Consider the following 126,458-nt stretch of genomic DNA (forward strand, 5'->3'; position numbering starts at 1 on the left):
CCGCCTCGGAAACGGGTCCAGCCCGCCCGCGCTGCCAGGCCGGCGGCCCCCGGCGCACGGCGCCCACTCGCGCCCCCGCCCCGCGGCCGCGCACTCACCACCCCCAGGCGGAGGTCCTCGGCGCGGGGCGCGGGCGCGGCGCAGCCTCCCCAGGCCGCCAGCGCGAGCAGCAGCAGCGGCAGCGGCGGGAGCCGGAGCGCGGGTCGTGCGGGCGGCGCGGGCGGTGCGGGCGGCGCGGGCGGTGCGGGCGGCGCGGGCGGCGGGCCCGGCCCCATCCCGCCTCGGCGCCGCGCAGGCCGGCCGGCCGCGGTCTCACAGGGTGCGCGCGCCCGCGCCCAGCCCGCGCCCAACCCGCAGCGCCCAACCCGCAGCGCCCAGCCCGCAGCGCCCACCCCGCGCCCAGCCCGCAGCGCCCAGCCCGCAGCGCCCGCAGCGCCCAGCCCGGGCCCAACCCGCGCCCAGCCCGCAGCCCGGCCGCTCCCCGCGGACTGAGCCCCGCGCGCGCCGCGCCGGCCTCCCAGCGCCGGGGGCGGGCCCACGCTAATGTATGCTAATGAGCCGGGCGGGGCCTCCCTTAAAGGGCCCGCGCGGCCGTCGCGGGGCGGCGGGGGTGCGCGGGCGGCGAAGGGCGCCGGGGGAGCGGCCCGGACCCCACGCACGGGCGCGCGGGCTCCCGGAGGCTGCCTGGTGGCTGCGGGGCCGCGAGCCGGCGGCGTGCGGGGGCGGCCCGTGGCCGCTGGAGGGCGCGCGAGCGCCGTGGCCGGAGGCGAGGGGGCGGGCGCTCGGGGCGGGGCTGCGGCGGCCGGAGCTTGGGGTCAGGGGTCAGGGGCGCTGCGGACCGCGGGGTAGGCGCGTCCCCGCACCTCACACTGGCCGGAGCTTGGCGGTGCCGGGCGCGCTCCCCACCCGTGATCCTGCCTCATCCCGCCCCCGCGACGAGGGGCGCTGAGCCGCCCCCCTCCACGACCGGGAGCGCGGGGCGGGGGCGGCGCTGACCCCGCCGCGGGCGCCGGACACGAGGGCTGCAGGGCCGCGCCCCCACGCACCCTTCTCACATGTTGGGGTGGAGCCGCCTCTGCTCGGGTCCCCGCGGCGCGTGGTCGCAGGTGGCTCTCAGCCGAGTGGGGTCCACGCTCCGGACACTCCCCTCCACCCGCGAGGAGTGACGTGACCTCCCACCCGAGGCCCTGCGGAGCCCCCTCCTCGCTGTTCCCCAGCCGGGCTCTGGTTGGCCCTGTGTGCCCCGCCAGGCATCCGTGGATGCTTCTAGAACCTGCTTCATAAAAGGGGTAACAGCCAAGGCACAGGGCATACCCCAAGGCACCCCAGACCCCGCTTTTGAGCACGTGGCACAGGGCAAATGGGTTCCAAGTGGCAGAAACCTGGCTGACCCCGGGTCTAATCAAGGAGAGGAAACGTTTTAGCTCTAAGCTGGCGTCCAGCGGCTTCAGGCTAGGCTGGATCAAGTCACCCACCCGCGATGCTCCGGTTTCACCCTCAGCAGCAGCGACAGCCCAGGGAGCACAGCGTGGCCCTCCCAGCCTAGCAGAGCCAGCCCAGACCGACCGACGGACCTTCTCCGCGGAGATGCCCATGCGGAGCCCACAGGGCGGGGGAGCCCCGGCTGCTCCAGCCTCCCGCCTGGCTCTTCCCTGCGCAGGCGCCCGGGTCGCGGACGAAGCCTGACGCCCTGGGAACTGCCCTTCTGAGCAGGTGAACCCCAAACCCTGGGAGCTGATGGTAGACATGAGCGAGTTCTGTGCCGCCAGGTTTTGGGGTGGCCGGCCACACGGCCGTAGTCCCAATCCAGAGCCCCCCTCGAGTCTCCACCTCTGAGCCCACCCTGCGCCCACGGCCCCTGCCTGCACCCACTGTCCTGAGCCGAAGCTTCCGGAGATGCCGAAAAAGGGAAAGTGAGTCCCAGGTGAGAAGACTCTGCAAATGCCAAGCCTGAACGGCCGGGCGGGCTGTGGGGTGCGCTTGGCGGCTCCGGCCTGCGCCTGAGCTCCACCCGGAACGAGGTTTCTGGGCCTCCCCTCACCCCTGTGCTCCCTGTGCAGAGGGGCCAGTTTCAGGCACCCCTTTCTAGCTTGGGCAGGTAAGTCAGGGTTCTGGCTTCAGGCACGGCTGGCTCCAGGGGCTCTGCACTGTACCCTTGAGGTGGCGGCCACGATAGACCCTCAGGGACAGACCCGTCCGTCCCGATGTCTCAGGACAGACCCTGGACGGAGGCCTCGGGGCCAGCTGGGGTCTTGTCTCTTCACTGAACCCACCGCTATGCCCCCCCAACAGTGGGCCCAGTGGGGCGAGAGCGGAGGAACCGTCTTCTGCCGTGTGTGTAATAGCGATCACGATCAAAAGCGCGATCTTATTAAACCCAGACGTGCGCTTTCAGTACGCTGAAAGTGAAAATACAGAAGACAAAGCAGCATGTCACAGTTTACTTGGCAGCAAATTTTTCCCTTCTTTGTGCAAGATAAAATACCGATGCACCTTGGATCTGATGAAAAGCAATACGCCAGGCTCGGGGGCAGCGCAGTTCAGTGGGCAGCGTGGCAGAGGTGCAGCCGCGGGGTGCGAGCAAGCGCCTTCAGCCTCGACCCTCCTCTCCTCGTTCCCTCCCTGCCTCCTTTGAGCTGTAACTCACATACCCTAACGTCAAGGTAAAAAAATCAGTTCTCCCCCAGCTCTCCCCCAAGTTTCCCACAGTGCCCCCAGTTCTCCCCAATTCTCCTGTTTTCCCCCCAGTTGCCCCTAGTTCTCTCCCCAGTTCTCCCCTCAGATCCCCCATTTCCCCCCCAGTTACCCCCATTTCCCCCCCAGTTACCCCCAGTTCTCCCCTAGTTCTCCCCCTAGTTTTCTCCCCAGTTCCTCCAGTTACCCCCCAGTTGCCCCCCAGTTCCCCCCGTTCTGGGGCGGTTGTGCCGTCGGCGGCCCCAAGGCGGGCCCTCCCTGCGTCTGCGGCAGCTGGGTGCCCCTGGGCTCTGGACGCCTCCGTCCGGTCTCCGGCCGTGTCTTCACGGCCCCCCGTGCCCCGCCCCAAGCCCTGGCCCGTGTCCGCGTCCCTCTTTCTAGGACGCCGGCCACTGGGTTAGGGCGTCCGGAATCCCGTGACCGTCCTGGACTGATTCCACCTGCAAAGACCGGGCGCGGGCTCCAGGCAGGCCGAGCCGGGGCTGTCCTGGGTCCCACTGTCCCGTCACGCCGGGCCGTCAGGAGCTGCCCCCACCCTGGCCTCGGGGGCGAGCCGAGAGGCGGCCCACGCTGCGTGCCTCCCCGCACCCGCGCCTGTGCCCTCGGTGTCACTGAGGGTCTGAAAAGCTGTCACTGAGGACTGAAAAGCTGGTCCTGGGTCAGCGAGGGGGGCCCCACGGCCAAGGACCACGTCCTCGGAAGAGTCGGGCAGGGTGGGCGGGCGAGTGCCAAGCCCCGGGGCGCAGCCCTGCCGGCCCCACCTGGGGGAGGAGGGTCTGTCACCGCCCGCTGTGCGCTGCCCGCCACCGCGGCCCCGGCCGAGCACCAGGCAGTGCGGCTTGCTCGGGCCCCCAGGGGCCGGCGACGGCGACCCCCTGCCTGGCTGCGCGCTGGAGGGACACGCCCACCCTCAGGTATGGCGTGGCGGCGTGTGGGGTGGGGGGGGCTGAGGGCCCGGGTCCCACCCCTGCGGGTGCCCCTCTCTGCGCCCAGGCCCCGGAATGGCCCATGGCTGCAGCGTCCCCCGACCGCGGGCTCACCTGTGGGCGGCGCCGGGCTCAGAGGAGGCACGAGTGGCCACGGCCACGTTAGTGGAGCCGTGGGCTCTCCGTGGACGCCTGCACGAAGCGGACGGCTCTCGGCACACCGGGCATCGTGCAGGCGCTCTGGGGCGTCGGTGACAGAAGGCCCGCAGAGTCCCATCCAGCGCTGCCCTGCGCTGCCCTCCTTGCCCGTCTCCGTGTCCTCCCCGAGGCCTGGCTTGGCCCCGGCACAAAGCCCCACGAAACCACACGGGCCTCGCCCTGCTTTGATTCACTGAGGTTTACGTAGCATCAAACCGACCATCTCGCGCGGAGGGTCAGAGGCCTCCAGCACGTCCGAGGGTGAGCAGCCACCATCTCCCTCGGCACCCCGAAAGGAAACCCTGTGCCCACGGGCCAGTGCTCCCCACGCCCTCCTCACCGGCAGCCGCCTCTTCGGTTGTTCTGTCGTTTGTCCTTCCCTGTCTGCTTTTTCACCAAGCATTGTTTCCAGGCCCCCGCTGGGCGGCAGGTGCCGCAGCTTCCTCCCTCTGTTCGGCTCTTCCTCATTTTGTTGACTTGCTTCTATGTTGATGAGCACTTGAGCTGTTGCCCCTCGTGCCCCTCGTGGACGGCGTGCGTGCAGTTGCCCCTCGTGCCCCTTGTGGACGGCGCGCGTGCACAGCTCCCCCTCGTGCCCCTTATGGACGGCGTGCGTGCACAGCTCCCCCTCGTGCCTCTTATGGACGGCGTGCGTGCAGTTCCCCCTCGTGCCTCTTATGGACGGTGTGCACAGCTCCCCCTCGTGCCTCTTATGGACGGCGTGCGTGCAGTTCCCCCTCGTGCCTCTTATGGACGGCGCGCGTGCACAGCTCCCCCTCGTGCCTCTTATGGACGGCGTGCGTGCAGTTCCCCCTCGTGCCTCTTATGGACGGCGCGCGTGCACAGCTCTCCCTCGTGCCTCTTATGGACGGCGTGCGTGCAGTTCCCCCTCGTGCCTCTTATGGACGGTGTGCACAGCTCCCCCTCGTGCCTCTTATGGACGGCGCGCGCAGTTCCCCCTTGTGCCCCTTATGGACGGCGTGCGTGCACAGCTCCCCCTCGTGCCCCTTATGGACGGTGCGCGTGCACAGCTCCCCCTCGTGCCTCTTATGGACGGCGCACGTGCAGCTCCCCCTCGTGCCCCTTATGGACGGCGCGCACAGCTCCCCCTCGTGCCTCTTATGGACGGCGCGCGTGCACAGCTCTCCCTCGTGCCTCTTATGGACGGCGTGCGTGCAGTTCCCCCTCGTGCCTCTTATGGACGGTGTGCACAGCTCCCCCTCGTGCCTCTTATGGACGGCGCGCGCAGTTCCCCCTTGTGCCCCTTATGGACGGCGTGCGTGCACAGCTCCCCCTCGTGCCCCTTATGGACGGCGCGCACAGCTCCCCCTCGTGCCTCTTATGGACGGCGCGCGTGCACAGCTCCCCCTCGTGCCTCTTATGGACGGCGCGTGCAGTTCCCCTCATGCCTCTTATGGACGGCGTGCGTGCAGAGCTCCCCCTCGTGCCCCTTATGGACGGTGCGCGTGCACAGCTCCCCCTCGTGCCTCTTATGGACGGCGCGCGTGCAGCTCCCCCTCGTGCCCCTTATGGACGGCGCGCACAGCTCCCCCTCGTGCCTCTTATGGACGGCGCGCGTGTACAGTTCCCCCTCGTGCCCCTTATGGACGGCGCATGCACAGCTCCCCCTCGTGCCCCTTATGGACGGCGTGCGTGCAGTTCCCCCTCGTGCCTCTTATGGACGGCGTGCGTGTACAGTTCCACCTCGTGCCCCTTATGGACGGTGTGCGTGCAGCTCCCCCTCGTGCCTCTTATGGACGGCGCGCGTGCAGCTCCCCCTCGTGCCCCTTATGGACGGCGCGCACAGCTCCCCCTCGTGCCTCTTATGGACGGCGCGCGTGCACAGCTCCCCCTCGTGCCTCTTAGGGACGGCGCGTGCAGTTCCCCCTCATGCCTCTTATGGACGGTGCGCGTGCACAGCTCCCCCTCATGCCTCTTATGGACGGCGTGCGTGCACAGCTCCCCCTCGTGCCCCTTATGGACGGCGCGCACAGCTCCCCCTCGTGCCTCTTATGGACGGCGCGCGTGTACAGTTCCCCCTCGTGCCCCTTATGGACGGCGCATGCACAGCTCCCCCTCGTGCCCCTTATGGACGGCGTGCGTGCAGTTCCCCCTCGTGCCTCTTATGGACGGCGTGCGTGTACAGTTCCACCTCGTGCCCCTTATGGACGGTGTGCGTGCAGCTCCCCCTCGTGCCTCTTATGGACGGCGCGCGTGCAGCTCCCCCTCGTGCCCCTTATGGACGGCGTGCACAGCTCCCCCTCGTGCCCCTTATGGACGGCGTGCGTGCAGCTCCCCCTCGTGCCTCTTATGGACGGCGTGCGTGCAGTTCCCCCTCGTGCCTCTTATGGACGGCGTGCGTGTACAGTTCCACCTCGTGCCTCTTATGGACGGCGTGCGTGCACAGCTCCCCCTCGTGCCTCTTATGGACGGCGTGCGTGTACAGTTCCACCTCGTGCCTCTTATGGACGGCGTGCGTGCACAGCTCCCCCTCGTGCCCCTTATGGACGGCGTGCGTGCAGTTCCCCCTCGTGCCTCTTATGGACGGCGTGCGTGTACAGTTCCACCTCGTGCCTCTTATGGACGGCGTGCGTGCACAGCTCCCCCTCGTGCCTCTTATGGACGGCGTGCGTGTACAGTTCCACCTCGTGCCTCTTATGGACGGCGTGCGTGCACAGCTCCCCCTCGTGCCCCTTATGGACGGCGTGCGTGCAGTTCCCCCTCGTGCCCCTTATGGATGGCGTGCACAGCTCCCCCTCGTGCCCCTTATGGACGGCGCGCACAGCTCCCCCTCGTGCCTCTTATGGACGGCGCGCGTGCACAGCTCCCCCTCGTGCCTCTTATGGACGGCGCGCGTGTACAGTTCCCCCTCGTGCCCCTTATGGACGGCGCATGCACAGCTCCCCCTCGTGCCCCTTATGGACGGCGTGCGTGCAGTTCCCCCTCGTGCCTCTTATGGACGGCGTGCGTGTACAGTTCCACCTCGTGCCCCTTATGGACGGTGTGCGTGCAGCTCCCCCTCGTGCCTCTTATGGACGGCGCGCGTGCAGCTCCCCCTCGTGCCCCTTATGGACGGCGTGCACAGCTCCCCCTCGTGCCCCTTATGGACGGCGTGCGTGCAGTTCCCCCTCGTGCCTCTTATGGACGGCGTGCGTGCAGTTCCCCCTCGTGCCTCTTATGGACGGCGTGCGTGTACAGTTCCACCTCGTGCCTCTTATGGACGGCGTGCGTGCACAGCTCCCCCTCGTGCCTCTTATGGACGGCGTGCGTGCAGTTCCCCCTCGTGCCCCTTATGGATGGCGTGCGTGTACAGTTCCACCTCGTGCCCCTTATGGACGGCGCGCGTGCAGTTCCCCCTCGTGCCTCTTATGGACGGCGTGCGTGCAGCTCCCCCTCGTGCCCCTTATGGACGGCGTGCGTGCAGCTCCCCCTCGTGCCCCTTATGGACGGCGTGCGTGCAGCTCCCCCTCGTGCCCCTTATGGACGGCGCGCGTGCACAGCTCCCCCTCGTGCCCCTTATGGACGGCGTGCGTGCAGCTCCCCCTCGTGCCTCTTATGGACGGCGTGCGTGCAGTTCCCCCTCGTGCCTCTTATGGACGGCGTGCGTGCAGTTCCCCCTCGTGCCCCTTATGGACGGCGCGCGTGCACAGCTCCCCCTCGTGCCCCTTATGGACGGCGTGCGTGCAGCTCCCCCTCGTGCCCCTTATGGACGGCGTGCGTGCAGCTCCCCCTCGTGCCCCTTATGGACGGCGTGCGTGCAGTTCCCCCTCGTGCCTCTTATGGACGGCGTGCGTGCAGTTCCCCCTCGTGCCTCTTATGGACGGCGTGCGTGCAGTTCCCCCTCGTGCCTCTTATGGACGGCGTGCGTGCAGTTCCCCCTCGTGCCTCTTATGGACGGCGTGCGTGCAGTTCCCCCTCGTGCCTCTTATGGACGGCGTGCGTGCAGTTCCCCCTCGTGCCCCTTATGGACGGCGCGCGTGCACAGCTCCCCCTCGTGCCCCTTATGGACGGCGTGCGTGCAGCTCCCCCTCGTGCCCCTTATGGACGGCGCGCGTGCAGTTCCCCCTCGTGCCTCTTATGGACGGCGTGCGTGTACAGTTCCACCTCGTGCCCCTTATGGACGGCGTGCGTGCAGTTCCCCCTCGTGCCTCTTATGGACGGCGTGCGTGCAGTTCCCCCTCGTGCCTCTTATGGACGGCGTGCGTGTACAGTTCCACCTCGTGCCCCTTATGGACGGCGTGCGTGCAGTTCCCCCTCGTGCCTCTTATGGACGGCGTGCGTGCAGCTCCCCCTCGTGCCCCTTATGGACGGCGTGCGTGCAGCTCCCCCTCGTGCCCCTTATGGACGGCGTGCGTGCAGCTCCCCCTCGTGCCCCTTATGGACGGCGCGCGTGCACAGCTCCCCCTCGTGCCCCTTATGGACGGCGTGCACAGCTCCCCCTCGTGCCCCTTATGGACGGCGCGCGTGCAGCTCCCCCTCGTGCCCCTTATGGACGGCGTGCGTGCACAGCTCCCCCTCGTGCCTCTTATGGACGGCGTGCGTGCAGCTCCCCCTCGTGCCCCTTATGGACGGCGCGCGTGCACAGCTCCCCCTCGTGCCTCTTATGGACGGCGCGCGTGCAGTTCCCCCTCGTGCCTCTTATGGACGGCGCGCGTGCACAGCTCCCCCTCGTGCCTTTATGGACGGCGCGCGTGCAGTTCCCCCTCGTGCCTCTTATGGACGGCGTGCGTGTACAGTTCCCCCTCGTGCCCCTTATGGATCGCGTGCACAGCTCCCCCTCGTGCCCCTTATGGACGGCGTGCACAGCTCCCCCTCGTGCCTCTTATGGACGGCGTGCGTGTACAGTTCCACCTCGTGCCTCTTATGGACGGCGTGCACAGCTCCCCCTCGTGCCCCTTATGGACGGCGTGCGTGCACAGCTCCCCCTCGTGCCCCTTATGGACGGCGTGCGTGCAGCTCCCCCTCGTGCCCCTTATGGACGGCGTGCGTGCAGTTCCCCCTCGTGCCTCTTATGGACGGCGTGCGTGCAGCTCCCCCTCGTGCCCCTTATGGACGGCGCGCGTGCACAGCTCCCCCTCGTGCCCCTTATGGACGGCGTGCGTGCAGCTCCCCCTCGTGCCTCTTATGGACGGCGTGCGTGCAGCTCCCCCTCGTGCCCCTTATGGACGGCGCGCGTGCACAGCTCCCCCTCGTGCCCCTTATGGACGGCGTGCGTGCAGCTCCCCCTCGTGCCCCTTATGGACGGCGCGCGTGCACAGCTCCCCCTCGTGCCCCTTATGGACGGCGTGCGTGCAGCTCCCCCTCATGCCTCTTATGGACGGCGCGCGTGCACAGTTCCCCCTCGTGCCCCTTTTGGACGGCGCGCGTGCACAGCTCCCCTCGTGCCTGTTATGGACGGCGCGCGTGCACAGTTCCCCCTCGTGCCTCTTATGGACGGCGTGCGTGCACAGCCCCCCTCGTGCCCCTTATGGACAGCGTGCGTGTACAGTTCCACCTCGTGCCTCTTATGGGTAGTATGCATGTACAATTTTTTTGGGAATACACCCAAGGGGGGAGTTGCTTCCTGAGGAGCTGCCAGACTGCCTGCACAGCAGCTGAGCCTCTTTACGTTCCCACAGCAACCTGTGGTTCTGACGCTGAGCGTGAGCTTTTGGGACGTTTGGAGAAATGTCCCTTCGAGTCCGTGGCAGGTGTTTAACTGGGCCGCCGTGTGTTGCTGAGTTGTCGTCGAACGCGCGCCGCTGAGGCCTCAGGCCTCCCCTTTCTGGATCTCTGCGCGCCCTTCTGCATGCTCCCTGCCTGCCCCGTACTCTCCCCTGGCATTTCTGGGCACGCGGTGTGTCCTGGGCACGCGGGACCCCCATCTCCGCCCGAGTGGCCTCCGGGGCTCCCAGGGGCGGGCCCGGGTGCCTCTGCCCGCTCTGCGCATGTCCTCTGCCGGCGCCACCTTTTGAGCTGCCTCAGGTACGAGCCACCTGCCGCCCGAGTGCCCCCGGCTCAGCCGCCGGCCCCCCCTGCTGACCGGTCGTGTCCAGGCCAGGCTCAGGCAGGGGCAGGACGGCTCTGACCCGCAGGCCCCTGTGGAAGTGCAGGGCAGAAGCCCGTTCCCTCTTCCAGAAGTTCTCGTTCTGAGCAGGTTCATTACCAAAGAGTAACTCGCTAAATGGATTGTACTAAAGTCAGCAAGTATTTTGCAGTTTTCTCCGGTTCCAGACACATGCTGCAGGAGTTCCCCAATAGGAATTCATATTAAAACTGGGAAAATCGGCGTTGCCGCGCAGTGAAGGGAAGCTCCTGTGGCCGTGGGGGCCGTGCCGGGGCCCCGCTGTTGAGTCAGGGCGCCCCGGCCACCTCCTGCTGCTTTTGTCTCTTCCTGGGTCCTGCTCCACTCCACGAGCCTTTGCCAATTAGCCGCGGCTCCCTCCGGGCGCCGGGCGGCCCTGCCGTCACGAGGACGTGCTGCTCGCCACCTTGGACAGGTCATTCCTCAGAGCTGCGCAGACGTCTTCACATAGCGCCGCGGCCGGCACGCTCTGTCCATCAAGGCCCTGGTAGTAAATATTCTAGACTTTGGGGCCACACCAATTTCTCTAGCAGCGGCTCTGCTCTGCTGACAGCACGAAAGCGGCAGGACAACACTGAACTGAGTGGGTGTGCCCATGCGCCAAGAAAACTTTATTTATGGACACGGAACTGTGAATTTCATGCCATTTTCATGTACCACAAAATAGTCTTCTTTTTTGAAATTTTTGGCCTGCGAGTAATAGTTTGCCGACTCCGGGCACAAATCTTCAGAAATGAAGGACTGAGTGGGAGGCTGCAGCCCAACTGCCGTCCAAGGAGGGGGTGCCAGCTGGCCACGCGCTGCGGGCTCTGCGGCCACGGCCGGCGCTGGGGTTTAGTGGACACCGCAGCCAGAAGAGCCCAAGCGGCCTCGAGAGAGGGCGGCGGCGGAGGATCCCACGTCCTGGTTTCAAAACCCGCACAGGCCCCAGGAGACCGGCAGGAGAACCGGGATCCGGCTTCCAACAAGGCTCCCAGACACGTCGAGGGAGGAGAAGTCTTCCCAGAAGCAGTGCTGTGGCAGCTGAGCCGCGGCGAGGAATGGAGACGTGACCTCAGGTGGACCAGCCAGCCCAGGACCAGCAAGAAGCCAGGAGACACGGGAGAAAACACAGGGGACGTGTCCCTGTGGACTGGCACGAGCACAACGGGAACAAGAGAGGGCTTCATCCAAGTTAGAAACTTTCGTGTCTCAGGGAACATTATCAAGAAAATGAAAAGGGAAGTGGACTTGGCCCAGTGGTTAGGGCGTCCGTCTACCACACGGGAGGTCCGCAGTTCAAACCCCGGGCCTCCTTGACCCGTGTGGAGCTGGCCCATGCACAGTGCTGATGCGCACAAGGAGCGCCCTGCCACGCAGGGGTGTCCCCCACGTAGGGGAGCCCCACGCGCAAGGAGTGCGCCCCGTAAGGAGAGCCGCCCAGCGTGAGAGTGCAGCCTGCCCAAGAATGGCACCGCCCACACAGAGAGCTGACACAACAAGATGACGCAACAAAAAGAAACAGAGATTCCTGTGCTGCTGACAATAACAGAAGCGGACAAAGAAGATGCAGCAAATGGACACAGAGAACCGACTACTCGGGGGTGGGGGGCGGGTAAGGGGAGAGAAATAAAATAAATCTTTTAAAAAAAAGTGAAAAGACAACCTACAAAATGGGAGGAAGTAGTTGGAAATCATATATCTGAAAAGGGCTTAACATCCAGAATATATAAAGAGCTCCAACAACTCAGTAGGGGAAAGACGAGTATCCTGTTTGAAATGGGCAAAGGACGTGGACAGGCATTTCTCCAAAGAGGCTAAATAAATGGTCAATGAACACATGAAGAGAGAGATGCCCAACGTCCTCGCGTCAGGGAGATGCAAATCAAACCACAGACACCAGCTCCCCGCTCTGGGAGGCTGGGGACGGAGGAACAGTAGGCCAGCGAGGCGGGGAGCGGCGGGGACCACCCTGCTGAGGGCTCGTGGGACGCAGCGGTCACGCTGGAAACAGGTTAGGGCTCCTCAGAGTCAAACAGCGTTACCCCATGACCCAGTGACTGCACATCGAGGTAAGTACCCGAGAGAAATGGAGACCTGTCCACTCAGGAACGTACCCGGACGCTCACGGCAACGTCATTCCCAGGGTCTGAGCGGGAACAGCCCGTGCTCGCCACAGATGCCCGGGTAAGTAGGATGTGGTGCACGAGCGGGCTGGGACCTCATCAGGCAGCGCAGGAACCGAGGCCTGGAACACGCCTCCACACGTGCATCGGAAAGGTTCTGCCAATTTAAGAAGCCTGGCGCCAAGTCCCCAGACCGGAGGCTCCATTTATGTAAAGCGTCCAGGCCTGGCTAGTCCACGGGCGGGAGGTAGCTTGGTGCTTGCCGAGGGCTGGGGAGACTGGGAGCAAATGAGGAGTGGCTGCTGATGGGAAGAGAGCTTCTTTTTGGTTTGATGAAAATATTCTAAAGCTGTTACTAAAAAGTAAATAAAACTTAAAAGACATTCTATAAACCGTTGATAACCCTTTTCTATTTATTGAATTGCTAGTCTTTTTCTTACTGATTTCTAGGCATTTTTACATATCAGGGATACTGGCTCTGTGAGACATGCCTTTTGCCGGGCACTTTACGAACACCTGTCGCCCGCCCGGCTCCAGAAGGTGCTGAGCCTGAGACCCCCGCCAAGTCTGCTTTGGCTGCTGGGGCCAGAAATGGCCTTCAGCGTGGTTTTGGTTTCAGAAACGTCACTCGAGCCCAGACCGAACCCTCTCCCGGTACGGCCATCCTCTAGCTCTCTGGAAACTGGGGACTAGCCCCTGACGGGGGGCAGTGGGGGAGACAGGGGAGTGGTCTGGCCCGCGCTGGAAGCCTCAAGGACTCTCCTCAGGCTGCTCAGGCCTCCCCCGCCCGGGGCCGCGGCCTGCCTGGGCGAGGGGCTGCCTGGAGGGCCGCGGCCTCCATCCTGTGGCCTCCACCGGCCCGGCCCCGGCTGCTGCCCGCGCTCCCACTGCAGATCCGAGCGCTACCAGCGACGGCAGCCAACTCCAGAGGCAGCAGGGCCCCGCCAGGCTGCGGCGGCTCCTGGGGTGGGGGCAGCCGAGCGGCAGGTGGGCACGACGGCGCCGAGGAGTGCCCATCCGTCCCCCCAGCTCAGCTCTGCGCAGGGCTCCGCCGCGGGGTTCGCAGCCCAGCGTGGGCCCCTCGTCCCCGGGGCCGGCCCCCCGAGAGGGCACCGGGGCAGTTTCCAGAAGCGACAAGGGCCGCTGTCTGAGCCTGAGCCCGGCCCCACGGCTCGTCGCTGTCCTGGGGACACGCTGGCGCCTGGAGGCGGCTTGGGTGGTCCGGAATGCGGGCTTTGGGGGGTGCTGCGGGGCCGCGCGGTCCTGCCCAGCCGAGGCTGCGCCCTGACTGCCCCGGGAGCTGCCACGCGCGCGGCCAGCGCCGTGAGCCGCAGTCACGACGGCGTCCCGGGCAGCAGCCTCGCCCTCCAGCTGGGCCGTGGAACGCAGCGCTGCCTGCTGGGTGTCCCCGCAGGGGCGGGCCTGTGCGGCGTCCCTCCCGCGAGCACGGCGCTGGGAGCCAGGAGGATGCCGGGCAGGCAGAGGCCGCGGAGGGGCGCCTGCCCTCGGCAGCTCTGTGCGCCTTGGGCAGCCCGGGAGGGGGCTGAGGGGGATGGGCTGCAGCGCCGCCGGGGGGGCCCCTTCCCCAGGCCAGGGCACCCGGAAGAGGGCGGGCGTCAAGGCGCAGGGAGGCGCCCCGGCACCCTGCCCCCGGTACCGTGAACAGCAGGGAACCGGGCCGCGGCTGAAGGACCGCGGAGATGGGGCAGGGCCTCCCAGCGCCCTGGCGGGCCCCTGCCACACTGCCCAGAACGACCCCCGGTCCCGAGTCCGCAAGGGTGGGTCGCCTGCGTGTGCACTTGCACGCACGTCTGGCCCTGCTGCCTGGCGTGCCGAGGGGCTCGCCGTCCCCGCACTTGCCTGCGTGTCGAAGGCGGCTCACCTGTGCTGCAGGACAGTGCAGAGCCCGGGACACAAGGAGACTGCTCACGAGGGAAGAGGGGACTGTGCAAACGGGGGTCCCCAGGGCCACACGTGCTGCCCAAGACAAGACACATGCACAGAACGGACCCGGGAGCCCCCCCACTCAGGCCTGGGGCTCTTCTCTAAACTCCCCGCGTGGATAAGCCCCCGGGGAGAGCCTCGCACGGGCGACCTGCAAGGCTGGGAAAGGGCGGGTCTTTTTCCTTCTTTTTCTTTTTGTCAGCTTCTGGCATTCTGGCATTCTAGGAAAGCTCTGTCATGATACCAGCTGGATACAAGCTTCAGGTCAGACACCACAGCGTCCAAATTCCAGCAATAACATACTAAAAAGTGATGTCCAGGGTTTCAGATGAATGACGCTAAGAGGCCAGAACTTGGCTTATGTTGAGGACGTCGGTATGAACGCAAGTTTACTTTGGACACAACGATCACATGTTGCATCAACATTTACGGATGTTGCAGACACACGCCGGTGCTTGCTGTCTGCCAAGGGGGTCTAGTAGCAGTGACACCCCAGAGCAACGAGCACACTTAGTGCCCAGAAACTGGTTTCTAGCACGATTTTCCAACGGAAGGAAATGGGGCTTCTTGGGGAAATGGATGGTTCTTGGACTGGGGCAGGAAATACACAAGAGGAGCCTGGAGTGTCTTCAAGTCCCAGAAAGCCAGGAAATGCTCTGAAAAACCCCACACTGACAGGGACATGGCGAAGCGACGCAGAAGCCAACTGCAAAGGCTCCTTCAGGCCAAAGTTGGAACAATTTGAGCAGCAATCAATAAAGCAGTATTGGGTTAAAACCCAAAGCATGAGCTGGACATCCACGAGTCTACACTGATGTAAATGAATCAGTAAACAAATGAGAAAGAGACCGATTTCTTGTGCATTAGAATTCCAGCTAATCTTCAAGGCGCCTCGGCCCTCGAGCAGGGGAGTGGAACTCGCCCCCCGGACGGGTCGGCAGGCCAGGGGGCAGACGCCCTCGGCCATGGGCTGGGTCCACGGCAGGGTTGTCACGCCGGCTTCACCCGTCCTCGTCCTCCCAATGACGCTTGGCCCAGCCTCACCGTGGGAAAGCCTCCAGCCAGGTCCACAGGCCTGACCGCCGCCTCAGCACTGCCGGGCCGCTGCAAACGGGCGCCTGGGAAGCTGCCCGGGGAGATGTGAGGCCTGCCTGGGAGGGGGGTCCTGGGTCAGAAAGGGACAGCAGGGAGAAATAAGGACACCTGGACAGAGTGGACGTCACGAACAGCCATGCGTCCACGGCGGTCCACTGTGGCCACCTACGCCCCACACACGTGAGCTGCTGATACGGGGCAGACCGGCATGGGTGCAGGGGAATGCTCCGTACCCTTTCTAATTTTTTTTTGTAAATCTAAAATTGTAAATAAAAAGATTTATTTTTAAAAAAGGTAAGGGAGCTCTTTCGTATAGCTACAGAAATAACTCCAAGACAAACAGCGACTGAAGCAGCAGCGGGAAGCAGGCCCGTAGCCGACTGGCGTGCGCGCGAGAAAGTGAAACTGGGGGAGAAGAACATATGTTTGTATTTGCCTGTATTTTAAAAAATAAACTTGGAAGTATTCTCAAGGGTCACAAGAGGCCAATATTTAAGCCTGTGGACGAATCACTCATTTGAATCACATGAACAGAACCTAACTGTGGCTCTGAGACACCCGCTGGCCCTGGCCCTGGGCTTGGGCTTTCCGACCCTTCCTTAGCAGTGGGGAACGGCACCTCATCCCAGCCCACCTGCCCGAGGTACCCCCTGGTTTGGCTGGCGCCCCCATCTCTGTCGGGCACCTGGCGGAGCGGCTGGGCCCAGCAGCCGCGGCAGGCCAGGGGCGTCTGGCGATCTGGGCCCGGCCCAGGTCACGCCGGCTGAGCCACAGGCCGTTCCCAGGTACCAGAAAGACATCGAAGCGCGTGAGCTCCGAGAAAGCAGCCAGACCTAAGAACGGGGGAAAATATTTTTTGGAGAGCAAGTTTATTAGCACATTTTAAGAACTCTAGAGGGAAACGGACTTTGGCCCAGTGGTTAGGGCGTCCGTCTACCACATGGGAGGTCCGCGGTTCAAACCCCGGGCCTCCTTGACCCGTGTGGAGCTGGCCCATGTGCAGCGCTGATGCACGCAAGGAGTGCCGTGCCACGCAAGGGTGTCCCCCGCGTGGGGGAGCCCCACGCGCAAGGAGTGCGCCCGTGAGGAGAGCCGCCCAGCGTGAAAAGAAAGAGCAGCCTGCCCAGGAATGGCGCCGCCCACACTTCCCGTGCCGCTGACGACAACAGAAGCGGACAAAGAAACAAGACGCAGCAAATAGACACAGAGAACAGACAACCAGGGGAGGGGGGGGAATTAAATAAATAAATAAATCTTTAAAAAAAAAAAAAAAAAAAAAAAGAACTCTAGAAATGATCCAAACTGCTGAAAATTTACTATGAGAAAATAATCTTTAAGCGGGGAAGGGAAGCCCTTTGCCAGACTGTTCCAAGCAGCATCACTTACAACAGTGGAAATGGGACATCGTCTAAATGCTGAAGGGAAGGACCAAGTTACGGGGTGGTGGGGGCGTCCCGTTGACGCGGGCTCCGGCACAGGGTGGGGGAGAAGCTGGGGAGGGTCCCCACCAGGGAAACACCTAAGTACTGGCCCCCCCGCAGTGACGCCTGTCGGTCACGGGACACAGGTAGGGCGAGCAGCTGTTTCCCGGGGTTCGAGTCTGCGTTCGCGTGCTGCTGGATGCGCGAGGCAGCCTCGGCGCTGCGTCTGTGTCCCTGTGGGGAGGACGCAGCGCAGGAAGGGCCTTTCTGAAGGCGGCGGTTGCAGGTGTTGGGTGCACCAGCTTCTCGGCACCTCCCGCCACTCCTGCCTCGGGGTGCTGCTGCTCTGGGCGCCCCAAGGGCACCAGCTGCGGGCGGGTCTCCCTGCTGCGGCACGGCCGCCCCGGCCCCCCGAGGCGCGGGGTCAGCAGGCGTTTGTTCCAGCCACGGGAACGGACGTTTTGTGGACCCCCGAACACAGACCCCACAAGGCGGTCTTCTCTGGGCCAGCCGCTTCCAGCGCCGGGGAGCCCGCGGGCCGCCGCGCAGCCAGGAGCCGCTCCCCGAGCTGCTCGCGACGCTGCCGGGCCGTCTGCCGTAACGCCCTGCAGCGCCAGTGCCACCAACATCCCTGGGAGCTTCGCTTCCAACAAAAAGGCCCAACTGGCAGCACCCGGCAGGCTGCCAAGTCCACCCCAGCCGCTGCCCGTCGCCCCCTCCGCGGGTCTCCCCGAGAGCGTTCGGTGCAGGACAGCCCCCGCCCCACCAGCATCACCGTGCGGCAGCGCGTCGCTCCATGGGGTCCAGGTCCAAACCGCCCCTGCCCCACCAAGGCTCCTCTGCAGAGCGGCGGCGAGGCGTGGCAGGAGCCACGGCAGGAGGTGCGGCAGGAGCCACGGCAGGAGCCACAGCAGGGAGCCACGGCAGGAGCCACGGCAGGAGCCACGGCAGGAGGCGCGGCAGGAGCCACGGCAGGAGCCACAGAAGGGAGCCACGGCAGGAGGCGCGGCAGGGAGCCACGGCAGGAGCCACGGCAGGGAGCCACGGCAGGAGGCGCGGCAGGAGCCACGGCAGGGAGCCAACGGAGCGGCAGGGAGCCCTAGTCTCAGCCGGCAGACGCCACCTGCACGGGGCATGGGACGCAGTAGCCACCGTAACAGTGACGACCACATATGTCCATTTCCACACGTCAAAAACTATCAAAGTGAAAAGATAAGTGACAAGTTCTAACCAAAGCACAGGAGAAAGAAGAGGGCCGACTTCTCCAACAGGTGGCGAGCGCTCACAGGCACTAAGGCACGCTCTGGGACACAGCAGGCTGCGGGCACCGTGTCTCAGAGGAAGAGACACAAAAGCTTAAACCTCTTAAGAAGTTGAAATGGGACAACTTGCATTTTTCTGATTTGGCAAAGAAAGATAAAAATATTGAAAATACACTATTTTTAGAAGGCAATTTTTTTGTGTCCAAATTTTAAACACCTGCAGCTTCTGGTCCGGCACTTGCTCACGGGGGCTTCCCGGTGCCGGGGCAGTCACCCTCTGTGCGAGGACGCCCGTCGCGGCGGGCAGCAGCGCTTGGTGGCAGTGAGGACACATCGCTGAGGAAGAGGCTCTGGCGCCCGGGCACGCAGCAGGCGCGTGCCTGGAAGCGGCTCAGCCGCCAGGCCCAGGGGGGCGCCTCGGGCCTGCCCACGTGTAAGGCGGGCAGGTGCCCTCTGGACGCAGGCCACCACTGAGTGGAGTGCACGAGCACACGTGGGCGGGCGACGCGGCCGGCAAGGAGGTGGCCCTCTCCTCCGCTCCTGGGTGGGCGACACCTTCTGAGGGTGCCCTCGGCTGCGGCCAGGGTGCGCGCGGACTTCTCAGGCACCCCTGGGCTTCTCCCCTGCTCAGGGCGTCCTCCCTGCCCCTCTGCTGCCCGCGACTGCTGCCTGCAGCAGGCCCTGAGTTTTCCATCGGGAAGTGGGCTCAGGGAGGCTTCTACTTGAAAAGGAGGAAAAGAAACAATAAATTCCCGTTTTTTATTTTGGTGGATTGGCCAAAGTTAAAATGGAATGTGATGCTGGTGTAGAAGGGATTTAAGTTAGACGCACAGAACTTTCCTCCTCCGGGGATGAAAATACTGCTCTGAACTGTGGATCACAGACAAGCCAGCAAGTCTTCATTTTCCTGTTTCAAATAAAATGCAAAGGCAGAGACAGAATCTTCTGTGCTGACTCTGGTGCCACCTGGTACTGCAAAATGACAATTACTGTGGCCTGAAATCCCAAGCAATACAAGCACACGGCTTCGACATGGTTGGAAACTGTAGGATGAAAGAGCATCTTGAGGAAATTCTAATATTAGTAAGTCACAGGGGGCTGAGCTGAGAAGGGCTCCAGGGAACACCTGGGGGTGGATTCTGAGGAATGTATCAGTCGGGGCTTTCTCAATACACAAGAAAACCACCTTGAATGGCTCATCAAAGCAGGAATGCTGACAGCCCGCACTCAGGGAGGCCGGCTGGCTTCAGGCACAGCTGTATCTAGGCGCTCTCCAGACACCCTGGAGGCCCTCGGCTCTCCGCCCACGCTCTCAGGTGCCTTGAGTGGACGATCCCCTCAGCTCGGCATCACCAGGGTCCGGCGGGTTTGAGTGGCCTGGAGCAGGACACGCTACGCCTTGGGGACAATGACCACCGCCAGGGCCAGGGGCAGCTCTGACGGCCGCGCAGCCAGTGACAAGCAGGAGGGGAGGGTGAGGGGCGCGGGGTGGGCGCTGCTGAGGCAAAGAGCCCCTCCATGTTGCCGTGGCGCCCTCGCAGCCAGGCGTGTCAGTGGCAGGCAGCAGATGGCCAGACGGCAGCACGGAAGCCACAAGGCAGACAAGAAGACACCACTCCAGAGCTACTAGCTAGAAAAGGCATTTTCTTCCCGTTTTATTTGATATTACACTTTCACAGAAACATGATATTATGTACAAATATACAGGTAAGAGACTGCTGGTCAAAAATCTTAAACTGAAAATGTCATCAAAAATTAATTTACAAAAACCACCAATTGTCCAAGGGAGTCCACGGTGGAAATCTGGACAGTATGCTGTGACGGATCTGTACAGGAAGGGTGCCGGCCGTCCAGGGCCTGGGTCTCAGACAACGGTCCCCGGCCACAGCCACCCCACGGTGACCGCGGCGGCACCGCGGCGGCCCCGCGGCGGCCTAGGAGGCGCTGCTCTGCAGGTTCTTGGAGGCGGCGAGCATCGCTCTGACTTTGGCCATCAGATCCTGTGCATGGTGAGAGGACAAAGGGGCCTGGCTCAGCTCTTCTGAAGGCGCGGGATGTGGACAGGCCTGTGGCCAAGGACCAGCCTCACCCCACACGAGCGGGCATGGGGGAGTGCGCGGGGCCACTCAGACCACAGACAGGGCCAGACTCAAGTCACTCCCTCTAAGCCGCTCCCGAGGCCCACCGCTGTGACCCGAGGAGGCCCGGCAGCTCGGGCCCCGGTGTGGAGTGAGACCCCCGGGCATGCCAACCGGGGTGCTCGGCTCCTCCCAGAGAGCAGCAGGGTCCCTGCACCTCCTCTCTGGGCGTGCCCCACGTCAGTATCGACAAGGGAGAAAAAGGAGGTTAGCGGAGGAGCAGGCCCACCTCGCGGACGGGGAGTCCTGGAAAGAGCAGAGGCGGAAGTGAGCGCCTGGCCTTACCTGAGTTATCTTGCTTTGCACAGAAGAAACAATAGCTGACGAGATCTGACCGTCTTTTTCCTGAGAAACTCCCCTAACAGAAAGAAAGAGAGGTATTAGAGGTTTAAGATATTCTTAAAATTGTCTGAGCTATTCTAAGGGGATTCGGCTGAAGGGGCCCTGCGCGGGCCTGCCGTGCAGTGGCCTGTTCTGAGAGAATGGCTGCAATCCCAGCAAACGCGACTGCCCGCTGGTTACGGAGGAAAAGCCTTGGCTCCGCCCTCCAGGGAGACACTTAGCACACCCGCGGCATGTGTGTGGAGCCGTGCGGGCGCAACCGCTGCACGTGGTGGGCTGCGAGCAGCATGCGCTTGCCCAAGGCGTGAGAGCTGATTTTAAGTAAGCCAGGACGCACCTTACAATCAGGGGAATTACAGAGGAGGCGCAATACAACACATGCTCCTTTACAAACGCACGCCCCTCCTGCCCGGCCGTCTCGTGCCCTCCTCTGCCCCAGGGGAAGTGGGGGTGGGGCGGGCCAGGTCAAAACAAGGAGCAGAAGAAGTGGGCACTGGGACCCGGCAGTTTCCACTTGCGCCCCGTGTTTGCTGGAGAACCCCCCTCCCTGCCACACGCCTTCCTGCCCTGCACCGAGGGACACGGGCACGAGGTCCCTGGAATGGAGCTCTGCGGCCCCAGCAGGCAGGGTCAGGGGCCTGGCTGCCGGCCACTACCTGGAGCGCTCCTGGCTGGAGCCCCGACTCTCCACAGGAGAGATGCTGGCCGAGTGGCCCGACTGCCGCTGTGCGGGCGGCTTGCTGGGGGACGCTGACCGGGAGCGGGCCTTGGACTTGGTCCGGGACCGCGACCGTCGTTTCTTCTTCTTCTCGTGAGGACTTCTGGAAGGAAAGGCTTCTATGAGAGGAGCCGAAGCTTGATTCAGAGACAAAGGTACGGAGTGTTAATGAGTTGAGTTTGGGGTCGGAAGTATTTGTCAGGTAGATGCATGTCATCTCCAGGCCAGTGGGTGAACCTGTCTGTGTGCGTTAACCCCCGTTTAAAGCTGTATTTACTTAACTAGCAACTGATGGATTTAAATAAAGGGTGGGTTTAACAAAAGCCATCTAGAAGTAAAGACAGAAACAGTTTTCTCTGGGAGGAAGCTTTTACCCCGTTTATAATTTATTTAAGCACTTGAAATGCTATGGTACTCAAAATATGGCTGGCGCTCCATCTGCACCGCAAGCACCGAAGGCGACCAACCAAATACTGCGCTTACGCCGCCCTTTCACCTACGCTGCCTTAACGAGGGTTTCCCAAAAGAAAATGGAAGATTATAAAAACCAAGTATTACAAATTTTGGAGTTCCTTTTGAACTGGTTAGTTTTGAGGTTAGGACTGCCCACCGCACCTGTATTTCCAACAGCACCTGGAACCGAACGACTCCCTAACCGCGACGCCCCACGGGACAGCTCCCCCGACGCAGGCCCGTGCTCGATGCAGCAGCTGCCCCGCCGTGAGTGGCGCCCCCACGCCCCACACGTTATGAGTCATGGAATCTGCTGATTCCTCCTCAGAATGTTTTCAAGTGTTACTTCTTCCTTTCTAGTCTGTGCGTCACTCACCCACTCATTTCTCTGGCCTCCTGTGCCGACTGCCCAGCTCCACCCTCCTTCGGGGTTCCTAAAGACGGGGGGCCGGGCACCCCGGGAGGGCAGGGCCTCAGCGATGCGTCTCCACGCCCGCAGTGTCTGCTCGGGGCTGAGTGGGGAGCAGGAGCCCAGTAAGTGCCTAACGAACATTCTGGTGAGTGCAAGGGCACTTGACAGACTCTGAGGGCAGCTTCCAGAAAGGTTCACTACACCGAAATGAATCAGCAAAAGCCAAACTTTATCTAAAAAATTGCTGAGCTGCTATTCTGAAAGGAAAATGTAAAATTTGTGTTTGTTCTTTCACTTCAATTGTGTAGCTGATCAGGATTTACCAAAATGCAAACCTAGTGCTAGCAGAAAACCGCAGGCAGAACAGTAGGAAATGGACGTGCTTGGACACAGGACCGGCCAGCCCCTGCCCTCTGACACAGGGTCCCAGAGCCAGAGCTGCCGCTGCAGGCACATTCCTCTTGGTTCTGAGTGTGGGAAACCCAGGGAGGGTGCTTTGGGTGCTAGAGAGTAGAAACCAGACTCCAACCCAGCCCCTGCGACAGCATCGCTGGCCTCTGCAGCGTGCTGAAACACATCTTTCCAACCTCGGGAAGCACTCCATCGACCCAAATGCCAGCTGCAAGAGGGTCGCAGCCAAATGGCTCCCCGGGAGACGGAGAAGGAAAGCGGGAGCTTGGCCCACTTCCCTGACAGAAGCAGAGCCCAGCAGAGGGGCGGTGATGCCCTAAGCGTGGAACTGACTGGCTGAAACCCAGGGCCCTCCCCCTGGGTGGAGGCTGCTGTGTGCGCACAGACGTGAGCCGGGCACTGCGCTGCACGGCTGCAGGCGGGGCCATGCGCTTCCTGGAAGGTGAGGGGACCCCGTCCCTTCCTGTCAGAGCTCTTAGGAAGCAGCCACCCAGCTCCCCAGTGGCTACCCAGGGCCAAGTTCAGGCCTGGGCATGGGCCTCTGCTGCCCATGACGTGGGCATGGCAGGGCCTCCATGCAGGGCACCAGAAGGGGGTGCCTCATAGCCCACGGGGTGAGGCTGGGCCCCAGGGATCCGCAGGGCCTGGTTTTGTGCTTTATTTAAATAGCAGCAAGTCCTCTCAATTTGACCTGCCCAAAACTGACTACACCAGAGCCCCAGCCCAAACCGCCCCCCGCGCCCAGAACACGGCAGCCCCTCAGCCTCGCGTGGTGTGGCCACGACTGTCCTGACAACGGCTAAGTCAGAGGAGCTCTTCACCCAGGCCACCCCCAAAGGCTCTCTTTAAGCATGGAATAAAGTGCCCACTGTAAGGTCCTGTGAGATGGCCGGGCCTCCTGTGCTCCCTGCTCCTGGGTGCTCCAGCCTCCGCAGCGTCTCCTTCCTGTGTGCGGCCCTGGGCTGATGGCAGCCCCTCCTTCTCCTCCTTCCTCGGGGCTGCTTCCTTCATTTGCAAACCCCGGCCCCCTCCTGACCAAGCTCACGGCCTGCGGCAGAGTCCACGAGCGGATGCCATGCTTCATCGGCCCGGCCTGCAGCCCTCCCCCGGCCCTGCTCTGCACAGGGGCACGGTTATGCAGGCACCATGCGTCGACACAGCAAAGTGTGTGGCTCTCCAGCGTTAGCTGATGAAAGGCAAGCAGAGGCTCGCCAGCGTTACGTTCGGCTGCCAGAAGGGGCTGGTGGCGAGGCGGGCTGCCCCTCCCGAGGGAGCCTGCCGGACGCACTGCGAGGCGTGGAAAGCGGCTAAGCCATGGTGCTGCCGCTCGGCTCCTCGGCAGGAGAATCACGGGTGGCAACGGGTACAGGAGGGCAATTTTCTAAATGGCAAAGTTCTGTGCGATGTTCCTGCCTATAAACTTATGCTGGTATTTCAGAGGAGGCAGCAAACATAAAAATAAAATACTTAGTAGTGTGCCACATTGGTGCACAGTGACCCAAGCACAGAATCTGGCTAAATATATGTGGCTGCCTAAATTAATCAGAGGCAGGCTACTAATGCTCAACCGTAAACCAGGCACAGTATTACCACACCTAACCTCTTAACCTCATATAAGACAAAACTTTCTAAGTATATGCTGAAGGACTGAATTACTCACTTTTTAATTTTATTTTAAAGATTTATTTCTCCCTACCCCTCTTGTTGTCTGTTGTTTGCTGTGTGTTCTTCTGTGTCTCCCTGTCTTCTCTTTAGGCACATTGGGGAAAACAATCCTGGGACCTTCCGGGGCGGGAGAGAGGTGCTCAATCTCTTGCACCACCTCAGCCCCCTGGTCTGCTGCATCCCTTATTCTCTCTCCTGTGTCTCTTTCTGTTGCATCATCTTGCCACACCAGCTCTCCGCTTGGGCCAGCTCTCTGCGTGGGCTAGCTCACCTTCACCAGGAGGCCCCAGGAATCGAACCCTGGACCTCCTATATGGTAGACTTGAACCACATCTGCCTCCCTGTTTCTTTTTATTGAGAAGCAGTATTATGTTGCCCAAATAGATCGTTATTTATTTATTCATTCCCTTGCTGCCAGACATTTGAGTGGTTTCCAGGTCCAAGTTTGGGAAAACTGGCTTGAAAGGCTCCCACGAGCCACATTTGAGATGATGTCACCACGTGGATCCCTGCACAGCACCACCACACCAAAGCCCTGAGAGCCCACGGTGACCTAAGACGAGGGCAGGAGGACAGCTCTTCCACAGAGAAGCTGACCGGCAGTACAGACAGAGGGAAGCATGGTTTAGAAAACCGCCGCTTTGCAATCAGCAATGTAATAAATGACCCAGGCAAGGCTCTTCGGTGGAGGCTAACCCCTGAGCAGAACGTGCCTGGGCGGAAGGGCACCCAGTGCCTTGCTGTGCCGACTCACTAGAGCAACAAGGAGAAGGCACCAAATGCTGTGGTGCAGCTGTAACCAAGGAGTCACACCTACCAGCACCACAAGGGGACTGTTTTTTTAGGACCTTGTACGTGGGAAGCAGGCGCTCAGCCACTGAGCTACACCCGCTCTCCCACTCCTCACAATGGGATTGATGTGGTTTCTGTCTCTCAATCACCTATATGGTAGTACTGCCAAAAATATTTAACGTGACTCTAACCATGACGACACAATGAGATGAGCCCAGACTGTGAGGCCTAACAGGCCTGGAACCTCAAAAACCTGCAGGAAGGACAGAAGGAAGGAGGCAGGAGGACGCTGAGATGAACGGGAACTAGAGACATGACAACTGAATGTGTGACCTTTGATTAGATTCCAGGTCCAGGAAAAAACAAAAACCAAAGAGAAAAGGACATATTTTGGAAAAATCTGAGAAAAGTGAACATAGACCCTGTGTCTTATGTTCACTCCTCGGATGTAACAACATTTGGCTCTACAAGAGAATGCCCTTGAGTGATGCACACTGGGAGTATTTAAGGAAAGTGTCATGATGTCTGCAACTTACTTTCAAACATCTCAAAAACAACACAAAGTAGATCTAAATGGTTTAAAAAGCTATACCTTGAGAGAGAGAGAAAACAAATATGGCCAAATGTTAACCTGCTGAACCGAGATAAAGGTTGTATGTTTTATGGGTGCTCATTATACTGTTTTTCTTTTTTTTTAAACTGTCTTATAATGCAGAGGTTAATTTGAGGGCAGAGCAAGAACTGAGATCTTTTATTTCGAAGAATAACTTTTAGATATGCCCTTTACATGTATCAAAGGTGGTGATGAACTTCAAATGTTAAACAATTACTTGCTTAAGGAGTAGAAGCTAAATGGCTTTCTATTTTTATCACAGGATAATGGAACAGTCATGTATGCTTAGCACGGGGCTCTAAGGCATGAACTGAAACTGAAAGGCAGACAGAGTGCATCTGAACACGAAACCTTAGCAGAAATCTTTCCAGCTTTACAGTTCCTTTGCTGACTTTTCTGTTTAAAGAAGCAGAAGGCAGGTAACTACTTAAAGGAACGGTCGTCTAACCAGCAAGGCATTAACAAAGCTTTCCCTCTGGAAGGATCTTTCCGGAAGTGTTCCTTCAGGGGCGTTGCCCGGGGAGGGAGCCGCCGCCGCAGCTGCTGGTCTGCTGTGCGTGCCTGGCAGGTGGGGTGCTGGGCACTGGCTGGGCACTGGCGTGTCCGAGGGCCGGGGCGACCCTGAGCATGCCCTCTTTGCCTCTCTGATGGGGAACCTTCCATTCTTGGGAGCACAGGGCGAGGAACTCGATGCTAAAGATGGCTATCAGCGCCAGGCTGGCACCTCTGAGCGTCTCAGTCACTGATGATAAAGGGGCCTGTGTTAGCTCCCGTGTGTGTGGAAACACAAAGAAGAGTACAGGAACGCTGCCCTCCAGGAACCCCTCATTCCCAGGGGTTCATAGAGGTATAGCACTGAATGGCAACTATCAGCAAGTCAGTGAGCACAGCACCAGCCCACTGACGGCTCCTCCGAGCAGAAGTGAGACTGAGGGCTCTGCCATGGCAGAGGGTACTGCCAGCAAAGGGGATGGGGCAGGGAAGTGCTTCTGACAGCATGAACGGAAGCTCCGGCTTGGGCACCACGGCAGGCCCCAGTTCGACAGAGTGCCCTGAACTTGTCTGAGGTGAGAGCTGGCACCGTGAAGTCACCAGCCACAGCTCTGAGGGTTTAGTCCACCGGTGGCAGTGCTTGGCTCTCTCACCGGGAGGGACGTGCTGGGGCACTACAGCTTGCACAGTTGAGGATGTGGCCCTGAGATATCAGGGACCAAGACCAGGCAGAGCGGCTGGAGCTTCTACGTGAAGCTGACCTCACACACGCGCATCTGGCAACTAAGACAGGTACCTGAGCAGTCAATGGGGTCAGAGAACCCGACCTCTCCTTGCCTTCTGGGTGTCCAAGGACTCCGCAGCTACGGCTGTGGCCTGATAATCAGGAGCCACTCAGGCAAGAACAGCGATTTCACTGGAGAACAGAGAGGGCTGCACGACCTGAAATGCTGGGATTTCCTCTGCCTGTTCCTACACTTCCTCTCTTCTCCAGTCAGCTGGTACAAGGGGTCAAGGAGCTGTGTGTGGACACAGCAGAGGCATCCAGCCTTTGGGGCTCATGCTGGGGGAGACGTCATCTCCAGCAAGGCTACCCCAGATGGAGTGGGCAAAGCCGTCGACCTGAGGGCTGACTGCGATTCCAGCAGACACCTGCTGGCCAAATGGCAGGAGATACCCGCTCACTAGCCACGTCATCCCCGAGTCCAGCACCGCGGGACCCGTCTGGCTAGCTCCCTCCCCTTGTCTGAGCTTTAAAAGCATTAAAAATGCCACCACAGGACTCAGCATTGCCAAAGCATCTCCCTTCCCTGTAATCGCCAGGGTCTGGCGCACGTGCACACATACCTCGAGCGGGCCCGCCGCCTGCTGGCCCCGGGGCTGTTGCTCATCCGGTAGGCAGTGGGGACGCTCCTCTCTTCCCTCCGCCTCTCGGGAGAGTGGGCTCTTCTCCGGGGGGACCGGGACCGGGACCTGAACAGAAGAGAAGGCGTTTCAGTGACCCTGTGGGGCCCCAACGGTGACTCTTGCTATGGCTGGGGCAGAGATGAGACATCGCCTGCACCTGCAGGATGCTTGGCGGCTATGTTTTTGCAGCTCCTGGCCCCACTACTCTACAAGGCAGAACTGAGAACGGTCTCAGGGGCGTACAGCCTGCTCTCTCCCACTCCAAATCCCGTATCCTAGTAGTGCTCCACCTTTCACCAGCTAGGTGAAATTCAGCTGGAGGTGAGAGGCTATGTGTTGCTGATTCAAATGGTCATCAGCAACGAACTTTTCATCATCAAGGTCTAATTATACAATTTATGTCCAATTTAGGTCTGCTGTTTCTCTTCCTTCCTCTTGCTTTTGCCCATTTTATCCCGTTTAAATTTTTTTTAGCTCACTGATACTTTTATCAAAATTAGATAAGGAAAGGCAATGAAATTCCAGTGAGCCATTTCTACTTGTTCTGCATACTGGCAGTAGGTTAGCTGGGGAAGAAACGAAAAGGTAATGAAGCTAGAGGATTACTGGGAAATTTCTTTCGTTTACACTAACCTTGTGGCTTATTAGCACGAGCAATCAAGAATTGGCTGCAGGGAAACTGGCATGAAGCCTTAAGTCTTCAGTCCAATTCTGGATAGGCCATTCTCATGATAATCTGGGCTAAGTAATTCCAGTTTATTGATATTTAATTTTCACTTTCCACGTACGCCCCAAGACTCCTTCTATTTATGCAATAACAAAATCCACGTGAGGCGACCGACACCCAGGAGTGACCAGTGACCAGAGCCCCAGCCTGAGACCTTCACCAGTTTGGGGCTCATGGTCCTGGCTATAGGGCCCCTAAGAGAGGGGTTGGGACTTGTATTTTACTGTTTCAGGAAGACCCGCAGTAAGCAGAAATCTGGAAAAACACACATTTCTTTCCTTTTGGTCTCCATGACAACCCACTCAAAAACAGTATAAGGAAGAGCAGTTTGATTTTGCCATTTTAAAAAAAATTCTACATCGAATCATTTTAATTACAATAAAAAAAAAAAACAACAAAAAACAACACACGCTGTTGTTCCAGAGATCAGGTTATGATCAACCACATTCCGCCCTCTTGTGTCAGAGAGAAAACCTTGAGTTGTTCTTGAAAAAATATGACAGCCATGGAATGCACCTGCTCCAGGATAAACCAGAACCAGTTTTAGGGTCTTCTCTAGTATAACTGCTTTTAAGCTTATAAAACAGTTTGGCTCCCCCACCCCCAGACCTTTCCTAAGCTATAAAACAGATTACAAAGGTGAGGTCAGTTAGACACCTTGACATTTTACCAGGTTTTCCCTCAAAAGAGCTCCAGGAGTCAAATCTTTCCGTGGCCGAAGCTGCCTGATAATTCTCCTGCTCTGCTGCTGCTGCCAGTGCCGAGCTGCTCTGACAAGTCTCCGTGCTCAGGGTCCCTGTGGAGGCTGTGGGTCTGTGATACGGAGGCACACACTTCACATTCAGAATAACACGGGCTGCGTGGGGTTAACTACACCCTGACAAAGCTCTGCACTTCAGTCAAAGCTAGCATACCTTACGGAAAGCTAAAATGTCGAACTCTATCAAAAACTCAATCATCAGGAAAAATAAATTAGTTTTCAATGCCCGCAAATTCATAACTCTGAAATACAATGCCATTTTGCAGTGGCTATTAGTATTATATTTCTTTAAAGTGAAGTGGCTGTTAAAATATTAGATTTCAAGTTATCTGGGAAAAAAGTCCATCTCAAAACTGGGGTCAGTAAACTACCAGATATTCTTTAAGGTTTATTTTAATCAAAGAAGCTTTAATGCCTTTTATTGTGTTAACCAGGCTTTTAATACAACATGTGTTAAGACACAGGAATCCAGTTTATAAGAAAATCACCTGTGCAATGGGACAGAAGTCTTCTTAAAGAAGACGGAATAATCGCAAGTAAAAATTTTCAAGCATAATGCCACTCAGATATTTTTTTTCCTGAACAGTAAGAATGGTTTGTTTTCAAATAAAGGCATACGACTTTTTAAATGATAAAATCCCAGAAACTTTATCTGAACGACAGTGATCATAGATAGTTATCAGTAACTTATTTTCACCAATATGTAACCATTTCTTCTAATCCATGTCATGGTCCACAGGTCTTTAAGGAGCTGAATAAGCTGAACGGATGACTCAGCAGCAAGGGTCCGGCTGACAGCCGACTTCAACCGAGACGCTCCCGAGTTTAAACTGTGCGTCAGATTTGATCTACAGTCGCTTATTTACCTAAGTGATGCCTTGCTCACTGCAGCTTCTTCTCTCCTATACTATTAAATATAGACACATACCCTGCTGCTTTATCAGGGTTTTGATTATTAATTTAGCATTTTAAACGTCACCAAGTAGCAAACTCAGTGTTTCACATCCCCTCCCCTTTAAGGAGCAAGAGGAGGAAAAACAAATTCAATTATTTTTATTGATTTGCTGTGCTGTTGTTTCTCATGGGAAAAGAAGGACAAATTTCAAAGTAACATATGATTCCAATTTTGCTTAAGTTCTTTATGCAAGTTAAATATAACTGTTTAAAAAAGGCTGTATTAATGCCCAGCTCCCACACCCTCTCTGACCCAGGCCAAGCATCCAGGGAGCTAACTGAAGTACACTCTATCATACAGGTGCTCTCAACTTAAAATGACCAAATTCCAAGAACGGCGTGAGCCTCCGCCGAGCCAGGCCAGCTCTGAGGACAGATCTAGACACCTCTCCTTGCCTTCTCGGTTCCAAGTCTTAAACAATGACCAGTCACTTTTTCACCCTAGTTAATCTTACCGAAACTTTAAAAAATAAACTCAGTTTGAAACTTTAGTCTTAAAAATTCAGTTTAGAAATATCTCAACCAGGGGTCCTTAACCAGGGGTCCACGGACCAAAGACTTCAGGGGATCCATGAGCTTGAACTGAAAAAAGTCACCCTATTATCTTTATTTTCTCCGAGCTCTAGCATTCCCTTCACTTATGAATGTATGTAATAAATTACAGTAGTATTCATTTCATATCATGTTACCACTGCTAGGCCCGATGATTCTGAGTGTCATAACTACCTGCCGCTGCATTCTGAGAAGGGGCCCGTGGTTTTCCCCTGACTGGCAAAGGGGTCCATGGAACAAAAAGGCTAAGAACCCCTGATATAAACTATTAAAACTGAACTTTAATTTTAGGCAGTAAGTAAACTGCATAAGAACTGAAAATAATTCATTTCATTAAGGTAGAGAACCTAATGTGATACACAAATAAAAATGAAAATAGGAAACAATACGAGAGAAAAAAATCTTATAAAGTTAACGATTTAAAAGTCAGTAATACTACCTTGTTGTAATCCCTGTGCTTTTTAAAAAAATTTTTATTGAAGTATATCATTCATACATGAACACACATAAACAATAAGTGTATAGTAACCTGTGCTTTTTGAGAGGCAACATATTTATTTTCCCAAACTAAAGATCTTCCTATGAGTAATTCACCTAAGGGAACCTGTAGTTAATTATATTTAGACATAATGAATAAATGGGACTTTAACTTGTATATATACATTATATATAAAAATAAAAATTCATTAGGCTATGAAAGGGATTTCTAAATTTTAAGTTTCTACATTTTATACAGGATTTTATTAATTTAATATATAAAAGAAAACATATTTCAATTGTAGTATCCTACCACAATCAGAACTACTTCTAAGTGCAGCATTTTACTTTGAGCTGGCAGGAGTCATTTTAAAACAATCAATTAAGTTGTCTCAGGCCCATGAAACAAGTCTGATATGTCCTACGTAGACATTATATCTGTAATGGTTTATTCTATCTGAAAAGACAGATAGTTAAAGAAAAAATTATACAATATCATTAGCAACTTAAATATTTTGGTTAAAATCTAATTACTTTTTATACTTCAACAATTCATATTACTAAGAATACCAACCCATCCCATTTCAGAGCAGCTGCATTTAAAATCCAGTAGGATCCCTGGAAATTATCAGTGCTGGAAGAGCTTGAATTGAGAAAGGAGATCTTCAACCAGCTTAGAACAAAGCACAATACTACAAATCTGCTCTTCTCATAAATAAAAGCCGAGACAGAATTCTACAAGAAAAGGTTAAGGTAAAAAACTACAAGCTTCTTTCTGGCCTCAGAATTCAGATACTGCAGGATAAATGGTCATTCAATTATCTCTCTTTCTTGGGACACTTTAAAATGACCTGGTTTTGTTACCAAGGAAAACAGTAACCGCATACTGACTTTCAAGACAACATTTCATAGATGACCAAATACTTTGAATTATTTATTTTATAATCAAGTTGTACTTTGCCTTGATATTTTATCTAAGCAACAATAAGACCAAATACCAAAGTTTTAACTTATTAGTGAACTTAGTTGATTTAACTATAAGCAACATTTTTGGTATCATGTAGATACTACCTCAAGCCACTGATATAAAAAAAAAAGTTTTGAGAGTTATGGAAAAACTCTGTTCACACAGTTGCATACTTTAACTGTATGTCAAATTAATGTAAAATTGGTAACCTACCATCAAAACAGAAATCATATGCAGAAAATTTTTAACTTGTGATTTTTCTTTTAACAAAGCTATAAACTAAGATTTTGCTTCTTGTACATATCAGCATTGAGTATATATAAAACATTACATATTTTAATGTAAAATAAACAATCTACATTTATGCTAAAATGGAAAATATTTTTAAAAGTACAAATAATATGTAAAATAATGTACTCTATGACAGATGGTCAATAAAAAACTGACTAAAATGAACCTCGGGGAAAGTTGAATAGATGAAGCGCATGTAACCACGGTATCAGGATCTACTCTATCTGTTAAACATCCACATTAAATCAAACTACTTCCTCGCACGGAAGGAATGACGACTAGCCTTTAAGGCTGCCACTTCCCACGACGGGGAACTTACAAACCAGACTCCCTTCTGCTTGAGCCCTGCAGTAAAGGCCCGGGGGGATCTTCCTGGACGCCGTGTGCCTCAGAAGGCCTGGTTAGCTCTACATTATTTATTCCAGCTATATAATGTCATAAGGAATCTTTTCAAATAAGAAAAATATAAGTCTGGGTATGTAAGTACAATTCCTGGGAGCTTTAAAAAATGGAAAACATGCCAGTAAAGTTTTCATTTAATTGAAAAAGTTGTTTTTATTTTTATATTTTCCGTGTCTGAGGGTGAAGCAAAGGGTGGGAAGTGATGGAACTGCTGAAGGACTAGCAAAAATGCAGACTGCCAAAGAGAATTTATTTGTCACTGAAGCAAATCCAATTTCACTGCAGATGAATAAGTGTAAATACCTGTCAAAACTGTAAGGTCTGATCTGGATGAAAATAAGGAAAGCATTTTGTTTTTAAGATATTTTCAGAGGGGCAAGTGTATACGATTATACTATTTAAAAGCACAGAACACCCGCATTTTTCCTATGGAAAGGAAAGAACGAATGTCAATTATAGACAAAAATTAGATGACAATATAAGTGCAACGGTAAGGAGAAACTGAGGAAAGTCCCATCAGCATTTCATAACACGTCAAAAGGCAGGATGAAGAGTTGGAAGGGGAGAAACTGCTTTTCTGAAGCTCCTGCAAGGCATCCCCCCGCCATGGCCTTCAGGCTGCTCTACTCAGCTGTCCCCGCCAGGACCCTCCCGGCTTCCACATCTATTTTTTCTGTCACCAGAAGTGTCACACTGCTTCCTCAAGAGCTGGCTCCTGCTCAGCAGTTCCCCTGGGGGGAGGTCCGAGTCCCGTCCCTCCACAAGCTAGATGCGCACCAACGCGCCTCCCTCTCCACACACGCGTGGGCACCATGCGGAAGAGGAACACACACCAAGGGGTTCAGATTTCTTCTGTTTTGAAACTTACAAATTCAAAAGAAATCAGCATGGAAAAGTTCATTCATACAAACAAATAACAGAAGCCCAGCACACCACCCTGCAAAATTTCCAAACATTCAGCAATGTGCTAGTTTTGCTTCCAGGACCTGTTAAAGTTGAAGAAAACTTATACATATTTTAACCTAGTGTTAAGTGATGATCTTTAGTTGAATACAAAATGAAATTGTATTTTTGAAAAACCTTATCTGGATTTTCAGGCTACACATATCTGAACACACACAAGGGTCCTCTGGAGGAAAGCTGTACTTATTTGAAAATTTCTACACAGCTCTTTGTGTTATTGTGGTGAGCAACTGCTCAGACCGCTACACTAGACACGCGATGACAAGGGCACGGAGGGAAGCGACGCTGTGCACACCCACCTAGACCGCCGCACTGTCCGGTAGGCACTGGGAAGAGAATGCTTTGCTTTTGAGTGTGACCTAGACCTGGACTTGGATGACGAGTGATACTTGGGAGATCGGGATCTTGTTCGAGACCTTTTTTTGTGCTTTTTCTTTTTCTTTTCTTTTTCTTCTTCTCTGGGTGGGTCTCTGCTTTTGCTTGAAGGCCTTTCGGGTAGTTTAACGTCTAAAGTGGGAAGAGCTTTAGCTCCAGTTACTGCAGGAGAGGGCACACTGCTGGCTTCCTGTGAGCAGAAGTAAACGCCTCTGTATTAGTATCGAAAATGATGACATTTTTGAATGTAGATTTATAAATTTCAACTTTGGGTCCCTCACACCAATAGTGTGCCAATTCCTTTTTTTTTTTTTTGAGCATTTATTTTTTTAATTGTATTTTTTAAAGATACATAGATCACAAAAAAATGTTACATTAATAAAAAATAGAAAAGGTTTCCATATACCCCACCCCCCTCACCCCACTCCTCCCACATCAACCACCTCTTTCGTCATTGTGGCACATTCATTGCATTTGGTGAATACATTTTGGAGCACTGCTGCACCGCATGGTTTATAGTTCACACTGTAGTTTACACTCTCCCCCAGTCCATTCAGTGGGCTATGGTAGGATATATAATATTCAGCATCTGTCCCTGCAATATCATTTAGGCCAACTCCAAGTCCCAAAAAAGCCCCCAAATCAAGTCTCTTCTTCCTTCTCCCTGCCCTCAGCAACTACCGTGGCCACTGTCTCCACATCAATGCTATACTTTCTTCCATTACTAGTCACAATAGTTCTATAGTAGAATATCAGCAAGTCCACTCTAATCCGTATTTTGTTCCTCCATCCTGTGGACCCTGGGATGGTGATGCCCACTCCTGATTCCTTCTTCAAAAGGACCACACCACTTTCCAGGGTGTGGCTAGATTTAATGCAAGGAGAGCGGTATTTAGGATATAAAGTTAGAAATGATCTCCATGTGCTCTTTTAATAAATCATTTCAACTATCCATTGACAAAGAGATCCCCAAACTGCCAAAATTAGGCTTTTTCTGAATGTTTGTAGCACTCTGCAAATGACGGCTAATGAAAGTCTAAACTAAGGCGATTCCTGTGATCAGGAGCACACACTCTACTCCAGGGCAACAAGAGAAGAGTGCCCGGAGCGGGAAGCAGCGTCGCCTTCTGTACTTAAAGAGCCATTTTATATCACAGGCTGTCAGCATCTACCGCCAGCCCTGCCCCTCAACGAGAAGGGCCATTCCTCAATTTACTTTAAATGAATTTTATCTACAGCCCCACTGAATACCATACACCTCAAGAGGGACTGAGAAATTGGCAATTTATCACCTTGTGTCTCAGAGAATTCAGCTGCAGGGTATACCGAGAACAATCCAAGGCCGCTGCTCCAGGTCTGCCTGTCTCAAGGCTGGCGCACCTGAGCTGCGGCTGGAGGGACCTCAGCAGCGCCTATTTTCCCTCCGCCCAATGGCTCCCACCCTGCGCTCGGAGCCCCACGTACAGAGCTGGAGCCGATGGTGTTCTGGCAGGCACAGCACATCTATCTGCACCTCGTAACTGATTCTCTCTCCTTTCCTCTGCGGGTCCGTCTGGAGGTCACCACCCTCGAGGCCAACTGGATATGGGAGAGCACTTTGTACGCATGACCGCCCCAGCTGTGCTTCTCATTTTGGCTGTGAGAAGAAGCACAAATCCGTGGTGCTCCGGTGGGCAGGAATCACATTAAGACGGCGTCACCACGTGAATGAGCGGCTTCAGGACATGACACTGATTCTCAGCCTTTCCTCCCACCCCCACTAGTCACACTCAGAGCACCTCACCTTTAACGTCCTTTTGTCATTAGGAGCAGAGATTCTCAAAGGGAGGGCGAGTGTGAGAGGCAGGGGCTGAGAATCACTGTGAGGACCTACCTTGCTTGTTCCCAGTTAAAACAACTCAGACACCAGGACCTCTGGCAGAACGAGCTCAGAGACCGTCCAGCCTTCCTCACCGGGTGTGCGACTCCTTTCCTCCACATTAGCACTGCCAAGCTCATTTTTTTAAAAAGCAGTTTTATTGAGGTATATTCACATACCATAAAATCTATCTAGGAGGAGTTGTGCCCCCACCTCCCATATGGGAGGTCCCAGGTTTGGTTCCCAGTGCCTCCTAAAGAAGACAAACAAATAACGAGCAGACAATAAGCAAAAACAAGCAATGAACAAGACAATGAGTAGACAAGGAGCAAAAAACAAGCAGGGAGCCGATGCGGCTCAAGCAGTTGAGCACCTGCCTCCCACACGGGAAGGCCAGGCTCGGTTCCTGGTGCCTCCTAAAGAAAAAAAAAGACAGACCACAAGCAAAAAAACGAGTGCAAACAATGAGCAAAAGGAATGCACAAAGAGACAAGAGCGCCATCTGGAGGGGACCCTATCTAAAGTCTACAATCAGTGGCTTTTAGTGCAATCACAATGTTGTGCCTTCATTAACACAAAAGGTTATGGAACAAGTTCATTATTCAATAAAGAAAAACTCCACACCCTTGAGCAGTCACCTCTTAATCCCTCTGCCATATCTGTTTTCAAAGCTCTGTCTAAATTAATTCCAGAGATAAGAAACTCATTTTCTTAAGGGAACCCATTTCATTGTGGGGCAATTTTTGTTTTCTGTCAAAAAGCTTTTTTGCTTCAAATTCTGTTAATGTAGTATCAGTCAGGTTAAATTTTAAAATACTTTATATTTAGAAAAACTCTAACATTGGAACACTTGAAAAGAAACCAATTTCTATGTCTAAAAACAGTTATTTCCACTCTTCCATTAGTCAAGATATGTCCACAGGTGTACAGATCAAAGTGATATTTTAAGTTAAATATAAGAAATACGGTGTGGTAAGCTCCTTAACTTTAGAGGCTGGAAAAGGGTGTCCTGGTTAAGTACTCCAGCAAACATCTTTCCCTCGTGTACCACAGAGGCAGAGGGGTCACCTCAGGACACAGGTAAGCCTGCTGAGCAGGCCCTCCTCTTTCTGATCTTCGGAGGGCATCTGGGGACCTGGCGATGCTCCAAGGCAGTGGCTCGTATGGAGACCAATGGTAGCGCGCAGCCCAGCTCAGACAGGCTGGTTAGTAGAGAATGCGGCTGCTCCAGTGCCAGAAAAACCAGCTTTCAACAAGTTCTCAAAAACTCCAATCATCACAGACACTAGACTAGGAATATACATCCCATGAGAAATGAGACTAAGCTAGGGGATGAGAGACTCTATTGGGAAATTAAGCGATGGTGCTCCTGAGGCCTCCAAGGCCAAGAGAAAGGATGGGGAGAGGGTGAAGAACGCTAAAATTAGTTTCCAGAGGTCCTACTATCTAGTGGAAAGTCAGAGCCGCCTACAATCCTTTCTGAGAACAAGGCCTGGTGTATTTCCCAAGGAAGAGAGAAAGAGAAAGCCCATTTTGAGAACTGATGAGTGTATTTCATCCTTAATCCAGCAGTTGGTTCTGCGATAAGAATGGTGAGAAAAATGCGACCGCCACCTCTCCCCCGGAGCACACTCCTAATTTGCATTCCTCTTCCTGAATAAACCACCGTGACTGACTGGGATGAGGTAATATGTGACACTGAAAGACCCGAGAGATGGAAAAGTGCAGCCCTGATCAAAATCTGTGGTCACAAAGACCTAGTGGACATGAGGTGAAGTACAGGCAGAGACACAGGAAAAGCAGCGTCACAGGCCATTAGTTGAGTTTCCCTTTGTATTTTTATTGTCAAGCCTAATAATTTCAAATTTCTGAATTTTACTGTTTGTTTCTTTTGCCGTTATACTAACCAAAGTCTTTCCCAATGAGGTAAAGTTTAGTACACCATTTAATCTGAATCAATATTTTCAAAACACAACTTCTAATTAAATCATGGGATCTGTTTTTAATTCTAATAAAATAATTATCTTTCACCATTAAAATGGAAACTGGCCCCAGATTTATCATGCTGAACTACGCTGACCTTCACCAACCAGGCTGACTTAAGGCTATTCATTGTGTTGACCCTCTCTGTATTTTTCAGCTTAAGAGCACTAAAAGGAGATTTATGAACCCAGTGCCCTGTGCCTCGAACATAACAGATGTTCAAGAAGCACTGCTGGTGTCTATTCCTGTCCTTCTCAAACTGTCACTGGACTGGTGAACTTGGAAGGATCATTAAGTTCAAGAGATTACCAGAACTGGAAAAGGTCATGGACTCTGTTGTTACCACGTAGAAGATTGCATGGTAACTCAAAAGGGGCTCAACTCAAGACTTCTGAATTCTCTTCATTTTGAATTAAGAAAACATATATATGCAACAACAAAAACGGGAGAACATATGAAATGGTTTAGATGTGCTATTTATGTACATGCTTTTATGTTTTATATACTCATTAAAAATTTAATGCACTGCTAACATCTCTCCAAGCCAACAAGCACATTTTAAAACGTCATTTAAAATTATGCCCGAATATGCAGAATCACCTCTCCTGAGGAACAGATCATTGGAACCAAACAGGGTGTCAAAACAGATTAAGCACAAATGGAAATTTGGTATATGATAAAAGAGGCTCTTTAAAATTAGGGTAAAGGATGTGTGATTTTTTTGAATGGTGTTGGGACAACTGTCTAGCTATATGAACAGAGAAAGTATCTCTCCACCTTGCTCCTTACACTGAAATAAAGCGCACAAGGGGCAGATTAAAATGCACAGTGGACAAAAATGTTTAAAGTACTGGCAACAGAGCTGAGCCAAAGTGGTGGCAATAAAGACAACAGAGAGAAAAGTGAGCCAAGGGTGTGTGGGCAGTTTGTGGGGGAAAGTACAAAAGGCCAAAAAACATGAAAAGTTACTCGATGCCACTTGTGATTAAAATAGGCAAATTAAAACAAAGAGATGCCATTTCCCCACCTATCAGATTGACAGAAATTGAAAGCTGATGATGGGGAGTGGATGTAGCTCAGTGGCTGAGCGCCTGCTTCCCATGTATGAGGTCCTGGGTTCAATCCCCGGTGCCTCCTAAAAAAAAAAAAAAAGAGTTGATCATAACCAGTGTTGGCAGGGGTGTGGGAAACAGTTATTTTCATACCCCATGGAAGCAGCAAGAACTGCTATAACCTTTTTGGAAGCCAATTTAGCAATACCTTAAATAAACAAATAAAAAGTACACAGCAATTGGATCCAGCAATTCTCTGGTCAGGGATTTAAGCCACGGATATGCTTGGTATAGTACTGCAGATACATGAAATGAGGGTTTAAGTGGCATCGTTCCCAGCAGTAGAACTCTAGACAGGGAGGGTCACACACTGGTAAGTTCCAGGTGGGTCATGCGGGGAGGGTGACAAGTACTGGCAGTCACCCCCAGCACACACTGATGAAGTGCCTATGACATGCCAAGCACCACTCTAACTTTTTTGGTGTGGAAGGATCTCTATCAGAAGCGAAAAAGAGATGCCACAATAATGTATGTGGGATGGTCCCACTGCTGTAAAACTACAAATCTATAGATAGATGAATGTGTAGATTTTCTCCCTCAAGAATGTACAAGAAACCAAAATTGTAATAGATTCACCTTGGGGAAAAGCAGCTGGAAAAGAATTTTCCTCTTCATTTTATACATTTCTGTAGCAGACAAATTTTAAATATCATGTGTATATACTGCTTTCCTAAGAGAAAAATACAAAACTGCCCTTCCTTAAGATAAACAGGAAACACTGCAACTGATGGAGGTGAATTTCAAGATACGGGCGAGGAGGATTTCCGCGGGCTGGCCAGGAAAGCGTGCCTGCAGCCCGTGTGTGCCTGGCTGCTGGGGTGCTGCCTGGACCCCTATTCTAGGCCACACGCTATCAGCTCTGCCAGCCCCAGCCCACCTTGCAGGGGCTCCTCATCCGGATCATGAGACCCAAGCAGTAAATGCCTCTAAACATGTGCCATTCACACTGAAATCTGTAGCAGAGTGCCTATTAGAATATTTATTTTAAGTCATTAATGACAACTGTCAATTTAATTACAAGTATTTTGTTAGCACCCTCTGCTAACATTTTATTTTCAATGAATTGGTTTTGTAGCTACAATTTGAAGCATTATATATACCCAGAAAAATCATCCAAGTGATTTAAGAAACAAACATAACTCATTTCCATAAATTAACAGAATCAGAACAAATCCCTGAAAACAGGGCAGGTGGGAGAAGTCACATGAGAGCCAGAGGGGACAGGGGCACTGGGCTGGCGCACCTTGGGTTTGCCAGGAAACATTCTACGAGCGGTGACTCAGCAGCACAGAAGACTGGGAAAGACTGGATTCATGAGCAACGATTCCAGATGGGACTGAGATTTCACTAAAATAGAATTTTACTGGGAAATACAGATGTAACTATATAATACGATTGGCTAAAATATCTACTCACCTGCAAGCTGTCTTTTAATCAAACCTTTCATTTACTGCACAAATGACACAACACAGGAAACGAAAAAGAACCATTCATGCTCCTACCCGTGTTTTTTAAATGTTTTCCTCCCCTCCTTGCTATTTGCACAACTAGTATGGCTGCAACCATGAAAGCAGAGGCATCTACATTCTGCTTCTCCCCTCATTAGATCAAAAGTATTTCCTGTGTCTTTATAGCTGTAACAATCACAGTTAGGGGCAGCACCCCACCTGCCCTCACAGCACGGCAACCTGAGCAGAGCGGAGAGCACGCCCTGGCAGTGTGCAGCGACTGGATAAGAGGCTGGAAGGCCATCCCCAGAAGGGCCGAGGCCCAGGGCTGTGGTGACATCCCTCACCCTGACTCCAGATGCTCCCAAGGCGTGGCACCTGGTGGGGGCCCTGGGGAAGGACGGCCAGCTCTCAGAGCCACAGAGCATGCAGGTGGTCTGGAGCACCCAAGACGAGGTGCGGCGAGCAGCCCACACGCCACGCCACGCCATTCCACTATCTGACCAGCCCCCACACAAACCTGAATTCACTGCTCTCCCCAGTTCAGTGCAGGGCGTACTTTTTAAAGACACCTGCTGGATTAGAGGAAATTTCAGACTTATTTCTGAGACAAGAAAGTGGATTCTGCCTTCAGCAGAATGTTAAAGACTAGAATGCTGTTTTCCTCAGAAAACCAAGCAAACCAAGCTACTAAATTCAGCAAAAATTAGTTATGAATAACAGTCCTGGACTCTTGGAAATTACACTGGAAATGCCAATGTAAGTAAGTGAAAAAAAAAAAAAGCAAGGGTTGTTTTCTATATTAAAGGGATGAAGTGGTAGCAGACATGCCTGGGACACTGAAGACACTTTGTGGGACAGGGCGCCAGTGTGCGAGCCGGGCAGGAAAGGCGGTGGGTGCTGCATGGCCTCACGAAACAGGCCCCGCGCTCAGGGGACTGTCGCAGTATATGTAACTGACTTGCAAATGGTTCAGAAAAAAGAGAGCGAGCAAGTGAGTGAGCACGTGAGCAAGAGGACATGTGTGCACACACAAGCAGATGTTAATGTCTGAGGACTCAGTGTTCACTGGTCTATCTCCATTTTTCTGGAGGTCTGAAATTTTTAAAAAGTAAAATTCCTGCAGTTACCACTGTTTTTTTTTTTAAGAAAAATTTGAGGTTGAGAAAGATTTTCGTTCTGTTTTGTTTCATTTTAAATGACTGTTTTTAATCTTAAAAAAAAAAGTATGTTTTCTGGATAGAAGCCTTCACAGTAGCTAACAAAATATTAAACTTCCTCTCCTGTCCTGCTATTTTCTCAAATAAGATGGCCCAAAGCTCTGGAAAATATAAGCCTTGCCTAACCAAAGAAAACAGGCTAGTAAGTCAAGTCCTCAACCGTAACACTTGCCATATTTACGAACATTATTCCTGTAAAAATGAAACTAAGCTTAATTACAATCAATGCCTAAAAGTTGCCTCCTGAAAAGCTCCTTATATGCAAATGCAGCCTCTCTCTGCAAATAAACTCATTACCTTCCCCCAATATGGGATATAACTCCCAGGGAAGAGCCCACCTGGCACTGAGGGATCAATACCAATCAGTAACTACTGATGCATTTGAAGAAAAACCTTGATTAAAAGGAAATAATAAATAAAACAGAGTTTTTATGGCTAAGAGATTTCAAAGTCTAAGTCAGAAGGTCATTCTGGAGCTTACTCAGGTCTCAGCCAGACTCCACAAACTACAGTAAACAGATCCTGAGAGAAGTGCTCCTGAGGCCCAGCAGCATCTGGATAGCACGGGTAAGCCACACGGCCTCATGTAAGCAACTCCCCCAACACCCATGGTGGGTCCTATTTGGGAATATATGAAAACCGTTTCCCCAGTATAACATAGTTATACTCATTTATAAACCCCCCAATCATGATTCTTCTACTTCTTGTATATAAACCTATACCTTTCAATTTCCTTGTTAAATTTATTTCTCAGCGACTTAAAGACTTTGGACAGTTCCTGCACTGGTTGAGAACCCTGAATCCAGCACAGTTGCAGCTGCCAACTCCCACTCTCCAGTTCTTTGGGCTTGCCCTGGACAACTAACACAACAGAGATGCTAGACCAGCTCCACCCCAAGGCAAGGAGTGTCTTCAACTCCAAGTAAAGCACTTCCACTTCTCTGTCCCATAATATCTATGTCCCTCCTCAGCTTGAATCCATCAGAGTGGACGCTGTTCTCCAGATAGAAGACTGAGCACAAATAAGCGGGGAATGTAATCACTGATTAAAGTGGATACACTGTTACTATAGTTTTTACCTTGTGTTAACTGAGTAACCTGTAACATTGATATAAAAAAAAAAAATTTATATAAAAGCCAGGACCATAAAACTCCTAGAAGAAAATGTACAGAAACATCTTAAAGACCTTGTGGTAGGAGGTGGTTTCTTAGACCTTACACCCAAAGCATGAACAATAAAAAAATAAATGGGACCTCCTTAAAATGAAACACTTTTGCACCTCAAAGGACTTTATCAAAAGAGCAAAAGGCAGCCAACTCAATGGGAAAAAGTATTTGGAAAACAAACATCTGGTAAGAGTTTAATATCCATGATATACAAAAAGATGTCACAATACAACAATGGAAAAACAAATGACCTGATTAAAAAATGGGGCAAAAGATCTGAATAGACAAAGAAGAAATACAAATAGCAAAACAAAAAAACAAACAAAAAAAAAAACCATGAAAAAATGTTCACCACCACTAGCAATTAGGGAAATGCAAATCAAAGCTACAATAAGATATCATTTCACACCTATTAGAACAGCCGCTTTTAAAAGACAGAGAGCTACAAGTGCTGGAGAGGACGTGGAGAGATAGGAACACTTATTCACTGTTGGTGGGAATGCAGAATGGTCCAGCCACTGTGGAGGACTGTTTGGCAGTTCCTAAAGAAGCTGAATATAGATTTTCCATGTGAACCTGCAAAACCACTACTGGGTATATACCCAGAAGAACTGAGAGGAGTAACACGAACAGACATCTGCACACCGAGGTTCACTGTGGCATTATTCACAATTGCCAAAGATGCATACAACCCAAGTGTTCATCAACTGATGAATGGATAAACAAACTGTGGTGTATACATACGATGGAATATTATGCAGTTGTAAGGAGAAATTAAGTTGTAAAGCGTATGACAACATGGATGAACCTAGAGGACATTATGTTTAGTGAAGCAAGCCAAACAAAAGGACAAATGCTGTATGATTTCGCTATTATAAACTAAATATATTGTGTAATATCATGGAATTAATAATTTGAATATGGGTCACCAGAAAATAGAATGAGGTTAGATAATGGAAAGCTGAGGATTAACTTGTGCATAATTGGTAAAAAGGATGTGTGTTAATATTGGGAAATGAACAGAAAAGGTGAAAGCACAACATGTTTGTAACTAGCAGTACTATTATAAGGGTATGACAGTGTTTGAAAGGGAAAGTCTACGGTCATGTATATTACAAAAACGAAAGCTAAAAAATGTTAACAGGAATGTAGAGAATAGTAATACTGCATGTGAAATATGAATATGGGTAAAATTGCATATATAAGACCGTTTTTCTTTGAAATTCAACTAATATATGTTAATACTACAAGATGTTAATATCAGACAAAAAAACCCCATTATGCTAGATGAAAGAACAGACATAAAATACTACATATTATATGATTCCATTTATATAAAATGTTAATATAAATCAATTTATAAAGACAGAATTAGATTAGTGGTTATATAAGGCTGGGGAAGGATAAAGGCATTGACAGGTGACTGCTAAGGGATGTAGGGTTTTCTTTTTGGAGTGATGAAATTGTTCTAAAATCTTCTGTGGTGATGAATGCACAACATTGTGATTGTACTAAAAGCCACTGATTATACAGATTTGCTAGACAGTATGATATGTGAATATATCTCAACAGAACTGCTTAAAAAGTATTTATATAAAAAATAATAAAGCCACATTTTTTACCTGTTGTCTAATTTTGGGTCTACAACCCATTCTGATATTATAATTAAAATGGAAAGAGGCCTTTAATGCATTTAAAATTGGGAAACTAGCTATAAAAAGTTCAGTTTGTCACAAGTGATTGATACAAAGACAATTAATCCTCCCACAAACCTGAATGGATTAATCATGCTCTCTTACATTTCCTACTTTAAAAAAGTTAGGTCTTTTGGACTAGATACTGGCGATGGTTTCACAGTATCTCATGTGGATGTACTAAATTATGAATGTACTAAATGCCACTGAACTGTTCACCTCACAATGGTTCACATGTTTTGTGCATTGTACTGCCACACACATACACACACAAAAAGTCATGTCTCTACAATGTTTTCGAACTCACAAAAGAATCATTAGATATTCTTAAAATAGGGTTTAGACACACAACAAAAGTCAGAGGTGGACTTGCTCTAAGAGCACATAAAACAGAACGTGAGAGACTCCACAGCATTTTCACGGAGGATGAGGTGCTGCCGTGGAGCCGACACTACTGCAGCCCGCCCCGTCTCGGGCTCCATCCGAGCACCTCCCACCCTGCCCAGCCTCATTGCAGCTCTGTCATCGCCATCTGAGGAGGGACTAGGGCCTGGGGTGGGGGGCCAAGCCGTGGCCACACAGACTGGAGACGCGCAGAAGAGTTTGGTGCCAGGCGGTCATCTCAGGGGTCTGTACTCTGGACCCCTCTCACCAAAAGACGATGGCCACCATTTTACTCCTTACTTGAATGAAAACACTGGTACTGCCGTAGACCCCAGCTTCACCGCTGCCACACACGCCTTAATGCAGCCTGTTATACTGTATTCCACCTACAAGCCTGCCCCAAGTTTCCTAGAATGCTCTCCCACCAGTCCTGTATGGTAAGCCACAAGGCAGAGATGCCTAATCTGGGGTCCAGGGGCTTGTAAATTCTCTGAAACTGTACCCAACATTTGGTGTTTACGTGCCTATGTGCATTTATGGGAAGAGTTTTATCAGATCCTTAAAGACTCGCAGCCAGTAAGGAACAGTATGGAAGCCCATGGAGGAGGAAGGAACTGGGGGGCTAATCTCCCTCTCAGCCAGGGGTGACGGCACATATATACTTTTTTTACTATTTTTTTGGGGGGTATTTTTATCTATCTATTTATTTATTTATTTTTGTTTATTTCTTTTCTTTTCGTTTTTTTTTTAGTTGTTTCTAGCACATATATACTTTCCTCAACTGTGGAACTCTAAGAATGTCGAGGTACAATTTCTCTAACTTACCTCTACATTGAAAGGACTCTCCTCAATTTTTCCAACTTCTGCTTCTGCCAGAGGATTTTTTAAGGTTTGTAAAAATAAAGCAGCTTTCCTTTTACGTTCTGCTTGAAGTTGTTTCTCCTTTGATTCCTTAGATGCTTGGGCGAGCTTTTCTCTGGCAGCAGCTGCAAGTCGATCCTCTAACTTTTGCTTTGCTTAAGGAATAAACAACAAAAAAAGTTTAGAGCAAGCAGTATTTTATATTGCTATCTTAATTTTTAGAGGGAGCAGAAGGGTCACAACATACAATTAGATATAATTATTAAAGGAAACCTAACATGATACAAATTTCTGAATAGGTAAACAAATTGGGCAAATAGGTTTTTGAGAATATAGGTATATAATTTTATTTTTTTGATATTCTACTTTTAAAACCAAAATCAGAAAGTTGATGTGCTTCCAACCTAGTGAGAGCTGGAACAATGGAGACCCTCAGAACGGTTCATGTGAACACGGATCGCACGTAATCATACGAGGCAAGGCACACGACACATACGAAGTGTTCTGCTCCAAATGATCCAACAAGTGGTTTGACTTACACAGTGAGTGCAGATTTAGATACACATGCATAAATCCAAATTTGCTTGGGGAGAGCAACCATAGTACAATGCACGTTCTTGACAGGCAAATTGTGGTTAAAACATTACCTCTTACACAGGTTGCTTGATCTGTTCGTATATGTACAGAAAAAGCAATTTAAGAGAATTCGTTAGATATAAACCACAAAGGTGAGCGTTAATGAACTAACTAAATGTGGAACAGGAAGGGGGGAAGGACGACTCTGGGCGGCCCCACCCCCCCACGCCACTGGGGACGTGTGGTGGAGCGTGCTGCCCCTGCGCAGGAACCAGCCTGAGAACCAGCTTGGGCTGGTCCTCTTCAGGGCCTGCCCATCCTGGTCTGAGACAGCCTGGCCAAGGGGCACCTCCTGGTGTAGGACATTAGCACCAGCTGGGAGCACGGGCGAGCTCTGCACCCCAAGGCTGCAATCTAAACACAAAGCGCTTTCTCCATCACAGCACTTGAGCTGGGGTGCAAAGGTTTAAGGCACCAACGTGCTTTCTCTACAAAGTGCCAAAGGCACTGCATCTGATGCTTAATCAAGAGTCGTGCTCATTACTCCGACAGAACTTTCCAAATGCTAAAAAAAAAAGAGACACAACTCCCAAATGAACTCCACACACTTAAGATTCTAGCTGGCAGCCTGAATACTTTTGGTTTAGATTAATCTTGTATTTATGTACTTTCTTTCAAGAAGTTTAAAATGTATCTACAAACCTTGTTTTGCTTCTAGCTCCTCTTGGGTAAGTTGAGGTTTCTTCTCCTCAACAACTACACAGGGTGGGGCAACTGCTGGATTAGCGTTTGTGGCACTACTAGAACTTTCTTGGCCTTCTTTGCTTTCTTCATCATCATCACTGTCATCATCTAGCTTAACGCGATTTTTTTCCAGGGGAAGTAGGTCGTTTTCTTTGGCCTTGATTGCAAAGCTTATTGGAGCAAAGGAGGCTATTGAGAAAGGGTGAAAATTGTAACACATGGTCAGGTAACTAGAAGAGGAGGGCAGAAATGTCACAGGCCCTCCGGTCTCCTGGGTGAGCAGTGGTCAGCAGAAGGGGTACCCATCCTGAGTGGAGCCACATCTTATGCAGGAGGGGGTTCTCCTGCCGGGGAGTCAGGCCTGCAGTGCCCAGGACCCTGCTGGAACCCACTGTAAATGCAGAGGCTGCGGTCCGTGTGGTGGGTGCCTGGGTCAGGCTGGGCCTGGGGAGGCTCATGTGACGAATGTCCCAGGCAGGGGACAACGCAGTGGGAGCTCCGCCTCGGGACCCCGCATGCACACCTCCCTGAAAGGAAGGGTAGGGCATGGGGTTCCCTGCACAGTTTCCCTTTTCTGTGGCAGGAGGGGCTGCGCACCCAGCCGATTTTGTGTTAGGTAAGCAGGCATAAGATGTGATTCCACTCAAGAAGGTCCCTGAACAAAATCCCCACTCATGACACAGTCCTTTCTTATCAAGCAAACAGGATAAAATCCATTCCTCTATCAGCAGACATTTCACTGGGCACCAACTGTGTTAGAGTACTCTATACAGCTCTCTGAATTTTTAAATCTTTGGTTCAATTTTTCTCCCCTAGAATATTTTAAGAGAAATGACAGTCCCAAGGGTCTCACCCCATCCATTTCAACAACTCGCTGACTCCCCTTCTCCTTCAGATGGTAAAGGCTCTTACAAACTGCTAACTGACTGTACCAAGATACTTTATTTTCAAAACCATGAGTTATTATTTATGGCGGATATGCAAGTAAACCAAAATGAGGAGAAAGCCTAAATATACTGCAAATCAGCTGTGCGGGGAAAACGAATTCCAGACAAATAAGAGAAGGCTGTAGGGATGGGTGACATTTACGTCCCTGGTCCTCCTGAGAACCGCTCTTCCCTCATCAGTTCTAAACCAATGAAGGATTTAAAGAAGATGCAAAGCACTTAAATAGTCTAGGTTTTTGAAACATAATCTTTCCTCAATAGTCACATCTAGCTACAAAGCATACCCTGAACAATATTTTTTAAGTCAAATTGGAAAGAAGCAAAATAAGTCTGTACTGATTATGCAGTTATGCAATTTCAGGTCTGGAATGCTGTATGTTTACATTCATGATAGTCGCCTCCCCCCTCAAAAAAAAAAGCAACCCAAAAATATAACATTGGGATTTGAAAATGTTTTATAAGGATATTCACTATTAACCGTTTTGTTGTGTTTATGTTAAAAAGAGCAGTTATCTTTCAGATAAAATGGCTAAAATGATGTGTGTGATGTTGGAATTTGCTTCAAAATATTCTGGGCACAGGTTGTGACTGAGATATCGTAAATAAGGTTAGTCTTGGGGATAATTTCTGAAACGGAGTGAGGAGTGCTCGTGTGTGCAGGGTCCTTACATTAGGCTCTATTCTTACATATGCTTGAAATTTTCCATGAGGAAAAAAGCAGACCAAAACTAACTAACCCTTTACTGCCTGCAATAATATCGTCTCTAACAAACACAGGCGAAAGAAGAGTAAACTTCACTTAAAATGCTTAATCAAAATGACTAAACGGGCTAGAATAAAATATTAAATCACAAAATGATCTTATAATGATTCCTCCTAAACCATCTCTTTCCTCAAATTAGAAAAGTAAGCAAGCAACATATATTAAAAGGAAAGCTTCTTGAAGGCTTTCTATCTAAGCACAACACGTAAAGCAGTTTACACAGCTTTTCGGCATGCCAAATATAAGGTCAAAGGATACTATTAATGGATGTGTAAAAGCATTGACCACCAGGCATCTTTTACATGCTGTCTCGGTGAACACTTACAATCCCATAGAACCGATGCCAACTGACCAAAATGAAGAAGCAGGGGCTAACAGGGTTAAGTGACACACCCAAGGAACAGCTAGAGAGCAGGGATTAGGCATTAGCTCTTTATACAGTATTCAAGTGCATAACTGTTGCTTCTGCAGAGCCATTTTGAACACATCACAGCTCTGAAAGCACTTCCGACGGTCTCCAATGGCTTCCCACTGCAGAACCAACTCCGAGGTCCTTCCACAGCTCCCACGCCCTGTGTGGTGTGGACCTACCTATTTCTGCAGCTAATCTGTCCCACTCCTGCCCCTGCACGGGGCGCTCCAGCCACCCTGGCTCTCTTCACCCATGAGCACGCTGGACCCAGGGCAGTCTCAGCACTGCTGGCGGGCCTCCCCGCTGCCCGTCTCTCCCCACCTTCTCACCTCCAGACCACAGACTCTCGTTTGCACTGATGTGCCTGTTTAGGGTCTGCGCCACCGCAGGGGAGAACCACGCATGCACGACGGTGTGCCTGCCATGCTCATGGATGCTGCACAGGGCCTGGCACAGAGCGGGCACTCAGGAAGTACTCATGAACGAACCACCAGCCCCAAGTCCTCCATTGTTCATATCAGACATGCTTCCATTTTTAAGGTAACAACTTTAACTGCTAGGTTTTAATGTCAAAATTAATAGCATTCTCTAAGGAAAACCTGGGAATGTACATCCACGAACAAAATCAAAGACCCACTGCAGTTTGGATGGGGGTGTCCCTGGCAAGCACATGAGTACTCACCTACACACAATTTTTACAGAAGAAAAATGGGATCACAGCACACAGCTTTATAACCTGTTATCATTTAATAAGCACCTTTCCATATAAATACTGTCGACATGCTTTTATGTTAGCAAATACAGATCATTTAACAAAATGGCAACAGTAGTTCTTAGCATGAATATGCTAATTTATTTCATAATCTCCCACAACTGCTCCCATTTCCCTACTTTTTTTTTAGGCCCCACACTGTGACTGGCACCTGTCACCCCCATCTCTGAGCCACACCTCCTAGGAGCAGGGGGGCTGGGACAAAGGACATTCACACTCCAATGTCCTCTGGCCTCCTCCAGGAAGGCTGTCCAAATTACGCTTCCAGAAACAATGCACGAGGGTCCCCGTTTCCTCACAGCTCTCCTATCATCTAGCAGAAGCGTTTTTTTAATGTTGCCAATTTGTGAGAAAGATTAAAAAGCAGTATCTTGTAAATGAAAAACAAACTATTTATTAAATATCTATTCTTTTGTGAACAATCTTTTCATGTCTGGTCCATTTTTTCTCTTGCAATGGTGGTCTTTTAAAAATTGATTTATAAGTGTTCTTTCTCTAGTAAGTATATTAGCCCTCTGCCTCCCAGTATATTACAAATCATCACTTTTGATCTTTTCCTTTATTTATGCCCTGCCCGTCAGCCCTTCTAATCTTTCCGTATGATTTATGGCTTCAATTCTTAAAAAGTCCTTTCTAACTCCAAGATTACTTTGGAAAAGCTCTCTTTATTTTCTCCCACTCTTAAGATTTCCTTTTTCACATTTAAATATTTACTCTTTCTGGGGTTATTACTGTCACTGGATGTGATGTTGGGGGGGGGCTCTTAAATATTTCTTTTCCAAATGGAAGCTTGTTTTCCCAACATAAATTATTGTTATATTAAAGAAGTTTTTATCAACTACTTCAGGAAATGTTGATGCTTTAGCACCTATTGAGATAAAAACACGGACAGTCCCTCATCTGTTACATGACAACCACAGTAGTTCTTCGGGTGCAATGTCCCACCGGGATTCCTGAGATGACCGATCATTATTTTAACACAAAGCTGGGCCGGCGGGAGGTCTAGGCTGGCCTGCCTCTGTGGGTCTCACTACCAGGGCTGTGGAGTGCCTTCACTTCCCAGCTGCTCCCTGCTTTGCACTGGCGGGAATGACACAGCTTTCTCTGGCTCTTGATGGTCAACCAGCTTGCCTTGTCTTGGCCTACTGTGCTTTTAGAGGTATTTCGTCTAAGAAATATGCATCTCTGCCACTTTCCCATCTCTGCTTGAAACAATTTGAGCAACTCATTTTCCTTAGAAAACAATATTTTTCAGGGATTTTCAAATTCATTCAAATTGAGTTACATAGCTTTATCTTATGTCCTTAAAAGAATAGCTCTGTGGTCATTTGTTTACAATGTTGTGGATTTGAAATTTGATTTTTTTTTAAGGAGGTACTGGGGATTGAACCCAAGACTTTATACATGGGAAGCAAGTGTTCAACCACTGAGCTACATCTGCTCCCCAATCCTTTTTTTTTTCTATATTAAACTTACCCAACAATTGACTATTACACTGGTTTCTTATTATTGTTCCTTCACTAATTTCTGTTCTTATTTTTGATTCCCCTTTCCTGCTTTCCTTAGACACATTTTATAGTTTCTTCTTTCTCTTAGACACTTGAGTTGAATGCTTTAAGTATTTCGTTTAGGAAACAGATGTGGCTCAACCAATTGGGCTCCTGTCTACCATGTAGGAGGTCCAGGGTTCGATGCCCAGGGCCTCCAGGTGAGGGCGAGCTGGCCCACGTGGAGGGCCAGCCCACACTGGAAATGCCACCCCACACAGGAGTGCCCCTGTGTGTGGGAATGCCACCCAGAGTGGGAAAGCCACCCCGCGCATGAGTGCTGGCTGATGCTGAGAGCTGGCATAGCAAGATGACACAACAAGAGACACAGAGCAGAGAAAACAAAAAGATGTAGCAGAACCAGGAACTGAGGTGGCACAAGAGAGTAACTGCCTCTCTCCTACTCTGGAAGGTCCCAGAATTGGTTCCTGGAGTGGCCTAATGAGAACAGAAGGAGACAGAGAAGAACATGCATAGAATGGACACAGAGAGCAGACAATGGGGAGAACAGGGGCAGGATGGGGAAATAAAAAAAAATTAAAAAAGAAATGTTGAAGTAATAAGTGATAGAACCTTAAAGGCCTACAAATACAGGAACGATGAAACCAGATTAAAAAAAAAAAAGTATTTTATTTCCATTTTCTCTTTACCAACATAAGCATCTAAGGTGAAACATTTTTCTTTGAATAGCATTCTCACTACATTTGATCATTTTTTTTGGCTAAGTACCTAATTATTGAGATTGTTGACAGGTCTGGAAGGCTTTCTGCTCCAGCATTTGGAAAACTTCATTCACACTGCAGACCTCTCTAGCACTTAACGTTGTGGGAAGTCTGCCGTACGGCCCGGACTTGCCTCTCCTGGGGGACAGCCTATTGCTCTACCTTCATGCTCTTCCTTCTGCCTCTACTCCTTCCCTTTGAGATCTGAAAAAAATTTCAAACTTGTTTTCTCATCCAATCTGTTTTTAGTTCTTTCATTACATTTTAAAATTCAGCAATCTATTTCTAAGCAATCTTTCCACATTATCAGCTGCACCAGCTTTACAGATATAATTCATGAGATTACAAATCAGAGGTTGAAAATTTCTTTTTCCTGTTCCCTATTAAGTCTGTTTTATAGGTGCCCATATGCTCAGAAAGTTCAGACTTGTCTTTTTGACCTTCTGAATTTGTACAGGTGCAGTGATTTTTCTGTTTCCTCATCCTTACAGAGAGAGAACCAGGCTTGGGCTTTTTCCCAACTGAAGTTGGGATGGGTTTTATCATATACTGTGTAGACTCTGTTCAAATCTCCCAGGACCAGATGAGTGTAGACGGGAAGGCTATGAATGTGTGGCTTTAATTGACCAGATTGTAATGCTGACCTGGGAGATGCCCGTGGCAGGAGCAGCCTCAGCTACAGCTCTGTCGGTGCCCAAGTCCTTTTCTGGGTCTGCTATGGCAGCCCCAGGTTGGCTGAGCAGTGGGCACCCCCTTTACTCAGCTCACAGGTAGGTCGGCACAGGGGAGCAGTTTCCTTCTCTAGGGGCGTGGGTACCTGTTGTACTTTCTGCAGATACTTGAGGGATAAATGAGCTGCTGCTCCTTGAATGCCCTGAGCTGGTTCAGGCCTCCTGCATCCCGACCCCCTAGCAGATAGCAGGTGCCTTGGGGGATCACTGCCCCTGACTCCCAAGGTGTACTTTGCTTCTGTACAAACTAAATCCCAGGTTGATGGCCTGTCCTTTAATATTGTATCCTATAAAAATTCCTTATAGTTTCTGAAACATGGACAGCATCTTTCCCTGGTCTCTAGAGGAATCCCAGCCACCCACCCCTAACCCATCCACACTCTTATATTATAGTCCTGGATTTCTGCAATGAGTGTTTGAAGGTGACCCTGAAGGGTAAGAGATTGAACACTTAAGCTCAGGTAACTTAAGTGGGAGGCCCAAAAGACAATTCTATTTTTAGGTACTAGGGCTCAAACCCAGGACCTCATACATGGGAAGCAGGTATTCAACTACTTGAGCTACATCTGCTCACCATTTTTAAAAAAGTGATTTAAAAAATCAATCAGTCAGTCAATCAATCAATCTATTTAGTTTTAGGAGGTGGTGGGGATTGAACCCAGGACCTTGTACATGAGAAGCAGGCACTAAACCACTGAGGTACACCTGCACCCCCCTTGCATTTCCTGCATCCACTGTGCCTTTTTTTTGGGGTCTTTATTTATTTTTTTAATGTTACATTCAAAAAATATGAGGTCTCCATATACCCCCCATCCTCCTCCCCCCATTCCTCCCCCCATAACAACCTCCTCCATCATCATGAGACACTCAATGCACTTGGTGAATACATCTCTGAGCACCGCTGCACCTCACGGTCAGTGGTTCACACCATAGCCCACACTCTCCCCCAGTCCACCCAGTGGGCCATGGGAGGACATAAAATGTCCGGTAACTGTCCCTCAGCACTACCCAGGACAACTCCAACCCCCGAAAATGCCCCCACATCACATCTCTCCCTCCCACTCCCTACCCCCAGCAGCCACCATTGTGCCTTCTTTTGACTCATGCTACAGATTTACACTCTGGTTCTAGAAAGGGACATAAAAATTCACTTCCATATGATGGAACAGTAAAAAGGAATGAACCTCTGATACATCCTACAATATGGATGAAACTCAAAAATATGCTAAGTGAAACAAGCTAGGCACGAAAGAACACATATTGAATGACTCCAAGTACAGGAAACTTTCAGAAAAGAAAAATGCAAGGAGACAGAAAGGGGATAAAGAGTTTCCTGGGGCTGGGTGTGGGATTAATTCAAAATAGATCAAAGACCTAAAATAAGAGTTACTACTATAAAACTCTTATAAGAAGATAGAGCGAAGTATCTTCAAGATTTTGTCGTAGGCAAGGGACTTTTAGATTTGACACCAAAAGCATGTGGAGCAAAAGCAAAAATAGATAAAATGGATTTCATCAAAATTTAAAACTTTTGGGTGTCAAAGATCACCATCAAGAAAGTGAAAAGACAGAATGGGAGAAAATATTTGAAAACCATCTATTTGATAAGGGTTTAATGTCTAGAATATACAAACAACTTCTACAACTCAACAATAAAAAAGACAACCCAATTTAAAAATGGGTCAAGGATTCGAATAAACAGTTCTCCAAAGAGGATATTCAAATGGACAATTAGCATACTCAAAGATACTCCACATGATTAGTCATTAGAGAAAAGCAAATCAAAACTATAATAATACCCCACTAGAAAGATTATTTAAAAAAATTGAAAATAACAAGTGTTTGTGAAGATGCGAAAAAATAGGAATGCTAGTACATTCATAAATAAATATGCCCCTAATTAGCAGAGTCCCAAAATATATGAAGCAAATACTGACAGATTTGAAAGGAGAAATGGACAGATCTGCATTAATAGTAGGAGACTTTAACAGACCACTTTTGATAAAGCTAGACCATCTTGATGGAAGATCGATAAGGAAATAGAAGACTTAAATGATACTCTAAACCAGTTAGACCTAGCGGACATATCTAGAACACTTCACCCAAGAGCAGCAGCAGAACACACATTCTTCTCCAGTACGTGGATCATTCCCAGGATAGACCATATGGTTAGGTCACAACACAAGTCTTAATAAATTAAAAGACAACAAAATTATCCAATATATTTTCTCTGACCACAATGGAGAAATAGAAAATTCACAAATATGTGGAAATTAAACACAGCACTCTTAAACAACCAATGAGTTAAAGAGGAAATCACAAGGGCTATTAGGAAATATCTTGAGGAGAATGAAAATGAAAATATAACATACCAAAACTTATGGAATGAAGCAAAGGCAGGGCTGAGAGGGAAATTTATAGTTCTGAATGCTTACATGAAAAAAGATTTCAAATCAGAGACTTAATCTCAAAACTGGAAGAACTAGAAAAAGAAGAGCAAACTAAACCAAAGCAAGCAGAAGCAAGGAAATAGAGATTGGAGCAGAGATAAATGAAATAGAGAAGAAGAATAAAAACAGTAAAAGAGAATCAACAAAACTAAAAGTTGGTTCATTGAAAAAAAAATCATTAAAATTGAGAAACCTTTAGCTAGTCTGACAAAGAAACAGAGAGGACACAAATAAAGCCAGAAATGCAAAGGAGACACTACCACCAAGCCACTGCAATAAAAGGCTATGAGATACTCTGAATGAGAGCATGGCAACAAATTACATAGTCCAGATGAAACAGATGAAGTCAGAATCCTAGGCACACACAAACTACCCACACTATTCAAGAACCAAGAGTCCAACAAACCATAACCAGTAAAGAGACCAAAAAGCCTCCCAACAAAGAAAAGCCCAGGAACAGGTGCTTTCTCAGGAATTTTATCAAACATTCCAAGAATTAACCCCAATCCTGCGCAAACTTTCCCAGAAGAACTGAAGGGGAGAAACAGTCCCTAACTCATTCTACAAGGCCAACATCACCCTCACATTAGAGTCAGGTAAAGAATCTACAAAAAAGGACAACCACAGTCCAGTATCTCTTATGAATAGAAATGCAAAAATCCTCAACAAAACACTAGCGAGCTGAATGCAACAGCACACTGAAAGCTCTGTACACCACAATCCAGGGGGTCTCATTCCAGATATGCAAGGGTGGTTCAACAAGAACATCTGTTAGTAAACACACCACATTAACAGAATGAAGGGGAAAAAAGGTCATTTTCACTTGATGCAGAAAAAACAACGCACAAAATCCAGCACCCCTTCTTGATAAAACACTTAAAAGAACTAAAAGGCATCCAAATTGGAAAGGAAGTAGTAAAACTTTCCTATTTGCAGATGACATGATCTTATATACAAAAAATCTGGAAAAATCCCCAACTAAGTTACTAGAGCTATTTAAATGAATTCAGCAAAGTGGTGGGTACAAGATCAAAACCCCAAAATCAACAGTGTTTCTGTACACTAGTGATGAACAATCGGTAGAATAAATCAAGAAAAAAAATTCCATTTAATAGCAACTGAAAGAATCAAATATAGAATACATCTAATCAAGGATGAAAAGGACTTATACATGGAAAACTATAAAACACTGCTAAAAGCAATCAAAGAAGACCTAAATAAAAGGAAGGACTGCATGTTAATGGACTGAAAGACTGAATATTAAGATGTTCATTCCACCTAGTAATTTACAGATTCAACACGATCCCAATCAAAATTCCAACAACCTTCTACTGCACACGACATACAAAATCAAAATGAGTCAAATATAAGAGCCAGAAGTATAAAACTCCAAGAAAAAAATGTAAGGAAGTATCTTCAGGACCTTGTTAGGCAATGAGTTCCTAAACTTTATACCCAAAGCACAAACAACAAATGAGAGGCCTCAAAAGACTTTATCATGAAAGCAAACAATGGGAGAAAATATTTGGAAACCACATATCCGGTAAAGATTTAATATCCAGAAAATATTTTGGATTACTTCAACTCAACAATAAAAAGACAACAACCTAATTAAAAAATGGGCAAAAAACTTGAATAGGTATTTTTCCAAAGAAGATAAACAAATGGCCAAAAAGTACATGAAAAGATGCTAAATATCATTAGCCATTAGGGAAATGCAAATCAAAACCACAGTGAAATACCATATCACACTCACTAGAATGGCTACTATTAAAATAACAGAAAAGCACAAGAGTTGGAGAGAATGTGGAGAAATAAGGAACACTCATTCATTGCTGGTGGGAAAGTAAAATGGCGTACCTGCTGTGGAAGACAATTTGGCAGTTCCTCAGAAAGCTAAGAACAGAATTACCACATGACCTGGCAAACCCACTACTTGGTACATACCCAAAGGAATTGAAAACGGGGACTTGAACGGAGATTTGCACACCCATGTTTATAGTGGCATTATTAAAAATTGCCAAAAGATGGGAGCAAACCATGTCCATCAATGGATGAAGGATAAAAAAAATGTGGTGTATACATACAATGGAATATTATTCAGCTGTAAAAAGGAATGAAGTTCTGATAGAAGTGACAACATGGATGAATCTTGAAGATAACAAGCTAAGTGAAAGAAGGCAGGCACAAAAGGACAAATATTTTATGATGTCTCTGCTATGAAATAATTAGAATAAGCAAACTTAAAGAGTCAAAATCCAGAATACAGGTCATCAGAGGATGTCGTGGAGGTAGGAAACAGGGACTTAAGGGTTAAAATGTACAGCGTTTCTATCAGGAAGATGGGAAAATTTTGGTAAAGGAGAGTTTTGAAGGTAGCACAACAATGTGAATGCAAGTAACAGCACTGAATTATATATCTGAATGTGGTTAATGGGAAATTTTAGGTTGTATATATGTTACTACAATAAAAATTAGAAAAAAAAGAACCTCGTTAGCAGACTCTTTTGTCTCTAAAGCCCCACTTACCTGCCCACTGAGGTGCAGCTGCCTGTGACAGCTCTGGGAACCCTGGAACTCTCAAGGCACCCAGCTGACACACCCTTTCCTCCTCCAAGTCTTGCCCATTCCTCCCAAGTGGGGCTACTCCTGTTTTACCACATAGTTCTTTGCTAATGCATCTCCTCCAGCCTTTTTTTAAATTATATTCTCTATTTACATGTATGTCTGTCATGCTAGATGAAAAACTCTTTGCAGGAACCATAACAAGGTAACTAATGAGCAAGTGGAGTCTTGCCTGGTGGAGTCCCTTAAGGGACTTGCTTTAACAAAGAAAGAAAACTGTTGTTGGTACAGTGGTTTGTATATAGAATTTGGAAGTCTGATGGGGTATGAGCCATTTCTTAAAATACCCTAAACATTTTCACTACCTTGCGCACAAGAATAGGCTGCTAACAAATGTATACCTAAGAGTAACTTCTATTGAAATGATCCTGCATTCCAAATTAGGAAAATACAACAAAACGAGGTAGTTTTATTAAAAAATATAAAAGAAACTGCCAATTCCACCCTGTTCTGTAGTAAAAGGACCTACTCCTAATTCATCCAGAATTCTTTCATGATAATTTAAAGTGAAGTATCTATGGTCAGGAATTTCACTTGCAATAAAAGGGCCAGCACACCTTTCACGAGCTTCCCGTCAGTGAGGGTTTTGCTGGTCGGCACCTCCTTCTTGCCCCCCGACGCCCCTCTCCCTCCTGCGTCGGCCATGTCTTCAGGCACACTGTCCTCCACGACATCATTAGGCTTCTCAGGCACCGAGTCTGCAGGAGCCTCTTCAGGTGCTGATGCAGCCTAGAGATTAAACATGGGCACAAACCACCACTAAGAAATTATAAAGAATTAGTAAAAAAAAATTTATATGTTTCATTAGACAATCACGTTTCTACATTACTGCCTAAGGAGCATTAAGGAACATACTTTCAAAATCAGCTGTGCTGTTTTCTAATAAGACAGTTGAGTGAAAAGGAGCAGAAGGGGCTTCTTCCCTTTGGAAGACACTCTACAACTAAAGTGCAGTCTTGTGAACAATGCCTTTTTCTTTGGGGAGTGATGACTGAGGACACTTTTAGAAAACCAAATTATCCCTGTCACTTTCAGGTGTGTCATTTTCTTCGGTTTGAGCATTCAGAGATGAAGGTCTAAAAAATTTGGCTGAATAAGCAATGCCTACTTCATCTCTCTCCCAAAACAGGTCTCTAAACCGTCAGGTGAGAAGGTAAGGAGAGTAAAGCAGAAGAAAAGGCAACAAGGACATGAAAAAATGCTGCAAATGGACATGTCACAGGCACGTGTGCTGGCATCTGAAGGAGGGACAGCACAGGCAGCAGCCTGGAGGCCGGTGCTCGAGGGCGAATGGCTTCCACTTTGGGCCACACCTCTGCAGCTGCAGGCATGGCACCTGGGAGAGTGCATTTCATTTATTTAAGTACGTATTAACATAACAGAGGTATTATATATGGCTCTCATCAAAACTAGTTATAAAGAGCCAACCAAAACTTGCAGTGCTTGAAAAAACTTAATTCTTTGGTCTCCAACAGGCTGGACAAATGGGTATCGATGCACTATGAACATGTGGGGAAGTTTCCAACAGCTCTAAAACAAGTTTCACCTTGGAGAGGTGGAACAAGTTAATGACAGCAGCACACACCAGAACAAAATAAGAGTCATCAAGCACCACGGTGCTTCATTCCTGCCCTACCTTTACAGGTATGTACAGGTATGTACCTGTGTGCTCTCGCCCCCTTCCTTTTGGAGGAAGAACTGCTTCTTAAACTCATAATAGGCATTATACTGGTGCCAGGGCTGCAGGAACTCAAATCTATGAACAGAATAACAAGACATGTCATTTGCCTTAACAGGCACTCTGGAGAAACAGTGTCTTCAACGTTTACTGAGCACTCTTACTGAGAGCCAGACCGTTCTGAACGCTTCACAGTTACAAAGTCGTTATCTCAACAACTTTATGAAGTAACTACTAGTATACCCTACCCACTTTGTAGACAAGGAGACTGAGGCAGAGAGGTCAGAGAACTGGCCAAGGTTACACAGATGACACTGAAGATGCAACCCCAGGTTTTATGTTTTAGAACTGAGGCAAGAATATTACTTGATTTAAAAAAAAAAAAAGTTGGAGTCTAAGTTTCTAGGTCCTAGTCCTGAAAAACATGACTTTGATCCTTTTTTTAGGTAGTGTCAACATTCTTCCTTAAGAAAACAGACCAAGTAAACACACACAAAAGATACCACCATAAAAATACCACCCAACTCTAATTTATCCAGATAATTACAAGATGTATTTACTTAAAAACCCTTGAACCAAGGAAAGGATTAATGCCCACCCCTAAAAAGGAATCATATACTTGAGGAAAAAAAAAAAACAAAACCAACAACAACAAAAACACACCCGAATCTCCAATACCATATGTAACACACACACAATTCCTAACCTCACCTTTGATCGTTCTTGGCACGAACGCTGGTCTCAAACTTGATGCCATTCCTGGCCACGTACTCGGCCAGCTTGTCAATCACAGGCTGCACATCCGGGGGTGGGGGTATGATGGCAGCCACTGGGGCACGTGCACTGCAGAGAGGAGGCTGGGGTTACTGCCCCGCTGCACTGGGCCAATACCCGTGACCCAGTTGTGTCACAAGTGCGAGCTCGTGGACCAAGCCCGACAGGGGAGACAGAGGGTGCCTTTCAGAACTGCAGACATTCACACCAACATGTGAGTTACAACAACAAATAAAGGAGGCCCATTATCTGAGGATGACAGGTATTATGCAGAAAGAGTCTAAGCCAATCCACTTAAAACAGGACCCAAAATTTCATCTTGAATGGTGGAAATGGGGATTTTGTTGAAAAATGAGGTTTAAAGGTATAAAAATGGATTCTTTCTCTCCTGATTACCATTTCCCAATTACAAACCAAATTTTAGAAAAGGACAGCATGACTCCACACCCTTCATTTCATGTTTGACTTTCTTAACATGATCAGAAAAGAGGGCTATTTTTGCAGAAATATGCAAGCACTTCATCACATTTTACTAGATGCCCACCCAGCACTTGGCTCATCTAACTCATGGGAACAGAACCCTTCCCAGCTGCAGGTGCTGCCAGAAGGCAGGATGCCCAGTGCTGACCACCATCTGGGTTGGGGTTCGTTCTTCTCCAGGGGTTCCAGTCTCACCACCAGGACTCCACTGGCCAATGGTTGGCGAGACATTTAAGAAGAATTCTACTGTTGCGTTCATCAGCTTCATGAAACACTGAGTGTCCTGCAAATAGCTGCAGTTTCACTTCTGTTGGCTTTGCTGGCGCTACCCAGCTGAGCTGGGACACACCAGGCAGGCACAGAAGCTGGAGTTGAGTGGAGGTGAGGGATGATATATGACAATTTCTGATTTCCTATCAGCTCTGGAATTGGGGCTTTTGAAAATAAACACTCAAATGGAAACCTCTGTATGCAGGTCAGATGACCCCTTCCATCAAAGTAGCAGACATACTCTGGTGACTATTTTGCTGAGAGTGAGACGCACATGTACCTTGTGCTGGTGGTGGTAGGTGTTGCCCCACTACTCGTCTCTGCAGTGGATGGAGGGGGTGGGGGAGTGGTTCCGGGAGGAGGGGGGGCAGTGGCTGTCACTCCGGTGGAGCTGGTAACGGTCACGCCGGCAGGAAGTGTGCTGTAGTAGGTGGCGACGTCCATTCCCGGAGGGGGTGGTGCCAGGCAGTAGGTGCCGTCGGGCAGCATGTAGCAGCTGTAGTACATGGCTGCCACAGTGGCTGTTGAGACATCGCAGAGGGGATGGGTTGGGTGAGCCTTAGAAGACCACCCCCCGGACCACCACCACAGCATACCACTTTTGTCTGCTTTTAGTCATGCTGCTTTCTGTATTTTCCTGTCCGCAAGTGGTGACTTGGGCTCTGTGTCCTAGAAAACCATGTTTTTAAACTTAATCCATCCTGTGGGGTGAACCCTTATGAAGAGAACCGCTGATGAGGTGACTTTAGTTAAGGTGTGTGGGCTCAAGCGGCCCAGGCTGGCCTTGATCCTAACTGCTGGAGGCCTTGCAGGAAAGGCCACGGAGCCCGGATCCAGGGAGCAGCCAGTGCCGGAGGTCAGCAGAGCCTCGAGGAGAAGGCGCTGCCACAAGCCACCACGACAGGAAAGCCAGAAGTGACAGGCTCAAACACCTCCCGAGCCATTAAATTCAGAAAATCTCCTCTTTGGAATGAACAAGCTATCCTTCTTTTAGGTGGGCCATCAAGACCATCTATGCCTATAGAAGCAGGTATGAGAATAAGCAACCCTCCCTTTCCCCTTATAAAGCTGTTGCTCTTTTGAGCCACCTCATAGCCCTCCACTCCCAGTATAGGATGGACTGTAATTTTTTAACAGTCCTCCACTGAGGGACATTTAAACCATCACTGGGCTTTTGCTACTATGAACAGTGACACTTGAAATCTCCCTATATATTTTGTGCACACATAAAAAATTTGTAGGACAGCAGCCCACTACTTTTGTAATGAAAAATCTCATGAATTTATTTACTCATCTTTTTTTTTTGAGAAAATGTTCCATGCTGGCACAAATCACAGAAGATTCAAAAACCTAAGAAGTTTTATTTCTAATCCTATTTTAGACAAGCAACTGGTACTGCCTGCACAGAGATTTAATTTCATTATCATCAGAGAATGGCAAAAAGATTTTTCTAATTAGGGAATTTTATTTATCATGATTTTTCCATGAATTCACTTTAAAAAACAGTAACATTTATAAATCATAAACTCTTTCATTGACCATGGTTTACAAGACTGTCTGCTATGTAGGAAAAAATATCAGCGGCATAGAACCTCGCAGACTTCTATGACAGCTGGACCCTTAGGTGAGAAAGACCGCCTCGCTCATGTGTGCTGTGGGAAGAGTGTCAGCCCACACGCCCCACTGTCAGAGTTGCTAATGCCTCACTTCAGGAACTGGACGACCATGAACTCCCAAGCCGTCCCCTTCCAGCTGGACGCATGGCTGCTGGCCAGTCAGAGCCACATTCTACTTGATCAAAGGAAGAGAAACGGCCTCGGCGCCCTGCAGGGAGTCCGGGCAGGACCAGCAGCTGCCGAGCGCAGGAAGGCGGGTGCAGGGCGCAGTGTGGCACTATAGCCGAGGGCTGCTCTAAGGGACAGGCCATGTCCTCGGGCCCTCGCAACCCCAGCACTACGCACAAGGATTTAACCCACAGAGGGATGACAGGATGCTTCAAATACAAGCTTTTCCTATAAATCTGGCATTCGTATAGGTATTTATGCTTCTATAAGAGTCAAAATTACCCTTGAAAGAGTGGAATTAAACTATTTCCAACCAATCCCACTTCAAGTAATCAAAGTATCCTCGATCAGCCTTTTTACCCCCTGAACAAAGAAAGCTGCTCCTGCAGGAGGAGAAAGTGCAGCAGCAGCACTAGAGAGACCAGAGAGCAGGCCATGGCCTCGCCGCCTTGACCTGTGCTCTGCTCCTGCGGCCACTGCCACGACCTAACAGGGAGGCCAAAGGCACCACGCCCTACATTAGACAGGCCCAGAAAGAAGCCTGGGTTTATTTTAAATGGCAGCCACAATACATAGGGCATAGCAATTCTCAGAAACAAACAAAAACAGTTTATAGTTAGGCTTCGACCAACAGTATGTATCAGGCAGCTCCAATTTAATGTATTCTTTTTATAATGGAAGTGAATAAACCATTTTCAAAATTGAGTGTCATTCCTTTGAAAGTACAAACATTCAGACTAACAATCAGTCTATATGACTTCCTGATTCATCCATCTTGCTAAAGTAAAACACATTTTAAAAAATAGCAGTGCTGGCAGGATGGCTGACTAACAACGCGGGCACTTATCTACTGCAAACATCTAAATGTTGGAAAAACGTAACAAAACGTAAGGCACAGCTGAGCTCACGCCTGAAGCCTCCGCCCGCGTCCTGCTCAGGATGTGGAAATCCTGGCCAATGATTATGCGGGGCACATCCACGAGCCAGAAGCAGGAGAATCCTACAGAGAAAGATGCAAAATGCAGCAGGCTCGAACACAACGGCACAGCCTCCCTGTCATCATATAGCTTATACCCTCTCTCACCTGCACAACTTCAGAGCCCTTTCCAGTAATACTTTAATCACACTTTGAAAAGATAAAGAAGAATTTCAAAGTCAAAACAAGGATGTGAGAGCAATAGACTCTGCTAATTTGCCGAGAGAACAGATTCTAAACTGTTCATCCCAATGAGCATTGCCAGTCCGTTGGGTGTTCTGTGGTATTATCACACGGCAATGATTTCATGAATCTATGTTGTTTGTGGAATGTTTCTCCAAGATTCTTACCTCATAGACTGTCAGGGAAGAAAGGAGGATGGATCCATTCTCTACCCAAAGAAACTGAGGCCCAGGGCAGTGTACGGCCAGAGCGCTGGCCATGGCACCTGCTAGGGCTCCTGAGCTGGCGCAGTCTGCATGCCTCGCTCCCCAGGGTTTCTGGTCCCAGCTCTGGTGAATCGCCTCGAGTTCCTGCACTTCTGTCCCTTACCCACACATGCAGTGCCTCTGCCCGCATTGCTGCCGTGGTCACAAGCTGGTGGCGCCGCTCTCTGCTCTGCAATACCTGGTGCACACCTCTGTGACACTTCCCTACGGCACAGTTCGTTGACTTAACTGTGACAAGACATCGTCACCCTGCCCAGCTCCTGCACACAGCAGGCCCTCCAAAAACACTTAAGGGGGGACTACACATCAGGTGACATCGAGTCCAGTGCTCTTTCTAAAATAAAACATTTCATGGTAGAATATTCTACAGTAAATTCCTTGTTATTTAAGTGTGCCATGCCGAGTTGTGGCTCTGTGACAGGGTCCTGGACAGGTCCGTTGAGGCACAGGCAGGGTTTCAGAACTGGACTGGAAATCTTCCACTGACCACCCACTGCAGTACACAAACCCTGGAAGATCACGCTCACATGGCCAGAAAGGAAGGGGAATTTCAAGTGTTTTCACAGTAGGTTTCTATGACATCAGGCAAGTTGTTAGGTTTGCAGTTGTTCTCAGGAGTTCACACTGACTTTTCAAAGAGGGAACCAAGTTTCAGAATGAGTGAAATGTGAGGTGATGTGACTCCACTACATTCACATCATGAGCCCATGAAAGACTCCTCCAAGTAAATCCAAGAGAGACATTTCAGCAGGCACCTGCACTTCTAAAAATATAGCTGTGGAGGAAAACAAGCCCCATCAGAGCAGGAGGCCTGGCTGTGAGCACACCTCACAGTGCTGCATGTGCGTGGGCTGCTTATCACCTGGTCAGAGCAAGTGCCCTTCTTCCCAAAGCCTTTCTCAGAGACAGTTGACTGCTATCTCCATGTGACTACGATCTCACATAAATTTAACTCACAGAGCAGCACACTAGTGTCCAAAGTGTGCTTAGAGCCCCTGAGATGAGTAGTGAGCAATCTCTTGCATAAGAGTCCACTCAGGAAAGTTTTTTGCATCAAGAATGAAAAGTGCTTTACTGAGTTACATGGAAGAAAAATATGTATATTCTTAACAGAGATCTACTTTCCTAATAAAAGAATGTTTTAAAAATTGGCACTGATCTTCAACTGCTAAGTGCTCCAAGCACGTCTGAGAAGGGGCTTCAAGGACCCTGACCTTCCCCGGGCTGCCCAGCACTTCGGCCCTCCTCCTCGCCCCCCTCCTTCCAGCCTCCCTCTCTGCCCCTCTCCCCTCTCCCCTCCCCCCTCCAGTGCCCCTCTCTTGACGCCAGCCCCTCAGCAGCGGCTGTGCCTCTCTGCCCTGAGCTGGCTTCTCTTCCTTGGTGTGGCCCTCTAAATCCTTCTCTATCGACATCCAGGGGCTCTGCTAAGTTCAGCAGCTTTAAGCTGTTGGCATTTAATTCCTCCAGAACTCACACCTCCAGCCCTGAGCTGAGCTTGTGTGTTAACTGCCCACTCCACCTTTCCTCTGGAGGCGTCCAGAACAGAAGCCTTGCTTTTTCTCCACCCACTCCTCTCCCAGCAGCCTCTGCATCTCAGCACACGGCAATGCCATTCATTCTTCCAGGTCATCAGGACAGAAGCCTGCAGTGACCCTGGACCCCGGGTTTTCTCTTCCGTCTCACATCCAACACACTGCTGAGTCCTGCTGACCAAAACGACTTCTTCTGACCCCTGGCCTAAATCCAGAGCTTCCTGCCTAGATGATTCCAAGTGGAGCCTAACTCACCTCCCAGAAAGCACCGCACTCCTCTCTCAAACTTGCCAATGGCTTCCAGCTCTGCTGGCCTAGATTCCCTGACTCCAGGGCCCTGGCCCCATGACTGTGCGCTGCCTGCTTCTCCCGCTGCGCGTGCTCCTCTCCGGGAGGCCCTCCCCCAGGTACTGCCTGGCTCAGCCCTCCCCTGCTCAGTCTCTGATCACATGAGACCTTGTCGCCATCCCCCAGCCTACTAGCTGCCCAGGCCTCGGCCCCACGCACCCTGACCACGTCTCTCTGCTGCACCGAGGCAGGGGTCTGTTTACTGTCTTTCTCCCGCAGAATGTAAGTCCCATGATGGAAAGGACTCTGTCAACTGCTGGTCCCAACACAGTACAGGCACAACACAAATGCGTTCAACGAATGAGCAAGTCATACACACACGAGTGGGAACTGGAATGGTGTAAGAGTCTCAGCATTAGCAAAGGCCACTAGGAGATGACGACACAAAACTTCCCCTGTCCTGAAGAAAAATAATATTCACCTCGCAATTCTAAGCCCTCCACAGGAGAGGTGGGCCCCCAACTGCTTGAGCCACTTCTACTCCCTGAGAATTTTATACTCAGACAAGCTGTCCTTTGCTCACAAGGGCAGGAGGCAGGCATTCTTCAAGTCAGCAAAAACGTATGAAATAGAGCCCTTCTTGGAAAAATTTGTGCATGAAATTCAAATGACCATAAGATCAGCCAAATTAAGAACTCAAGTGATGAAATTGTGGTTAAAAAACTAACCCATTTAACTGTAGAAACTAAGATAAGCAACTAGGGAATTACAGAAACAAACAAAATTTAAAATTTTTGTTACGTAAAATCTCAAAAAAAATGAGGAAATGGGTTGAAGAAAAGTTATTTTATAATGCTAATTTCCTCTGGTTTCATAGTTAATCTCTAAAATAAAAACATACAGCTTAAAATACCCCATAACCCCAACTGCATAATGTTCTACTAATCATTTTTCTTAAAGAGTTCTTTCAGACCTAATGTATTGGAGAAACTTTTATCTGAAATTCACCAAGTACTTCACTTTGATTTTGGATTTTAAGTTCATCTGTTGAACTCAAGTGAAATAAAAAATCCTAGTTCCCCTTTAACATATGAATTTCATTTACATAACAACTTTTAAACCTTTGAATCTTTATGCCTAACTGCCACCTCTGTATGCCTCCCCCCCCCCCACCCCCCTGCATTGCCTCAGGTCTGCCGGTGCCATCAATGATGCTCACCTACTGTTAATGTGATTTTTGGGTTCTGGCAACTTGGGTGCCACTTTTTAATTCCTTCCTTCTGTTTCCTTTGACTTAAAAAAAAAGTATGCATAGTTTTATAAAACAATAAAACCATCTTTGGGGGTTTTGGAAAGTAAGTAAAGCACTTCAAGGCCATGATTTGAAGGAGAAAAAGAGAAAATATCTACTTTAGCCACATGGTATGGTTTAATTTCACTTAAGCTATTTATAGAATGAAATATATTTTTAAAACACTGAGTTGGTATCATAATTTTTAAAAAATGGTATGCTATGGCAGTGGGCAATATACCATTATTATTGTTTCCTGCATAAGTAATTCCACTTATTATTCTCTTCTGCAAGGATTTATAACTAAATATCAGAAGACAATTAAATAATAGCAAAAAATAAACAGCATGAAACAGTTTGTCAGGATAATCAAATTGTCAGCTTTGCCTATTTATAATAAAGAGCTTCTAAAAAACCACTATTTTACAATAAAAAGATACTTTTCTTCCCAGACTGCCAAAACTTAGGAAAATCTCTTCAGTAGAGTAAATAATCAGGAGTGACTGGTATATTCTAAGGCAATTACTAAATACCAGGTAAGATTAAAAAAAGAACAAAGAGATTAGCGATTTCATCACGGGCAGAAAACTGCAGCAAAGCTACTTGCCCTGAAGCTTTATGAAGGACAAAAAAAAAGTGATGGCCCCTTCAGCCAGACAGAAGACCCTGAGCACTGAGGAAACTGCCTGGGAGTGTTGTCTTAAAATCACGGAATTGCACAGACTCACTCAAGACACTTGTCCTGTTTCAAAATAAGCATCGGAAAAAAAATTTTAAATATATATTTTATTGCTTTAAAAGATACTTAGATAACACAGAAGTGTAAGGAATTTCCACATGCCCCACTCCCCACACCTCCCACCCTTCTCCACATTAACAACTTCTTTCATTTGTGTGGTAGATTCATTGCAATTGATGAACACATTTTGGAGCATTGCCATTAAGCATGGATTATAGTTTTACATTGTAGTCTATACCCTCTCCCACTCAATTCTGTAGTTTATGGCAGGATATAGGATGGCCTGTATCTGTCATTGCAATGTCATTCAGGACAATTCCAAGTACTGAAAATACCCCCATATTATACCTTTTTCCCTCTCCCTGCCTTCAGCACCTCCAGTGGTCACTGTTGCCGCATCAATGATATAATTTCTTCTATTGCTAAATAAATCTTTATTTAATAAACTAATTTATTTAGGAGGTACTGGGGATTGAACCCGGGACCTTATACTTGGGAAACAGGTGCTCAGCCACTGAGCTACACCTGCTCCCAATCTTTATTTTTTTTGCAAGGTAATATATATTCACATTATAAAAAACTCAAGCTGTACAGAGAGCAAAGTGAGTCCCTCCGTCGCCCTGAATTTGCTTTTGCCAGCTCCTCTGCTTGGAGCAGCCATTGCTACCTATCTGATGTACCCCTGCAGGGATGCTGGTACAAAGCCTGTGCATGCACCCTTGTTCCTGACACCGACGGCATCATACTGCACGCGCTCTTCCGCATTCCACCCTCTGCGTCCTGCGGCACTGCACCCCGGGCCATGCCCACAGCATACACCACCCCTCCTTCTCCTGGCTCTTCATCCACTGTCAACATGTAGGCAGACTTCTCTGGTTAGTTGTCCACTGGAAGACACAGAGGTCATTTCAGTCTTTTACTATTACTAAAAATCTTTATTATGAATATTCTTGTAGCTCTATCTTTACGCATAGATTGGTAGATTAAAGTAGATATCCTGGGTCATTCTAAACCGATAACTATTAACAGGTTGCACTCCACATGGGCTGCATAAATTTACATTCCCACCAATAATATGAATGCCTGTTAACTTTTTTCTTCTTTGCCTATATGAGACTGACAAATGGCATGCCACTGTAGGGTCAATCTGTATTTCTTTTATTTAATCCCTATAATTAAGATATCAAAGCTTACATAGATGAAAAAGCATTTTCAGCAGTCTGGAAGCCTTGCTTTTGTTCTAAGGCTTGTGATTCCCAAGTGTTCCTGACTGCCCGCAAGGTGGACTCCTTTCCAGGTTCCTATGAACACGAAGGCTCTCGGTGGCAGTCAGGGTGAAAAGGAAACATGGCCTTGCATCTCTACCGAGGCAGGTTCCAGAGCCAGCAGACACAGTGCCATTTCACAACGGGCAGTGAGGGCCAGTCTTTTAGAAACATGGCCAGCCTTACCTCCAGCAGGTACCACACTACAGATCATTTTTTACTGGGCTAGATTTTTTTTCCCATTTGACTGTAAAAGCTTGTGGTGGGTTGAAGACGCTATTCTCTCTCCTGGCTTCTCAATGCTTTTGTTTTTTACATTAGCTGAAAAATGTTGCCTGCTGACTTAGGACACGTCACGCTTCACCGAGTCTTCGAGAGTGCCTCTGGAAGTGGCTTTGGCTTTGCTGCGTGATGAAACGTGAAGCCCTCATGCGCCGGCTCCCCAAACAGCTCCCCACTGCCGCTCTTCTAACGAGGCCCTGCCTGGTCACTTAGCCACATCTCCCTTCCTAGGGTCTTCATTTCTTGCTTCCCTCTGAAGAATTTACTCATCTCTGGGCTAGCACCTGTTGTTTTAAACAGATGGGACAAGCATGCCAGGAGACCGGCTGGACTGGCAGATGGCTGCCCCGTTAGGTAAGCATGCTGATGCGAGGATGTGCCCCGCCAGGGGACAGAGGCTGCTCTTTAGAAGGCCTGTGCCTTTTTGCTCTTACTGTCACCCAACCAGGAGGAGTCAGAAGGAAATGCAAATGTAAAACAATGTAATGAAATCAAGGAGTGTGCTGGCACTGCGCTTGGTGTTCTCTTCACTGTAGAGAAATCTCACCTGGAATCAGAGGCCTGCAGGCGGGTGGTGTGTGCGGGGAGGACAGAGCAGAAAGCCCTCAGCCTAAGCAAGGGCCTTCGCCCTGCAGCACCAGGTTGGTGAGCAAGCAGGCATTTGTGTTTCAAGTTAAGACAATATTTCAGGTACATACCCATTATTTTTATCCCTGTTTTAACCACATTTTGTGTGTGTGTAAACCTCTCACTATTTTGGCCCTGAGCGCACTCTAGATTTTTCATTCCTCCTCATTTTTTTTAAAGCTAACCATAACATCACTTTGTTAATGTAAATATAAGCATGCAAACCCCACAAACACTCCTTAGGTTTTCACTAACCAACACGAAATCTTTAAAATATTTTGGAAATAAGTGACCTTCAGCTTTTCCTTCAGAACATAATACAGTGTTCCCTTTAATCAGATTAAATTCCTACCATTTATTAAAGGGAATACCCTTAGCAAAATAAAGCACCCAGCTAGGAGGCAGAGCCGTGGCTGGGCTACGTTTAAGGAAAGCACATGTCTGCACCTACTGTGCACGCACGTGATGGTATGACACCCCTGGACGACCAGTTCACAGGAGTCTGTTCTTTGGGCTGTTCCTCCCAGTGCAGACATCTGTTCTCTGGCCATTGCTGCCCCAGCTCCACCTGTTCACAGACCTGCTCCATCGGGCAGTGTGCACGTGGGCACTTCCAGCTCTACGCGTCGATGGATCCCGGGCACCCTACAAATCACTAGGTGCGCCTGGAACCTCGATTCATGGTTTCTGAAGTTCCTTGCTCAGCCACCAGGCCCGGGCACCTCCTGTGTCCCCGTGGGACGGGGGCACTCTGGTCGGCAATGCAGAACAGCCTGCTCGTGGCTGGAGGGGAGGGCTGTCTGGCCTACGACTGCACTGTGCTGTGACACAAAGTGCAGTTAAAACGTCTAAGTGGAAGGGCAGACAGTGTGCTCCCCGTCCTCTTACAGTCCTCTGGGGGACACATTCATTCTCTAAATGAGAACTCGGCATGTTTAGCTCTAAGGACACAGCCACGCCAGCTCAGCTTCCGTCCATGTACCACCTCACGACCAGGACAGGAAGTGGACAGCCTCCTCTGTGACTTCCGAGTGCAAGACCCTGCCCTGCTCTCCTGCTGGCATCGCCTGTCCTCAAATGTGGGCAGAAGTGAAGTCAAAACTGCCAGGTCCCGGCAGGCCATGCCATGTAGGAAACACTCTCCAGGCAGCAGCAAAATTCCCAAAAAACCATGGCAAGTCTACACAGAGTGCCTGTGGGCTTCAGGACAGAGTCACAGGCTCCTCAGACGTCTGGGCCTTCCCAGTGCCAACCCAGGGTCCCTGTGTCCATGGGGGCCTTGCCTCTTGCTGGGAGGCGAGACGCACGCACCTGAGGCCATCCCCTTTGTGGGATGGAGGGGTGGCCCACTGGGGCACCTCCTGGGAGGAATGCTGCATCTGGTGCCCAGGGCAGGGGCTTCCCTGGGACAGGGGCCAAACCCCAGGCACGGCTTCGCCTCTCCTGTGACAGCCTGGCTAGAGCTGCTGTCGCCCACCCGCTTCCTCCTGCATCCAGTTCCACCTCACCCACCACTCCTTCCCAGACCCCCATGTGCTGCTGTCACTTCCAGGCACACAGCCTCTCTGACTGGGAATCTCCTAACCCACAGCAAAAACACCTCTAGGGGGAAGCGGCTGTGGCTCAATCAGTTGGGCTCCCGCCTACCATATGGGAGGCCCTGGGTTCACGTCCCGGGACCTCCTTGTGAAGGAAGGCAGGCTGGCCCGCACGCCTCGGAGTGCCGCTCGGCCTGCAGACAACGTGGGGCACCACCCAGCCTGCAAACACCATGGACAGCCGACTCATTAAGGTGAGGCAACAACAAAAAAAAGGGAGACGAGCAACAAAACAAAACAAAACAAAACAAGGAAGAGTGCACAGCAAATGGACACAGAGAGCAGACAGCATGCAAAAAGCCACAAGAGAGGGATAAAAAACAAAACAAAACAAAACAAAACAAAAACACCTCTAGAGAATCTGGAGCCTTCCTGTCTCCCAGCCTCAGCTCCAAAGACAAACGCACCACCTGTTCTGGGCTCCACTCTGCCAGAGGACACTCACTGGTAGGAGACCACAAAGCGTCACCAGCACGAGGCACTGCCTGTGGACGGCATAGACTGAGCGTGGCCTGGGTCCTTCCAGGGCGACAAATGAACCCTGTTGTGGGACCAGATGTGTTCCTGAGCGCCCAGGCCTTCCTCGGGGCGTGGTCCAGCACCTGGTGGTCCGTCGGCATATCCCACCCCCTTTAGCCCTGAGCACTTGTGAATGCGTCCACCTGCGCTACAGCAGCTCCCGGGGAGGGGCTGGCTCCTCACCTCCAGCACAGGAGGGGTGCAAGGGGTGCTTGTGCCCGCCAGCCACAGGGGAGGCTGCCCTGGCTCTGCCTCTCTTCTGTGTGAACCCTGCTCCATCCAGTGCCGGGGGAATCAGGCTTTTTGCTGGAGACCCCGACACCTGCAAACCACGGAGGAGGTGGGGCTATTGCTGGTGGTGGGCACTGAGCCGTCCTGTGCTCCCCTCCGTGGGCAATACCCCTCCCCAGGTGGTCACAGGTGCTTTTCCTCTGACACTACCTCTCATTCCATGATGTACACTACCGTGCCACCACAACATCATGGAGCTTCCGCCTCGCATGTGAGCGCTACCCTTAACCTCCTAAGATGCCCACTTCAGGCTGATGAGCCCGCCCCTCGTGCCACAGGCAGATGGCAAGCAGGAGTGATGAACACTGCCTCGCTTTCTGCAGCTGCCATGGACGCAGAGACTCGGACACAGGTGAGGGGCGTAGGGTAAGGTGAGCCGTGTTCCCAGTCCTAGGAGAGCCTTCGCAGGCTGCTCATCACTAACTACCTTGCCCCAGACTCTTCTTACAGAGCCAGTGTTTCAAATGCCCTGGCTGGGACTGGGCTTCTTCCATTTGAGGATGTTTGCGGTACACCCTCTGACTTCTCCGCAACTGCCGGTGACTTTAGTGCTGAGGACTGTACTTCGACCTGAGGGCATGCACTCTTGTGCTTTCAGTGGTCAATTTCCCTGTCCTTTAGGATAAAGTAATTAGGTGCTGCAGTACAGTCTCAATTTTATTACTCAGCAGCTATCTGCCCTACACCTACCTGGTCATGGAGTCAGAGTCAGCCGCACCTGCCACACACTGGGCCTACCTGGCCCACCTTCCCAGACTCCATGTCCTTCCAGCTGTCATCAGTCAGGGAATCCCAAGGTCAAGGTTATACAAATGACAGCACGTATATCATCATTTACTTGATATTTTTAAGTAGACCCACTTAAAAATAAAGGAAAGGGGGGGAACTAAATAAAAAATCAATCTTTAAAAAAATTAATTAAGGAATATTAAATTCATGGGTTTGATTCACTAGTTATATTTTCTTCTAAATCACACTAAAATAAACCACCATTAAAAAAAATCCTCCCTGATATCACCTAAAATCCTCCTGCACAGCACGGGTGCTTGTTTAGCTCAGAGGCTCTCAAGGAATCTGGATCACACGTGACCGCAGAGGCCACATCGCTCCCCAGAAAGAGCCGCCACCCCACTGCTCCAAACCATTGTGTTCAAAATCCCAGGATGTTTATGAACCGTCAAAGCCATCTTTGTTCTTAAGAACATCCAACCTAGCTTTCAAATTTGTCATTGAGAAAGGTTTACGAAAGCAACAGCAGACGCCGCGCAGCAGGCCACACACACGCGCACACACACCCCTCAGGAGGCTCAGGAGGAAACCCAGGGCCCCGTGCACGGCAAGCAGGCGCCCAAGCACCGAGCTACAGCAGCTCCTCAATGAGAGCTGTTTTTTTATTTGATTTTGGGGATACTGGGGATAAAAGCCGGAACCTTTTATATGGGAAGCAGGTGCTCAACCACTTGAGCTACCTCTGCTTTCCCACACATATATTTTTGTATTTTTATATTGGATTATCCTTTCCAAAGGTGGTTGTAGACTTTTAAACTAAAAATTTCACCTTGATTTAAGTAATCAGTAGTTTTAGTAATTTTCAAGAAAGTGTTATACTTAATAACTTGGTATTTTCCCAAATGAAAAGCCCACAATTTGAAATATTAACCCACTTCTGAAAATTACTTAAGTGGATGGGAATAATGCTATTCATTCTTTGTATGAAACCAGTTGTTTAAGACACAGGAAGGTCATGCATATGCAGAGTACTGAAAATAATGCACTAAATAGAAAGGAATAATAGATTCTGCACAAAGACGCATGGGGAAGAGCATTTCTGTAAACACGCCTGGCAGATGAGGAAGAGGCAGGACAAGCCCGGCCTGGGAAGGCCCTCGGGCAGCGCAGCCGGCAGGGCGTGTGCACACTCACCACCTCCTGCGGCGCCTCAGGAGCACTCAGAATGAAAAGGGGTTCCAAACGTTTTCCTGTGGATTGGCTGAAGAGGTAATTTTGAAATAATCCACCTACTTCATACAGAATACTCACAAAGATTTACCTGGCACAGCCAATCATCATAGCCTTTTCCTTACTCAATATAGGGAGATACTTTTTTTTTTTTTAAGAAGGTACCAGAGATTGAACCCAGGACCTCGCACACGGGAAGAAGGTGCTCAACCACTGAGCTACATCTGCTCCCAAGCCACATACCTTTATTTTTTGAATTACTGGGGACTAGGGATTGCAGGACCTCATATGTGGGAAGCCAGCACTCAACCACTGAGCCACACTGGCTCCTGAGTTGTTTTTTTCCCCCATTTGTTTTGCTTGTTGCTGTTTTTTAGTAGGCACCAGGAACTGAACTGAACCAGGCCCTCCCATGTGGGAAGCAGGTGCTCAAATGCTTGAGCCACATCTGCTCCCCCAATATAAATATTTTTTGAGGTACAAGGGCCTTGTATATGGGAAGCCAGAGCTCAGTCACTGAGCCACATAGGCTCCCCAGAGTTGGTCTTTTTGTTTGCCTTTTTTTTTTTTAGGAGGCACCAGGAACCAAACCAGGATGCCCATGTGGGAAGCGGGCGCTCAACTGCTTGAGACACATCTGCTCACCCGATATACTTTGAACACCACAAGAAAAGGAAACCCAGTTAGAACACGTATGAACTTGGGTCTTAATACAAAACGGATCCCGTACATCGTCTGGTCCTTACAGTCACAGAATGTCCAACATTATAATTGTTTTATTAACTGTTTTACTTTGTTTCTTGACTAGAAAAACAATATCTTCGTAAGAAATTTGGAAAATAAAAGTACACAGAGGAGAAAATCAATTATAATGCTTTCTGAGGACACTCTGGGCCTAGTAAAATATTTTTTTTGCAATTCTCTCCAATATATCTCTTTTCCAACATAGTTAAGATCTCACTGAGTTAATAATTCTGTGACCTAGTCAATATTATACAGATGAACGCTAAAACACACTTTTCTCTCAAGCACTAGCAAAGAGGAACTAAAAATGAAACTCCCTTTGGGTTTTCCTCTTCGTGAACTACACAGGTGACTAAGGGCTTTGTTGACAACACACACAAGCATCAAGACCTGCAGGAGGCCCGGGTGTGAGCTAGTCAAGTCCTCAGTCGTCTCCGCCAGGAGCCAAGGACCCCCCAAAGCCGAACTGGGGTCCTGGACTACTTCACCTCAAAGCACAAACATGAAGACAAGGCAAGCAGCAACCTGTGCATGTGGAATTCTGAAAATTTTCACAGAGCTATGAAGACAGGGAGAGCAAGGTATTACGAAAATAGCAGATGAAGATGGCAGGACAAGAGGCATGGCTATTTGTCAGGCACCCCTGAAGAAGGCCATAGATGTGACAGAAAAGAGCGTGGGGACAGGCACTGCAGGGGAACAGCTACTGCCCTGGGCTGCACTTGTTTCTGCAGAGCAGAGTCCCACCAGGGGCCCTGCCACGCTCCCGGGATGCACACCTCACAGCAGTAGCTGCTGCCATGCCCACCACCTCCTCCCACAGGGACCTCAGACTCCCTGAACCTCAATGTGGTGCCGACACTGCTTTCTTCTGCCTTCTATTTTGACTTGTGCCCAGTTCTAGCCCATGGCTGTTCTGTGGAACTGGGATGGGCCTGTCCAACCCCAGGCAGGCTGCCCCTCTTGCCCTCTGACTGCCCTGGACAAGTGGTCCTGGTGGTGAGCCTGGGACTGGCGGTCCCGAAGGAGCTCAGTGGGCTGGGCCCGGCACTGAGGCCTTCACAAGTACTTGTGTCATCCTCACAACAACCCAGCAAGTGGTGTGTCCGTCTCGCTTCACGGTGAGCCTGTGATGACTGGAGGGCAAGGGGGCAAGCTGTGCCCCAGGCTGCTTGGAGCCGTGGCGCCTGCCCACGTGCAGTCACCCAGCCAGCTTCCAAGGCACAGCAGGTCCAGAGCCCAGTTCCCTGCGAGCCCATTCCCCAAGCGATTATTCCCTCTTCCTGAATCTACTTCTCCCTTCCCCCTGCTTTGTTCCTGATAGCAGTTGAAACTTAAGTCTCTCCCCCATCTTAAAAAACAAACAGAAGGCCTCCCTGCAATCACCAGTAACCCCCCAGAAACATGCTGAGCACCAGGACTGCCAAGCCGGGGCCAGGAACGGGGCAGCGAGACCCCTGCTCTTGAGGTTCACGTGACCATGGGTGGGATGTTCAACAAGTACCCAAAACCAACCCACCCAGATAGGGGCGAGAGCGTAGGAAGGCCCGGGAGGGCCAGCGGAGGCTGGAGCACAAATGGGCTCACGGGGCAAAGCTCCAGGTCCAGGCAGCAGCAGCGCAGCTGGGAATGAGGGGTATGGGGGGAGGGGGCCACAGGACTACAGGGAGATGGGGGGCCCCTGGCAGGTGTCCAGCAGGCATAGCTACGTCCTCACAGGACCTTCCTCCCCGATGGGCTGTGCCTCTGCCCCTGTTACAGCCGAGCCCCTGGAGAGGTGGCGGTGCTCAGGCCTCCTGACCCTCATGGCTGAAACCTCCTTGCCAGCCTGCCAACCGAACAAAACTGCTCTCCCTTTGGGCCGCACACTGTGTGCTGCCCCCAGCCCGCCAGGGCCTCCATGGCCACCTGCCTTGTCTCCTACTGCACACTTAGGGATGCTCCTGCCCTGTAAGTCCTCCTCTTCAGGCAGAGGCTGGGCAGGGGACCTGGGGGGGGGGGGGTCATGAGCAGCGCCTGCTGTGTGTGGTGGTCTGCAGAGTACTTAAAATGTGAATTCACTGCTGAAACTTATAAAGTGAACTATTTCCCATAAACACTCTTTATTTGCTGCTTCTCTGGCAAGGCTGTAACCAGCACCGACTCAGTCACTGGGTTCTGGCAGTGCTGGCTCCGTCTCTGCTGGGCTGGAAAGATTAGACGGGAAGGCGAGCCCTGAGCTGCAGGAGTGAGAGCCTGACAATCAGACACGCTCACCCTTTCCAACTCCAGATGCCCAAACGAATTGTCCCTACGAGTGTCCATCACTCTCTCACGGTTTAAAAAAAAGAACAAGAAGCAATAAAAGATGAATTTCCAAACTATTTTCTTGAGGGAGGAAGTCACTAAGGAGACCCCATCAAAGACAATGCTGCAGGACCCTGCCTGTTGGAAGAGACAGCCTGTGGGGCCACACCGCTTCCACGAGGGCACTGTGTGCAGTGTTCTGAACCGTGGCCTCAGCGCCTGTGGCAATGGCCTCTGTGGCGTGGGAAGAATGCCAAGGCTCCTTGGACCCCACCTTTGTCAGTCACGCCTGTGGACAGCATCGACAGAAAGGGGGCTCCCAAGAGTCCCCACTGCTGACCTTCTACTCGTCCATCTCCTGGATCTGCCTGGAAACCTGCTCCCTGTGGCTCCCTCCTCTCTCCTGCTCTGCCCACCTCCCTGTGCATCCCCTGCAGGGACCTGTGCCTTCGCCCTCCCGTTACTGACCTCTCAATTTAACTGCATGCCACCAGTGCTACGCAGAGCCACCATTCCAGGCAGTGGTCACACCCTACCCCACGCCGTTTCTTTTCCTAATGGCATTAGGAACCCATGGTATCACTTGGGAACTGTATTTAACTTATGCAGATTCTACCGCAGGCTCTGAAAAGGGGAAGCAAGAAAGGTGGAGGGGACTCTGTGAACCTGCGTCTGGACTGCACACGAGGCGGGTGCGAGACCCCTGGTTTCCCCAGTCCCAGATCTCGCCTGATGTTTAGGCGCACATCGTGCTGCTGGGGTGGAACGCACTTCTTAAAGGCGTGCCGCGGGTACAGTTTTGCATGCGTCTGGGCCACGTGTGCCAAGCTTTGTGCGTTTAGGACGCTTACATCACGTCCTGATGGCAGGTCTGGACTGCGTAACACAAGGTCTGCTCTTGATCAGAACACTCAGAGAAATGTGATCTGATCATTTAAAGAAATACTGAAACTCTTAAGCTTAATAGGTTTTTTGAGTACCCACAGAATGTTCACTCAAGTGAGAGATTTTTAAAGTCTAAAAATATTAATTTAGCTCATCAAAATTATATATTAGCCATAGTGGGTGCAGTTCTAAAAGAGAAGTGCAAAAGAACACAGCTATCCCTTTAACCACCAAGTCTGATCCCAAGCAAAGAGCTGCTTATGTCTTAAGGCAGAATTTATCTCAGGCTGAATTTTCAATTTCTAAATGAAAGAGACAATAATGGATTCATTATATCAGATTTCCATGTGAAGTAGGCTGACAGATGAATTCCAGGGACTTTTGCAAAAGGTGATTCTCTCATTAAATATTTAAACACTGAATAAAATAATTAAAAAGAGCTGATAATGAGACCAAGGCAAAAGACTTTCAAATAATTCCTTGAACAGAACTTCAATTTAATCTTCAATTAAAATCTTTAAAGCAATTAAAAAAAGAATAGCAGTCCCTGAGGATAAATATGACCTATAACTCTGCAAGGAATCTGGCATGTATATTGCTGTATGTCTCTTAAGAAAGCCACCACAGGAGCTAGCACTGTATGTCAACCCAAGGGTCATTCTCTCCTTCTTCCTTCTGAACAGAATTTTGTTTAGGGTAGCACTGTACCCAACTGAAAACCCACGTCACATGGGAAGACCATGAGGCAACATTCTGGCCAATGAGATTCGGAGGCAGTCACTGGGTGTATCTCCCGGGCAGTATGCTAAGAGGGGCAGTCAGAGAGTGCCTGCTGCTCCCTCTGCTCCTTCTAATCCTCCCTCCTGATGCAGAGGTGATGTTGGAGATGGGGCATCCATTTTGCGACCATCAGGTAACAAGCAGAAGGATGAAAGCGACATGCTAAGGACAGCTAATCAATACGACAAAAGCACTAATCGGGACTGCACACCTCTGCACTTCTTTTTACACAAGGAGAAGAAAATCCTTGTTTGATTAAACCACTGTACTTGGGTCAGTTACGTGCAGCTGAATGCTCAGAACCAACACAGCCACACACTCAGGTCAGGGACTTACAGTCCGCAGTGTATTCCACCTGGGACGTCTGCGCAGCCGTGCCCTCTGCTGTCTGTGGGGTAGGCGTGGAACTGTCGGCCTGGGCTTTACGGACAAGTGCTGCAAGAGGGTGATCAGGATCCACCACTTTCAAAGGCTAGAGACAGACACAACACACAGTTTTATCATTTTCTCTCTATTGTGAACCATGCGAAACTCTTCTGTTGCAAAAGACTCAACCCAACTTTAAATTACAGTATGAATATTTTTTTCTCTCTGACTTTATCCTTAAATGCTTTCTGAATACTGACATCTTATGATTTGCTTCGGTAAGTCCTCAAAACACACGCATACATGTACAGATCCTGGACTAACTGTTGGTAAGTACTTTAGCTGGTCATCAGTTCCAGAAAAACTCAATGAACGAAAGGCTTCAATCAATACTCACTAAAGAAAGGGAGCAGGGGCGACAAGACCAGACACTTACTGATAACAAGTATTTGTGTCCAAACTCACTCAAAGCTTGAAACGCTGTCCTTATTTAGAGGAATTTCTGACTTTTAACCACCAACAGTTTCTGAAGTCAGAGCAATTAGGAAGCATTCCCTCAAGGGATCAACCATGCTGCATGACTGCAGACCGAAGTGTTCAAGACTGAGGGACTCCGGTTTTTTATATCACAAACGACAGACTCAGTGGTATAAAGCCACCACACAAAAATCCTGGCTGAGCCCTTTCTAATAAGGTTTAGGGGAAGATCAGAGGTAAGAATGTTTAATTTAAAACTACCTATGAAGGTAACAGAGGAGAACTTCGAGAAGCACATATTCTGAATATCTATAAGATCCAATCCTACTATAATGGAATCTGCACGACAAAACAGTTCCCAAGTCTTAACCAACTGCCTACTTATTCTAAATATCCCTAGTACTTAAATTATAAGAAAATGAAAATTATTTGGTCTATACGGGATCTATAAGAACTAAAGGAAGCAAATTCTTTGCCATCAAATTAAGAATAAAACAATTCACAGTAAATTTCAACATGATAAAATAAGATACTGCTAAAATATACAAGAAATGGCAAACTTAGTATTTTCAAAAATTAAATCACCATAAGTTTTGTCATGGCATGAAAAAGAGAGTTAAATATCAAGATAAAAACCTTCATAAGCTCTTCGAGGCGACTGCACTTTTTGGATGCAAAGAGGGACGGATGCAGATAGTTGCCATCCTCCTCGTCGTCATCGTCATCGTTGTCAGAGCTAACGCCCGGTTCTGGAATCAAAATTACATTTCAAGCTTTTCGGGTATGGTGATAAAAAAGGCACAGAATAAATCATGTAAACACTCAGAAGCAAACAAAGGCAGCACCATGTCCAGTCATCTCCTGGTCAGCTGTCCGGGGAACACGTCTGGAGGTTACTCTGGGGGACACGGCCGCCCAGGCTGTTGAAGAAAGCCAGCCAGGAAGGAGGAGGCCTGGCACCCGGCGGCTTCCTGCAGCGTTAACTAGGCCAGAGGCATCACACGCTACTCTGACAACCTCATCTGGTTTAATTTTTCAGAAAAAAAACAACGTATCTTATTCTTTATGTAAGGCAAAACAGCAGCAAAAGAAATTAAAAAACAAAAACAAAACAGCAACAAACAACTTGAAGATGAGATCTGCAGTAAGACTCATACAATTCTGACTCTACAAAATATCTTAGCTGAAAAAAGCAAATCCAACAAAAGACTACATATGTAGACTGTTGTCTCTGAATGTTCTTTAAAATAAAGCTAAATGGCCTTTGTGGTAAGAATTCCAAACACAGACATTATTACAGAAACAACTATTAAGATAGACAATCAGGTAAAGAGCCCTTCTCCTCCCAGCATGGTGGGGCGTGTGTCCTGGCAGGGCCACCCCGGGAGGCACGAGAGCCAGTTTTCTCTCTGGAATATGTTGAGGAGCCAAATAAGAGGAAAAGTGTGCAGCCTAGGCAATTATGTTCCGATGGCATCGTTATTTAATTGTATTTTATTTGTCTGTAAAAATGTTAACTATAAGTTTAATATATTTTTAAAAACTGTTAAAAAAAAGCTTTGTGCTGTTCTTTGGGTGCGCTATCTGGTTTACATATCATGCCTTACTGGCAGGATTTCATAAACAACCTAAAAATACTGAAGTCTAGATCATGAACTTAATGTTTTTAAGAATGAATATCAGAGGTAGTTTTGGGCCACAAGACCACCGTGCTCCATTGCTAGAGCAACCAATGAACTCTTTTTGTCTCTTCGAAAAAAAAGAGAATGAACATCTTTATACTTCTTCCAGAGCTACAGCTGTCCCCCCACCATTTCCCGACCCCACAATATGCCCCCAATACAGGCTAGAGTCTAAAATGGGACAGAAACAGTTTGACATACTTTTCTTCTCTTCGTTTTTGTTTTCTGCCAGTACTGTATACCTTCCTTCCTTCATAGCTTTCTGGATAAGTTTATAGTAGGGGTTGAGGTAGTGATCAAAACGCAGGAAGTCAAATTGAGAGTTTCGGGCCTGCTTGGCTTTCAGCATTATTTCAAACTGTGCTCCCTGTTTGCACACGAAATTGGCTGTCCGCTCGATGATCGCATGCATTTTTGCTGTTGGTGGCTATAAGAAAACACACATTTCTGTTATCAATTTAATCAAAACAAAGAAATTACCATGTTTCCACCATCATTTACAAGAAATACGAAAGACATTTCACTTTTTATAGACTCTCGAGAGCTGAGAGGACCATATGCCACTGGCTGTCTGAGCCCCTTGGCACTGCCCTGGCCACATGGTGCTCACTCTATTTGAGTTCTGCTGGAATTCTGAGGGGGGGTGTGAAAGTCCCTACCAAGGCTGCCCATACTACCTTATACAGATCCAAAGGGAGGCAAGCCTTTTTTGGTCCTCTGCACCAAATCAATATATTTCATATATAGTACAGCAGGTTGGTAACCTAGGTCCTATGATGGGCTTCAGCAGATTTATGAATCTGCTTAAGTTAAAAGCAAATTTTGTATATGGACATGCATATTTTCTAGGAGAAAGCACGTTTTTGTAGGTTTCTCAAGGTATCTAAGAACCACTCCTCTCATTTTCTTAGCTGGGATTAGTTCTTATAGGCTGGAGGCTTTCTCTAACAAAAAAGCCCTTCCAACCAACCCAAGGGGCCACTCACTCACGTTAGGTCTTCTCTGCAACTACAGTTGACTAAGTTTACATGCATCATTCCCATCCCCTGCAACTGGAGCAGAGAGGGCCAGCTAAGACCAGCCTCACATACGTGAGAGCTACCTTGTTGTCTCACATCGAACCCACCTGGGGAGTCAACGCCCTGCCTCGTCACTCCAAGTCCCTTCCTTCACTGGTCCCAACCACCCCCTCTGGTGCTGAGGAGAGCAAGAGCCGAGAGCCAGGCATCTAAAAAACCTTTCACACCCATGACAAGAAAAACACTAGCAAATTACATGCAAATAAAACTGGAAATTATTCTCATTAAAAAGGGGTGGTTAAGAATTCACAATGCTGTGGCAATTTCAGAGCCTCATCCTGCATGAAATAGAAATGGTTTAAATTTCAAAGTTAATCCCTCCCGCCTCCCTGCCTTCACACTCGAGAAAAGTAAGTGCCTATAATGAATGTTATATGCAATTCTCAAAATAAGATACCAGGTTAAAGGCCCACCATACTTGTTCTATACAGTAACAAAAAAAGTATAGCTCCTGATGCAGATTTTCACTGAGTTTGAATAAAACATTGTGTTGAAACAGTATAATCCACACATGTCAGTTATTAATGATCACATCAGAATAATGATCCTGAAAGAAAAACATTTCTCCCCAGTATGGGTTCTCTCTACTGCCCAAGCCAACTTGTTGATCTAAAATGCCTTAAAAGAAACCCATTTATTATTTAATATTACACCTACAGTGGTCAAAAGCAATCTGCAGATAATTCTGCAAAGCAACAATGCCTAAAGAAAAGCAATGCATAGTTCAAGGTCTGCTAAGAGTAAACAGAAATGAAATAAACATATCTGGTTTGGAAAAAGCCATTCTTTGCTCACTTTATTATATAAGTCTAAGATAAATCCTTTTCTATTAAAGAATATCATAATTATTCCTAACATAAAATGACATTTATAAAGTAAACATAAATGTAAACATAAACATGATACGTCATAAGGATTGACTGACAAGGAGAATTGTTTCCCCCGTATAAAGTCAATGGGGCAGCCTCTTGTTTAAGAAAGCAGACTGAATCCAAGAAGTTTTCCTTCTAAATCCCATTAAAACAAATTAAAAAAACCTCTGGGATAGATACTGGAAAATGGAAGAATAACACTTGCAGGTCAGACTATTACACTAATGTAAATCCTAACGCATGGTTCTCCAAGAGCTTTGGAAGTGCTCAAGCTCTGAATCAGCAGAGGGGACACAAGGTCGTGGCAGGGGTGAAGAGCCAGGGGCCCCAGGGCAGCTGGGCCATGCAGGAACACAGCCAGAGGGCACAGCCGTAAAGCAGCCAAGAGCAACCTCAGGGCTGGGGAGAGAAGTGTGCCCGTGCTGGAGGCGACTCCGGGTGACATGACAAACAGAACCTCAGCAAAGTCCTGGCCCGTGCCGGCTAACACCTTCCATGCTCACCTCTCGGGGTGGAGGGAGAATACACACACGGGCAGCCCTGCCCTCAGTCACTCGTCCCTCACCGTCTGTCCTCAGCACTCCATTTCAGGTGACCGCCACAGGCAGTGGGGAACCTGCCCCACTAGGCTAATGGAGCATGGCATCGTGACTTATCAGTGTTAACAGGCAGCTGGAAACCAGCACATACCTGGGGGCAGGCGCCACCTTTCAGGAGAATGCCCGGGCTAAACACAGAGCAGGTGACTGGCGACAGGCAGGCAGAGCAGCCAGAGCCTAACTGGCTTCCTGAGAGATCCAAGAGATGCATGTTCATGAAACGAGAGGGCGAGTTCCTCTTACAAAGGGAACACCTCGGAAAACAAGGATGCTACTGGATATTAAAATAAAAGCCAACGGAAGGGCTGAAAAGCAGGATGGACACAAATGGAAAAGAAACTGGTGATCTAGAACACCAAATCACACAAGTATGCAAGTCTCCAAAAAACAGAACAAAAAGAGCAACAGATAGTAATGAGAAAAGCTTAAAAAAAAAAAAAAAAAGAAAAATGACCACCAGGAGAGGTAAGTTTATGGTAATTCTGAAAAAAATGGAAAACAGAGGACAATTTCTTTGAAAAACACTTGAAACCTCATCAAAAAGGCCAAGTAAACGATAATAAAGGAGTAATAAAGGAGACATAGTCTTAGACACAGCTAAGTGGCATTTTTGAACAGCAAAAATAAGCCACATAAAAGAAACAAGCACCAGACAAGGCAGCAGATGTTGCGCCCCTAACACCAACGATGAGAGACTACTGGGCAACCATCACTAAGTTCCATGGGGAAAGAATTTTGCAACCAGAATTTTATAACTGGGGAAACTATTTTTCAGGGATGAAGGCAAAATAAAGAGGCAAAATAAACAGTGGTAAGAAAAGAAAACACAGGAAGTTAGGGCTATTTATTAGTCAACCAAAGGGGTACTAATGTAAGATACCAGAAATGGGCTGGTTTTTATAAAGGGTATTTATTTGGGGTAGGAGCTTACAGATAGCAGGCCATAAAGCATAAATTCCTTCCCTCACCCAAGTCTATTCCCACGTGTTGGAGCAAGATGGCTGCTGACGTCTGGCAGGGGTCAGGCTTCCTGGGCTCCTCCCTTCCAGGGTCTTCCTTCTCTCTGGGTTCAGGGTTCCTCACTTCCCAGGGCTCCAGCTTCAGCATCAAACTCCAACATCAAAAACCCCTAACTCTGTCCTTTGCCATGCCCTTTGGTAGGGGGAGACTCAATGCCCTACTGGCATAAGAGGTTTACATAATTAATTAATCAAGTAAACCTATGACTCCAATATAATCTAATACGCCCAGAGGACATTATCAGTTTACAAACATAATCCAATATTACTTTCTGGAATTCATCAATAGTATCAAACTGCTGCAGGCTAGAACTAAACACATGTACAAAATAAGACTGAAAACTCCAGTGCAATTGTTTAGAAAGGAGTCATAAAACAGAAAAAGCACACGTGAAAAATAAAGCAGTATCAAAGAGTTAGGATTCCACTCATTTCAATAAACTTCAATCAGATTGGTGGGAGCAGGACAGGAAAACCAAAGCTTGTTGTGGTGGGAGGTCAGAGACTATGATTAATTCCCAATGTTACTGGAAAAATCAATAAGTTCAATGAGTCACCATTATTTTATAGTAATTATTGGCTCAGTTCAACCCCATTTCCCTATTTTGGGAAGTTTTTAAATTTTACTTTTTACTTGGAATTTTAACAAGCATTGGCTCTGGGCAGCACTGGTGATGTGGCAGCGAGCTGAAGCTGCTGTAACTGTAAAACGAGGTGTCCGGTTTTCTATTGTACTTTTTCAAGTGGAAAAGTTAACTAAGTGGTTGACACACAGAAAGTGGTGGAGAAATTGTGTAAACACCATTATTCTGCTAAAACCTTTACTCTGAACTCGATCACTTTGAGATCTTTTACCAGAATGGCACCAGCAGCCTTCGGCCTCAGCTGTGTTATGCGTAAACACTCATAACTGTGCACTTTGCCATCCCTGAGGACCATAACATGTTCACTTAAAAATTCTTAAAATGGCTGGCTTCTTGTTTGCAAGCCAACTTGCTGACACGGTAGCAACTAAAGATTCCAGTACACGAGCAAAGGAGAGTCTCCACCTGCTCGCCTGTGCTGGAAATAAAAGCATCTTCAGTGAATCGAGCAAACTCGGCAACCAGCTGATTACCCTCAGGACTCAGCAATACAATGTCTTTGTAAACATTTGCCACAGAAATTTAGCTGACATCTCACAACTGAACATGTCTGTACACTGCTTAGATAATGTATTCGCTGTAAAGATCTATATGATCTGGGATTTGTTTTTATTTTGAAATGAGGATTTTTTTGTTTGCAAGTTCAGTAAAAACTAAAAAATGTTTCTGTAAAGGAAATGAGATGCTTTTAAACAACAAAAAAAATGCCTCGGCTACTCACTATGAAATCACAGTCTCCCCATTTTTTTTTCTTTTTATTTCTTTTTAATTTTTTTAGGAGGTGCTGGGGAGATTGAAGCTGGGACCTCGTACATGGAAAGCAGGTGCTTAACCACTGAGCTACACCCACTCTCCTCTTCCCAATTTTTAAATAGACTTAAGTCATTTGGTAGGATTCCATCGCAAATCATTTTAGATTTAGTATTATAACTTTTCTCCAGCTTTCGTTTGGTTTAAATTTCTTTTCATCTCACTCATCTGAAGGGCATCTTTCTTCTTTGAACAACTGTCAGCCACAAGACCTGGCACCACGGCTGCCAGGACTCAGTCTTCTAACTCCAGGATCACTGATGTCACAGCCGGGACCAGGATCCGGTCTTCTGACTCTCACCAGCACTGATGTCAGCAGAGATGGTGTGAGAATGACGGTGTCACAGGGTTGCAGAAAGGAAATTTTTAAGAAAAACCTCTGTGAACCAGATGGACTGATCCCTGGAGAGCACCAGGCTGTGGGAGGTCCATGGTCTGCTGAGCCTCTCTGGTCTCTGCCCACCTGTACAAGTTATTTGTGTGTGGGTGTGTGTGCGCGCGTGCACGCTTCCTCTCTCAATCTTATTTATGTACCCTTTTTTCTCTCTCTCTGTCCAAGAGAAAGGAAAACTTACTGATAATTCTTTAAATAGTACAATCTATTCATTTATAGTATGTCAGAATAAAAGAACATTTGTGTGAAAACACTGCCAGGAAAAAATATACAAAAAATTTAAACAGATATGTAAAACATATGCTATTTAAACTGTGCAAGACATGCATGATTACAGAAGTTTTAAAATTTACTCTATAACTACAATTACCAAAACCATACAAAACATCAAAAAGGAAAACTACAGAACAATTTTACTGAGGCAAACATCTTAAATAAAACATCCTGGATCCTTGATGACACTGGCGAATACCAGTGACTTCACTTACATGTACTTTACATACACCAATTTGTTTAATCTCCATAGGAAACTGCAGCAGAGAAGACAGTCACCTGCCACCACCACAAGGCTTGAGAGGCCCTCAAGGGTCATGGATGGAACAGAACCTCTGCTGCCACACGGCTCCTAACAGCCACTGAAAGACATCAAGGCCTATGGCTCCTCTTCCCTGGCTAGAACAGGTGCTCCACTAGAGCAGGAAGTGGGGAATTTCTCACTAGTGCATCACAAGCGTCCTCAACACCTACTATGGAACTAAAATATTTGTCTTTTGAGTATGAGACCACATAAAAAGTCCAAGTGACTCAAGTGAAAACAAGGGCCAGATGGAGATGGTTATAAAAATTACTTGTACATTCATGCACCAGCATTACCTGCTTTCCTGTATACCTGCACCACCTGTACCATCTGCTCTGCTGTATGCTTGCCTTATCTGTACTCCTGTACACCCAAATCATCTGCTCTGCTATCCACCTGCATCACCTGCACTGAATGCTTCTTCCCCACTGTCCCAACTTCCTCAGTGTGAATGTCTTTCAAACTGACAGGAGCTAAGACAGAAGAATTAAAGCAGCAAGGGGCTGGGAAAGGAAAAGCAAAAAGACCAACAGATCAGAGTGGAGCAAGAAACAGACCTTTGCCTAGAACAGGAATTTAGTATAGGAAGTGCTATCACTTCAGATCAGTGGGGAAATAACAGGTATTCAAGAAATGTTGTCTGGATGACTGACTGAACTTAAAGAGGAGAAAAAAAATTAAACACGCCCTTCACCTAGGGCCCCACATCAACATGAGACTGATTCACTGCAAGTCAAATACAAGAAGGAACTGCAGAAGCACCAGGAGATGGAAGAAATCAGTGTCCACTCTACGGTGCTGCTTCTCCCATAGCCAGGATCCATGGGTCCAGGAATCAAGGAGTGGAAACGGGAGTGGCACCACTCACTATTACCCCTACTAGAAAAATGTTTACTTCCAGTCCTGCAGTACAGTTGAATATTGTTAGGAAGAAATATAGATATACATGCATGTCTGTTATTGTTTTTATTTAGAGACTAAATATGATTTAAGGTAATATGTATGGTTGCCAAGTTGAAAAGAGATAGACTGTGATGGTCAGGCTAATGTGTCAACTTGGCCAGGTAATTTTGCCCAGTTGTTTAGTCAAGCAAGCACTGGACTAACTGTAATATAAGGACATGTATGGACTTTAATCATCTGTGAGTTTACTGCAAAGATGGCTGATTACATCTACATCAACCAGGGAGATGGCCATCAGCAATGTGTATTGCTCATTAATAAAACAACAGAATTCTATGATATATACCTCTATGCTTATATTTGTGCAAAAAATTTAAAAATAATCTTTCATACTAAAAATAAATAAAATAAAATTCCAGGTAATCAGCCTGAAAGCTTTTATCATTAAACATACATGAGGGAGAACTGTAATTTTTAAGTCTTAATTTCAGTGGGTCTCCTATGAGGAACAAATAGCGTATTTCAGAACAAGCAGGAACACAGTAACTAGCAATACATTAAAATATATAACTACAAGTCTTAGGATAATGACAATACATGCAGCCTTAATAGCACAATGATGAATGGTATAAACAGGTGAAGGCAAATGTAGCTAATAATTATAGAGGGACAAAAACAAAGACATTTCACCTCTATCGGTAAGAACAAAGAGGAGGAGAGGGAAGGGTGCATAACTGAATGCAGGAGGGGAGAAGGGAGGAAAGGCAGGAGGCAGAGCTGTGCTGTCCAAATCTCTCCCTTTATATAAACATGAAGAGCAAGGACTGTCAAATTCATGCAGAATGAACTCAAGAGAGTAGAGGGTGACAGAGGAGTGAATGCAGGAGAGATTCTTTCAACAAGTTGTTTTCCAGCCCTCTACTGTATACCCAATGATTCTTTATGCAGGACATAAACAAGAAAACTCTATAACACATTTCTAAAATGCCTGTGATGCAATTAGGCAAATGTTAAAACCTTTATCCTCAGCATGAACAGCCCTCCCAAGTATGTACGCTCAACAAGATATTCCAAATGCCTTTTAGAAGCCTAAACATCCCCTCAAGCATGCGCCAGCAGCCAGCGTAGGGTTCAGGCCATGGGTTCGAGTTCCTGCATGGCGGTGAGCCGAATCCTGGGCTCAGCCTCTTACCTGGGCAGGGACAAGAACAGCAGCATTCCTGCTTGCTTCAGGCTGTTAGCAGTAAGTGAGGCAACGCAGGAAGAGCACCCAGCACAGTGCCAGAAGGCAGAGAAGGAGGAAAACATGCAACCACAAACCGTGTTTTGGGGCATGGCATCCGCTGCGCCCTGACTTTACGTGGTGGAACTGTTACAGGGGATGAGAGCAATGCTGCAACAGGGTCACTGGCTACAGAGCAGGAGGAGGAACCCCACAGTGGTCCTCACCAGGGAAAGGGCGGCCCGAGCACAGCCCAGGGCTGACCAGGAGGAAGCAGTCCAGATGGGAACACGAGCACCAAGGTAACAAGGAAAAGACGGAGCTAAATACCCAGAAAAAGCCGAAACCGAGTGGGCGCAAAGCTGGCCCAAGTGAGGCTGCTTTTACATCTACAATGCGGCTGGATGCTCGCCCTCTCACCACCAGTTCCGACTGTTTTCCATGTGCTCCAAAACGTATCCACCTCCTCAAGTCCCTGATACTCAAGACTATTTCTTTGCTATAATTCTCCCATCTCCTTTTAGAGAAAATAAGTAGCATGTGAATTCTTATCCGTTAACAAATTTACAAATGATTTAAAGCATTATATACCTACAAAGCAATTATGATTTTTACTGAGTTCTCAAAAATGATGCACAGTAATAATAAACAATAACAATGGGGATGATTAATAATAGTATTTACGAAGTAGAACTACACATACCAGTTCCACGTCAGGGGGTACGTTCAATCCTAAAGGGGCAATGAAAGGTTCTTCATTTTCCTCTGAATTTTCAGTCTCATTTTTTTCTATATAAAAATGAAATATGAAACTTTAAAGTGGTGACAGGCAAGAAGGCACCTGCAAAAGTAAGCAGTAACTGAGGGAAGAGAAGTGGTCGGCATTACCTGATTCTTTACTTCTCCTGCTCTCATCACTTCTACAAACACTTTCTAATTTTCTCCTCTATTCCACCATGTATAAGTAAAATCCCCTCACCAAATTCGTAAGAGGGGATGACACAGCACAAAGAGCAAAGAAACTAGAGTCTAGTAAGAGTCTGACACTCCACCCTGCCACTTACTAGCTCTAAGACCCTGGGCAAGTCCCTTCGTAGCTCTGCCTCAGTTTCCTCATCTGTAAAACTGCAGTCATGTCATTTATTCCCAGGCCTCTCAGAGACAGCCTGTGTGAATGTTTCTACCATGATGCCTACACTCAGCAGCTACTCAGCAAATGTTCATTTCTCTTCCCTTCCTAGACTTTACACGTATTTAATTGACATTGCGAAGGCCTCCCTCCGAACCATTTCTGCAGACACCTGATGACGGTATCAGGAATAACACAAGAACACAAGGTACTCCGTCAATAGACAACTGATTTCCATCATTAAACCATAAAATTTCTGGGCGAGATTGTCAAAATTTCTCCACCCAAGCAAACTACCTTTCTCACATAAATAATCAGGTGTTTTTCCATTTCCATTTTCTCAGTTAACAGTTCATTTAACAAACAGTTGTCTACTATGTACTAAACAAGATATTGTTAAATTCTATCATTCTGCATTCTAGGTACCCAAATATACCTTAGTAAGTGAGGAGATGATTTTAAAACATATAGTGAAGTGTATGAAAATACAGCAGAAAATTTACAAAAACTAACTTAAGGATTTCAGCATCTATTTAGGTTTTTATTCTTAAAAAGATGACATTAAATAAACAAACATTACATTTTCATTAAAGTGTTTCTATGATATATAGTGAAGGTTGACGAAATAAACAACATGCAAAAATTTCCTGTAAAACCTAGTTTTTCTGTGTAACTAAGGGAGAATTTTTTTTTTCTTCAAGGAGGTACTGGGGATTGAACCTGGGACCTCATAAATTCAAAGCAGACACTTAACCACTAAGCTACACTCAGCTCCACAAGGAAGAATTTTAAGCAGGTTTCATTGTACATAAAAGCAGAGGTATTCTAGCCTAGTGAGACAGGGTGGTTGGTTTGTTAAGACAAATTCCTACTAAGGAAGCATTAGCACTGTCTCAGGGGCTTCTTGTACCTGCTGCTCTCTCCTGAGAACAGAGGTGAGAGAAGAGGGATTTACTAGCTCCCAGCAATTTCCTGTCCTCAGCAGCCTACCACACAGCCTGCCAGCAATCGCATGACAGGCACAGCTGGGAGGCACCAGAGGGCAGTTGCAGATCTTCCACTGGCAAAATGCCAAGTCATGACATAGTTCCTGAAACCTTTGCGAATGAGGCCAGAGGTATATATGTAAAGATACAACTTTTACTATATCTTCCTAAAATGAGAAAGTCACTGAAACTTTATTCAAGCAGTCTTTCCTTAACATTAAGTTGCTTGTGTTATCAATCTGGAAATAGAGAATCCAGAGTGAGGAATTTTCTGTTATCCAAATCAAAGAGAAATAAATAAAAAGGCAACCTGACCCAACACAGGTAAGAGAAAGTCTGTACTCACTTTCCATCTCCACCAACAATTCTTTCTAATTCTTAGCCTGGTTTTACCATAAGGAATACCTTCTTACGCTCACTATGTTTACTATGTTTCTTTTTGCAGGGACAGTACAATTTTGGAGTGTCCAGAAATGGGTTTTGGAGACCTGGCTCCCCACTTACCTCTCTGTTTAGAAGGTTCCTCTTCCTCTGTTGGCTCTGATGGGTCATAATAATCACTGCCATAAGTGAATCCCACTGCATTATAGCTCCCATCCTCTGCTAGTGCTTCACTCAGTCGCTTGTATTCTTCCTCTTGAATAAAAATGAGAATTTTATTAACAGAAATGGAAACTTATTGAGAAAGAAGTTTATACATTTCTAAAAGTTGTAGCTATCAGTAAAGCATACAACATACTTTTTCAACCTCTCTTTGAGGTGGAAATATTTTTAAAACTTCGCACTTTACATCTATCAATATGTACTTTTGCCAGTACATGTTTACCCACAGACAGCAGAATACACGTCTTTTGTGGAAAATTTCTTCCTGCTGAGAAAATTTGTGGATTAAGAACTGTATTAAAGATTTGTTAAGGAAAACACAAGAACATCAATTTTAATGTATACGATACTGTTAAAGAAGAACAGTTAAAGAGTGTGATTTTTGTATTTTCAAATCCCAGTCTGCCCTCAAAAGCTGGGAAAAGTCTCTGTGGCTCTATATATAAACTATCCTGAGGTCCTCCCAGATACGCAAAGACTCCTGCTTTTCCAATCCACTGGGTACTGTCAAGATAATATCAGAAAGAGTGAGTATAAAAAATGAATGGGAGTAAATTTTAAACACTTAAATTTTTTTAAAAAGTTTGTTGCTTAAGTAAGTTTTTCTTGAGCAGTACCTTGCCTTGCCTCCTCCTCAAGCAAGTCCGTATGCAAGGCTAAATACCTCTCTTCATCACACAGGGCATCTATTCGTGCCTCCTCTTCAGAGAGCTGGTAGTCTCTGTTCCAGGTGGAATACTCAGCGTCATACTCAGACAGGTCATGCAGGTGACCACGCCCATCGTATCTGGAATATGAACAACATGGTCAACGGAAGGAAATCCAAGGCTAAGCGTGTGCGTGTGACATTTTATTTGCATACTTACCAGTTAAAATAAAGAAATAAAAACATTAAAACAAATAGACAAACTCCTCTCTGAATTATATTAATTTGGCTAGACATAGCTCACCTACTTTTAAATTCAATTCATCGTAACAAAGTCTAAATTCCTTCTACAATATATTAAAACTTATAATTAAAGGCAAACAATCCTTGAATAGCATAAATGGCATCCACTTCACTGGCAATTCTTACCGGTTATGGTATGGCTAACCATTCAATGCCATTTGCAAAAAAATTTTCTTTTCTGAAAAGTCAAACATCATAGCTTACATTCACACAAACCCGAATACATAAATACCTATCCGTAAGAACCAAACGGTCGAAATTTCCTCGCTTCTTTCTGCTAGTCCCGAACTCTCAGGAGAGATCTTCACCAAAGAAACTTGCGTCCATTGGAGGTAAAATCTTGGCTAGGCTCGCCCCCTAGCCACTTGGCTGAGGAAATAAGTTCTGGGTTATGTGATAGAGAGACATACATACATAGGAACAGTAACATATACATGCAATTTAAGGAGGTTCACTGGAAACTGAGCAAAACTATTAGAAGATGAAATATAAATATTATCTTCTAAACTTTTTTACCCCCAGGAAAATAACATACATGTAGACACATCCATATTTCTCTTGCCTGGACCTATAGGTACTTTAGCCAAATTAAGAATAAAAACAGTACCTTCTGCTACACTTTCAACATAAAAGAGAATGAACATGCTAACTGTCAGTGAGCAAGTGTCAGATAACAAGATGAGCGAGTTAGTGAATTTTACTTACAACACTCATTCAGAGTTGAGACAAAAAATCCAGAGACAAAAGTCTGCCTAATATTTTAATGCTGACGTTTGTAGTGGGGACCAAAAATATTCAAGTTAAAAAAAGACATTTATAGGATAAAAAGCCCAAAACTCCAGAGTAGCCAAGTTATTACATTTTATTTAATTTCAAGATCAATTTTACTTTGATGTAAACCTCCTTAACTTACAAATGCAGCTCATTATTTAAAAATATCACACATATACTTTTATAGAGTTTGCACCCCACCAGTTTTAGAAGACTTAAGTCACGTACAGAATGATATGGAAAAGCATATAAAGAGTTCAGTCTTTGCTGTTTACTAAACTTTAATAAATATCACAAGCGACATTTTGGAACAGCAAGCTGCCTGGTACCTCAGGCAACATCACTCCACATAACAGTGGTTTAGAAGCACAGCGTGTTTGAGCAGAGCGTGGAAGCGTCAGAGTCGGATCTGACCTTATCTGGCAGCCCTCCCTTCACAAGTCCTTGTTTTCTAGACCTAACTCCAAATGGAAACGTTGGGGATGGAAAAGGCCTATTTGGTCATTACTGTGGTCCATTCTGGCCAACTCAGGAGGCATCCCTAAAGTCATGCTCCAGGGCTGTGTAGAATCCAGTTTTAATGGTCTCAAACGATGGGCTTCCTTCACTTGGAGAGACTATTCCACAGCTTAATGGTTGGTCACGGTTAAGTTCAGTCCGGGCCCCAGAAGTGGTGTTGCCAAACCAGTAGGGAAAAAACAACAACAACACAAAACAACCCCGGGGAGAAGAAAAGATGGACTGGAAAAAAGGAGGGTGGGGGAAGGGGAGCAAACAATCTATATCATGCCATGCCATCCTTTTCAAATCGTTATTCCCAGTTAGGAATTCTCAGTTCTGGGACCCCTCTGTCCGTATCGCGGGACACCTCTAAGGGTGGTAACTAAAGCACTTGAAGAGCAACAACACGCCTGGACCCAGCTCCCACCTTCAGTGTCAAGGCCGTGGAACCAGTCCTCAGAACACTACCTCTAGGAGCAACCGGCCTCGGCACGAAGTCACTGGTTGCCAATTTAACTGCGAGTTCACCCACTGCCCGGGCCTGTCAAACCCGGACTATCACTGGGGGAGGGGGAGTCAAATGCCACGCCGGCCAAGCACCAGCGCTCCACTGAGGAAGACGCCGGAAGCGTGAGAGGCTCGAGGCTAACGCACAGCGTCCAAGAGAGGCTTCTAACCTCAGCCTCGGTGAGCGGCGTTTCGGGGGAATAAAAGCGCGCCTCCCGGGTTGCCCTCCCGCCGCCCGGATCGGCGTGTAGGAAAGCAGCGCACGACCCCTCGGGGGCGGGGGGCGGCCGACCCCAGAGCACGGGTCAGGAGGGGGCACCGGCAGCGTCCACCGCGCGGGACCGCCACCTGGGCGAAGGGTTGGAAGGGGCTGCGGGAGCAGAGACGATCCCTCCGGCGACGGACGCGGCCCGCAATTCCAGCCGGTGCCTTAGGGCGGGTTCCACCGTCACCCCCACCCTCCAAAACACCAGGAGAATGTGAGGAGAGGGGTGGAGAGCCCCTCCGGATCCCCGCTGGCTCCAGAAAACCCCTTTTTAGTCCTGGCCATCAAGTCAACATCAGACGAAATCAAGCGGGTGAGGGAAGGGGAGGGTCGGCGGGTGCGGGGAGGAACCGACCTGTCGATGAGGATCTTGTGGTCACCCATCCAGGGGATGAGATGCTGTCCCTGTTCCTGAGCCAGGGCCCGCTCGTCATCCCGGAACAGCTTGCAGGCGTAGCCGAAAACCAGAAGCTCCACTCTGTTCCCCCCACCGCCGGCACCGCTAGGCCCGGCCTCCTCCTTCGCGTTGCTTTTCCTCTCGGCTTTGGCGCGGCCTCCGCCCGCGCCGTACATGACAGCGTCCCCGGCTTCCAGGCTGATCCTCTTCTGCGCCGCGCTGATGTCCCCGATGCCTTGGTCTGGCCTACCCCCTCAGTCAAATGTGCCGCATCCCAGTACCAGCCTCAGCACCGCCGCCATAGCGGGCCACAAAATGGAGGAAACACCACTTCCGGTAAGAGGAGGACTACACTTCCGGCAAGAGGGTTCGGCAGATTCGCTACCGCTCCGAGCCGTGCGAACTGCAGAGCAATATTTAGGTCTTTGTTTTCCGCGTTCGGATGAGACTCCATGGTGGAGAATGCTGTGGGCAGAGGAGATTATATTTTGTGTTTTCGTTTTCTCGGGCGCTGTCAATGATGGTTACGAAAGTGCGAAGTCGAACGGCACGCGGGCTTCCAGTGCAGCCGCGCTGAGGCTTGGGTTGAATCCCAGCGAAGGAATTCCCCGGCCGAGCGTTTGGCGCCGTGCTGCCGATTCCTGTGCTCCGGGAAGAGCGTGGCGCTCCCAGACAGCCTGTGTGTGTGTATCTGCGTGGCGGCGCGTGGCGGCCGCCTTTTCCCGCGCGTGGGAAGGCCTCGCGGCCCGCGCCGAGCCCCGCGCGGTCCTCGCCGGGCCCCCGCCCCCGCGCCGGGGCGCTGCCGTGGGGTGGGGGCGCCGGGCCGGGCGCTGCGCGGCGCGAGTCGCCGCCCTGGCCTCTTGAACCTCGTCGCCCCCCGCGGACGGCTCCCGCTGACCAGCGCGCGGGGCGGAGGGCTCGAGACCCTGCGCGGGGGCGGAGGTCGGGGCCGTGGGGCAGGCCGCAGCCTGCGGGACGGGCCGAGTGGGCTCGCTGTGATGTTGCTCGTTGTTTTTCCTCTTGAGCTCAGTTTTCCCATCTGTGGCTCAGTAGGGTTTTTTTTTTTTTGGAGGTAACAGGAATTGAACCCGGGACCTCCTATCTGGGAAGCAGACTTTCAGTCACTGAGCTACATCCGCTCCCCACGTTAGGGTTTTTAAAGGCCTTATTGAAACATCGTCCTTAACGTGGCCCTGCTGGCATGTCTGAAAACACCACCACCTCAGGGCGTCATGTGCCGACCTCCCCCTGGAAATGAGTTCGGAGAGTCTTGTGGGACGATGGCAGCGTGGGAAGCTTCAGGAAGCAGTGGAGTAACTATTGAACTGACAGGAACTGTCTGAATCAACTGTTTTGAAACTCTGGAGTCTGCTGGAACACCACACATCTGGGAAAGAGCTGGAGGAAGAGGCCAGTAAATTGTAAATACTAGCGAATTTCACCGTAACCTGCAGTCACCGCCATCCCTTATCCCCCAGCTGCTTGGCAGGCAGGAGTAGGTGCTGCAGCCTGGCCTGGTGCTTCCTGATGTGCAGGGAGACCCGTAAAGACGGGCCTCAAAAGCCAGGCGTGCGATGTGATTGCTGGTCTCTGCTTCTGTTATCTGCTTCATATTGTTGGGGGCCTGGCTCTTTAGGCAAAAGCTGCAGAAGAGTCTGAAAGAGGCAGGTCTCTATTCCCCCGCCCCCGCATTTCTCTTTCCATCCCCCATTTGGAAGCAAGTGTAGTTTAGAAAAGATGCAAATTGACTTCAGCCCTCAGCAACAAAAATCTTAGCAGTGTCAGAGGAGTGGGAGAACTAGGTTCCCACAGTTATAACAACACGATACTCAGAATATCCAGTTTGCAACAAAAATTACAAAACACAAAGAAAGAGGAAAATATGGGCCATTCACAGGAAAGAATGAATTTGCCGGAACTATCCCTGAGGAAAGGTTTGAAATCAACTTTCTTAAATATGTTCAATGAGCTAAAGAAAATTAGGAAACCATTGTCTGAACAGAATAAAGAGATAGATAAAAAAAGAAATGTTGGAGCTGTAAATCTAACAAATGTTCTGCCACGGCGTGGTGTGTTGGTGAAGGGGTGTTGTGTGGGAATTCCACACATGAGAATATTGTTTTGTAAGTTCACCACTTCTGTAATAAGAATATATTTTAAAAATAATAGGGTAGGTTGGGGAAAAATACACCAAATGTAAGATATGGACTATAGTTAGTAGTAATATTTTGACAGTATTCTTTCATAATTTGTAACAAATGTTTCACAACAATGCAAGGTATTGGTGGTAGGGTGATGTTTGGGGCCCCTGTATGTGTTATGCATGTTTGTTTTGTAAGTTCACAACTTTTATTATACACTTGCTGTTTATGTATGTTGATGTGTGAATGATATACTTCAATAAATTTTTTTTTTAAATAAATAAATTGAAAAACAGACAGATTCAACAGTAGATTTGAACAGGTAAGAGAAAGGGTCAGCAAACTTGAAGACAAGATCATTGGCATCCAGTGTGAAGAGCAGAAAGAAAAAAGTGCATAAAAATAAACAGCCCGGACCTGTGGGACACCATCAAGCATATCAACTCAGGCATCAGTAGAGGCCAGAAAGACAAGAGAGATGAAGGGCCAAAAAAGTATTTGAAGAAATAATGGCTGAAAACTTCCTAAATCTGAAGAAAGACATAGATATACACATCTTGGAAGCTCAGCAAATTCCAAACAGAATAGACTCTAAGAGATCTACACTAAAACATTATAGTGAAACTGATAAAATCCAAAGAGAAAGAAGATTTTGAAAGCAGCAGGAGAGAAGTGACTTGTCACATACAAGGGATCCCCAGTAAGATTAACAGATTCCTCAACAAATACCATGGATGCCAGAAGAGAGTGGGATGGCATATTCTTTAAAGAACAGTTAAGTTGTCAACCAAGAATTCTATATCCAGCAAAATTATCTTTTAAAAATGAAGGCGAGGCCAGAAGTGGCTCAAGCAGTCGAGTGCCCACCTCCTACTTGTGAGATCCTGGGTCTGGTTCCCAGAGCCTCTTAGAAAAACAAAAACGGCAGGCAAAACATGAAAAAAACCTCAGGGAAGCCAGTATGACACAGTGGTTGAGTGCTGCCTTCCCACATACGAGGCCCCAGATTCAATCCCGTGCCCCTGGTACCTGAAAAAAAAAATGAAAGTGAGATATTTACAGATAAACAAAAGCTGAAAAAGTTCATAAACAGAAGACCTGCCCTACAAGAAATGCTAAAGGGAGTCCTTCAGGCTGAAATAAAAGGATACTAGACAGTAACTTGAAGCTATAAGAAGAAATAAAGAACTTTGATAAAGGTGAATATAACATCCTGTATTATTGAACTTTTGACTTGTAACTGCTTTCCCCTCCCCATATGACTTAAAGGCAAATGTGTAAAGCCATATTTAAAAGCTATGTGAATGGACATACGATCTTACAGATTATATTGTCTTAGATGATATCTGAGACAATGGTAATATATAGGGTGAGGGACAGCTCTATAGGCGTAGAGAGCTTGTATACTACTGAAACTAGGTTGGTACTAGTTAAACTAAGTAGTTTTTAGTTTAAGATGTACATTGTAATTACAAAGGTAACCACTATGAAAATAAAAAGTATAGAGAAAAGAAAAAGGAAGGGAATCAAAAAAAGCAACTAAATTATTTTTTAAAAGGCAGTAATGGAGTAATTGAGGAACCAAAAAATACATGTAAAAATACAGAGACAAAAAGCTAAATTGTAGAAGTAAATCTTTCCTTCCTGTTACTATCTTAAAATGTCAGTGGATTAAATTCCCACTGCAGAGATTGGTAGGTTGGATGAAAATACGTGATCCATCTATATACTTTCTATAAGAGACTCACTTTAGGTACAAAGACACAAAGAGGTTGCAAGTAAAAGTGTGAAAAAAGATATTCTATGCAAACAGCAATCAAAAGATTCAGGGAACAGATACAGCTCAAGCAGTTGAACATCTTCTTTCCACATGGAAAGGGAGATCCTAGGTTCCATTCCTGGTTGCCTCCTAAAAACAAAGACAAACAACAAACAAACAAACATTTGGAAAAAAAACCCACCCAACTCGGGAGCTGATGTCGCTCAGTGGTTGAGCACTGGATTCCCACTTAGGAGGTCCTGGGTTCAGTCTCCGGCCCCGGTACTTCAAAAAAGGAAAAGGAAAAAGAGATCCAGAGTAGCCATATTACTGTCAGACAAAATAAACTAAGTAAAAAGAGATTATGAGAGATAAGAATATTATATATTGATAAAAGGTTTAATCCAGCAAGAAGATTTAACAATTAAAAACATATAAGCACTTCATCACGGAGCCCCAAAATATATGAAATGAATATTGACAGAATTGAAGGGAGAAATACTTCTACAATAGTGGGAGACTTCAGTACACCACTTCCAGTAACAGATAAAACATTTAAACTGGAGACTAGTAAAAGAAATAGAAGGCTTGAAAAACAGCGTTAACCAGCTAGACCTCGTTCTAGTTCCCGGCTGCTGAAACAAATGGTATGCCATGAGATGGCTTAAGCAACGGTAATGTCCCGGCTCAGTTTCAAGCAGGGGTTCTTAGCCTTTTTGTTGCACGGACCCCTTGCTAGTCAGGTGAAAACCATGGACCCCTACTCAGAATGTAGCAGCTGGTAGTTTTATGACACTCAGCGTCGGCATTCTTTTAAACTTTAGGTTTATTCAAAATTACATCTCACAACTTGCCCATAATTTCGATACCTGATAACCTAACACGGTTTGACATCTGTTCAGTCATTTTCAGCAAACATTTAGAAATTCAAGTTTTCCCATGGCATCATAAAACCTTCTCCACCATCCTTACCAACCTTTTTGCTGGCAGTTTTCCTCTGCACTGAGAACACGCTACATCAAAATGAAAATCATACTGAGTCTATGCTATACTGTGTATTCTTTAATACATCGCACCTTCACTAACACATCTCCATGAGAAAGCTTTTTTGAATTTGCAGTTCAAGCTCATGGACTCCCTGAGACCTTTCTGGACCCCTCGGGGGCCCGTGGACCCCGGTTAAGAACCTCTGGTTCTGAGGCTAGGAGAAATCCAGAGTTGAGTGTCAGCAGTGCGGTGCTTTCTCCCTGCAGCCCGGCATTCCGTGGCTGGCTCTGGTGATCCCGGGGTTCCGTGGCTCTCTGTCACATGGCAGTTCCCCTTTCCCTCTGGGTTTAATTGACTTCCAGCTTCTGGCAGTTCCTGTGGCTTCTTTCTCTGTGGCCTTCTCTGTAAGGCCTCCGATAATAGGATTCGAACCCATCCTGATTCATTTAACCTAGCCTCATCAAAAGGCCCTATTTACAATGGGTGCACACCCACAGGAATGCATTAAGATTAAGAACATGTCTTTCTGTGGTTCATAACTGCAACCCACCAAAGACCTAAGGAACATATAGAAAACCCACCTGACGAGCAGAATACACAGTATTCTCAAGTGTCCATGGAACATTTCCCAGAATAAACCACATGTTCAATCACGAATCAAATCATAATAAATTTAAAAATACTGAAAGCATATGAAATATATTCTCAGATCACAGTGGAATAAACCTAGAAGTCAAGAGTAGAAGCAAAAGTCAAAATTTTACAAATGTGGAAATAAACACTATCAAACAACCAATGAATGGCCCAAAGAAGAATCACAAGGGAAATTAGGAAATACCTTGTGGCAAATGAAGATAAAAACAACATACAAAAAATTATGGTATGTAACAAAAGGAGGAAATTTATAACTGCCTACCTTAAAAAAGAACTCAGGCCACTAATCAATAACCCAGCTCCACACTAAAGACACTAGAGCAAACAGCAAACTAAACCCAGAGTTAGTAGAGGAAGGTAATCATAAAGATTAGAGCAGAATGAGTGATTCAGAGAATAGAAAAGTGGAAACAATGAAACCAAAATTCATTTTTTGAAAAGATCAATAAAATCAACAAACCTTAGCTAAACTGACAAAAGACAAGAGCGTGAACACAAATAACTAAAACTAGGAATGAAACGGGATGTTCCTGCTGACCTTACAGAAATATGAAGGATTATATGCACAACTAAATACACTGACTCGGGAAGAAATAGAAAATCTGAACAGACCTATCACAAGTAGAGATTGAATCAGTAATCAAAAACCTCCCAACAAAGAAAACCCCAGGACTAAACATTCCACCAAACATTTAAAGATTTGACTCCGATCCTTTTCAAACTTTGCCAAAAAATAGGATGCTAGGAGGCCAGTATTACCTGGATACCAAAGCCAGACTTGGACTGTACAAGAAAAGATTACAGGCCCATAACCCTTATAAATAGATGCAAAATTTCCTGAACAATATCCTGGCAAACAAATCCAAAAGTAAATTAAAAGGGTTATACAGCATGACCAAGTGGTATTTATTCCAGAAATGCAAGGGTGGGTCAATAGAAAATGAGCAACAAAAGAAACGATAAATTTTATTTCATCAAAATTAAAAACTTGTGCAGCAAAGGAAATTATTAAGAAAGTAAAAAAGACAACCTACAGAATGGGAGGAAATAGTTTAAAACCTTATCTCAGATAAAGGTTTACTATCCAGAAGATAGAAAGAGCCTTTACAATGCAATAAGAAAGAAACAACCTAATCTGAAAACGGACTAAGGACTTGAATAGATATTTTTCCCAAGAAGATATACAAATGACCAATAAATACATGAAAAGATGCTCAACATCATTACCCATTAGGAAAAGGCAAATTAAAACCACAATGAGCTACCACATCACACAAGGATGGCCAGTATTTTAAACACGGAAAATAAGTATTGGAGATGATATGGAGAAATTGGAATGCCTTGTTGGTGGGAATGTATAATAGTGTAGCCATAGTGGAAAGCAATATGGTAGTGTTGCGGGAAACTGGCTAACCTATTTGTTGCTTCCTGTTACTGTAGATGATGTTGCAATTGCTTCCTGTTGTTGTAAATGTTACCTTATTGTAGATGTTGTAATTGCTTCCTGTTATTGTAAATGTTACAATTGCTTCCTGTTATTGTAAATGTTGCAGTTACTTCTTGTTATTGTAGATGATGTTACAGTTCTGATAGCAAACAGCTGCTCGTTAGGTTTCAAATAAATACAATGTGGAAACTAGGGTTGAGGCTCTCAGTTTCAAAGCTGTGAAGTCCCCTGGTCCAGTCTTTGTTTCCTCTCTTGTGTCTTTCTTTCTGTCCTTTTATTTCTTTAGCTCTGCATCACCTTCCCTTCATGCAGACCTATTGTTGAGCTGGTCTCAGCATCTGGTGCCCGAACAGGGACACAAAGGGAAGAAGAGTTTCAAGCTAAAATGTGTTGTCATGGCGCAGAGCCCTGAGTGGTTTAGAAGGCCTTCCAGGTCCTCAGTGAGTAAGGACACTCTTGGGTATTCTAGCAGGGTTATGATGGGAAACGGAGACAGTTCAACAAAATATCGCCTGTATGTCTGTCTCCTCAAACAACTCCTCAAGGCAGGAGGAGCCGAGGCCAGCGAGTCTTGTATTTTAGAACTTTATGGAATAGAAAAATATTGCTCATAGTTCCCAGCAATAGGAAGTTTAGAATTAGGAGATTAGGAAAGAGTAGGAAAAAGAGTTTAAAAGTATACATGTACAAGGCATTGCTCCCTGTTACTATTTGGCCCACTTGGATTATTACTAGATCTGTTTTGATACTAAGTCTAAAGTTGTTTTGCCTTCAACTTCTTCATTAACTGACTTTAGAAAGTCACGTTCCCCCCGTCGACACCTCCTCCCTCTCCTGCGCCTGGAGATGCTCAGCCAAAGTTGTCAGCTCTAGAACAGGGCATCTTGCAGGCTAGAAGGGAGGGAAATCATGTTGCGCCACTTGTGCAAGGAAAGGTTAACTCACAAATACAATGTCCCATACGGGCAAAAGTGCTAAATAAGGCCCTCGTTAGTGAAATCATGCTTGTAAGAAAACTCTGTTAAAGTGTTGACTAAGATAAGGAAAATATTCTGGCAGCAATTGTGCAAGCCCGTTGCTGCCTAAATGATAATGTGCTGTGAGCGAGTGGGGGGTAACAGAGTTAAACCTCTGGAAGAGGAGGAGAACTCGGCAGCACTGGTGTTCTGTTTCCATGCTGATTCTGATGGGCCTATTTGGCCAAATTAATAGAATTAGTGCAACATTTTTATCAAGATATTAAAAGAAGTTTTTGGATTAGAATCAATAGCTTACTCCTGAACTTCAAGTCTCAGTGTAGTCTTAAAAAGTAGTAATCCAAAAAGTGTGTATTGTCTGTATAAGCTGCTAAATAAGCGCCTAACTGCATTTACGCTGTTCAAGCTATCCTAACTGGTTGCTCATTACTAACAAAAGTGTTCCCAAGAACAAGCGTGCATGTTACAGGCAACACAGGTTCCAGAAGAGACCTTAAAAGCAGTAAAATCTAAGATGTGAAATGATGGAGGGCTTGGAAACAGCTATACCAAAAGAGTAAGAATTATGGGTCAAATTAGTAAGCTTTATGTTTCTGTTGATGCGTTGTAATTGTTTTGTGTTTGTTTGTTCAGTGTCAGTGTGTGTGTGGTAATCGTTTCAGTATGTGTTGTAATGGTTTTTGTGATTGTTCATTGTCAGTATATATTTTGATACCTCTGATGGTGATAAAATTAATAAATAAATATTTCTAAAAGAGCTCTATTCAAATGGCCAAAAATTAAATAAGTGCTCATATTAATACATAATTGTAAATGTTAATAAGATCTCTACAATGGTAAAAATGTCTTGATTAACAAAATTATTATATTAATACATACTTTTAAATGTTAATAAGATCTCTACTATAATAAAAATTGTCAGTCTTGATTATGAAAATTATTGTAAGTCTCTTCATAAAGAATAGTTCTTGCCCAAATTGAAATGAATGGTTTATTCTTCTTCACAGGATAAAATGAAGGATGTAAAACTTAATTTTTAAAAGGTAAAAAGTTTGTGGGAGTACTGACTGAAATTTGATGTCTGTTTAAAAAAAAAAATTTTTGTCCTAAAAGAAGATGCCTACTTTTCATAAAATCAAAATGGGAATATGCAGGACAAAACTTGAATGCATGTGGCAAGTTGTAAAAGGTATTGTGGTAACTTTAAGTAAGGGAATGTGTTCTGTAAAGGTAAAATTTATCTTAAAGTAACGTAATTATAGTCTATATGGTTACAAATAATTGTAAGAAGTTTGTGGAAGCATTGTTTGAATTGAGGTGTTTAAATGGCTAACAAAACTGAATTGCTAATAATAACAAAAGGTAATTTTATAACAGAAAAACTTGTTGGCAGCCAACCTCCCCTGCCAACTTGTTTCTAAAAGACTGTTTCTAATATTGCATGCTACTAGGTATTTGAAATAAAGAAAAGTTCTATTTGCATATAACCAAACTGAATTATTTTAACAAGTTTGTTTAGTATTAATGGTAAATGTATGTTGTAAGAGATTTGATTGGAGATAGTTTCCAAAACCATTTTGGTAACTTATGTATGTAGGATGTATAGAGTGTGTTTTTATTATTAAAAAAACAGAAAATAATTTTGTCCTAAAATAGAATGATTGGTTATTAAGAAAGAGTAGGGTGTAGGACAAAACCTGGATGAATCAGAAAGTGCAGGTTTGTGGAAAAGGAATTTTTGTGGTTAAAGTTGAGGTAGATTTGATGGCTCTATCTATAAAGTTTTAAAAGCTTTGGTATCAAATAGTATATGTCACAGAAACGACCTCTTATTGTAAATTAAAGCAATACCATTGTAGTATGCAGCAGTCCCAAATATTGCTAGTTTGTTGCAAGAAATGAATACCCAACTGTGTCACTATCAGTTTGCTTTAAAACTTGCTAAGCCTTTCTTTAGTATTTCCTTAGGCAAGTCAAGCCAGCCCGCATTCTCCTACCTGTAGAAAAGTCAACAATGGACTTGTGCAGTGCTCCCCCAAGGCTGTGTGCAGAGCCCAGCCGTCCGCCCTGGCCTCGTGGCAGAGAGTCTGGCTGCACAGGAGAACCTGTGGCAGCAACTCTACTAAGGAGCATCAGAGAGAGTGGCACCTGAAGGGCCTGGAAGAGGCCAGCAATTGGGACAGGCTGCAAGGTCCCTGCTGCTCTGTCAAGTTATTAAATATTGTTTGGTGGGGTAAGACAAAACTATGTTCTCTGGTGTAATTGATAAAGTACAGTGTATTCTTGGGTTAATAGAATTTGTAATATTGTTGGAGTATTAAAAATCTTCTATCCTTCACTGAGATGTGTTAACTAGGAAAGGTCCTTCATGGGAGTAGGAGGACCTCCAGCAGGCTGCTTTAAAATAAAATAAAATAAAATAAAAAGGGGAGAAGATGGATATTGACTTAGCGTGAATTGGCTGTGGCCAGCACCAATATTGGCTTTGGGTGTGGTTTGTGGCAAAGGCAACATTCTAAGTGAGTACCCCTCGGGCTATAGTCTCAATTGTGGGAAGAGACAATAAGTACAACATAAAAAAGCAATTGTGTGCAGCATAGGAAACCCTGCTAAGAGTGAAAAGCTTAACCCAGTGGTGTCTGCTCACTCTGAAGACTGCCATCCCCATCCACGGGTGGATTGCAAATACTAAAAGCAAGACAAAAATGATGGACTGTTGTGAATCACCCTCTGTGGGGGTGAGATCTGTGGAAGAACATCTAGGACACCTGCCAGCTGTGACAGGTAGCTGTCATGTCCCTGCCCCTTCCTCTAACATCCTTCTCAGGACTGTTGAGGCAGATGCCTCATGAAGATCCAGAGCCACACAATTGAGACCTGAGAAGCAGCAGGGTGGGAAGGGAATATCGTGAGTACCAGACCTTGTGCCCAGCCCAGCAGTTCCAGCTGCCTGTTGGTCACCAGCAGCTTGTGGACATCCCCCATGGGGTCCTTCATGCTCACTTCAGTGACTGTGGCATCAGTCCCCTCCTGCTCTTGGGAAGGGCAGGATGTGCTTTCACTGCTACTGACACTACAGCGGGATTCTTAAAACAAGCCAGCTATTGTTTTCAGTCTGGAAAATGATGGACTAAGCTAATTCAACACTGAGTTGTGGTGCCAGGTCCAGCGAAGATGCTAAGAGCTGGACCAAGGAAGGCATTGAAATTATATGATAATGGGAGGTCTGCGGTTCAAACCCCGGGCCTCCTTGACCCGTGTGGAGCTGGCCTATGCGCAGTGCTGATGCGCTCAAGGAGTGCCCTGCCATTCAGGGGTGTCCCCACATAGGGGAGCCCCACATGCAAGGAGTGCGCCCCTTAAGGAGAGCCGCCCAGCGCGAAAGAAAGTTGCAGCCTGCCCAGGAATGGCGCCGCCCACACTTCCCGTGCTGCTGACAAGAACAGAAGCGGACAAAGAAACGACGCAGCAAATAGACACAGAGAACAGACAACCGGGGGAGGGGGGAATTAAATAAATAAATAAATCTTTTTTTAAAAAAAGAAATTATATGATAAACTTCCAGCTGCCCCACAGCCCCAAATGGGGAAGTAACAATAATTTTCATTGCCTATGCTTCAAATTATACAAATTGAGGAAAATGAGGTCATTTTTGATCAAGTACTGGCCTATATAGCCTTGCTGGTTGGAAATCTTAAGCCCATGAGAGACAAACCATCTGTTAGTTGTAAATTGGTATAAATCTGCTGTAGTTATGGATTATGTATAAAGTGCTGTTCTCTGATTTGACATTGTTACTTAAACAATAAGCACACAACAAGCCCTTTGGGGTATGAGGCAGTAAGAAACCACCTAACCTGCCTTCCTTGCTTTATAAAAACAAAAAGGGGGATATGTTGTGGGAAACTGGCTTACCTATTTGTTGCTTCCTTTTACTGTAGATGATGTTGCAATTGCTTCCTGTTGTTGTAACTGTTACCTTATTGTAGATGTTGCAATTGCTTCCTGTTACTGTAAGTGTTACCTTATTGTAGATGTTGCAATTGCTTCCTGTTACTGTTACCTTATTGTAGATGTTACAGTTGCTTCCTATTATTGTAAATGTTGCAGTTACTTCCTGTTAAACTGTAGATGATGTTGCAGTTCTGATAGCAAACAGCTGCTCGTTAGCTTTCCAATAAATACAATGTGGAAACTAGGGTTGAGGCTCTCAGTTTCAAAAGCTGTAAAGTCCCCTGGTCCCATCTTTGTTTCCTCTCTTCTGTCTTTCTGTCCTTTTATTTTTTCAGTTCTGCATTGCCTTCCCTTCGTCCAGACCTATTCCTGAGCTGGTGTCAGCATGGTAGTTCCTCAAAAAGTTACATACAGACATGATTATACATGTTATGTGTAGTATATGTATGTGTATACATGTATACATGACTATACATTCCAATTGGAATAAAGCCAAATAGACCTACAACAAGACATAATATTCAGAATGCCAAATGCCAAATAAAAAGAAAATTCTGAAAGCAATAAGGGAGAAGCTAATGAAATTGAGAACAAAAAATAGAGAAAAATCACCCAAACCAAAAGCTGGTTCTTTGAAAAATCATTAAAGTTGACAAACTCTTAGCAAGACTAACAAAAAAAGAGAGAGAAGGTGCAAATAAATAAAATCAGGAATGAAAGGAGGGGCATTACAACTGACCTCACAGAAATGAAAAGGGTTTTAAGAGGATATTATGAGAAAGTGTATGCCAACAAGTTACACAACCTAGATGAAATGGACAAATTCCTAGAAATGCACAACCTAAATTGATTCTCCAAGAAATACAAGAACTCAACAAACCACAAGTAAAAAGACTGAATCCATCATAAAAAATCTTCCAACAAAGAAAAGTCCAGGACTTGATGGCTTCACAGCCAAATTGTACCAAACATTTCAAGAAGAATTAATACCAATCCTTTTTATACTCTTAGAAAAAATTGAAAAGAAGGGAAAACTACCTACCACATTTTCTTAAGACAGCATCACTCTAATTCCAAAACCAGATAAAAATACAAAAAAAAAAAAAAAAAAAAAAATTACAGACCAATCTCTCCAATGAACATAGATGCAAAAATTTTCAACAACAACAAAATACTTGCAAATCGAATTCATCAGGATATTAAAAGAACTGTACAACACGATCAAGTGGTTTTTATTCCTGGTATGAAAGGATGGTTCAACATAAAATCAATTAGTGCAATACATCACATTAACAAATCAAAAGAAACAAAAACCACATGATCATCTTGATGGATGTAGAAAAGGCATTTGACAAAATCCAACATCCTTTCTTGATAAAAAACACTTCAAATGAGAGGTAGAGAAGGAAAGTTCCTCAACACAATAAAAGACGTATGTGAAAATCCCACAGCCAACATTGAATTCAACGGGGAGAGGTTGAAAGTCTTCCCTCTTAGGAACAAGACCAGGATGCCCAGTGTCACCACTGGTATTCAAAACTGTGCTAGAGGTTCTAGTTGGAGCAATTAGGCAAGAAAAAGAAAAGCCATCCAAATAAGAAAAGAGGAAATAAAACCCTCACTATTTGTGGATAAAATGATCCTATATTTAGAAAACCCTGGAATATATAAAAGCTATTAGAGCTAATGAATTCAGCAAAGTGGCAGTTTACGTGATCAACATGCAAAAAGCAGTATCTTTTCTATACACTAGTAACAAGCAGGCTGAGAAAGAAATCAAGAAAAAAATTCTATTTACAATAGCAACAAAAAGACTTAAATATCTGGGAATTAATTTAACCAGGAATGTAAAGGATCTATATTCAGAAAACTACAAACACTTGTAAAAGTAATCAAAGAAGACCTAAACAAATGGAAGGACATTCTGTGTTCATGGATTGGAAGACAACATCATGAAGATGTCACTTTTACCCATGGTGATTAGGATTCAATGCAATACCAAACAAAATTCCAAAAGCCTAATTTACAGAAATAGAAAAGCCAATTAACAAATTTATTTGGAAGGGAAAGGGATCTTGAATAGCCAAATATATACAAAAAGAAGAGCAAAGTTGGAGGACTAACACTTCCTGACCTTGAGCTGTAATGTTAAGCTACTGTGTTCAAAAACCAGCATGGGGGAAACGGACTTTGGCCCAGTGGTTAGGGCGTCCGTCTACCATATGGGAGGTCCGTGGTTCAAACCCCGGGCCTCCTTGACCCGTGTGGAGCTGGCCATGCGCAGTGCTGATGCGCGCAAGGAGTGCCGTGCCACGCAAGGGTGCCCCCGCGTAGGGGAGCCCCACGCGCAAGGAGTGCGCCCGTGAGGAAAGCCGCCCAGCGTGAAAAGAAAGAGCAGCCTGCCCAGGAATGGCGCCGCCCACACTTCCCATGCCGCTGACGACAACAGAAGCGGGTGCCGCTGATGACAACAGAAGCGGACAAAGAAACAAGACGCAGCAAACAGACACCAAGAACAGACAACCAGGGGAGGGGGGGAAATTAAATAAAATAAATAAATCTTTAAAAAAAAAAAAAAAAAAAAAACCAGCATGGTATTGGGAAGCGGATGTGGCTCAAGTAGTTGGATGCCCACCTACCACATGAGAGGCCCCAGGTGTGGTTCCTAGTGCCTCCTAAAGAGGAGACACACACAACAGACAGTGAACACACCAAGGTGGGGAGAAATAAAACAAATCTTTAAAAATAACAAAAAACAGTGTGGTATTGGCATAAAGATAGATTCATTGATCAATGGGATGGAATTAAGAATTTAGTTCAGAAAGAGACTGTCACCTCTAAGGTCACGTGATATAAAAAAAACTTTTTTAAAAATAGAAGTTTATCATTCATACATGATCATCCTTTCTTCTCTTTGTTGCTGTTGGCTCATTGCTGTTTTTGCTTTGTTCGTTTTTCTTTGGAGGCACTGGGGACTGAACCTGGGACCTCCCTTGTAGGAGGTGGGTGCTCAACTGCTTGAGCCACATCCAGTCTGGTCAACTGATTTTTATTTAATATATTTATTTATTTTTTTTTAAAGGTACATAGATCACAAAAAATGTTACATTAAAAAATATAAGAGGGTTCTATACCCCACCCCCACCCACCCACTCCTCCCACAATGCTGCTGAATCTCTGGCCAGTCTAGAGATTCAAGTCCCCTGAGCATACACCAACTCCAGCGCCAACCACACGTTCAGTAAAAGTGACGGAAGAGGCATGTGCAGGAAGGTCACTTCTGAGTCCAGCTCCATCACACTCAGGAGCACAAGTTCCAAAGTAGGGCCCACTGGCAAGGCACTGAACTCCAGAGCCACCTGCCATGCCTGTAGGACCTGTGTGTCTCCGTAGCCCTCAGGAGCACCAGTGCCTGGGGTTGCATGTACTTTGGCTTCTCTGGGACCCTGCTGAGGCGTGCATAAGCGCAACCCCTCTATGACCTCCCAACTCTTTTTTGAAGACTCTTAGCCATATAAACCCATTTGTCTTTACCATTTCCCCCTTTTATGCAAGGTCTTTTTCTAGTTTAATTACCAGCAACTGATTAAAAAAAATTTTTTTTTAAATTATTGTCTTTAAAAAAGGTAAATAGATCACACAAAACGTCACATTAAAAGCATGAGACGTTCCCATATAACCCACTCCTCACCCCCACCCCACTCCTCCCACATCAATATCCCCTTTCATCAGTGTGGCACATTCATTGCATTTTTGGTGAATCACCATGGAACACTGTCACAAAACATGGACCATAGTTTACATTGTAGTTCTCACTCTTCCCCAGTCCATCCAGTGGGTTATGGCAGGATAGACAAGCTCCTGCATCTGTCCCTGCAAGATCATTCAGGACAACCCCAAGTCCTGCAAATGCCCTTTATCACACCTCTTCCTCTCTCTGCTCTCAGCAACTCCTGTGGCCACTGTCTCCACATCAATGGTACAATTACTTCCATTGCTAGAGTCACAACAGTTCTATAGTAGAAAATCAGCAAGTCCACTCCAATCCATATTCTTCCAGCCTGTAGACCCTGGGATGGTGATGTCCACTCCACCTCTAAGTCGAGAGGGGGCTTAGATCCCACATGGCTGATGGATGGGATTCTCCTGCTTGCAGTTGTAGGCACTCTTGGTTCCCTGGTGTGGTGGTTGACCATCCTCAGCTCCCCATCAGCTGTCCTGGATAAGTCCAACGAACCAGAGAGGAGGTGAGTCAACTGATTTTTGATAAGCCTACCATGTCCACTTTTCTGGGATAGAACAGTCTCTTCAACAAATGGTGCTGGGAGACCTGGATATCCATAACCAAAAGAATGAAAGAGGACCCCCTATCATGCCCTGTACAGAAATCAACTCAAAACTGATCAAAGACCTGAACAAAAGCCAGGGTCCTAAATCTCCTAGAAGATAAGGTAGGGAAACATCTTAAATATTCCCTGGTAGGCGGGGGTCTCTTAAACCTTACACCCAAAGCACTAGTAACAAAAGAAAAAATAGATAAATGGGACCTTCTCAAAATTAAACACTTCTGCACCTCAAAGGACTTTGTGAAGTGAGTAAAAAGGCAGCCTACTCATGAGAGAAAAAGTTTAGAAATCACACATCTATGATATGTAAAGAAATCCTACAACTCGACAATAAAAAGACAAATGACCCAGTTAAAAAATGAGCAAAAGACCTAAACATGGGAAACGGACTTTGGCCCAGTGGTTAGGGCGTCCGTCTACCATATGGGAGGTCTGCGGTTCAAACCCCGGACCTCCTTGACCCGTGTGGAGCTGGCCATGCGCAGTGCTGATGGGCGCAAGGAGTGCCGTGCCACGCAAGGGTGTCCCCCGCGTGGGGCAGCCCCACGCGCAAGGAGTGCGCCTGTGAGGAAAGCCGCCCAGCGTGAAAAGAAAGAGCAGCCTGCCCAGGAATGGCGCCGCCCACACTTCCTGTGCCGCTGACGACAACAGAAGCGGACAAAGAAACAAGACGCAGCAAATAGACACCGAGAACAGACAACCAGGGGAGTGGGGGGATTAAATAAATAAATAAATCTTTAAAAAAAAAAAAAAAGACCTAAACAGACATTTTTCTAAAGAAGAAATACAAATGGCAAAAACAAACAAACAAAAACACATGAAAAAATGTTCATCATCACTGGCTATTAGGGAAATGCAGATCAAAGCTACAATATGTTGTCATTTCACACCTACTAGAATGACCACTGTTTAAAAAAGCAAAACAAAATTACAAGTGTTGGAGAGGATGTGGAGAGATAGGCACACTTACTCACTGTTGGTGGGAATGTAGAATGGTACAGCCACTGTTTGGCAGTTCTTAAGGAAATTAGATATAGATCTGCCATGTGACCATAAATACCTCTACTGGGCAAATGCCCAGAGGACCTGAGAGCAGTGACACAAGCCGACATCTGCACACAGATCTCCTGGTGGCCTTACTCAATTGCCAAAAGATGGAAGGAACCCAGGTGTCTATTAATTGGCAAATGGATAAACACTGTTTATGCATGTTCATGTATGAATGATATACTTCAATAAATTTTTTAAAATGAAAAAAACCTCTCATAATGCTTTCTAATTTTCTCCATAATTGTACTGCACATGCTTTGTTAGATTTTTTCTTAATACTTCATTTTGGATGCTATTATTACCTTTTCTTTTAAATTCCATTTTTAAATTGTTGCTGGTAACACAGTTTTTAACAATTGGTTTTGTATCCAGCTACCTTACTCAACTTTATTGTTAGGGATCTTCAGTTTTCTAGCTGTGGATTGGTTTGCTTTTTCTACATGCACAAGCATGTGGTCTGTAAATAATGATACATTTGTTTCTTCCTTTCCGATCCTTACCCTTCCCTTTTTCCCCATCTTACTGCTCTGCTTAGTACCTCAGGACAGTAGAAAATGGACGTGGTGATTGTGGGTGTGCGTGCCTTGTTCCTAAATTCAGAGGGAAAGCTTTCCCAGTTCCACCATTGTTTGCTATTGTATGTAAGTATTTTGAGAATAGAGTGAAAAAGAAAGCTACAGAGTGGAAGGAGGTAATTGCAATATACACACTTGACAAAGGTCAACTATTCAGATATTTAAGGAACTTTTATGGATCAATAAGAAAAGGACTAGGGGAGCAGATGAGTCTCAAGCAGTTGAGTGCCTGCCTCCCACAGGGGATTCCCAGGTTCAGTTCCCAGTGCCTCCTGAAGAAGACAAGCAAGACAGCAAGCTGGCGCAGCAAGATGACGCAAAAAAGAGACACAAAGAGGAGAGACAATGAGACACAACAAACCAGGGAGCTGAGTGGCTCAAGCCACTGAGCACCTCTTTCCCACATGGGAGGTCCCAGGTGTGGTTCTCAGTGCCTCCTAAAAAAAAGGTAGAAGACGAGCAGATACTGAGAGGACACAACAAATGGATACAGAGAGCAGACAGTGAGCACAAACGAGGGGGTAATAAATAAAATAAATCTTAAAAAAAAAAAAAGAATAGACAATGAGCTGACATCAAGCAAAAAAAAAAAAGACAATGGTCAAAAACGAAAAACAGGGAGTGGATGTGGCTCAAGCAGTTGAGCTCCTGTCTCCCACCTGGGTTCTGTTCCCAGTACCTTCTAAATACAAAAACCAGACAATGAGCAGACAACAGCAAAAACAACAGGCAAACAGACACAGGAACCCTGGAGGGGTGGCCTGGGGATAAAAAAGCTAATAGAAAAACGAATAGAAGAAACAGGCTTTTTACAAAAGAGAAATGCAAATGAAAATAAATATATGAAGAGGAATTTAATCAAGTTTACAGGGAAATGCATAACATCAAAATGGGATACTATTATTAAATCTTTATGATTTGAAGATACTTAATCTAAAAATAATAGCTCATATTATTGAGTATTTTATCAGTCAGGGTTTAGTCAGGAAACCAAATAGGTAGAAATTTAAAAATCCGATTTCAGTAAGAGTGGGTAAGAACGTGGAGCAATGTGTACCCTCACCCGTTTCTGGTGGGAGCATAAATCGGTACGACTGGTTCTTTCGTTCTATCTGTCTGTCTGTCTGTCTATCACCTATTGATCATCTATCTGTCATCCGTCTGTATCTATCAGCCATCTCTGTCTGTCTGTCCACCCAGCCCCTCCACTGGTGCCGTCCCTTTGGAAAGCTGTTCGCCACACCTGGGGGAGCTCGACCTGGACGCCCCGCGCCCAGCCCGGCTCTCCGCGCCGCCCGTGGGCAGCAGGCCGCGGCCAGAGGCGCCCGTGGGCCCTCCGCTGCAGTCGCCGCGGGCCGGACCGCCCCACGCCCGTCAGCAGAAAGCGCGAGTACCTCGTAGCGCACGTGAGCGCTGGGGTGCGACGTGACACCGAGGGCGCTGGGCCGCTGCCGGTGTGGGGCCGCTGTGAAGACGGCCGCCGTGGAGCGCGAGCGCAGGTTTGCGTGTGGACACTGCGGGAGCCGCTGCTCCGTGCGTGAAGGTCCCCAGAGGGCAGGGGGCCGCGTGAGCCCAGAGCGGGGCCTGCGGGGCTCGGGCGCCCGCGGTCAGCAGCCTCCGGAAGCCGGGAAGGGGGCACAGGGTCCCCCAGAGCTCCCGGCGGGGCCGGCCCTGCCCAGCCTTGACTGAGCTCCTTGGACACAGCGTGGCCGACGGGTGTCCACACCCTGAAGAGAGTAAACGTGTTGTTTTCAGCCACGGAACGTGTGCAACGCTGTTACACAAGTTACACTAGGAAATGCGTACATCCAGTAACTGCTCAAGCATTCGAGGAACCGCCAAACTGTTTTCCAAAGTGTGCGCAGCGTTTTGTCTCTCACCAATGCCTGGTGCGGGCAGGGCTGACTTGGCCGTCCAGTGGGCTCGGCCTCGGGGTTTCGATTTGCATCTCCCTAGTGACCTCGTGTGCTTATGAGCCGTTCAGACACTCTGGTGAAGGGTCTATTTGAGTGTTCTGCGCATTTAGAACTTCCGGCCTTTTCATAGACCCCCACACCCTGCGTCGTTGCCTTCAAGGGTAGTTGCTATCCTGACGTTTCCGTAGCAGGTGCTTCAATACTTCCTGAAATCGGAATCCCGTGGCACACGTTCTGTGGCTCTCCCTCCCGGCGTCTGGGAGACTCCCCACGTCGTGCGTGGTGTTTGTAGTTGGCTCATTCTCGTGGTAACAGTCGATCGTGATTATATCACGATGTATTTATCTGGCTGCCGTTGATGGGCAGCTGAGTGGTTTCAATTCGAGCCTATTGCCAACAGCGCTTCTAGGAGCCCCCTCGAGCCCACGTGGCTGGAGCGCAGCGGGGGCGCGGGGCGCATGCTCAGCTTGAGAGGAGACTGGCGGACGTTTCCACAGGGAAAGCCTCCAAATTCCACTGGGTTGTTTTGTCCCTGGACCGTTCCACGGGTGGGAGCCGCGCCTGAGCGAGCTGAGGCTGACCAGTGGCCGACACGGCCCCTCCGAGCCGGCCGGGTGAGAAAGGTCAGGCGGCAGCAGGGCCGGGCGGGGCAGGGCGCGCGGGGCCCAGGGGCGCGGGTGCCCAGGGGCGCTGGGTCACGCTGCCCCTGTGCCCAGCACCCAGGCGGCGAGCAGGCGCTCTCGTGAGCTGTCGGGGGCGGGGGGCTTCTCGGAGGCGCGTGCGTCACGGTTTAGCAGGGAGGGGGTTTGTAGGACATTGAAGTGGCGCTGCCTTCCGTGGTGTCCAGTTAGGATCTTTGTGTGCTGTCGGGCGAGCCTCCTGTCAAAGGACCAAGGCAGAGTGACAGCGTCACACTGCCCCGCCCTGTCCAGGGACGTTGTCCCGGGACGTCCTCGGCCGGCCCCCGCGCGGCCCACCGGCCTTCGCTGTCACGAGCCCCTTCCCAGGCCGGGCGCCCCGGTCAGCTGCCCCCCTGCGCCTCAGAACTGGACGCTCCGCCGAGAGCCTCCGGGTCCCCTGGAAGCTGACCAGGCCTGTGCGGCCCCGGGCCAGGCCAGTGCGGGGTGGACGGCGAGGGGCCGCCGGGGGCGCTGCCGACCGCAGGACCCGGCCTCGGGCGTCTGCTCAAGGAGGCTCGTTGCCCGGCTTTCCGCGTGACGTGCCTGAGTCTAAAGCGGCGTCGCAGGCCACATACACCCGCTCCTCGAGCCACCAGTGCGGCCTCCGCCCTGAACGCTGTCCGGGCGTGCGGGGCAGACAGGGATCAGCGGGCGGGCGGCCGTCTGGGGGCCTCCCCACTTCCCACGCCCGGGGCGGAGCCCGCAGCCCTGCCTGTCGTCCAGCGTGCCCGAGGGACCCTCTGGGGGTGACGCGCCCCGACGGTGCGGGGAGCGCTCTTAACTGAGCGCCACCACCCGAAAAACGCCCCCGCCGAGGTGCACCCACAGCTGGGGGTGCGCCCTGCCCGCTTGGCTCTCCAGTCCCCCTGAAAATGCCCCCGAGGGCAGGGCAGTTAGAGGGCGAGGGTTCCTGCTGCCCCACAGTGCAGCAGCTGTGGCTTCGCGGGCTCCACTGTCCCCACCAGTGCGGGCACGGGGAGAAGGGCCTGTGTGCTGGGGACGCGCCCGAGCGGCGACGGCAGGGCAGCTCTTCACGCATCCCCGGCCGGGTCTGCTTCTGGAGCTTGGGGGGCGCGGGGGACCCTCCTCCCAGCGCTCACCAGACGCCGAGTGGCCTGTGCAGCCTCACTGCTTGCAAGTACCCAGAACTAGGGCTCAAAAGGTCAGGGGTTGGCGTCCTGGAAGCACCAGGTATACGGGATTTTAGAGGGGGCAGGTCTGCGTGTAAACAGTGTCGTGCTGTCCCCTGGGCCCAGGGCGAGCTTTGATCCACAGAGTTAAACCTACTCCTGGACATGGCAGGTGGAGAGGCAGGTGGAGGGCTGTGTAGACAGGTGGGCAGGTGGAGGGGCAGGTGGAAGGGCAGGAGGGACAGGTGGAAGGGCAGGTGGAGAGGCAGGTGGAGGGCTGTGCAGACAGGTGGACAGGTGGAGGGGCAGGTGGAGAGACAGGTAGCTAGCACTGGACATTGTCCAGAGGAATCCAGAGTGCAAGAGGGATGAGCACGAGCACCCTGCTGTGCGGGGCTGAGGGAGCTACTGCTTTTCAGTTCTTCCAAGCTTCTGTCTCCCCCCGGAACTACCAAAAGAAAATGACACCGTGGGCCTGTCCCCAGAACAGGGATCCAGAGAATCCACCCACTCCGAAAAACCCAGCCCGACCCTCCTATTTATCGTGCACTCCCCTGGGTGGTGGGCACGAGACGTCCCACCTTGTGAGGCTACGAGGGGCCAGGCTCAGGGCAGGGTCTCTTCCAGAGCCGGACACCACGCGCTGGGCTGTTTGCCGGCACTGGGCCACGCTGGCGGGGACGTCGATGGGGGATTCCAGGACAAGCAGCTGGGGTGGAGCGACACCACGCACGCTTTCTCCTTTAACACGCAGCGTGACGCGGGTTTACTCCACTTACTGCCCAGCGTTAGAAGACAAACCCTTTGAGGTGCAGAGATTTTTATCTTCTTTCTGTTTGCTTGTTTTTTGTTTTTTAAACATTGACTCTTTTTTTTTTAATTTCTCTCCCCTACTCTCCCCCCCCCCCCGCCCCCAGTTGTCTGCTTTCTGTGTCCATTCGCTGTGTGTTCTTCTGTGACCGCTTCTGTCCTTATCAGCGGCATGGGAATCTGTTTCTTTTCCTTGCGTCATCTTGCTGTGTCAGCTCTCCGTGCGTGCGGCGCCATTCCTGGGCAGGCTGCACTTTCTTTCGCACTGGGCGGCTCTCCTTACGGGTGCACTCCTTACGGGTGCACTCCTTGCGCGTAGGGGGGACACCCCTGCGTGGCAGGGCACTCCTTGCGCGCATCAGCACTGCGCATGGGCCAGCTCCACACGGGTCAAGGAGGCCCGGGGTTTGAACCGTGGACCTCCCATGTGGTAGACGGACGCCCTAACCACTGGGCCAAGTCTGCTTCCCTGTTTTTTTTTTTAATAGCAATTTTTGAAATTGTCTTTTTTAAAAAAGATACATATATCACAAAAAAATGTTACATTAAAAAATATAAGAGGTTCCCAACATCCACACACCTCGCACTCCTCCCACATCAACCACCTCTTCCATCGTTGTGGCACATTCATTGCATTTGGTGATTTTCATCCTTAAAGAAAAACTCACTGTTCCATTCCCAGCGCCAAGGACCACCCCCCCCACAGCAGCCACTCGATTAAAACACTAATTAATGAATGAAATAAATACATGGGGGACCAAACTCTGCAGAGTCTGACAGGGCTGGGCTGTGACCACTGAGAATGGAAAAGGCAGTCGTGCCTCAGTTTCCCTTCAGATACGGAGCCCAGGGCTGAGCTCGTCTGCCCCAGGCCTTGCCCCTCCCTTCCCTGGTAAGAGCAGGAGGGGCTAGCAGGGAGCTTCCCGCAGTGACGGGGCCACGGGCCACGCGTGTGTGGAGCTTCCGGGGCTCCTCTGACCTCAGGCTCCTTCTCTGCCAGCTCAGGCCAGGGCACTCCGGGACCCACAGCGCTTTGTGTGATGTGGAAAAGCACCTGCTTTGGGACGCTTGGAGCAGCACCTTCTCGGCCCGCCCTCTCCCCTGTGGGCACTGGGCAGTGCGCAGCGTGGGCGGCCCAAGGGGCAGCCCTTCCAGCCCCGGTGGGATGGGCGGAGAGCACCTTTCCAGGCGAAAACGCCTTTGCCCGGCGTGTCCCTTCGTGGGTGCCCAGGGAGCAGGGGTGGGGGCTTTGTTCACGACGTCGGAAGAGCTGGGCGGCCAGGGGTCAACAGCGAGGCCCCACTGAGGAGACGGCTGTCCACTCTCCAATGCGCACGGGCGGGCACTGGAGTCGGGCCTGCTCTGCACACGGCCACCGGCAGGACGGGGCCTGCAGCGCGTCCCTGTGACGAGGCCCCGGGCGGGCGCCTGCCGTCGGGGAGCCACCCATCTGGACCCTCAGACCCGGCCGGCCTCCTCGCCTGGGCCTCGGCCGCCGCTCTGGTGGCCTTCTGAGGCTCCCCGAGTCCTCTGGCATCCGTAGGGGAGGAGGCTGAGCCCGGGGTCCTGCAGCCCACCCGGCCCTCGGCGGGGCCGGCCCAGGCCTGCTGCGTCTTTGCAAGTCTCTGCGCGCAGTGACGACGGGGCCTCTAGTTAAAAAGCAGCGCTCGGAGGAATGCCCCGCTGGGGGCACTGAGCCGTGAAGCTTGTTTCTTTCTCCTGCAGGTGCTCTTGGCTTGCTGGGGTTTTTTATTTGCAATTTAAAGTTGTTCTGGTAAAGGAATTTAAAAATTTAAATGATCAGCATGAGTTTTGCTATTTATCTCTAAGTTATGAAATCCCAATCTTAAATGCAAATATAAGGGCATTTAGCTCCTATGCAAAGCCCCTGAAATTAAAAAGACTATGAGGGAATATTTGGGAAAAATTCCAATGAATTTGACAAATTAAATGAAATGGATACATTCCCAGAAAGACAAAAATTACTGAAACTAACCCAAGAAGAAACAGAAAATTTGATTTATAACAAGCAGAGAAATTTTAATAAATAAATAAAAATCTTTCCACAACGTAAAGCCCAGGACCAGATGGCTTCACTAGAATTCCACTAAATATTTAAAGGAGGACTAATATCAATCTTTCCCCAACTCTTTCAGAAAACAAAGGCCACGGGAACACTGCCAGCCTTCCTCTATGGGGCCACTAGCACCCAGTCACCAAGATCAGCCCAAGCATCCTGAGAAGAGAAAACACCCACGCCCCTCACAGGGGAAGGGGCGACCCCCAGCGAAATCCAAGCACCCCAGGTCAGGAGCAAGTGAAGCATCTTACACCGTCACCACGGGGACCAAAAGGCCCGGGCGGGGGGCTGGTTTAACACAAAAATCAACGAACATAACACACTGCAGTAGTGGAATAACAACACGACCTTCTCAGTAAATGCAGAAAACCGTCTCGCAAAACCCAAACTCCATTCCTGCTTTATTTATTTATTTTTGATTTATTTCTTATTTCTGCCCCTCACCCCAGTTGTCTGCTCTCTGTGTCCATTTGCTGTGTGTTCTGTGTCCACTTGTATTCTTGTCAGCGGCATGGGAATCTGTGTTTCTTTTTGTTGCGTCATCTTGCTGTGTCAACTCTCTGTGTGTGTGGCACCACTCTCGGGCAGGCTGTGCTTTTTTTGCGCAGGGCAGCTCTCCTTATGGGGTGCACTCCTTGCGTGTGGGGCTCCCCTACGCGGGGGACACCCCTGCGTGGTATGGCACTCCTTGCGCCCATCAGCACTGCGCATGGGCCAGCTCCACACGGGTCAGGAGGCTCTGGGTTTGAACCCTGGACCTCCTATGTGGTAGGCGGATGCTCTATCTGTTGAGCCAAATCCACTTCCCTGTTCCTGATTTAAAAAACACAACTCAGAAAACTAAGGATAGAAAGAAATTCCCTTCTGAGGGGCCCTATGCAAATTCACAAGCAGCCTCGTGCCCACGGGGGAGGACTGGGAGCCCCCGACGGCTGGGGAAAGGCAAGAGCGTGCCCTCCGTCACTGCGGTTGGACTATGCCCTGCGGTGACGTGGCAGGTGGCGCAGCAGGGCAGCACCACGGAAAGGGAATCCCAAGATGCCTGTAGATCCATCCCATTCCCACACGCCATCAGGGGCCACCGGGAAAACGGAATTAAAAGTGCATTTACCACAGCATCAAGAAGAGCAGACCTGGGGGAAAAGGCAACAAAAGAGGCACGAGACTGTTAAACCGAGCCCTATGAAACACTGCTGAGAGAAACTGAAGGAAATCCAAAGGAATGGAAAATTTCATGTCCGTGGATCAGAAAACTCAACACTGTCAACTAGGCAATTCTTGCCAAATTAGTAAAAATTTGTAACCCCTGTCAAATTCCAAGCAGGTTTTTAAAAAACAGAACTTGAAGAATTGCTCCCAACATTGACACGGCTATGCCTAGGACCTAGAAAAGCAACAGCAATTTTGAAAAAGAGCTACCTGCTTGTAAAGCCCAGTGTAAAGACAAAATAATGAAGATGTACGTGATTAGTGCAATTACAAGCAAGTGGTGCAATGGGAAGTGCAGTGGGACAGAACTGCTCAAGCTTCTGGTCAATTTATTTTCAAAAAATTGCCAAGATAATTCTCTTGAGGAAAGACAGTCTTTCACAAATGATGCTGACACAATAGGATATCCACATTTAAAAAATGACCTTATACCATACATACAGTTTAATTCCAAATGGGTCATAGATAAAAGAGCTAAAATGATAAAACTTCTATAGGAAAACATAGGAGAAAACCTTCATTACTGTCGGTTAGAAAGAGCTCTTGGATATGGTACCGAAAGCAGGCGCCAAAGAGAGGGAAAGACGGCTTGGGCTTCATCAAATGGAAAGTGTCTGCTCTTCAAAGAACATCATTAACAAAATGAGAGGGAAGTGGATGTAGCTCAAGTGATAGGGCTTCCACCTACTATATGGGAGGACCTGGGTTCCATCCCTGAGGCCTCCTGGTGAGAAAGAAGAGAGAGCTGTGCCCGCTCAGCAAGCCAGTGCCCGCGTGGTAAGCCAGTGCCCGCGTGGTGAGCCAGTGCCCGCATGGTGAGCCAGTGCCCGCGTGGTGAGCCAGTGCCCACTCAGCAAGCCAGTGCCTGCTCAAGTGAGTCATGCACCAAGACGATGACACATCAAAAGAGAGACGAGGGGAGAGTCAAGGTGAAGCACAGCAGAAACCAGGCACTGAGGTGGTGCAATTGACAGGGAACCCCTCTCCAAATCAGAGGTCTCTAGGATTGAATCCCGGTGAATCCCAGAGGAGAGAAAATGAGAAGAGAAAACAACACAGACAGCAAAAACAGCAGGGCAGGAGGAGGGGAAGGGGGAAAATTAATGAAGAAATAAATCTTTATAAAAAAGGAAAGAAAATGAAAAGAAAAGCCAAAGATGAGGGGAAAATATTTGCATATTGTATATTTGATAAAGGACTTGTTTCTAGAATGCCTTTATAGGATAAACAACCTAATTAAAAATGGACACCATATTTGAATAAGTATTTCACCAAAGAAGAGCTGCTAATAAGCACATGAAAAAGTTTCCAGGGAAACGGACTTTGGCCCAGTGGTTAGGGCGTCCACCTACCACATGGGAGGTCCGCGGTTCAAACCCCGGACCTCCTTGACCCGTGTGGAGCTGGCCATGCGCAGCGCTAATGCGCGCAAGGAGTGCCGTGCCACGCAAGGGTGTCCCCTGCGTGGGGGAGCCCCACGCGCAAGGACCCGTGAGGAAAGCCGCCCAGCGTGAAAAAGAAAGAGCAGCCTGCCCAGGAATGGCGCCGCCCACACTTCCCGTGCCGCTGACGACAACAGAAGCGGACAAAGAAACAAGACGCAGCAAATAGACACCAAGAACAGACAACCAGGGGAGGGGGGGAAATTAAATAAATAAATAAATCTTTAAAAAAAAAAAAAAGTTTCCAACTTCATTGGTCATTAGGAAAAGGTAAATCAAAACCACAAGGAGGGGAAGTGGATGTGGCTGGAGTGATTGGGCTCCTGTCTACCATCTGAGAGGTCCAGGGTTCAATTCCTGGGTCCTCCTGGTGAAGGCGAGCTGGCCCATGTGGAGACTGGTCTGCGCAGAGTGCTGGCCTGAGAGGAGAGCTGGCCCATGTGGCAAGCTGGCCCACGCAGAAAGCTGGCGCAGCAAGATGATGTAACAATAAGAGACACGGAGGAGAGACAATAAGAGATGCAGCAGACCAGGGAGCTGAGGTGGCGCAAGAGACTGAGCACCTCTCTCCCACTCCAGAAGGTCCCAGGATCGGTTCCTGGTGCTGCCTAAAGAGAAGACAAGCAGACACAGAAGAACACACAGCGAATGGACACAGAGAGCAGACAACTGGGGCGGGGGAGAAATATATAAATAAAAATAAAATGTATGTATAAAAAAAATACAATGAGGGGAGCAGATGCGGCTCAGCTGGTTGAGGGCCTGCTCCCACGTAGGGGGTCCCAGGTTCAATCCCCAGTATCTGCTTTAAAGAAAAAAGTGGAAAAAAAAACGTAAAAAACAAATCAAAACAAAAACCCACAATGAGCTCCCACCGCTGCCCCAGGAGCGCAGCGACCATCAGAAGTCCACGGCGGGGCGGCAGGGGCGGCTGTGGAGAAGCCACGCCTCAGGCTCCGGTGGTGGGTGGGAACGTGGCTCAGCACCTGGAAAAGAGGAAGCCTTGGTTGTGTCTTGAAGTCACAGGCGGCGCGCCCCCTGGCCCCGCGCTCCCGGGAGCCCCTGGAGACGTGTCCTCGTGGTGGGCTCGCGTGGGGCAGCTTTGCTCAGAGGAGCCCCCAGGAAATTCCCTGAGCACCAGAGCCTCGGAAAGCACGAGGGAAACGCCCCCACCGCCGGCAGGCGCAGAGCCAGTGCCTGCTCTCTGTGCTGGCGCGCAACAGTTGGCACGCACAGGCAGCCAAGGACATTGGGGAAACGAGTGACCACGGCTGCGTTCCAATAAAGCTTTATTTATAAAGCCAGTCAGCGGGCCCAGTTTGTCTGGGGGCTGTTGTTGGCAGACTGAGTGGAATACGAGTCGACGTCTAGAAAGGACGATGGCCTGCCCCGCTGTGCGACACGGGAGACGCTCAGGCGGCACGCGAACAGAGGCCCAGGAGGCTGCCGCTCACGTGTGCCTCAGGCGGGAGGTGGCAGCTCATTTTACCTCATTTTCCCCCTTGCTAGCGAGCGGAACAGTCTTCCTGTGCTTATTGTCCATTCGTCCTCTTCTGTGATCGTCCTTTTTATAGCCTGTGCCTGCTTTTCTATTGAGTGGTTTATCTTTTTCTTATGACTGTGTAAAAAGGATTTATATATTGTAGATATTAATCTTTTGCCTGCTACATACTGTGTAAATATTTTCTCTGGTTTGTGGCTTATCTTTTAACTGGCTCTTCAAAAACAGGGATTTCAAATAGTCAAAGATGCATTCTTACATTCTTGTTTAAGAAGGATTTACTTCCCTCAAGGTTACGTTTTTGCCTGATTTATTATAATGTTTTTGTGAGTTTGTTTATATTTGGGTTTTAAATCTACCTGTAATTATTCTGGAAGGATGTGAAGTTGAAATCTAACGACCCTTTCCGTGGTTGGACAGTTGCACCAATTTGCAATGCCTTCTTTATCACATATTACGTTTTTATATACGTATGTACAAAGGGCTCTGTTCCTGAACTTTCCATTATATCCAATAACCTGCTGTTCTCCCGTAACTACCGCCCTGCTGCGCCGGGCGCTGCCCTTTTATTACGTCCTGAGGACTGGGAATGCGGAGCAGCTCCACTCGCTCTTCTTTTTCTTCTTGTGTTTGTCCTTCAAGATGAATTTTACAATCAGCTTCTCAATTCTTACAAAAACAGTTGAGGTACTGATTGGCCTTGTGTTGAATTTATGCATTTATATGGGATGAATGGAAAGCTATACAATTTTGAGGTTTCCTATCTGGAAATGTGCCAATTATATGCTCCTTTTGCCAGGCCATTCTATTATCTTTCAGGACAGTTTTGTGTTGTCCTTCATAGAGATCTTGTAGACTTACTAGTTTTACATGCATTGTTTTATATTTTTGTTACTATTATCAATGGGCTCTTTTTTCCATTGCAGCTTCTATTTGTTTATTTCTGGTAGATACGTGTCTTAGTTTGCCACAGAGCTGCCGATGCAAAGTACCAGAGATGGGTTGCCCTTTATGATGGGAATTTTATTTGGGGTAAAAGCTGACAGTTCTGAGTCCATAAAATGTTCAAATCAAGGCACCATCAGAGATGCTTTCTCACCAAAGGCAGCTCCTGTTGATCCTGGTGTCCCGCCACGTGGTGACAGGTGTACAGCAGGGCCGTCTCCTCAGCTGTGGCCGCTCCGTGGGCCTCTTCCCGGGCCTCCTGTCAGCCATGGCTGCTCCGTGGGCCTCTTCCCGGGCCTCCCCTCAGCCGTGGCTGCTCCGTGGGCCTCTTCCCGGGCCTCCCCTCAGCCGTGGCTGCTCTGTGGGCCTCTTCCCAGGCCTCCCCTCAACCGTGGCCGCTCCATGGGCCTCTTTCCGGGCCTCTCCTCAGCCGTGGCTGCTCCGTGGACCTCTTCCCGGGCCTCCCCTCAGCCGTGGTCGCTCCGTGGGCCTCTTTCCGGGCCTCTCCTCAGCTGTGGCTGCTCCGTGGACCTCTTCCCGGGCCTCTCCTCAGCCGTGGCTTCTCCGTGGGCCTCTTCCTGGGCCTCTCCTCAGCCCTGGCTGCTCTGTGGACCTCTTCCTAGGCCTCTCCTCAGCCGTGGCTGCTCTGTGGGCCTCTTCCTGGGCCTCTCCTCAGCCCTGGCTGTTCTGTGGGCCTCTTCCCGGGCCTCTCCTCAGCCGTGGCTGCTCCGTGGGCCTCTTCCTGGGCCTCTCCTCAGCCGTGGCTGCTCCGTGGGTCTCTTCCCGGGCCTCTCCTCAGCCGTGGCTGCTCCGTGGGTCTCTTCCTGGGCCTCTCCTCAGCTGTGGCTGCTCCGTGGGCCCTCCCCTCAGCCGTGGCTGCTCCGTGGGCCTCTTCCCGGGCCTCTCCTCAGCCGTGGCTGCTCCGTGGGTCTCTTCCTGGGCCTCTCCCCAGCCGTGGCTGCTCCGTGGG

The 126,458-nt window shown here is 48.3% G+C and overlaps 1 protein-coding gene and 1 long non-coding RNA gene across 7 annotated transcripts; one reads left to right on the forward strand and one right to left on the reverse strand.

Moving 5' to 3' along the window:
- Positions 1-19,333: 19,333 nt before the first annotated feature.
- SFSWAP (splicing factor SWAP) lies at positions 19,334-96,223 on the reverse strand. Of its 6 annotated transcripts, none has more exons than XR_011646464.1 (19): positions 95,844-96,211; positions 93,113-93,282; positions 92,397-92,528; positions 90,481-90,566; positions 81,860-82,085; positions 80,613-80,725; positions 79,470-79,605; positions 61,119-61,359; positions 60,026-60,157; positions 59,299-59,392; positions 58,194-58,365; positions 46,626-46,856; positions 45,312-45,502; positions 33,545-33,810; positions 28,550-28,692; positions 27,093-27,218; positions 20,846-21,010; positions 20,133-20,205; positions 19,334-19,709 (listed from the first exon to the last, which is right to left on the reverse strand). XR_011646464.1 is itself a non-coding variant. In XM_071209734.1 (19 exons), exons 2-19 carry the CDS (start codon positions 93,179-93,181, stop codon positions 19,644-19,646), a joined length of 2,628 nt encoding a protein of 875 aa, XP_071065835.1. In that variant the 5' UTR covers positions 93,182-93,282; positions 95,844-96,223; the 3' UTR covers positions 19,334-19,643. The 6 variants fall into 6 exon arrangements, 5 of the variants coding, with proteins under 5 accessions (XP_071065835.1, XP_004484368.1, XP_071065836.1 ...); XM_071209734.1 differs by having other exon boundaries at positions 28,537-28,692; positions 93,160-93,282; positions 95,844-96,223; XM_004484311.4 differs by having other exon boundaries at positions 28,537-28,692.
- A 229-nt stretch (positions 96,224-96,452) lies between these two features.
- LOC131274548 (uncharacterized) lies at positions 96,453-99,543 on the forward strand. The gene is made up of 2 exons (XR_009181773.2): positions 96,453-96,564; positions 96,965-99,543. It is a non-coding gene; the product is annotated as an uncharacterized lncRNA (long non-coding RNA).
- Positions 99,544-126,458: the final 26,915 nt, after the last annotated feature.

This window comes from Dasypus novemcinctus, chromosome 19 (genome assembly GCF_030445035.2).
Source record: "Dasypus novemcinctus isolate mDasNov1 chromosome 19, mDasNov1.1.hap2, whole genome shotgun sequence".
NCBI lineage: Eukaryota > Metazoa > Chordata > Mammalia > Cingulata > Dasypodidae > Dasypus > Dasypus novemcinctus.

What these genes read in the sequence shown, in the direction of transcription:
- SFSWAP (XM_004484311.4), bottom strand. Translation starts at nt 96,061, where the DNA reads ATGTACGGCGCGGGCGGAGGCCGCGCCAAAGCCGAGAGGAAAAGCAAC. An exon ending in AAGGGGGCGAGAGCACACAG is followed by an intron (nt 58,366 to 59,298) that starts GTACATACCTGT and finishes TTTAATCTCTAG; the next exon opens with GCTGCATCAGCACCTGAAGA. An exon ending in TCCAGCCAGGAGCGCTCCAG is followed by an intron (nt 20,206 to 20,845) that starts GTAGTGGCCGGC and finishes TCTTTCTGTTAG; the next exon opens with GGGAGTTTCTCAGGAAAAAG.